The 142,216-nt window shown below is 50.5% G+C and overlaps 3 protein-coding genes and 1 long non-coding RNA gene across 4 annotated transcripts; 2 read left to right on the forward strand and 2 right to left on the reverse strand.

The window, feature by feature from the left end:
- Nucleotides 1-9,581: 9,581 nt before the first annotated feature.
- On the reverse strand, nucleotides 9,582-77,602 carry FYCO1 (FYVE and coiled-coil domain autophagy adaptor 1). Its single transcript, XM_090284630.1, has 18 exons — nucleotides 77,485-77,602; nucleotides 68,631-68,769; nucleotides 61,367-61,473; nucleotides 59,628-59,753; nucleotides 56,065-56,171; nucleotides 54,492-54,635; nucleotides 52,582-52,672; nucleotides 49,278-51,635; nucleotides 48,496-48,588; nucleotides 47,646-47,764; nucleotides 45,101-45,268; nucleotides 43,085-43,234; nucleotides 42,208-42,419; nucleotides 39,362-39,506; nucleotides 22,832-22,927; nucleotides 16,147-16,357; nucleotides 12,759-12,868; nucleotides 9,582-10,910 (listed from the first exon to the last, which is right to left on the reverse strand). The coding sequence occupies exons 2-18, from the start codon at nucleotides 68,683-68,685 to the stop codon at nucleotides 10,835-10,837; spliced, it is 4,368 nt and encodes a 1,455-aa protein (XP_090140756.1). The 5' UTR covers nucleotides 68,686-68,769; nucleotides 77,485-77,602; the 3' UTR covers nucleotides 9,582-10,834.
- CXCR6 (C-X-C motif chemokine receptor 6) lies at nucleotides 28,311-33,301 on the forward strand. Its single transcript, XM_090283060.1, has 2 exons — nucleotides 28,311-28,472; nucleotides 31,461-33,301. Exon 2 carries the CDS (start codon nucleotides 31,482-31,484, stop codon nucleotides 32,508-32,510), a length of 1,029 nt encoding a protein of 342 aa, XP_090139186.1. The 5' UTR covers nucleotides 28,311-28,472; nucleotides 31,461-31,481; the 3' UTR covers nucleotides 32,511-33,301.
- An 8,443-nt stretch (nucleotides 77,603-86,045) lies between the features above and the next one.
- XCR1 (X-C motif chemokine receptor 1) lies at nucleotides 86,046-89,435 on the reverse strand. The gene is made up of 2 exons (XM_090283061.1): nucleotides 89,362-89,435; nucleotides 86,046-87,153 (listed from the first exon to the last, which is right to left on the reverse strand). Exon 2 carries the CDS (start codon nucleotides 87,134-87,136, stop codon nucleotides 86,117-86,119), a length of 1,020 nt encoding a protein of 339 aa, XP_090139187.1. The 5' UTR covers nucleotides 87,137-87,153; nucleotides 89,362-89,435; the 3' UTR covers nucleotides 86,046-86,116.
- A 37,681-nt stretch (nucleotides 89,436-127,116) lies between these two features.
- LOC150005366 (uncharacterized) lies at nucleotides 127,117-140,763 on the forward strand. The gene is made up of 3 exons (XR_016512326.1): nucleotides 127,117-127,339; nucleotides 138,381-138,735; nucleotides 139,910-140,763. It is a non-coding gene; the product is annotated as an uncharacterized LOC150005366 (long non-coding RNA).
- The last annotated feature ends 1,453 nt before the right edge of the window (nucleotides 140,764-142,216 follow it).

A 142,216-nucleotide genomic window follows, 5' to 3' on the forward strand; every position in this document is an offset into this window, starting at 1 on the left:
TTGAGGCCGATACCTATGCCAGGTCTTACGGGTTGGTAATCTAGAATCTTCCCAAACAACCTCAGATCTAATTCCCCTCTGGTCTCCTTGATGTGTTCTGGGCCAGGGAGGGTCCTTGTTCCCGTATCAAAACTACCTGCAGGACTTAGGTCAGCGAGTCCCCGGGCTAGTGACCAAATCAGCAAGGCATCTGGAATCTGCGGGCTTCCACCCATCTCTGCGCCCTGCTGGAGACTCGGTGACGCCACGCCCGCCTGCAGGCTTGATCTGGGCGAGCATTCCACCGTGTCCTGGAAGTGGCCTCCTCAGCTGCGCGGGGCCACCGAGAACACGAGTCTGCGGGAACAGCCTGTCTCCGCGGTGGGCTCGCTCTGCCGAGTGGCCTTTGTGACAATCCACTTTGCTCCACTGGCCCTCTTATAGCTGAGGCCGCTGGCAGGATATTCGCCTCCGTGCTTCTCCTCTTACTGGGTAGTGCTGACGCGCTCAGAAGCTTTCGACTTAGAGATTAGGCTGACATTTTCCTTCTTTTTATTGGCTTTGTATTTTTCTTCTAGCTACTTGGCAAATTTGCCACATTTCATATATTAGAAAAGTGCTTAAAATTTTTTTAAATTTATTTTTTAACTACAGTTGACATACAATATCACATTAATTTTAGGTATACTAGAAAAGTGATTCTTTAATGTACATTAAAAATATCCATTGCCAGTCACTTTCTTCACCCTGTCCCTGCATTTTAAATGTGTGCAGTTACAGATCCAATAGCCACGTGCAGAGTGTGAAGAGTGAGAGACTGGGAAAAGGGAATAAATTCTGCAAAATACATGGAAACCATCTTGGCTGACCTGTTTTTCTCTCTCCTCTGGTCAAACCTACTTCCCAAGCCTTTCCCAGGGAGTCCGATGCAATTTCCAATGCAAGCCACCAGCTTTGCCACGTGTCCAGAGGAAGCGCCTGATTTTCCCGGCAGGCCGGGAGGGGCTGTGGTTTTAGTCTCAGGGCCGAGCCTTCCAAAGGGGACGCAGAAGCCTTGGACTCTGCCACCTTCTCCGTCTCCTGCCTGCTCCAAACCATGTGTTAGTGAGACAGTGAGCAGAAAATGGGCTGCAACAGGGAGAACAAGGGGGTGATACAAAGTCCTCGCTGCTCGGTCCCGCGCCGGGGGGCGGGGGGCAGCTGGTGGCAAATAAGCGCCTGGGACCAGCCCATGCGCATGGGCCCCAATATGATAAGCACTGCTTATCGTCAAGGGGAGAATGATGTCTCCAAGGCCAGTCTATGCACAGAGCCATCTGTAAGGCCCAGGTATTGTTCTAAAAACGTGAGAGTATGAGGAATAAGCAAGGGCCCAATCTAAAGAACACGGTGCAGTTAGGTAGAAAGAACCCAACTGAGTTTGGCTTTTCCACTCTATGCCCTCCTGATACTGTGGTTCTGGTACCATGTGTCACCGGAGTCCACTGCTGAGGATGGGGGGAGGGCTGCAGAGAGGAGTCTGGAGTCACTGAAGGGGCACTATGACAGAGGCTTAGTGGGAGTCCAGAGGTAAATAAGACTTTGGCCAACGTACCGTAGTTGGAAAAACAGAGCCAGGAGGGGCACCTTCCCCCGTCTGATGTGTTAGAAAGATGTGGGAACATCACAAGGACTACGAATCCTGCATTTCATCCTAGTGCACATGATCACCCCGAGTTCCAAGGGACCTGGCTGTCACTGTTGGACTGCCCCGGTCCTGACACGCTTCATTGTAGGATTAAAGACATGCTGTGACTGTATTGTGGTTTGAAGATTTTCAGTGTTCTCTGTTGGCAAACTGTTTTAGTTTTTAAGTGACTGCATCAATGGAGCCGTTTTATAATCAAATTCACCTAGCTTTCAGTAAGAGATCTACCTTAAGATAAAGATGTTGGAAGAGCACACATGGGGAAATCCGCGAGGAAGTTGTGAATCACTCAACATTTCTAGAAAGTATACTGTGTTGAGTACTTTTTGAAATGAAGATAAAAAAGGATTGTAGTATATCATTACATTTTACGAGAACTCTAAAATCAGAAAAATGAAGGAGCTGCATAAAGTAGGTTTTCATTACCAAAAAAATATATATTTTAAGAATGAATTTTAAGTCAACACTCCACAAGATGTATATTCAAGTGGGGATCATTGTTTTGAAGTAGTTAGCTTGAAATTTGATCTTTTGGAATTGCCTTTCAGGCCTACAGAATCCTCATTCATTCATTCAGCGAACATTTACACATGTACTATGAACCTTTCTGCTCGTTGAGGTTATAGTGGGAATATAACAGTCTTTTCCCTCAATCCTGACATCCTAGCAATGTGGAAAAGCCGTATCACGTGGGCGCAGATACCGGAGAATGGTCTGGGAAGCTCTGTCTGGTGACCGACACCCCTTGCCTGAGCATCCCGAGGCTGGTGCCCTCCTACAGCTCATCACTGGGTTTGTAGACAAGTGGCTTTGGGAGGGCTCCTGATCTGGTGTACGCGCCAAACATACTCGTCCCACACACAATGCTTTGCAGGTAGTAGACACAAAAGGGTGAACTAACAAGTGTGTTAAAATGTAAACGTAAGTCATTTTGTTAAATTTGTACTTCAGGTATCAGAAAACAGCTGCCATAAAACTTTGAAAAGATCAAGACAACCTTGAGCAATGGTACATTACGTCCTCGGGTAGCAATGCCGTCCTGTTACCTACAGGCAGCTGAGAGGAGCTGGTTGTCCAGGGAGGGCGGGCTAGCATGGGCTGGCCACATGCCTTCCTGTGGCCTGGTGAGTGGCTCAGACGGCTGCCTGCCACCTCCTGTGGGCAGGTGTGTGGTTATAATTCCTTCCATTGGCCCACAGGGGTTGTTACAAATAGCAAGCAGCCCCAGTGAGGACCTGCCATTGTGACCCTTTACTGGAGGCAATTACCACCGCAGTGTGGTGGTTACCCTGGGGTTTCCGTGATGGACGGGCTTAAATACATAGCACTGGCTGCCGTGAAGGATGAGGCTGTCACACGTGTCCTGCACATGCAATCTTTGAGCAGGTGCGCTTGGTGTTCCAAATCTGAGTTGGCCTCGTAGCCTCGTAGGCTGGAGCTTGACACAGAGTCAAGGTCAGAGCCTACGCAAAGTTATGTTCCGCCCCACCCCGGCACGGCAATGCCTGGTTTACAGAAGACTTAAGAAAGTCATCAGATAATGTGTGTTCCTGTGCTGGGAGAATGGTTCCAGACAATCACACCCACAGCCACCTCAGCATGAATGGCAGGAATGGTTAAGACTCACCACTCCGTGTGTCTTGGTTTCCTCATTTGCAGTAACTGGCTGGCTTATGGCAAGAGCCTATTAAATCGTATGTGCTACTATTGCCATCATCAGAGAAGGAAAACTCTGACTCCAAAAAACCTCCGCTGCCTTGCGGCATACCTCTTCAGGGGAAAGGCTAAGGGAGTAAACCCCGACAGAAAATCTGGAGCCGGAGTCCCTAAGGCGGTTTGACGTTGTAGTCAACACCAGCAACTCCTGCGGCGCACCTGAAGCCAAGCTGTATTGACTCCGTCTTTCCCTTGGATCCTTCAGCTGCGAAGAGAGAGGGGGTCTGCTGCATGGGCAACAGCAGACCCTCCATATCACCCTGCCCAGGCTCTGTAGCTTCAGCTTCACTGGAGAGGACACTCCAGCGTCATCGCAAGATGTCGATTCAACACGGGAGGAGACAGATACCGTGTCACTCCTGAGTCAGACTGCACAGCCATTCTCGGCGGTGCAGATAGACTCTTAAGAAGCTACACCATCGTCTCTCGAGACGGACGGCTGCCGACGACGACGACGATGACTATTGCCATTAGTAAACAGTGCTGCGATGAGGTCTTTCTCTAGGCTTCCATAAAAGCCTGAGATCCTCTGTGTGTGTGTGTGTGTGTGTGTGTGTGTGTGTGAGGTACCTTTTGGCAATCTGACAAAGCATATAGCTCCCTTCTCAGAATGCTTTAAGATGAATACAATATATAGGATTACAAAGGAAACCAATTATATTGAAATATAATTCTCCAAATACTAAAACAAATGTATGAACTCGTAATACATGGGGCTCTTCATTGAGGCATTAAATGAAACCTACCACCAGGTGTAATGACAACCTTCATTTCTGAGAGGAGGTGAGCATACATGATATTTGAGAATCTGCTATAGCTGCCATATAATATGAAAATATCTGTCATTCCCACTGGTGACAAAATCACAACTCTTGGCTAATATTGTTTACATTTCTGAGGGGAGATCTAAATTTTAGTTAGAAGTTAGGGGAAAGATGCCCACCCCCACAGCCAAGTTCAGAGCTTCTGAATTCTGTGTAGGAGCCAGCTCAGGAGCCCATGTTTTACCTGACCTCCCCCAACCCATATCCAGTGGCATCAAACTCATATTTCTTCCTCTGATTCTTAAATTTGAGGCATGAGTGCAACTATTTTGGATTTGGGGAAAGGGATTTTTTCCATTCACAAGAGATCTGCCAGGTAGCAACGTGCCCCTTGAATATAAATACCAGCCATTAAAAAAAAAAAAAATGGGGTTGTAGAAAGATTTTACCTGTAGAATAGTTTCATACCAGGGGAGTCGTTTAGAAATGTCTTCCTCTCTGAGAATGGTTTCCATCACTGCATCCCAGTGGCTGAGCCTACACGTTCCTGGATTGAAGGGTCGCTGGTAGAGCTAAATTAGGAAAGAGATCCATGAGCTTATTTTACCCTCTGTCCTCAAGTTCTAACCAAGGTGGTGACACAGCGGCCACCCTCAAGGACCCTCATGACATGTCCATGGGTAGCCTCCGCCAGAATCACCCGGCAGACGAGTGAAAGGAACTGACCTGGTGAAGCAGAGTTGACCCGGGCATTGCCCACGAATCTGCGTTTCAGTAGGCCACCCGGTAACCAACTGAGAGAACTCTCTAAAACACTCTTTGCTACGCGCTTTACATTTCCTGACGCTAAGTGAACGGCTTGCCTCTGGAGTAAAACTGGGGCCTGGGCCCGCCTTGGACTTTTCCTGGCAGCCTGATGCCCACACCCTCAGCAAGTGGAACCTGTTTCTCTATCCCTCGTCCACATCTCAGGGCGTGAAAGTACCATCATCTTTCTGAAAACGCCCGACCGGTCAGTGGGGGCCCTTGCCCTGGAGAGGGCTGTCTTTGCAAAGGCTTTTGATTGCACATATGGACTCCATCTCTTGCCCCAAGGCATCTTGGGAGGAGTGACGGTGCTGCCACCTCCCAGTGCCTTTTGGGGAGAGCGCGCACAGCCTCGCAGCCAGCGTCAGAGCAACAAGCCGGATTATCTTTTCCAAGCCTGTGGTCCCTGCCTTTGGTGTCTGTTCAGTAAACGGCCAGGCCTTGATTCCACTAATGTGCTGCCTCCACTGGCTGGGTGGCTGGCCTCGGCCACGCCAGCGCGGCCCCTTCCTTCCCCACTGCTCCTTTCTTCCAGTGAGAGGCCGCTTCCTCCGGGAAGGCCCTTCCTGCTTATCCCTCTTCCCTCACCCCTTCTTGGCTCGCTTATCCTGATAGCACCCGCCCCCCACTGCCCCCCAACCCCCGCCAGGGAGAGGACAGGGCCTGCCCAACTGACCTGGAGGCAGAGGTTCGGGCTGGCAGGCACGGTTCCTTCTCTTTCCTGGCTCAGCCAGGCTCCTTGGGAGCAGAAAGCTGGGGAGACCCTCCTGAAATCACGTTTCCTCCCACGAGCCCACGGAGCCACAGGCCCACAGCCCGACCGGATCCAGAAAGGAGGCCTTCTTTTCGGGAAGGACGCTCATGCATCGCGGGTCTGGGGAGGCCTGTCCCACCTGTTCCCTTTTTAGCTAAGAGGACATCCCTTCCAGGCTCCAGAGGGGGCCGGCCGCCCTGAGACAACCTCCGTGCGCCCAGGTCAGAAGGTGGGGGGAAACCACAGCAGAGCTCGGAGGAGCAGGGGCGGGGGGACACACATCAAAGGCCGGCCGGTGGCCACTGCCCTTCTGCTCAGCCTCACCATCTTTCTTCAGAAGCCAGGGGCGTGGGAAAGTCAAAGGCTGACCTTTTTTTCAACCCCAACCCACTGTGAACAGCTTTCATAACAGCTGTGCCCTCCTCCTGGCTTTTCATCGCTTCGGCTTCAACTGCTCCCTCCAAACAAACCCTTCTCAAACCTCAGGCGGCAGGTTTCACCCTCTATTTGCTTTTCAGATGTGTGGGCTGCGAGCTCCCCTCACCGGATTTTTCCCATGCATCTTCAAACCGAAAGGGCTGCCCCTGCTCAGAGCGTCCTTCTGAGTCACCCGGGGGACCGCAACATCCTCCAACACAGAGGGGCCCAAGTGGCCTGAGGAGTGTGGGCCACAGAGCCTGCGCGGCCCTGCCTTGGGCCAGGAGCCTGGGGTCAGGCATGGGGCTTGCAGAACCTGGAGCAGACTTCGGCCGCCTTGGGCTACTCAGTGGTGTAGCAGGTGGGGGAGGTGCGATGGGGATTTTGACACGGGGCCCCCCAGAGCCCAGCCCCAGATGTGGCATGCACATCTGTGTCTCAGTTCTTGTTCCAGCCTACAGCCCGCAAAGCCACCAAGCCCCTGGGAGCACTGTTCTATTAACAAAGAAATCCTTCTCTGTGCTATTTTGGGCGTTTGGATGAACCAATCTTTGGTTGCTTCAAGCTGGTCACTGGACAGGGTGAGACTTGGTTCTAGGGCATCATTCACGAGAGGGGGTACGGGGGGACGAGCCAGAGACTGCTCAGCTCACCCCCATCCTCCTCAGACCTCCTGTGGGCTCGCCCTTGACCCTTCTCTGCCAAGGGAGTTCCAGGAGCTCCTGTCCCCGACTAGCTTGGCCATCGGGATTGCTGAGGGCCTGTAGCTGACTACAGCCTTGGGACCGACCCCGTGTCCTTAAGGATCTGGCCACTGTGGATCACTCTCGTGTCTGGCACAGCACTCGATGCTGTGAGTGAGGGAAAGGAGGGGGGAGACGGAGAGAAACAAAGTCAGGGAGCGCACAGCCTGACCTGTCTGACTGGTCCAGGAGTGACTGGGACGTACCCCGCCAGGCTGACCCAGCAAGAGCCCCCTGTGAGTGTAGTGGGAGCCTGGACGCCTCCCTCTCTAGCTGCCTGGCCTGGCCGTCTTGAGCAGCTTTGTACCTCATCGTAGTTTTAAGCCTCCATGACCTTCTTCCCCCACCCGACTATTCCAGTATATCAGAAGTTTGCTCTTTGCTCATAGTGCTCTTTGAGTACCACGGAAAAGCTGGGGAAATGTGGGCTGAGGGCAGCTCACGCGGTGGCCTCCTGGTGAGGGGTGGTGGGCTCGCACAGCATATTGGCTCGGGCAGGTCTGAACACCCACCTGGAAACAGAGCACTAAGTACCCAGATGCCAGGCCAGGTGCCGACGGCTCAGAACATGTGCTGGCCCCCCCCTGAGCGCTCCCCCAGTCCGGGTACCGCGATCTCGTGCCGCCCCATGCATTCCAATGGAGTGAAAGATGACGCCACTCTAAAGGTCATAGTGTTTATTGAAGTCCTGAGGTTAAAAATACATTTCCAAATGGTACAGCAGATGCTACAGAGAAATGTTTTGGGATACAAAGATGTGCTCTGGGCAACTCTTTGGCAGACAAGGACGGACCGGGTTCCCAGGCCCACCATCCCATAAGGCCCCGAGAATTGAGGATTAGGCAGTTCAAGCACAATTCCGACAGGACGCCATGCAACTGAGGCCTGGGTGTGGCAGCCACCAGAGGCAGGAGCGTCGCTGGCTAACTCTTCATGAGGGTCTATGGGAGCCTTTTTATCAGAAACGCCCCCTGAAATTTAAAGATCTACTTCATTATTTTAAAAGTGATTAAGAGGGGAAAATGCGTTAGTCAGTCTTTCCCATTTCCTTGAAAGAATCAGTGAAATGAGAAAAACGTGCCCGAGGGTGTTTTGTTAAAGTGGACGGGCCACGCTTGGCTCCAAGCACCACAAAGGGCTCCTCTCTACTTTAACTCTCAGCACCCTCGAGCCAAGGATGGGCTTCTCACAAAACAAAACTCCTATAAAATTGTTATCAGTGGACACCCAACCAGTACCATAAGATGTCCAAGCCTCCGTCTCCAAATGGGGACCTCCTTTCCCATGAGTCTAGAATGGCTTCCCTGCCTTAGGTGAGTGACATTGTCCAGAAACATCCTCTTTATTTTTGAGTTATATTACGTGGCTTTTTGTTTCTACTTTCCAAACCCCACAGGGTTTTCCAGTTGCAGAATCCTGCTGGAGAATATGTCTGCTCTTGGTCCAGTTGGCTCCAGCCAGAGCACTGGGCAGAGGCCACACTTCCTTGTGGACAAGTGTCCCCTTCTGAGGCCATGGCAAACAAGACAGCCAGCATCAACACTAAAAAAGGGACTGTTACTCAGAGCTGTGGGCCATCAAGGGGCTGCTGTGTTTAGTGATCTGGGATCCCAAGGACGTTTCCTCCTTGTTGATTTCTGGTTTAATTCTGCCTACTGGCTGGGCTACCACCTTCAATAGTCCTTCATTGTCACTTGCATTTTTAAAAGGTATCCCCACCCCAAAACCTCAGTCAGGTTGGGCACCTGTTTAAAATAATAAAGCTATTTGTACAAACCACTTCAATAGGGCAAGATGCTCTCTAGCTATGGAGTGCACAGCAAACTCAGACTCGCTCAGCAAAATGACAGAAAGGACAGGAGTCCAGCTGTACAAAGAACAAGCCACAGAGGCAGGATGGGACCGCAGACCAGGCAGTCCTCCCAGCCACCCTGCCCTCCAGGGCGCATGGCTCTGGGCCAAAGAGTCAAGGGGCTTTCAAAGCTGCAGGGGGACCCCAGTCAGATGGAACATCCCCGGCCTCTTGCAGGAAACCTATCAGCTAGTCTCTAGATGTGGCTTCTAGCTGCAGCTGGTGGTGACACCAGCGGAAAGCCATCAGCCAAGGACTGTCTCCAGGATCCCAGGAAGGCTAGGCACTCACAGCCGCCAGACCATTTGGGGTTCTCTTTTAACCGTAATCTCCCTTCCGGTGGCGAACCAGCTACTCCCCACTTTTTGTTCCTAGAGGGTGGGCGGGTGGGTTGGGAGGAAGGACAACTTGCTCCAAGACAACCGATCCCCAGGCCATGGCATGCCCGTGAGGACCAGCTTGTGGCCAGAAGTCTGAGGGCCTGGCCGTTGTTTTCATGCTGAGCAGCAGCAGGCCCTCGGCCAGTAGGCGAGCTGGATGGGCGGCTTTCTACAGAAGCTGCTCCAAGGAGGGAAAACGAGGCCCAGCTTTTCTCTGGAAGGTTCTGTTCATCACTCCCCGTTTAAATAAGCTGCAAGTGCCCAAGTCTCCTGTTTAAATGAGGGGCCTGAGTCCATTGCAAGTCACTTCCCTCTACCCCTGCCCCATGACCTGGGGGGTCTGTGCTGGACTTAACCTGGGGCCCCAAACCTATTCTAAATTCTGAAAACCGGCCAGACTAGATTTGTAGATGACAAAAGGAAGCCCTGAGGGGCTGGGACCTGACCTGATCTGGAGGCTGCCTGGCGCCCGGCATGGAGATCTTCCCACATCCTGCCCAGTGCTCTCTCCCCCCAACCCCTGGCCAAAGGCAGCTGGCCTCTGAACAGGCACAGAGAGGCCATCAGAATGACTCTCTGTGGTGGGGAAAGGGCCAGAGAACAGAAAGATCACCTCCTTTCTGTCCATGAAAAGGAGACAGGATTCATCTGCCCGCAAGGAAGGGGGCTCCTGGTTGCCAGGTAGAGGCTGAGCAGCAGGAAGTAGAAAGATAGGGTGCTGGGGAATCGGCCTGCGGGGAGCGGAGACCAGAGGGTGAACGAATGATAGATTCATGACTATGCCTGTTTACACTGAGTTACCAAAGACTTGTTCATCTGAAAGTGGTTCTCGTCCTGATGATGATCACTACTAAGCGTATCTGCAGGTGAAGCCCAAGCCCTTATTTATACAGACAAAGGTCATCAGTTCAAAAGTGGGACCTAAAGGCCATGCCATGATCCTGCCTTTGGGTCATGGCCCTGGCGTCAGCCGGCATTTGGCTTCGGCCAACTGTATACAGACAGCTACTGCAGTCCCTGAGTATGACGGGTTGTTCCCCAATTTACCTTCCGTTCTGATTCTTAGGGTGATACTTTGAACAGCTGAGATGCCTGGGTGGGTGAAGGGCTTTGCTTAGGGACAGAACTGCCCAGACAGAAGGGCCAGGAGGAAGGTGTAGAGGGGGCCCCTCTGGAACTGCTGAGTTCGGGAGCAACCCCGAGCTCACCGGGGCAGAAAGGGACGGGAACATGACGGGGAGAGGTTGGCTGAGATCTTGGAAGGGCCCCTGGACATTCTGACTCTCGCGTCCTGGGAGGAGCCGATGACCTCACGGGATCTGGCAAGGGCATCCCAGCTCATGGTTACTTAGGACGCCTGGGCCCAGGCTGGGCAGAGCAAGGCAACTCGCGCCGTGGGCAGAAGCGGTATCACCGGCGGCCTGTGAAAACCCACAGGAGGCTTGGAACCAACTGTGCCCTCGGAGCGTGTGACCCTTTGGCAGAGCATCCCTTTGACTGTGAGGGCTGTCGGGGCGCCGGCCAATGGAGACGCTGCCTGACCCGGTGCCCCCTGCTCCGGACAACGCCGCTTTGGGGGCAGTGAGGGCCTGTCGCCCGAGGCTGCACAGCTGATCAGCTTTGGAGTGGCTGCTGTTCTGCTGCTGTTGTTTGATTTTAGTGTTCAATGTGACAGGTGAGAAAAATAGTGTTTCTTGTGGGCAAAGTGAAACTATTAAAACCCAGGTGCTTGAGGCTACAGGAAATCACTTCCGTCGTAGATCACGGGCCGGTCAACTGTCAAGTGATAGAACACTTTTTTGGAGACAAACCTAAGGAAACAGAAATGAAAAAGGAGGGTGTGACCCTGACAGCGAGAGGCCGGGGCTGCAGGGGCCTGACTGGCGTGGTGCCGGCTGGCACGGAGAACCTTTCGGGGAGCCCTCTGCTCAGAGGCCTGGGCCCCTCACCCATTCCTGTCTATCCAGCCAAGTTCTCTTCCTGCAAAGCAGCAGGGTGTCTGGGACACTGCCGTGGGCTTTCCTGGGGCTTGCTGCGCCCCACGCTGGCCTCTCCCCTTGCTGCTCTGCAAAGGCCCCGTGGGGCCTGGGTGGTCTGTACTCCGTCGGGGGAGCGGAGTGGACGGAGCAGGTGTTGAGCGGTGAGGTGAGTCCGGCTTTCGTGCTGACTGGGCATCTAAGTCTGCCTCGCCATCCATCTTTGCCAGTAGACTCAACAGGCGAAGGCCAGAGGTGGCCACAGCAGCACCGTCACCTCTCATTTTGACCGGGAGCCGGCCTGGGGCTTAGAGCTGCGCTCTGCTCTCAACATGCTGCGCCTCGGCCTGTCGGCTCAAAGTGAGGCTCAGTGACGTAGTGACAATGCTCACTGCCACTGCAAGGGGATCTGGGGCTCAAGGAAGGCCCACAGAGGACAGAGCAGAGCCTGGGCCTGGCTGACCGCCGCCCTCCCTGAAGGCAGCGCTCTGGACGTGCCGGCGCTGTGCCCCCAGTCCTGCTAACTCAAGCTGTGTTCACGTTCATGGGGGCGTGCAGGAGCCGGGCAGGGCGGGACTCTCGTCCCCCCAACCTCTCTGCCGGCGGATGCCCGTGGCCACCAGCCCCGGGAGTTCCAGGCCTGGCAGTGGTGAGGCATGGCACAGCTTTCCCCTAGAGTGTCCTAGCAAGTCATTCTGCTAAAAACCCAAGTGCACTGGGAAGGGTGCCCACGTGGGGGGATGCGGCCACTAGCTTCGGCCACCACTCAGAGGAGATGTGGCTGGGTGCTGAGAAGGCAGGGCTCAGACAAGAGGCAGCCCCAATTAAGGGCTTAGGCTGGAGCCAGAAGACATCAAAGGGACAGGTGCCAGTAACCTCGAGCTCCCTGTCTCAGGTCCCCACGCGCTCTGGCCTATGGCAGACGCCCATCCAACGTTGCCTCTCTCCCACTTCCTCCCTTGGCCTCGCCGCCCACTCCCCGCCTCCCAGTCCTCCCGCCCCCAAGCCCTGCCCTGCCATCCCAGACCTGGACCTGGTGCCTTGACACGGCACTGCCCAGACGGCACACAACGCTCCTGCTCCCTGGCAAGAAGGGCAGGCTTCACTTCACGGTGCTAGTCCTGTTCGTCCCTAGCTTCAGCCCTCGTTCTTTCACTCCTCTCTCTCGCGTTCATCAACCTGTCCACCCCCCTCCTCACTGCCCTCCACGTCGACCCTTCCACTGTGTTTACGAGCCTTCTTTTGGGCCGGACAGTGGGAACCGGGACGTCACGGAGAGGCAGGAGAGTGTGCCGTTGGGTCCAGAGTCCGGAGCCAGGCCACCTGTGTTCAAATCTGGTGTGTGACTTGGGAAAGTCACTCTTTCACCCGTCTGGCTCTCAGCTCCTCAGCAGTGACATGAGGAGAAAGGGGGTCCCCTTTACACGGGGGCGCTGTGGGGCGTAAGTGAGTTAACAAGTGTGGAGGGCGGAGAACACACCCAACACACACTACACCCGCAAGTGTGAGAGCTTGTGTATTATCACCTTGATAACAGACAACGAAGCCCCATAGCAGAGGGCTCTAAAATCAAAGAACTACTAATAGTAAATTAATGATAATTAAATAATCTGCTCTGAATGGCCACCTCTGTTCTTGAGACCCGGTGGCGGATGCGGATGCTGATGACCGAGGAGGCCCTACCTGGAAAAGGTGTTGTCGAAGATAAGCATGTAGACGCCTGGCGTGCGGACCTTGAGCTGGCCCTGGATGTTCTCCTTGTGGGAATTGCATCGGGTCATGGGAATGAGGACCTGGGGGGCAAAGCAGAGAGAAAAAGCATCACAGAGGCTGCAAGGGCCCCAAGGACCCCCCGGGAAGATCCTTTACTTGGGTGAGGAAACTGAGGCCCAGCCCTGTCTGAGGCCAGAGCTGAGCTGGGCTGCGGTCAGCGCCCAGGAGTGGTGGGGTGCCTTCCACATGCCGTGGGCTTGTCGGTAACTGGCAGCAGGGCGCAGGTACGAATTTCATCCAGAATCAAGAACGGGTCACCACCCCGAAGGAGTGGTCCCCCAGCCTCCCCTGACCATGGCCAGGGCCAGAGCGCCCCATCCTCTGGAGAGCAGTCCCTTTCTGGCTTTAGGAAGCTGGGGCTTATTCTAGTTAAGTCCATCTGTCCGGCTGTGTCCTGGTGGCCCCAGTTTTACACAAAACAACAGCTTTCAAACACTGGGCATTAGGCGATGAAGGACAGCGATCTCTGAGAGGACAAGGTGAGGCTGACAACTGCCTTAGCTCACTGCTTTGAGGGGAAAAGGAAACACCCACGAGCCAGGACACACGAAAACAAACAGGAAAAGGCTGTACTCAGACCTCGCCTCGCCCATCATCACATTAAACGTAAATGGTCTGAACATCCCAATCAAGAGGCAGGGAGCATCAGGTTGGATAAAAGCGAGACCCACACCCATCATGCCTATAAAATATGCAAATTAAATGTAAAGATGCGAAGAGGTGAAAAGTACAAGGAGACAAAAAGATGTATCATGCTAGCACCAGCCAAAAGAAAGCTGGATTGACTATATTAATATCAAAGTAAATGTTATATTAAAGAATATGACCAGGGATAATTTGATAATTAATAAAAGATGTAAATTCATCAAGAAGACATAACAATCCTACACATTTATGCTCCTGATGACAGAACCTCAAAACACACGAAGGAAAAATGGCAGAATTACAAGGAGAAATAGAATAAATTCACAACTATAGTTGGATATGTCAGTATTTTTCAATAATTGAGGGAATAAGTAGCCAGGAACTCCATACGGAAACAGAAGACTTGAATAACACTATCAACTAACTCGATCTAACTGATGGTTACAGAACAGTCCCCCCCAAAACAGCAGAACACACATTCTTTTCAAATGCACTTGGAACGTTCACCAGGTGGGTCATACTCTACCAGGCTGTTACAAAGAACTTACATTTAAAAGAATTCAAGTTACAGGAAGTGCCTCCTGACAATGGAATTAAATTAAAAATCAAGAGCAGATCTCCACAAAATCCCCAAATATTTGGAATCTAAATCACACCCTTCTAAATAACACATGTGTCAAGGAGGAATCAAAAGAGAGGTCCCAAAGGCCCGGGAGGGAGCCAGGACAGGGTGCGTCCCTGATACCATAGTACACCCGCTCCGGCTGGAAGCTGGTGGTGGTGAGGGAGGAGGACGGGCCCAAGATTAACCCAGAGGGGACACAGAGATGCATGAGGACCTACTACGTGTGTGCTCTGTGGCAGCCACTTTTGCACACTGTCTCATTAAGTTCCCTGATGTCCGATAATATTCTAATTCCACCAGGAGCTGAGAATCCTAGGAAGCTGAGTGGTGTGCCAGAAATAGGTTCCCCAGGCTGGCATCTGTTGGGGACCTCAGGCAGAAATAACAACCTCCGCCCACAGCTGGCTGGTGCCAGTGGTCCTGGGAAGGCCGAGGAGCCTCTGAGCACCCAGCCCCCTCACTCTGTCGATGGGCTCCCTCTGCCCCCTGGCACCCGCTGTGGTGGGGAAGACAATGTGGTCATTGTCGGAGAGGCACCTGGAAGCCAGAGATGAGGGCAGCTCCTCCAGGCCCCTGGGCTGATTCCTGGCAGGAACGCTCACAGGTGTCCCAGGGCCATGAGGATTTGGCTGGCGAGGGACGGAGCAAGGGGAAAGCCCCATGGCGCAGCCATGTGTGTGCAGGTGGAATGGTAAAGACCTGGACACCTGCTTCAGTCCCCCTCCTCCATCCCTTCTGGCCACAGACACCCACCAGTATCTGGCCTGGGCGGGTGCAGTGCTGGGTGACTGGTGGGCCTCGGGAACAGCAGGGTGAACAGCGAAGGCGCTGGTGGGTGCTCTTGGCGGCGCAGCCGCGTGAGGAGGAGCTGATATGTGCAACAGGTTCATTGCAGCTCAACCAACGGCCCAGGCAAGCCACTCTGCATCTCCCACAGAGTGACACCACTCTCCTCGTGCACGGTCAGCAGGTGACCCCGAGTCCACTCTCAGACCTCACGCCCTAGGACCTCCCAGCTAGGCCCTCAGGCAGGAAGGGCCCCAAGGCTAGGTAGGTGGCGCAGTGCTCAGCCCCCAAAAGGAAGAGAGGGCAGAGCAATGCTCAGATCAGAAGGAACATGAGACTCCAATAAGCAAGGCCAACTCAGGGGGGCTAGAGTGACGTTTTAGGGGTGAACGGAAGAGCACAGAAATGACAAGCGATCTCTACAGTGAACTGGGCAGGGGTGGCAGGAGGGCAAACCCACACGTTGCTTCACGTGGAAGCAGCACAGGAGCAGTGAGTGGCCTGCTGCGTGGGAACCGAGACCGGCCTGGTGCTCCTGCGGCTCAGGGGCCTTCCCACGCTGCCCGTGAGCACCCCACAGCCCCCAGCGGGCCACACGCACGAGGGATAAATGGATACCGTCTTGTTTCATGGTTTCAAATTGCTCTTCTGTGTCCTGACTCTTGTCATTTTGCAAAATGGAGATTTGAGCAAACATATTAAGGGCCTGGGCTCCTTCCCAAGCTCCTGTCCAGTGTCTGACCGCGTTCACCGTTCCCTCCACTCGGTGAGTCAGACGGAATTCGGGTTCCCACCCAAACCAGCTCTCATGCATCGTGCCCTGCACCCTCTCCCTCTTTCTCCCTGCGGAGGGGCAGGCACGGGTTCTGACCGCCCTACACTCAATCAGCCGGCACGGGTCCCGCTCACCGGCCTCTGTTCCGGCTTCCACCCCAATTCTGCACACGGACCTCCTCGCCTCAGTCCAGCCCGGTGGTTCTCCGTGGCTGCTCACTGGAATCACCCAGGGAGCGCCCCCTGCCACCCTGATTTGGTGGTCTGCGGCATGGCCTCAGCTGTCAGCTTAAAAACACTCCCAGGTGCTCTCCTGCCCTCATTTCCCTCGGAGTCTCTTTCACAGCTGGGGCCCAGAACATTTCAAGAAAGGCCTGCCCAGCAGAAAGCAGAACAGCCACGGCACTGAGGTGGGAAGGGCCTGCCCAGGCGTCCTGGCGTGTGAGCCTGGCAGGGAGCGGGCCTTACCTTGCACTGATCCAGCGGCGTGTCCTCTGCCTCCTGGAAGACCACGCTGAAGGAGACACTCTTGGGGTCGGAGGAGAAGACCCAGCTGATGGTGAGGCCCGCCTCGGCCACGGTGATGGGGATGAGGCTGTAGGTATTGGACCGCACAAACAGCTCCCTGTTGCCCTCCCCGAAGTTGGCGATCTCTTCCACGGTGAAGGGTACTTTTATCCTAGAAAAGCAAATGCAGAGAGGGACCTGATCAAACTGGGTAAAAGTCGCCTTTGCTGGTCGGATTGGCTGTGGATTGGCTGTGGTTCAGAGGTGGCCAGAAAGACGAAGCTCTTGGGGGGATAAGCCCTGGGTAACCTTTTCAGTTTGATGTGAGCCCATTTGTTTTTCTTTTGTTTCCCTCGCCTGAGGAAACATACCAGAGAAAATGTTAGTAAGAGAAATGTCCGAGATTTTATTGCCTATGTTTTCTTCTAGGATATTTTGTGGCATCGAGTCTTATATTTAAGGCTTTAACCCATTCTAAGTTTATTCTTATGTATGTTGTAAGAAGGTGGTCTAGTTTCATTTTTTTGCATATATCTGTCCAATTCTCCGAACACCATTTATTGAATAAACTCTCTTTACCCCACTGAATATTCTTGCCTCTTTATCAAATATTAATTGACCACACAGGTGTGGGTTTATTTCTGGGCTATTCTGTTTCATTGATTTATGCTTGTTTTTATGGCAGTACATGCCGTTTTGATGACAACAGCCTTATAGTTTGATATCAGGTAGCGTGATTCCTCCAATTTTGTTGTTCTTTCTCAAGATTGCTGTGGCTATTTAAGGTCTTTTGGAGGTCCACATAAATACTCGGATTATTTGTTCTAGTTTTGTGAAATACACTGCTGGTATCTTGATAGGAATTGAGCTGAATCTGTAGATTGCTTTGGGTAGGACGGCTATTTTAACAGTGTTGATTCTTCCTATCCAAGGACACAGTATGTGCTTCCATTTATTGTATTTGCTTCAATTTCTTTCTTCAGTGTCTTCTAATTCTGAGTACAGATCTTTTTCCCTCCTTGGTTACATTTATTCCTAGGTATTTGATTTTTTGATGCAACTGTAAGGGAGGCTGTTTTCTTAGTTTCCCTTTCTTATAGTTCATTACTGGAGTCTAAAAATGCAACCAACTGCTGGAGATTTACTTTGTATCCTGTTACTTTACTGAATTTATTTATCAGCTCCAATATTCTTTGTTGGAATCTGTAGGGTTCTCTATGTACAGTATCATGTAATCTACAAATAATAACAGTTTTACTTCTTCCTTTATAATTTGGATACCTTTTATTTCTTCTTCTTACCTGACTACTGTGGCTAGGACTTCTGGCATTATGCTGAATAAGAGGTGAAAGTGGAACCCTCTGTCATGTTCCTGATCTGAAGGGAAATGCTTTTACTGGGTTGGCCAAAAAGTTCACTTAGTTCTTCTGTACAATGGTTCTGGTAAGTACTTAGTTGTCTTTAACTTCATGTGAAACAATTTTGTTCAATTGCATAGTGACAGCTGTCATATCAGCGTGCATTAAAAAAAAACTTATCCAAACTGGTGAATTTTTGTGCAGCCATTTTAATATTGAAGATGGAAGAATATACACAGCATATTAGGCTTCATTATTTCAAGAAAGGTAAAAACGCAACTGGAACACAAAAAAAGACTTGTGCTGTGTATGGAGAAGGTGCTGTGACTGATCAAATGTGTCAGAAGTGGTTTGTGGAGTTTTTTGGTACTACTGACATCTTAGTCAAGTAATTCTTTGCTGTGGGGCTGTCTGATGCATTGGAAGATGTTTAGCAGCCCCCTGGCCTCTGCCCACTAGAAGCCAATAGCGGGAGACAGCCCACATACTCAAAATATCCCAATCAATAGTTATTGGTAAAAATGAAAAACGCGTCTTTTATTTTACAGAAAACACTACATGAACTTTTTGGCCGACCTAACAGTTTTTCCCCATTGAGCATGATGTCAGTCAGCATGGTCACATATGACCTTTAACATGTTGAGATACGTTCCCACTGTCCTGCTTTGACAAGTTTTATCATAAATGGGTGCTGGGTTTTGTAAAAAGCTTTTTCTGGCCCTCCCCAGCATAGCTCAGTTGGTTGAGTGTCATTCTGCAAAGCAAAAGTTTGCCAGTTCAATTCCTGGTCAAGGCACACGCCTGGGTAGCAGGCTCGGTCCCCGGGTAGGGGTGTGTGATAGGCAGCTGATGGATATTTCTCTGACACGTCACTGTTTCTCTCCCTCTTTCTTCCTCCCTTCCCCACTCTCTAAAAATAAATAAAATCCTAGAAAAAAAAATAGCCTTTTCTGCATCTATTGATAAAATCATATAATTTCCCCCCCTAATTTTATATGGTGTATTACGTTAACTGATCTGTGAATACTGTTAACAACCTTGTAATCCAGGAATAAATCCTACCTGATCACGGTGTATGATCTTTTTAATGTGTTGCTGGATTCGGTTTGCTAATATTTTGTTGAGGATTTTTGCATCTATGTTCATCAGGGATACTAGCCTATAATTTTTTTCTTTTGTAGTGTCTTTATCTGGTTTCGGTATTAGGATAATGCTGGCCTTGTAAAATGAGATCAGTAGTCTTCCCCCCTCTTTAATTTTTTAAAATTAAAAAATTTTAATTTTAATTTTAATCCACTGGTTTAGCTCAGTGGATTGAGCGTCGGCCTGCGAGCTAAGTGTCGCTGGTTCGATCTTCCAGTCAGGGCACATCAGAGAAGGAAAACTCTGACTCCAAAAAAACCTCCGCTGCCTTGCAGCATACCTCTTCAGGGGAAAGGCTAAGGGAGTAAACCCCGACAGAAAATCCGGAGCCGGAGTCCCTAAGGCGGTTTGACATTGTAGTCAACACCGGCAACTCCTGCGGCGCACCTGAACCCAAGCTGTATCGACTCCATCTTTCCCTTGGACCCTTCAGCTGCGAAGAGAGGGGGGGTCTGCTGCATGGGCAACAGCAGACCCTCCATATTACCCTGCCCAGGCTCTGTAGCTTCAGCGTCATCACAAGATGTCGATTCAACACGGGAGGAGACAGATACCATGTCACTCCTGAGTCGGACTGCACAGCCATTCTCGGCGGTGCAGATAGACCCTTAAGAAGCTACACCATCGTCTCTCGAGACGGACGGCTGCCGACGACGGAATTTTTTAAAATAGCTTGAGAAGGAGAGGCGTTAGTTTTCCTTGGAATGTTCGGCAAAATTCACGTGTGAGGCCAGCAGTTTCGCAGGCCCAAAGAGACCAAGGCTTGGCTGTGTGAACGGAGGGCTCCGCACCAGAGGGGCCGGTGAGGAAACATGGACCACGTCCTAGAGTCACACATCTCACTCTGTCCCAGCTTCTGTCTCTCCCATGGGGAGGAGGCACTGGCCAGGCCTGGGGGCAGGTAGGGGCAGTGGCCCCCGACCCAGAGCCCAGGCCGATGACTCCTCTGCAGGATGTGACCTCTGCAGTGTGGGGCAACAGGGAGTCCGGAGGTGGGGCTACTGCGTCCCCCCAGGCTGTTCTTAGGAGCTGAGTGCTCCTCTCAAGAAAAGACAGCACTGCGGCGTGATAAGGACCCGGCACAGGGACCCTGGCGGCCGACCCTCCAGCTCTCTCCTGATCCACGAAGTTCAGGGTCTCCTCACAGGACTTGAGTTCCTCCTTCATCCCTCTGCCGGACCCCAGGGTAAGTGTCTGCAAGAGATTTTGTGTGTGGACCTTTGAGAGGGCAACTGAGTCTCTAGAAGAATCTTGTCTCTCTCCCTGGTGGACAGAAGCCCCATTGATTTTCAAAGCCAGATGTTACATGGGCACCTCTCCTGGGCTCTGGTGCCCTGGGCTGGGGCGCCCAGTGGAGGGTTGAGACCCCTCACTCCGCAGGGGGACCCCTGCAGCTGGACACCCCTCTGGCATCTCAGCCCTGCCCGTGGGAGTGGGTCAGCCCTTTTCGAGTCTCTGCCCCTTCTACCGGTCTTTGATGTGGCTACTTCTGTAAATCCCTGGATATATGACTTCTGTTAAGCTACCCATCAGTTGATTATTCGGGTTGAGTGTTCCATATTTTAGCTATAATTCCAGTTTGCTCTTGGGAGGATGTGAGTGTAATTCCCACCCACTCCACCGCCATCTTGGATCCGCTCCCTAGACTCCCTTTAACGCAGGGCTGGCATGATGGCCTCGGGGAGAAAGACTTCTTAGGGCTGTGTTCCTGGGTCTAACTCTCCAGCGGCGGGTAAGAGCCTCTTCCAGAAGGTTGCCGGGTTTAGTGGCAGTGGGTTCCTCTGCAGGACCCAGAGGGGAGGGGACGAATGAGGTGTGGAACCCCACGGACCTGGCTCTGGCACCTGCCTCACTTCTTACTGCCACAGGGCTGACCCTCCCTCAAGCCCCAGTCTCCTCGTTTGCCAACAGCCCGTCATGCCTGCCTCCAGACTGGTGGGGAACGACACGCGAGGACACACTTAATGGGCCGTCTCCCTGAAACTGCCCGGATTCCTTGAGTGGCGCCCACCCTGTGCTGAGCAACTCCAGAGGCAGCCAGCATGCTAGCTTAGGGCTAACAGTTTAGGAGGGGTGTGGGCTGGCGCCAGTCTTAATTGCTGCACTGTGCCTTTTCTGGAGATAAGGTGTTCCCGTCCTCCTTGCCGTGGGGGAAACTGAAGCTCAGAGGCCAGGTGACTTGCCCAAGGCTGTTGAGCAAGGGCCGGTGCTGAGTTCTGCCCGCCCTCAGAGCTGTGGGGAGGGAGGGACACACTCCCCACAGCTGTGCTCAGGAGAAGACTCGGCAGGGACTTAAAAACCCACACGCCCTACAGAACAGCTCGGATCTAAGTCATTCACCTCTGTGAACATTTAATTCCATAAAACATGTTTCCATGTGTTAAGCTTTATTTCTAATTATGTATAAAGGCCGTTGCCAACATTTGTATATTTCAGAGAATCTGAGAGTAGGTAGAGGGATTCATTGTGGAAAAGAGGTTTTTCCTGTACCATGAAATGTTAGTGTATCACGTGTGCCCATGAAATGTTAGTGTATCACCACGTGTGCAGTCGCTAGTTGACAGAACGCCCCAAGGCGGGCTCATCTTATAATTTTATGTTCCATAATTTTCCCCTTGCATCATCCTTTGGATGGTACCTTTAGTCTTTTTAACCTTTCTACACACCATATTTTCAGTAAAGAACAACTCCCAGTCTCTCCAAAGAAGATGGTAATAAAAAAACAAATCAAGGCTTAGCTATCACTACTCGAATATAATCTTAAAGAAAAGCCTGCGTCCAGAGTTCTCACATCACAAATGTAAATCCTATTGGTCTCCCTTCTGTGCCTTTGACCCTCCACAGCTGAGCTCCACAGGGCAGCCAGAGTGGCCCTTTTTCAGGTATAAATTAGATGAGGTCACTCTTCTGTTCCCCACCTAACTCAGGGGCTCCTATTTCCCTCAGATTCAAAAACCAAAGTCCCTACAATGGCCAGTGAGGTCCGCCGTGATGCGCTTCCCCTGTTCCCTCTCTGACTAGGTCTCCTTCACTGTCTGCGTCAGCCTCACAGGCCCTCTCCCTAGTCCTTGAACATGCCAGCGCCCGCCTGCCCCAGGGCCTTTGCACTGCTTTCTCTGCCTGAATGCTGCTCCCTCATATATCCGCATGGCAACTCCGCCAAGTCTTACCTTCTTAGCATCACTCTGTCTAAAATGGCTATCTCCCCGGCCTCGTCTCCTGCTCTTTGTTTCTCTGCCATAGCCAGCACTACCCAGTAACACACTATTTAATTTAGTTACTCACGCTTGTCTGGCAAGCCCTCCCAGACCAGACACCGCACGAGGGCAGGGGTCCTTCCCTGTGCTGCTCACTGACGTACCCTAAGGACTTAGAAGAGTGCCTGGCATGCGGGAGGTGCCAAATTGCTACTGGTGAACAAGTGACTGGATCTATCCAGTGACTGTCACGCAGTCACACAGTCACTGAACACAGCACTGGAGAAAATGATTGCAATGGGAAAACACTCAGGTGATATTAAGTTTTAAAAGATTGCAAAATACAATGTAGGTTATTGGCGCGTGTTAAAAATTATGTATATATATACAGAAAGACTAGATTTACTTATCTCTATTTTCCTAATTTTCTACAATGAAAACATTGCTTTAATGGTAAGAAAACAAAACAAAGTTATTTTCAAAACAGTAGACTACAGGGCATCCCTGTGGGAGAGGGATGGATATAAAGGGGCGCAGTGAACTTTTAGGGGTGATGGACCTGGTCTGTATCTTCATCGTCAGTGGTCCTATGGGGCCAAATCACCTTTCTTTCCTAGACTTAGGTTTTCTCTTTGGCAGAAATGGGGAGCAGAGCTGGCTGGGTTTTGAGGTCCCTGAGATCATATGAGCAGCTGGCTGAGCTGGGTGTGGAGCTGAGCAGATGACTGGTGATTATTACACTGTATTCCTTGTCAAAGTCTAAGCATTGCACGCTATAAAGAGTTTCATTATATATAAATTATACCTTAAGAGAGCATCAGCTGAAAGCCACCGCCAGTGCCAAGTCAGAGCCCGCGGGGTGCTGTCCGCCCTGACACTGGGAAGGCCAGGCTCCTCCGCCCCAAAAACAACCCCGTGGGAAGCCCTGCTCAGGGACCCAGAACTTACATCAGCTCTCCGGACTTCAGCAAGCAGATTTCAGCATCCTGCCCCAAAGGCATGTCTTCAGTGTCCTCAGGGGTGAGTGAGGTTGACGTGGTGTCCCTGAAATGTCACAGATGAGAACAGAGAGTCACACATCCTTAAGTACAGTCTTGGAGTCACGTAGCCAACCTCAGACCTCATGGAAACTCCTTCAATCCCAGAGGCCGTGAGAGGGGCCCAGCTACCCTGTGGGCAGGGGGACACTGAGCGAGGGAAGGACCCCAGGGCGGCAGTGATTTTCTGGACATCTTCCCCATGGGTGTGGGGAGGGGAGCATAACAAAAACAGACCACCCCTCATCCCACCCCAGCCACAGACAGGCTGCAGTCACGGGGCAGGGTAGCAGCTGAGGCTAAACTGCCTCCTGCGCCCCAGCTCGGTTGGAAATTTCTGTCCTGCAGAGGTTTGAGGACCACAGCAGAACAAATTTATCCAGGACACTGCATTTTGTCTGGGGGGAATGGGAGGTGGCTGTCCCCTCTAGTGGAGAAAGCGCAAGACCTCCATTCCTTGTGCCTTTCATTGAGAAGGGTACGCATGGGAGATATAAGGTCAAAAAGTTCGTAAATTCATAAATCATCAGTTAGCTTTCAGGCGCCTGGGTTACAGTTGACAGTTACTGTTTACAGATACCAATACAGAGAACACGGTGACCCGTCTGTGTCAGGGTCTGTTAAACATCTTGACGCCACACTGCCATTAGGTACAAGGTTCCATACATTCCTTGCTAGAGATTGTGTATAGTTAACTGAGAGATAAGAAAAGCAGAGCAAGCTCCAAAGCATAGTACACATTCTTTAAGTCCAATTCCCATGGGAACCCTCTGAGTGGCCTTCAGTCTTGTCTGCCGCAAAGCCTTTTGATTTTCCGCTGAGACTTTAAGGCTTCCCGGGGCGGGGTGGGGGGCTGCCTGGCTCACGGCTTGGGCTATGATTCCCGAAACCACAAGGAACGGTCCCCCACAAGTAGCGCCATGCATGGATCTTGTCTTCTCAGCCCGCTCTGGCCCATCTCGGGGAACAAGGACAGGCACCCAGAGCTAATGGGGCAGGAAACTGCGTGGGCCAAGAGGGAGGCTGTGGGACAGTGTCATGGATGAAGGGGTCAGACTGAAGCCACATCTTGCCCTTACAACCCACTCTCGGCTGTGCGGAGAGCCAGCAGGGAGGGCCACCTGGCCACACAGACATCCTGTGGTCCCCACTGTGTGCTCGGTGGGAGCCGGTGCCAGGGGAGGGGAGCACCACGTATTCTCTTAGAAAGTCACAGCGCGCTTTATATGTTGTTTTTTAGAGGTTTTCTTTCTTTTTAGAGAGGAGGAGGGAGAAAGAAAGGGAGAGAAACATTAATCAGCTGCTTCTTGAACTCCCCCTGACTGGGGTCCAAACCTGCGACCCAGGAATGTGTCCTGACCAGGAACCAAACAAGCGACCTTTTGCTTTACGGGACAACGCCCAACAGAGCCACCCGGGCAGGGCCGTCCCAGCACACCTTAAGTAGTCATTGTCAATTCAAGGCTCTGAGGAGCCCCGCCGCAAAGTCATCTATTACATTTTAACTCTACCGTTTCTATATTTCTTTGATGATGGAACACTTTTAACATCTGACAAGTCAAGAAAGGAATCGGGAACAAATCTGTGGAGAAGACCCTGAGCCACACATGAAGTGGCAGGTGTGGGTTAGCAGACCCACTCCTGAGGACAGACTGTGCTATTTCCTACCAACTTATAAATCCTCTCTGTGCCGGAGGGGGACAGGCATTGCACAGTGGAGGGTGGGGTGGGGTAGGGAAGCGGGTCTCTGTCCTCTCGGGGAATCTGAGCTCAAGACCTGGCTTCATCCAGAAAGCCCGGAGGTCACGCCTGCTCACCACCGGGCCCCGCAGCACCCCTGAGCCACAGAGCTGCCATTTCCCGGCCTGGCTCCTGTCTCTCTACTGCTGGAGTGTTGAGGCCGCTGCTCTCGGGTGCTAGTGTGAGCGGGTGGTGGTAGGGACTGGCACTGGGAGCCTCCAGGGCTGCCTAGGTCATCAGACACCCTCTAGTGCCCAGGTGTCCGGCTGGGGCTGTCTGTGCACAGTTCCCATCAGCCCGTGACACGTGGAATAGTTCAGTTCGTCTTCACAAACACCCTGCGTCTCGAGGGGGCTGCCTCCAGCTGGAGCTCACTGAGGGCAGAGAGGTGGTATAGCTCTTGGGCGCGGGGTGGTGGAGGATCACTTCAAGGTGGCTGCAGTCTTGGTTTTATGACTGATGTGTGACTCTGGTGAGCCCGCTTCTCCTCCAAGACTTCAGTTTTCTCTCCTCCCAGTGGGAGGAGATGGAACCAGACTCCAGGTTCTGCTGACTTGAAAAGACTGTACATTTCAAAGAGCTTGAAGAAGGCCTTTTACTCCACCTGTTGGCCTGAAAAGAGGTGGGCTTGCTCTGGCTGGCAGCTCCCTGCCCTTGGTCTTCTCTGTTCATCCTAAGGAAGGTGCAGCAAGAACATGTTCCAAAGTGCCTGCTGTCACCAAGGGCAAGCCTTGCCACTCGCCGTTCCTTTTCCTCCCGTCGGGTCCCACCTCTGACCTCCCTGCCCACTTTCTTGTCGCTCTTCTAACCACAGCTTCCAGATCCCCCACCTCTCGCCCTGGGACAAACAGAATTATGGAATGTCAGTGCAAGAAGCAGTTAAGAGACAGGGGTCTCAGGGAGAGGAGACAGGTCCCAAGCCACTCAGGCCCACCGCGTTTCATTCGCTTTTATCTTTGTGCGACGCGGAAACACCGTAAACGAGAAAGACAAAGAACACAGTGGAACAAACCCCAGAAACTACAGTCAGGCCTCTCAATCTTCCTACATTTAGGGTAGAGACGTCCTAGCCTATCACTCCCTTTCTCCCTACATCTCCCACCTCTGACCATCACGATGACAGACAGGCCGTGATGGTCTGCTAGCCCAGCGATTCCCTGACCCTGGCCACCACTGGCTGAGGCCCCGCGGGAGGGACCGCAGCGAGGGAGGACGGGCAGCGCTGGCCGTGCACCTGGGTGGGAGGTAATGACTAGGGGCAGTTTTCTTTTCAATAGATTTTCAAATGGCCGGTCACAACCCGTTTTGTGGGCTGTAAATCAATTTAAATAAGTTTGGTCAACATTAAAAACACAGAATAGGAATTATTAATGCGTGTTGTGAGGATAAGTATTGTTTTATGAGGCTCTTGTTTTGATTTTGAGTCCACACATGCCCACACGGAGGTAGTCATGTAAAATGCATCTGAACTATGGGATACAGCAGAAAATGTCCAAGCAGCTAGTTGTGTTAGAAGATGCTGAAGGATTAAAAAATGTGAGAAGACAGGGAACAAAGGGCCACTAGGGGGCAGCCTACCTCCACCAGATTTGTTTCCTTTTGTTCTCACTGAGATGCTTTTCTCAGAAAAGTGAGGCAAACTCACTGCCCACTGGTGACCTGCCATTGCTCCGGCCGGCGGGCCGTGGGGGCTTACTGCTAGCTCTAGCGGCCTCGTACGGATGGCGGCATGTCACGCGTTCCTGCTGAGTGTCTGTGCCCGAGCCTACGGCCGGTCCAGCTGACCTTGTCTTGAGGGACAAACATCTGTGTCATCCTGCTCCACTCTGTGGCCACCTGCCCTGCCCACGGCCAGTGCTCAGTAAGTGTCTAGATCATGTGCCTCGGGCTAAGGTGGTTTTCTGTGTCAAAGGCCTCCAATGGAGGACGTGACCAAGGCTCCAGGTTAGAACCAAGCAGGGGAAACGTGGGAGCGCAGATGGGATGGACACCCAGGCAGTTTCCGGGAAGACGGTCGGGGCTCGAGCCTGCCTGGGAGACGGACGGGTCAGGGTGGGCTCCTCTAGCTTGGTTTCTACAGCTGGACTCTGTAGTATTTCCCTCTCACAAATCAAAATGCCTCGGCCTCTCTTTTGAATGTCATTGCTTTTCAACTTCAGTTTGGCAGATTCCCTTGTGTCGACTGGTTGGGGAAGGAAGGGATGTCCAGAGGGCCCCTGTGGCCGGAGCCTCCTACTGACAAGCTTTCCGAGAGGGCTCCACCCACCCCTCTGCGCGGGTAAGCGCAGCGCAGTTAGGAGTGGTGCCGTGGCCGATGACGCAAGTCCCACAGGCCCCCAGCGCCGCCGTGAACAGGCCCCTGTGCACTGCAGAGGTCTGTGGCCACCCGCCTCACGTGGCTCCTTAAACTCAAATCCACCAAGATTACAAAAAGCTTTTGGTTTCCTTGGTTGCTCCAGCCACACTCCAAGTGCTCAGCAGACACAGGGCATGCCGTCACTGCACGAGGCCCTGCTGAACAGCGCGGCTTGGAAAGCTGGGCCGAGTCACTTTGTGGACCATTCACCGTGGATCGGGGGTGTCCTTTTATTTCACTATTAAAGAAAATTCCCAGTAGTTTTTCTTCTAGTCTTTGATTTCTTTTTGCCTGAGAGAGGAGCAAAGAAGAGCACTTCTGGTACTTTGATTTCTGATTCCCTAAGTGGTAACTACAGTCTCACAGGACATGCAAACCAGCAGGCCCATCCTTGCAACTAACACCTGGGGGTGACGCTGAGCATCCCCGGCTCCAGGCCACCTTCTGGTGAGGCTACTTTCCTGAGGATTTTTAAAAACGTATCCTCCACAGCCCCCTCACCCACCAATGCTTTGCAGTTAGCCTCTTCTGCCAGCAGCAGTAACTGCCTCATCCCGGGTCCTGACCGCTCTGGCTCGAGAACGTCAGGTGTTCAGGGTAAGTGAGCCAGTGTTGTTTCCCAGAAGCGTCAGCATTTCTGGACCGTGGCGACCAGCCAGCACCGACACAGTCAGGGTGTTCAGTATCTCGGGGTTCCCAGAAGCAGAGAGGGCAGCCTCCAGAAACCAGATCATTCAGGCTAAGCGGGGTGGGTGAGCACTGCCTGCGAGGGGTCCAAAGGGTGTGGGATTAGGAGGCGGGGCTGCAGCAGACCACCATCGCCTGGAAAACATCAGTTCATTGGTCTGGCCAGGACAGAGAGCGGGTTTTGTATCCTGGAAGTGCCAGTCATTAGTTGGGTGCAGACGGGGCTTTCGCTGTGAGTACGGTCCTCATGTTCTCCCCTATCACAAGAGGACACTTGCTCTGCAGGGCTGCTGAGACTCAGCGGCTGTCACACTGGAGCTGCATGCATACACAGGACCCAGCCCAGAGCACGGACTTCGCACTGGTCCACACGCAAACTGTCCCAAAGAGACACATGACTAGTGAGTGCAATACCTTTAAGGTACAAATGCCACCTTCAGTGGACTGCCAGAGCCAGACGTACCTACCGCTCCCTTTCAGTTCACAAGTAACAGCTCTCTCGGGCCCTCGCAGAAACGTCAGTCACCAGCCAGGGGGCAGCGAGTTCGTAGTAACAGTGCCACAGCTTCCTATCTTGAACCTGAAGTTACATGGGTGCAGACTGGTCATGTGGATTCTGATCTAGATGATGGGTTGGGTCTCTTCCAATCACCAACCGAGAGTTCTTCAAAACTACTCAGCGGAAACATGGACCACATCACAGAGGGGTAGAGGCAGACCCTGCTGCTGAGCAGAGCTCATCTCTGGAACTGACAAGGCATCTTGGCTGGTGAGTCATTTGTCTTCTTCATAGGCAAGAGCGAGATCTCCGATTCTGGTGTAAATGCCCAGGCGTAGCGGAGAGCGCCGCAGCCCTGGGCTTACCTTCTATCTCTGCAGTGGGCTGCCGAGGGTTAGAGGACTGTGAAAATGACTTAACGTGGTCCTAGACACGCAGTAAGTGCTTGTAAGCCGATGGTCCTGGCGAGGGAAGGCATGATCTGACCCTCCCAAGGAGAGGAGAGTCACTGCGTTTGTTCACTGAACAACCTTCCTGTTTTTGTTGTTCTTGCATTCAATGACAGGCTGCTAGGTCAGAATACGGTTTACTTTCTCGTCACCATATACCACTGTAGAAATTTTGGAAAATATAAGGGAAATAAGTCGCCCCTAATTTCACCAGCCGGAAGCGTACTGGTCACTTCTCTGTTTAAAAAGTCATTGAGTATATGATGGAGAGTCAAAGGGTTCACGGCCCCGCAGAATTGCAGGTACGTGTGTAGATATTTCTGAAGAAAAGGTCTGCAGCTTACATGAGGTTCTCAAAGGGGTGTTTATGATCCAAGGTTAAGAACCATGATCGATTTTACATTCCTTTTTCTCCTATTCACTGTAATAGTAACAGCCGGTACTAAGTTTGTGCCTTCACTCTTCTGAGCAGTTTAATGTATTACATTTTTCAAAATATTCAAAGTACTTCCTAAACTTTAATTATATTATGTTTGAATTCTAACTTATTTTTTTGTTTTATTTTTAGACATTTCCAAAGTTGCATATGTTGCTATTTTTAAAAAATCTTCAGAAATCAACATAGAAGTTTGGTTATAGAAGGGAAATGGTTTTCAGATTTCTAGAAGGGAAAGGAATTTTTAATACTCTTCTCTGCAATAATGGAGATTTGACATTACTCTTAAGGAAAGCAAAGCTGCCTATTTCATATTCTAAATGATGAAAGGAAGTTTTGTCCCCACGTGAAGGAGTAACATACACACACCAGTCATCTGCCCAGCCCAGCCTAGCAGCACGGGAGCTGGTGGCCGATGCCTGCCGGCTGGCCTGTCACCCCAGAGAACTAACACTTGGGGTCCAGGAGCAGGGACTTTTTACTGCGTAGTCTCACCCTTCGAAGGCAAGGTCCTTCCTTGCAGAGAAAGACACTTTGTTCCCAGGAAAGACCAAGGGGCAGCATCAGGGCAGATGCCATTTCCAGTCAGGAAAAGTCTCCAAGTTAATCAGAGAGGAAAGACAGTATTTCCTTTTATGTGCCCTTGTCTGGCCAGCGGTTTTTGACTTTGCTGAAACAAATGCTTGCCTCCTTCCAACTTGAAATATGCAATAAAGATCTGTTTGAGTTTAAAAAGAAAATCTTGAGCCACCAGGAGGGCACAGCACCGGGTCCCTGGAAATAAGCCACTGTGTCCGGTGACTCTGTAGGCCAGTGGCCTGGCACTCCAATGCTGACGCTGCGAAGGGACCCGTGCACATGCCACGGGTCACATCACCTTGTTGTCCTGCCTGCGGTCCTCAGCAGGGTCACAGGTCAACAAGGGTGAAAGGGATGTGCCAGCCTTGAAGGGCTGGGAGCCCCAGACAAGAATGGCAGCTATCTGGGCTTTGCCACAAGCCTCACACTCACAGCAAGGCTCGCCACCGGCCTCTGGCTACCCACCCAGGTGGCATCCCATTTCAACCAGGTCTTCCATTTGTTAAAGGAGACCCCTCAGCCTAAACTGCTAGTCATAAAAGCTAAAGCCATATTTCCTCCGGGTGAAACCTACCTTTTAAGAGATGCCCAAAGCTCTGGCTGGTGTGGCTCAGTGGGTTGGGCATCGTCCTGCAAACTGAAAGGTCACTGGTTCGATTCCAGGTCAGGGCATCTGTGTGGGTTGTGGGCCAGGCCTCTAGTTGGGGGTGTGCAAGAGGCAACCAACTGATGTTTCTCTTTCTCCCTCTCTCTAAAAATAAGTAAACAAAATCTTAAAAAAGAAAAAGAGGTGCCCGGGTGGTGGGCAGGGGAGAGCACTGGGGGGAAATTGGGACACCTGTAATAGAAAAACAATTTTAAAAAGAAATTTAAAAAATAATAACTTTAAAAAAAAAGAAAATAAATATTTCCTTATAAGATGATTTATTAAATAAAGCTTTAAAATGTGTTTAAAGAAAAAAACAAAACGATCCTGAAGGTCAAGGAATCTTCAGGAAACAAGGCTCTGATGGTGGCATGTCGTAACCGGGTCGGGTCAGGTGAGACAGGACAAAGCTGGCGCTGGGCTGAGAGGACAACGCCCCAGTCCCTGGGCAGGAGGTCAGCTCAGCCCAACTGCTGGGCCCATGGGATTTTCTATGCCCTCATTTTCTATCAGTTGTCTTTTAAAATCTATGCAATGACAGCAAGAAGGGCAGGAGGGACAGGCCACTCAGGCAGAAGAGTCCTGGCCACCCCCCACCTACCTTCTGGGTCCAGTCTCCTTGATGGTGGACCCCCTGGAAGTGGGATACGTGCCTTACCTTCCATAATGAGTAGTTCAGGGGTCTAACTGAACAACAAACTGGGCACAGGATGGGTGGGCAAGCACTGGGAGGCGCAGGCAGGGGAAGGCAGGTCTCGCCATGCTGCGCTTCCAAAGGGCACTGTCCCCATCTCACCACAGGTCCCTTTGATCTCAAAGTTAGCACGGGATTTTATGGAATGTGCGTGGTCTCCCAGATGCGTGAGATCCTGAGACTATGAGAACTGATGATGAATTCCTTGTGCCATCTGAGCAATTTCCCTATTGAACTTGGTGTCTCCAGTGTACTAGACAGTAAGGAGCTGAACAGGGATGGGTTTAGGAGATGACTACTTGCCCCCTAAATGGTCTGTGGGAAGGCAGGAGGCGTGAACGCTCAGCCCACATACAATTCCTGTGTTTTGACTCTGTGGGCAACAGCTGTTCTGTGGGAAGGCAGGAGGCGTGAACGCTCAGCCCACATACAATTCCTGTGTTTTGACTCTCAGGTGTTCATCAGAATAGACACCATGGCCGACGAGGACTCTTATGAAGACTATGGGATCTTCAACACTTCTAACAACAGACAGGAGGAGCACCAGCACTTCCTGCAGTTCAGCAAGATCTTTCTGCCCTGCATGTACATGACGGTATTCATCTGTGGCCTGGTGGGGAACTCTCTCGTGCTGGTCATATATATCTTCTACCAGAAGCTGAAGAGCCTGACAGACATGTTCCTGATGAACTTGCCCCTGGCCGACCTGGTGTTTGTCTGCACTCTGCCCTTCTGGACCTACACAAGCATCCATGAATGGGTCTTCGGCAAGATCATGTGCAAAACCGTGCTGGGCATCTATACGCTGAACTTCTACACGTCCATGCTCATCCTCACCTGCATCACTGTGGACCGCTTCATCGCAGTGGTTCAGCCCAACAAGGCCTACAACCAGAAGGCCAAGTGGATGAGCTGGGGCAAGGCCACCTGCCTGTCCATCTGGGGGGTCTCCCTGCTGCTTTCCTTGCCGCAGATCATCTACGGCAAAGTCTATTGCTTGGACAAGTGCATCTGTTATAACCATGATGAGGACACTCGCACTGTGGTTCTTGCCACCCAGATGACCCTGGGGTTCTTCCTGCCACTGCTCACCATGATGGTCTGCTACTCCGTCATAATCAAGACCCTGCTTCAAGCCCGAGGCTTCCGGAAACACAGGTCTCTCAAGATCATCTTCCTGGTGGTGGCTCTGTTCCTGCTGACCCAGACGCCCTTCAGCCTGGTGAAGCTCATCCGCAGCACCCGCTGGGAGTACGAAAGCATGACCAGCTTTCAGTACGCCATCATAGTGACCGAGGCCATCGCCTACCTACGGGTCTGCCTTAACCCTGTGCTCTATGCCTTTGTGGGTCTGAAGTTTCGAAAGAACTTCTGGAAACTTGTGAAGGATACTGGCTGCCTCCCTTACCTGGGAGTCCCCAGCCAGTGGAAGTTTTCAGAAGACACGTCCAAGACACGTTCTACTCCTCCCCACGCGGAGGGCACCAGCATGTTCCAGCTGTAGGCCTTGCGGGGCTTGGAGAAGCTGCCCAGGAACTGGCAGGAGCAGGGCCATGTCCTCTGGACGCGATGAGGAAGGCTTTGTGTATAGCGTGTGCATTTTTACGGAGATATGACCAAATGCTGCAGCTGGCGTGGGACGCTTCCTCTCAGGCATGAACACAACTGTTCTCTCTTTCAACACCCAGGCCTAACGCTTAAAGGGGCGTCTAAAAACTGTCAGGGATTTCCTTCCTCCGTCCCCAAGAATTCTGACACCATCCCTAAAACCCCCGAGTTCTCCATCACTGAGACGAAGAACTGAAGGCTGAGCTGGGGAGCGTGGCCAACAGAGCTGCTGAGGGGTGACACGCCGAGCTCCCAAGTTCAGAAAACAAGTGCTGGCCCCATGGGTCTCAGGCCTCAGTCACCTCACAAATGAGACCAGGTTCTGCCTCACCGCGGAGTTTGACTTTTACATAGGGAGGTGCATTTGTTCTCTGTGATTAATCCTAGAAGGGCCAGCACTAGGGAATAGAATGAATTAGTTGGCTGAGATTTCCAGTGGTCCCCTGGAATTTTCTAGAATGCCAGAAAACTGCACAGCAGAGTTTAAGGCTCTCACGACTCTACGGAGCATTTCGGAGATGGGTTCTTCGGTGGGTCTGCTCATTTTAAAACTGAATTATCCTGCGCTTCTCACACACGTGCACACACAAGTCTTTTATGTATGTATGCAGGCATATATAATTCTTACACACATGTATCAAACAGCATATGATTTTCATGACTAAGAAATAAAACTTTTTAAAAGTCTCCAAGCTACTTTTATCCCTTGGGCACCTTCTACTTTAATGTGGAATGCCTGGAATACATCAAAAGAGATTATTTGCGGGCTCAGCTCAGAGCACATGAAATAAGTTAAAATTGCAAGCCTTCAAGGCACCGCTCGACCAAGAAGTAGAATACACTAGTGAAAACAATCTGCTCCTTCGCTGTGGTTTCCACCCTCCTGCCCAGACTGTGAGGTGCACCTGCTTAGCCTCCGTCATGTCACAGGAGGAGGTAGAGTTTTAAATGTCTTACACTGCTGCGTGTTCATCACATCCTAAAATTATCTACTAAATAGGCTTCAAGTTATCCTTCCGGTTCGTGTGTGACTAACCACCCACCAAAACAGAAGAGCCAGCTGACAGCCCAGGACGTGGGTCAGAATTGGCTGAGTAGCATGGTTTTGAGGTTTAAGACAGACCAGAGTTACATCCCAGCTCTGTCCCTCACTAACGTAAGACCAGCCAGCAATCTTGGTCACCTCTTTCGTTTTGGTGAAACCTGGACCATAACGTCACCCACCTCTCCGGGCAGGCATGCGGACTCGAGGCAGGGCGTAAAACACACTTAGCACAGGTGGCATTCATCGGGGGGGAGGGCTCCAAACTGGCAGGAGTTAATTGTTCTTCCTCACAAGAACTGGCAATACTACTCAGCCGTAAGAAAAGACGCAAGACTGCCATGTGAATGGATCTTGAGAGTATCATGCTAAGCAAAGTCAGTCAGATGGGAAAGGACAAGAATCATGATTTCACTCATATGGGATATGAAATAGAAAGCAATACATGAACAAACAAGCACTGGCCAGGTGGCTCACTTGGTTGGAGCATCATCCCACACACCAAAAGGTTGCAGGTTCGACCCTCAGTCAGGGCACACACCTAGGATGTGCAAGACAAATAGAAGCCGCCGAGCTGGAGAGGCGTGGGAGGGCGGGCCTTGTAGGGCCCACGTGACCCTACCTACTATTTCATGAAGGTGCCTAAATGCATCCACGAGGAGAGTTACTTCCCTGTACTCAAGCCACGTGGACAACACAGTCCACTGTCAAACAACAAAATCTCCTCTTTTCCTGGTGACAATTTGCTTCAATGGGGGCGATTTCTGTCATCTCCCTTTGTGCATTCACCATCATGCTGAGCACTTGTGACGGAGGGGCCATGAACCCCCGAGTCCCCGAGGCCCTAACTGGGGAAGCACAAGTGAGGAGTTGGGGAGCCAGGCCCCTGCAGCCCCTGCGCAGGTTCCCACAGAGGAAGCTGGGCGGTGTGATGGGAGAGGCTGGCTCAGTGGCAGCTCCACCTCTGTGCCTTCTTGGGGAAGCCACTCAGTGTCCCGGGGCCTGGGTTGCCACCCACACCACTGGGTATGGACCGTCCGCCCTCCAGGAGAGCTAGCGAGGCGTGACGGTGCGCTCCGAAGGCCATGCCGGGGCTGCCCGGCCACAGCAACACTGGGGCAGCTGCAGCGTCGCCTGGTTTCTCCCTGACCACGTGCTTGCCTGCCAAGTCAAACGAGCCCAGGCACCCGCCAGTCCGTCCCCCGTCCCCGGCCTAGTTCATACACCCTGTCTCTCAGCTCCACAGCTTAGGGAACCTGCCAGCCTGTCCCCAGGGACAGCATAGCAGGGAACCTCCTTCCCCTTCTTGCCTCATCGGCCCCGCACTGGCCCTCCACTCTGCGGGCCCCTCCCTGCACCACCTGGGAGCGGATACGACCTTCCCAGCCCACCCCCCCACCCCCCCGGCACGTGCCATTCATTACTGCAACAGCCGCTAGCACAGCCCACACAGGTCATGGGCTTTGGCGTCTTGACTTCACTCCATCCACACAACAGCCCAAGAAGTCTAAGTTCCTGCTCTCCTCCCCTCGGCTCACGCACACCAGCACCTCACAGAACAGGCTCGGGGGGCAGAGGGAGGACAGGGGGCAGGCTGGGGGGGGACCCTGCTTGAGTCCAGTCTGTCTTGGGTGTGGCCTCAGGGTCTGAAGGTAAAGAAAGTGCTCCTCCCCGACCATGTCTCCAACACTTGGTAGAGACTGGAGGTGGATGCATTGCCCCATGCGAACACAGGGTGACCCCGATTCCGAGGCTACCTGGGAGAAGCCCAGGCGATCGCTGTGAGTGTCCGGACTGAGGAAATGGTGCCGTGGGAGAGAAAATCCCGAAGCTGCCCTTGCTGGAACGGGGAAGGCAGAGCAAAGAACATGAGGCCCCGGAGCAGTCAGGGCACCCCCTCTGGCCTTCCCCAGCAAGGGGCCCAAGACAGCGCCCCTTTCCACGTGCCCGGCCCACGGGAACAGCCAGCACCATCCCGCAGATGAGGAAACTAGCTCAGAGAGACAAATACGTCTCAAACGGCAGAGCTAGGCCAGGACCCCAGTGAGGAGCCTCTTCCTCTGTCCCCAAACGTTGGTTAGAGGTTTCATAGCTGTCAGGCGCACGGTCTCTGCCAGCTGCACTCGCTCATCCAGGGGCAGAGACAGTGGGTTAACCCACGCGCACAGTGGCTTTCTAACTTTAACCATCATCACCATATCCTGTTTTCATCTTGTTTCTGAGATACCAGGCATCGAGTCTCCTGGTCGGTGACAAACTCACCACAGCGCCCGAAAGCATTCGCCCACGAAGCATCAGCTCTAAAGCAATCTCGAGCAAAGGTGCTCTGTGGGCAGAGACAGTCTGTGGGGGAGTTTTAAGCTCAGTATCACCTGGGCATCTGGAGCGATTTTCCTTTGAAAAAACGAGCGGGCCACGAGGGGCCAGGACTGGGCACACCGCAGCAGACACGCATGGCTCAGCTCCACACAGCACAGTGCAGCCAGAACACCACGGAAACGACACGCTTCTAGGGAAGGCTCCCTGGGAGCAGGCGGGCTCAGCGTTCCTTTCTAACCCTACGGACCCCAGGGGTGGGCGCTGGCCCGTCCCTTCTGTACAGGGGAGGGAACTGAGTTCAGGGGCACAGTGTCCAAAGCCATGGAACCTGCAGGTGGCAGATCCGGATCTGACCAGGGTGCCTGACTCTGGAGCTCAAGCTCCTCACCACCATGTGGTCTGTTCGTCTGGTAATCAGAAGGGGTAGCCAGGCTTCCAGGAAGCCACGCCTGGGTGGAAGCGGAGCAGAGGCCGAGCGGTCCAGGGCGCTCTCTTTCCTTCTCTGCCCGCCACCTCAGAGCAGCCCGTGAGGGTGGCAGAGGCTGGGCCTGAGGGGCTGGGGGGAAGTGATGTGGGGAGCACACAGAGCCACGTCTGGAGCTTTCTGAAAGGTATCATTTCACCCGAGGAGAGGGGCTATGTTCCTGCTTCACGTCACCGCTCCAGCTCTGAGCCACATGCAGAATATGAAGGACCTGTGGGAGGCTGCCCTGAGTCTGTAGCATCCTGCCAGGTCTCCCTGAGAGTCCGGATTGGGGGGGCCCTCTCCCTGCCCCATCACTACCAGAAGGGTCAAGACAACTTCATCGGCCCTGAGAATGTGCAGCCACGGGCAGGGGGAGGCGGGCAGGTCTCTGGCGTGCACGTGGAGAAATGGGGACCCGGCCAAGGGAGCTGTACTCATCCCTGCAGACCTCTAAGCCGTGTGCTGGGGGGAAGGCGCCCTCGGCTCACAGCCTAGTTCCGACACTCATAGCACAGGACCTGGAGCAAGTTTCTGGCCTCCCGAGGCTTCAGTGCCTTCACCTAAGTGAAATGGGGATCATGGGCGGGTCCAAGTGAGGCCATGTGTCAGTGCTACTGGACTAGGGACAGTGCTCGACAGGAGTGGCCTTCGTCCCCATGGCTCTCAAGCGGCCTTCTTTCCCAGCGCACCTGGACTCACACAATGTTCAATCCCTGCCCCACCGGACCATTTCTAACTTTGGCCTTGCTGATGTCTTTCTCGAAGTCTCCTATCGGGGACGCTTACACACATCCTGGACTCTACACCTCCCGTGTTTTCCTGGGACTCCTGGTGTGTTCAACTGGTTTGAGACTTGGGGAGAGAGAGAACAAAAGGAAAAGATGCCGCAGATGCCGGGGTCCACCCCCAGCTGACACACCGAGAGGGCGTGGGAAGGGGCAGGCCTGACCTGGCACAGACAGCTGGACCCTCACCCAAAACCGGGGCGGCACACCGGCAGTTTCCTTCCCCGGGACGCTTCCTGATCTCCCATGACTGAAACACACACATTTTTCAGCTTCAGAACACCTTCTGGTTCTGCTCCTGCTGGGAAACGGGAAGGTGAGGGAAAGAGGGCTGGGGGGTGGGGGTGCTGGTCACCCTCTCTAGTAGGCTGCAGCCAGAGGCTGCCCTCCCAGGCCAGGGGCTCAGTCCTGCTCACCTGACCGCCACCTGGCGGCAGAGGCACTGTCAGTAAAGAGTTGTCAGGCGGTGACAGCACAGTGACTCAGTGCTAATGGAATGGAACATGCCCTGGGGACCACTGGGCCTCAGGGTCCCGGAGATCACTGCAGGCTGATAAGAGTCTGGGAAGAATGCTGAGGCAGGGTTTCCAGAAGGAACAAAAAAGGCCCAAAGCCGCAGATGTGACAGGGAGCAGGGTTTCTTGGGTTGAGTGACCGGGTTGGCTTTATGCCTGGGGCCACAACATGGTAAATGCAGTCACTCTCCAGTAAGGGCACAGGATATGGGGGGACATCTAAGCCTAACATCTCCTGTGGCAAGAGCCACAGGGAGATTAACTGTGTCACCGCCTGTTCGGCAGAAATCCTGGGTGACGAATCTGACAGGTCAAGCCTAGCCTGCCTCTCCATTCTGGGCAAGAAGAGAGGAATGGAGATTTCAGCAGAAGTCAACAAGAACGTCACAAAACTCCCTAACCGGACGGACGGTGTGTAAAGGAACGCCCGGACCTGGGAGCCAGGTTGATTCTTCGTGGAGCTTTGCTGGGGAAACTGCACCGAGGCTGCCACGGAGGGGACCCTGACCTTTTCCTATGGGTCCCACGGCATAAACTCTTGACATTCAATATGGTGGCACTGGGTACAGTTACTGCATGTATTTAAAAAATGGCACAACTCTCCTCACAAACCTGGTTGGAACATAACAGGCCCAGAAAACTGAGGAGGGAGGGGTCACGGAGAATAAGCACTAAGGGACGCCCTGTGGGGTTGCCCCATGTCATCTGCAGCATCAGATCGGTCCAGGGGCCTGGGTCCCTGATCACAGGCAGCACACGACAGTGGTGACGGGCATGGCCCAGGCTTCGGGGAGTGGGAGGTTTCCCGGGTTCTGCAGACTGAAGGGCACCAGAGCCGCCTGTCTGTTCACTGCTTTTCGACCGCTGGGGCCCCAAGAAGGCTTCTTAGGAGCTAAACGGACCCCACGATGCGGGAAACAAAATCCCAGCTTCCTTCTCATGGCCTCGGCAGCGAGGGGGACCGTAAAGAGCAGCACCCTGCTGAGCACGGCAGAGAGGAGCACAGCAGGGGCTGCCCCGATGGGCTGAAAGTGTCCCCCTCGCATGCATGGCAAAGTCTTAACCCCCAGTATTTCAGAACGTGATTGCATTTGGAGGCGAGGCCTTTAAAGAGTTTAGTTAAAATAAGACCAATAGGGTGGGTCCCAATCCAATCCAAGCGGTGTCCTTGTAAGCGGAGTTGGCTGGACAGACACCAGGGCACACATGCGCAGAGAACCACAGGAAGGGGCACCGTCATGGTCCACAGACCAAGGACAGAGGCCCCTGGAGAAACCAATTGTGCACCCCTTGTTCTGGACTTCAGTCTACAGAGCTGTGAGAAAATAAATCTCCGGTGACCAAGCAGGTTAACATAGTTGCCGCAGCTGAGAAAGGCCTTCATTAATGCTGACATCGGGGACCGCTGCCATTCCCGGAAGTCCCTGATAAGGTTCACGCTGACCAGTTCCCGAGGCCTGGTGCCCCGCGAGGGCCATCCCATCCCGAGCACTGTTCTGTGGCACCTTCCCTCAAGCAGACAGCCAATCCTGCTTCCAGACCTTCCTGGCCGTTTGCTAAGAAAGCACGAGGGCCAGGCATTTAATGAGCACTCAAGAAATGGAGGTGACGTCTACTCACTGTTGGGCCACGTGTGGGTCAAGAGAATCGGTCTCAGTGGGTGTTTCAGGCAAGGAGGAGCCGGACTCCTGTATCTGGCACAACTCCTCGTCTGTGATGATGTCGAACATGGTGTCGTCTGGGGACCTGAAGTCTGCGTTTGCGCCTGGACCGCAGAGGCAGATCGGGAGAGAAGAGAAACACATTCAGGTACACGCAGGATTGGGAGGGAGCTTTGGGGAGCAAGGGAGGCAGCCACGCGGGACAAGCCACCAGGCGCTCACCGGGCTGACAGCTCTTCTGCCCAGGTGTGCAAGCAATGGCCGCTGGGACATACCAGAGGAGCAGAGCAAGGACTACAGATGAACTGAATGCCAACTTAAGAGATTTCTCTCAAGCCCGTTAGTCAGGGGCTGAGCGAGGTTTCAAGCTCTTATACAGTCTCTGAGGCCCCCAGTTTGGAAGGAGAGAAAGTATCAAAACCTCACAGGAAAGGCCCTAACAGAAAAGTACACACTCCTGTGCTGCTGAACCTGTGCTCCCTAAGACACCCCTAATCACACCTCTTTGGAAACAGGATTCAGTCTGACCTGCATTTTCATCCCAGTCCACTGGGGTGGGGCTGGGGTGGGGAGAAGACCCTCCCTCTGCTCAAGGAGCTGTAGCAACCACTGCGTCTCTGACCAGGGGACTCGTGTGCGGCTTTGTGGGCCACTCGGCAGGAAGGATGCCGCACGCATGCTCCTGTGCCCGCCACCCACCCACGAGCACTCTCTTGCATATGTCACGGAAAATGTGATGGCAGGTCTGAGGTGAAAAGAGAAAAGAATGACGGGGAGAGAGGAAGGCAGGCAGACAAAAGAGGAGACAGGAAATGGCAGAAATCAAAACAAGGGACCTCCACGCTCCGGCACAGTGCTATACGGTTGTCACTAGAACACATGCCGATGGGTCAGGCAGGGCAAAAAGAAGAGTCCACATCATGAGCTACAGGTTCCCGGCTGGCCTGCCACATGGCTACTGGGACGGGCTGTGCTTCAGAAGAAACCTTCCTCTTGTCTGAAGTCTACTTAATGAAGGGGTTGAGGCACAGGCTGAAGAAAGGGACCAGGGATTGGTTTCTTTGTACAGACCCAGCCACAGATGAGCACCAGGAACCCAAACTGAAGCACACTGAGAAAAGTCAGAAAACCATCATAAATGGAGAGCTATACTATGTTCATGGATTGGAAGACTCAACTGATTTCTCACGAAGATGCAAAAGCGATTCTTTAGGAAAAGAATACACTTTCCAACCAATGGTAGGAAGCAATTAGACAACAATATGCAAAAAAGAAAAAAGATTCTTATTAACAGTTCACACCATACAATAAAGTGAACTCAAAATGGATCAGAGCCCTGACCAGTGTGGCTCAGTGGGTTGGGCAGCATACTGCAAAGCGAAGGGTCACCAGTTCAATTCCCAGTCAGGGGATGTGCCTGGGTTGCGGGCTCCATCCCTAGACAGGACACGTATGAGAGGCAACTAATCAATGTTTCTCTCTCATATTGATGTTTCTCTCCCTCTCTTTCTCTCTTCTTCCCCCTCTAAAAATAAATAAATAATAAAATTTTAAAAGAAAAAAAACAAAAGGATCATGGATCCAAATGTGCAACCTAAAACTATAAAACTTCCGGGAAAAAAATGAGAAATCTTTGAGTCCTTGAGTTAGGCAAAGATACATACGTTACACAAAGGAAAAAACTGATCCATGAAAAAAATGGGTTGGATTTCATCAAAATTATAAACTTCTGCTTTTTGAAAGAAAACTGAATGACAGGCTATAGATTGGGATAAAATATTTGTAAAACACATTACCTGTAAATAACTTGTATCCTGAATAAAGGACTCTCAAGATTCAGTAATTAAAAAAATACGTGGCTCAGTGGACTGAGCGCCAGCCTGTGAACCAAAGGGTCGCTGGTTCATTCCCAGTCAGGGGCACATGCCTGGGTTATGGGCCAGGTTCCCAGTTGGGGACACATGGGAGAGGCAACCACACATTAATGTCTCCCTCCCTCCCTTCCCCTCTCTCTAAAAATAAATAAATAAAATCTTAAGTATATGTATATATAGATACATCAATGAGCAAAAGATGTGAAGAGATACTACAGCGGAGCAATGCGCACAGCGGTTTGGGACCCAGAGCGGATACAGGAGCCTGCCAACCCCCTTGATGACCCAGTTAAACAGAGAGGAACTAACTATTGCCGACAGCTGGCTGCCCCGCCATCAGGCAGAGGCCAAGGAGGCGCCCACAGGGGCCAGCACAGGAGACGGTGCTGCTCGAGCAGAAACGAGACTCGCTGCTGCCTGGCCAGGTCAGCCCTGCCTCCCGGGCGCGCACCCGCGGGCCAGTCCCCGAGAGGGCGGCCTCGGCCGGTCAGCGGGGCCGTGCTTGGCGCTTCCTTCTACTGCGCTGCGCGAAAGGACACAAAGGAGAACATCCTCCTTGGTCACTGAGAGAGGAGGATGCCATCGTTTCCTGACACAGCTCCCGGCCTTTGGTTACTCTGGGAGAGGGGTGGAATGTCAGGGCCGCGCTGTAGGAGACAGTGTCTCCCAAGTGTAGGGTCCGGTCCGCTGGCAGCATGTGAGCTAACAGGGACACAGACTCAAGTTCAACACACTGAATCGTACCGAGAAAGTTATTCCCTTTTCAATTCTCGTTCCATCCTAATGACATCAAAAAAAAGGCCTCAAATTGGTGGCACTCTATTATTGGCACCTCTGATGCCACAGCTAACTCGCCCAGATAGGGCAGTGGACACGTGTGTGTTGGGGGGTGGCACCCAGGGAACACCGTGGGCAGCAGCAGGAGCCTGACCTTGGCCTCCGGTGGCCTGGAGCCCAGCCTGGGCCGGTGACAGGGTGGGGCTGGGCTGCCCCTGGCTGGTGCCTGAGCTGCTGCTGTCAGGGGAGCCCGGGCCGTCACTGAGCTTCTGGAAGCAGGCGCGGCAGCAGCGCTCCTTCTTGCCCCCGGGCTTCGTCACGACGTGGTTGTTGCAGCAGTAGTAACAGAAACTGCGGCCACATATCCTGGGGACCAAACAAGCACGGGCTGTGAGGACAACGCGCTGTGGGCTGCGTGGGGACCGCTCGGTCCCGGGGCGGGGCTCTGGGCTGGGTGCTGGGCGCCGCCTGGCCCTCGGCACACCTGGCTCTGCCCCCACTTCCGAGTGTGGCCTCAGGCCCACCTGGGAAGGTTCCCGTAAAGCCACCTTAGGAAGCTCAGTGGGAGTTTTCTCTCCCAAGGCCCTGGGAGGCCGGGAATGAAGTGTGTGGCCCAGACCCCCGTTCCTGACACAAGGATTCGGGTATGGCCGAGGCCCTGAGAGCCAACAGACCCCCCCTCTGCTCTGGCCACAGTTTGAGATCCATTTCTGCCTTCCCTTCTTTGGGCCCTGGGAGTCTCTGTTCTGTGGTCCTGCAGTGAAGCGACAGCCCCCACTCTCCTTGCGTTCCAGTGACACCATTTCCCTTCTGGCCCCTGCAGGCTGAGGGAGGGCCCGGGGCTGCTGGTCTCTGGGTGGTCCACGTCCCCGTGGGTCCCCTAAATGCCACCCGCACGTCTGTGCTAAACTCTCTTCCCCTTCAGGGATCCCCGAGTGCCCTGCAATTACCCTGCCTAACAGCCCCTCCTCGCCCAGCTCCCTTACGCCCAAAACCGCCATGCTCTGCCCAGGCCGGCGGGCCACCCTGACCTGCAGTGGTGTCGCCGTGCCATCCAGCTGAACTCCCGCTTGCAGTCAAGGCAGTGGTTCGCCTCCGAGTCCTCGAGCAACTTCTCCTCAGCGCTGAGCTTCTGCTGGAATTCCAGGGCATCCGACTTCTGCCAGAGCGCGTCCTTGTCCCTGGGACAAAGCCGCGTCAGAGAAAAGAAAGAAGCCACGACAACGACGCAATCATCCCTGATTCAGTTCAAGAGGCCGACTCCAAGTTTCCAAGCACAGAAGGAAAAGTCACTTTTAACCGTGTTCACGGGCCCCGCTCTCGGTCACCTCTGCCACCCCACATCAATCCCAGACGCAGCAGACCCCTCCCCCCACGCAGGCCCTGCACTGCCACCACACACGAAGGCGGAGAGGCGGCCTAAGACGTAAATAAAAGGCTCTGGCAACTGCAAAGAGTGGCCAGCAGGGACAAGGGTGACACACGGCTCAGGCATCCAAGTGACAGTGCCTAAGGCCACTGTGAGTTTAAGCTGCAACGTGCTATCATGATGACGTGTCCGTCTGTGCGCTGTGGACTCAGGGACGACGAATGCACTGCCCTCTCAAATCTTGAATGTGCTCATGCCTTTATGTGTTTATGGTTCAGGTAATAACCAATCATTGCAGGAGATCAACGATTCCCAGCCTGAAAATCTGACGGGATGTTCATCCCCACCAGCTCCTCTGAGATGGAAGTCACTCCAGGGAACACGTCTGAAGGACGTGGAGGTTCCAAAGAAAGGTCTGGCCGTGTCCAGACATGCCTGACACGCCAGAGAAGATGTGTACAGAGACCTCCTTAGTGCTGCTAACGGTCGTTTTCAGGGCTTATGGCTTCCGACATGGGAAGGTTCCATTCTTTCCTGGAGGGAACCCCAGCCACCATCCTGAGGGTTAACGTGGCCCAGGAGCACCTCAGCCCTTGATGAGCATCACCAGAGCCACTCAGGTCCTGAGGGAAACCAGTTTCATTACCAGACAGGGACTCTCTGCCCCAACCCCGGACTGTTCCCCCGAAATCCAAAAGCCGGAACAGGGACTTGATTGGCTTTTTAAGCAAGCACACGTGAAATTGTCAGGAAGCAGGAAGACTCATTCTTTGGACCAGCATTTCTCCCGGCTAGTGCACAGCTTGTCCCTTCTGTCCCGGGAGGCCAGGCACCTACACCCTGGGAATGGGGGAGCGCCGTGGACCTGGGCTTTTCCACCACACACCTCGGGAAGGTGTCTGCGTTCCAGAGGTCAAGGGCCGGCCCGGGGGGCGGCAAACAACAGAATGCAAACAGATGGATGGGGGAGGAGGGCATTTCTCCCTGGAGAGCCCTTCTAAAAATACAGCAGTCCCTCTATATCGCGGCCTCACTGCATTGCGTGATCTTTAAAAACACTATATTTAATTATTTATCACGGATTTTTCACTATATCGCAGGATTTTGCGGTACCGTATACGTATGTTGTTAAAGTGACGTAGGTTTAAGAGTCGTCGTCGTCAGCAGCCGTCCGTCTCGAGAGACGATGGTGTAGCTTCTTAAGAGTCTATCTGCACCACCGAGAATGGCTGTGCAGTCCGACTCGGGAGTGACACGGTATCTGTCTCCTCCCGTGTTGAATCGACATCTTGCGATGACGCTGGAGTGTCCTCTCCAGTGAAGCTGAAGCTACAGAGCCTGGGCAGGGTGATATGGAGGGTCTGCTGTTGCCCATGCAGCAGACCCGGTTTAAGAGTGTAGAATATGTTTAAGAACATAAGTAGTGTTTATAAAAGTGTGGAAAGGTTAATAAGGGAGTGGGAACGGTTTATAAGTGTGTGGGAAGGGTTTATAAAGCCCTAAAATATATATAAATACTAAAATAAATGTAAGGTTCCTACTTCGCGGATTTTCACCTGTCGCAGGGGGTCTAGGACGTAATACCTGCGATAAGTGGGGGATCACTGCAGTTGCATTTCTTGAAAGGAAAACCAAGCTTGTGGGAAACCCCAGCCACCAGTTTTGCCCCTGCGCTCACCTGAGCAGCTCTATCAGCCGTTCTTCCAGGTACCTCTTGGTTTTAGTTAGGTCATCCAGGTCAGCCAGCAGCTTCTGGTCATTCTTCTCCCGGTTTGTCACCTCCTGGCAGAGTTTGTTGCAATACTCCTGGATTTTTGTTGTGGCCTTTTCAAGTTCCTTCTGGGTCCTGGAGGAGGAGAAGCGAGTTTTCCTGTTTCCCTGCTCCTTCTCGCTTCCCCTGTGCCTCTGGGGTCACCGGGCCCCTAATGAGGGGTCCCACTGCTCTCCCCGCCTTTCCCCCTTCACAGAGAAGGCAGCCCGCGGCATTACCTGCTCACAGTTGATGCACTTCCCTAGCCCTGAAGACCCCCCTGACACACCCAAACTCTTCACCCTCCGCCCCACACCAGCTACAAGGGGCATTCTGGGAAAACAGGTACCCTCAGGTCACTCGGAGCACCCCAGGTTGAGGTGAATTTTGCGCAGGCACCGAGGTTATGAGAGGAGCCCGTAGGGCAAGGCTCAGGTGCTAGTGAGGAGGGTATCTCCAAGAGGAACAGGAGTCAGGACAGGAAGGGCAAAGGGGCACTGCTCCCTGGAGGTGACCACTGGGAGGAGCCTCCCGTGTGTCTGTGACGACAGGCTGGGCACACAGTGGGCACTCCATCTGCACGGCCAGCGATGCTACGTGAGCGCCCAGCAGAGGATGCTGTCCCTCCAGCCCCTGCCCACCCCACCTTCAGCTCGGCTGTCCCCTAAGGCAGTGGCTTTCCAAGGACTCAAGAAGGCCCAGGGCCCAGCAAGATGCTTGTAAAAGCTCCAGGAAACACAGGCATATTTGCATCTCACCCAGTGGAATGTTGTCAGGAGGCTCTTTATTAGACACTGTCCCCCAATCTGATGTCCCGGGGACACACACACACACACTGCCACGGTTCAGTCACACAATGGATAACACAAAACCCAGTCGTGGACATAAGGATTATGCAACTCTGAGCAGCTAAAAACAATGGCTCTGAGATCTCACAAATAACCACTGTTACAGCATTTAAAAAAAAAAAAAAATACATCGCCAACTTAGGAAGTTCTATGTAAACTGTCATGTGAGTGTGACCTGGCTAGTAGCAGCCAGGAAGTCAGATGAGAAAAAGTGCACATCCAGGCCACGTAACACCGCAACATGCTCTGGATCTCTCGCTGGGCTGGGCCCAGGCCTCAAGGGGGGGTGGGTAGGAAAGTGAAACCCTTGTCACGATTCGGGGTGCCTGCCTTGGTGGGATGCACACAAGCAACTCGGTCCCAGCACCTCCCGCTAAACCTGTTTTAATCAGGCCCCGGCAGGACTAGCCTGGCCCCATCACCCGATGGTGGGCTTGTGCTCATGATTCCCAGTGGCCCCGAAGCCTGAAGCCTGAAGACAAGGGGGCTCAGGGAGGCCTGGGGGCTGGCCACACGCAGGCCCACAGTGTAGGGTTAAAAAAGTCACGATGAAAGGGTGACAGTGTGATGTGCTCTCCACAGACCCAGCGCCAGAGGCTGCAGGCACAGAAGCTGGTCTGGGACCCATGGCACACATACTGACTCACCCTCAGGACGAGCTGGGGAGATTCCACACCTACCACAGTGGAAATGAGGAAGAGCTCACGTTGTATGCATAGCAGGAACACACACACACACACACACCCAGTACCTCCCGTCGTATGCATAGCAGGCACACACACACACACACACACACCCCCAGTACCTCGCGTCGTATGCATAGCAAGAACACACACACACCCCAGTACCTCGCGTCGTACGCATAGCAGGCACACACACACACACACACACACACACTACCTCGCGTCGTACGCATAGCAGGCGCACACACACACACACACAGTACCTCGCGTCGTATGCATAGCAGGAACACACACACACATACACACACACACACACACACACACACACACACACACACAGACCCAGTACGCTACAGTCAGACAGAACACAAAACCACCTGTCTGTATCTCTTTCCGGTACTTGTTGAGAAAACACTCTGGAACCTAATGGTCTGGTCCAGTCCCACGACCATCACCAACACACTGCCTGACCCTGGGAGGGCACCTCAGCTCTTCTGAGCCTCGTTCCTCCTCAACAAGACACAGACGCGGATAGACGATACCATCCCCACCAGACCGTTGAGAGGATTAAAGGGGCAACCAGTTGTAAAGAATTTTAAAACGGTGCCTGCTCCATTTTAGGCATTTTTTTGTGTTTGCTGTTATTGTTACCCTTATCACATCCCAACTTTTACTTCCTGTTAGTTTTTCCAAAACACGCTATTACTGAACTGAAGTCCGCCCGGCAAGAGACGAGGAAGTGGAACCAGGAGCGGGGCTGCGGCGGGCGGCCTGCAGGTTCTCTGTGCAGCGCTTCCGGCACCAGCACTTTCTGAGTCTGCGGTTTCTCTTGAACTAGGACTTCTTGGACTTGGTATGAGTTGGCTGACTTTCTAAATGACTGTGCCCAACACCCCGTTCCCTGAAGACTACCCCCGGCTGCGTGGAAGGACTGGAACTAACCTGTCCAAGCTGTCGCGCAGGGCGGCCCCCTCCTCGTCCTTCTTCAGCACGGCGGCCTGGCACTCCGCGAGGTGCTTGCTGCTGCGGCTCAGTTGCTCCCCCATGTCTGCCTGGGCAGCCTGGCACGGGACACCACGGAGAGGACGCTCAGCTTGCAAAAGCGAGTGCCAGGCGCCATAAAGTGACTGCTGTGCTCTCCACCCATCTGGCCGGGTCACTTCCAGCTGGAGGGGCTTTTGTTTGTTTGTGTTTAAGCTCAAGAGGCCGAGAACCTTTGTTCTCTATTTGTGGAGTGTGACCCGCTCCAACTGGGAGTTCTGTCCCTCAAGTAGCAACTGCAACCGATTGTGGTGGCCGGAGGGGCGGCAGGTGTCGGGTTCTCCAGGGTGGGAGTGGAGGTGGGAGGCAGGGAGCAGGGTGCAGCTGGAGAAGCCGCTGAAGGCTGTGGTTTTAGCGCCGCCCCTGCTCCCGCTCAGTTCAGAATCTCTGGCCTAGAGACTGTCTGCAGAGATGACTAAGGAGGACTCCAAGGCCGCGTGAGAGTCACATCTGACAGGTCCAGCCAGTGGGGAGGGAGTGCAAAGGGACCAAGACACAAAACTCAGGGTGTCTGCAAAAGTGAACTGGTGCACGCTTCAGCTCAGGAATTGGGAGGAGGTCCTATAGGGAGCCCTTCAGTGGTCCCGTGAAAACCACACCAGATGGCCCCCCCGCACCCCGCTCCCCGCGCCAGGTGCACACACTGGGAGTGGAAAGGACCAGGCAGTGGCCACTGCACCGGCCTCCCCGACCCAGGCGGCCAGCTGCGGATCAGGGCTCCCAGAAGCGCGCGCCCCTGGGCCAGGCCTACCTCCAGCTTCCCCACCGCCTCCTTGGCGGCCTGCAGCTGCCAGCCTTGCTCCTCGAACTGGCCCCTGAGGCTCCTGCACTCTTCACTGGCGGCCTGGAGAGGACAAGAAAGGGGTCACAGAAGTGGGGTCCTTGCTCTGAGATGCCCTCAGCCGTAACCCCCAAATGGGTAAAAACAAGCTACCTCTCTCTTTTCCCCCCTGAAGTCACCTGCTACCAGAATGGCACCTGAGGGGACAGGCAGGCCAGAGGGAGGGCCCGGGACAGCCGGGAACTGCTGGCATTCTGCAGCAGGTTCTAGAGGCCACAGCAGGGGTCTCCAACTCACATGCCCAAAACAGCGGGGCAAGTACACAAAGGACCGCAAGGAAAATACCAGAGGATGCCTGTCCCCTTCAGTGTGGGCAGCCCCCACCCAGTCCCGCTGACCGCTGTCACATGGGGATGAGGGCACAGGCTTTAAGATCTCTCAAGATTTCAACAGCACCCAAACTGACTTCGTAAACATTCTGCTCTTTCAATGTTGACGATTAATTGTAAAAAATATTCTGTGTGGGCCAAACTTGCAATGAATGGCCCTGATTTTAGACTCTGGGCTGAGGCACCACTCCCCAGCGTCACGCCCCCGGCATGCTGCAGCAGACAGAATGCTGACGGCGGAACAGGAGCATGTTTGCCTGGGCCCTCCGGGGCCACAGGGCTGAAGGTGCATCTATACCCTCATACACCGACCAGGTCCTGCAGCAGGAGACGGGGGTCGCGGAGGGTCGAGGTCAGGATTACCTTCAGTTTACTCTGGTAGTCCATGATCTCGGTGCTCATCTGGAACTTGAGGGTGTCGAGCTCCTGGCGTGCAGCCTCCCGGAGGCTCTGGGCCTGCTGCGTGGCTTGGGCGAGCTGGTCCTGCAGGCCAGGCAGCAAGCCGGCTGTGTCCTCGGCGACCTTCAGCTTCTCCTGCAAGCTCTCCTTCTCTCGCTGCAGCCCTGCCACCTGGCGTTGCAGGCCCTCTCGCTCCCTGGAGGCCGCCTCTTTGGCATCCTGGAGCTCCTGGGCGGCGTGAGCCAGGACACCCTCCATGCGCTCTTTCTCCGCGGTCAGCGCGCAGACCTGGACGCCGAGCTCGGCGGTGTCCGTGTTGGCCTGGTGCAGCTGCTCCTGCAGCTCGGCGTGTTCCAGCTGGGCTTCCTGGGAGGTGCATTCGGCCTGGGACAGCTCCTCCCGCAGGGCGTGGACCTCTTCCATCCTCAGGTGGGCCTCGTGGGCCCTCTCCTCCTGCAGCGCCCCCACTTCCTGCGCTGAGCACCGCAGCAGCTCCTGGACATGGGCCCTGTTGAGGGCTTCGTTCTGCTCCTTCAGTTGCTGCACCAGGACCCTGTGCTCCTGCAGAGCCGCCTCGGCCACGCTCAGCTGGCTCTGCAGCATCTCCCGCTCTCCCAGGGCTGCCTGGAGCTTGTCCTGGAGGTCCACCACCTCGGCCTGCACTCGCTGAGCCTCCCGTCGATGGCCCTCCAGCTGCGCCTGAGACAGGGCCAGCTGGGCAGCTACCTCCTGGGATGTGTGTTCTTGAGATGGGCTGAGCCCCCCTTGGCCTTTTTCTGCTGTGAGGGTTTCAATCAGCTGGGTCTGCTGCTGGCACCGGCTCTCCAAAGCCCTGAGCTCCTGGTCCCGGGTCTCTGCCAGCTGCCGGCCCTGCTCCACCTGCTCCCGCAGCTGCTGGCACTCGGCCTCCTTGCCCCGCAGGGCGGCCTCCTTCTCTGCCACGAGGGCCCTCATGGTTTCCTTGGCCTTCTTCACAGCCAGGAGGCTGGCCTCCATCTGGTTGCCCATGTACCGGATGCTGGCTTGCTTGGACTTCAGGGAAGCCAAGGAGCCCTGGATGGCTGCCTCCCGCTGCTGCAGTGCCTGGTAGTCGGCCTGCAGGGCCTGCAGCTTGCGCTCCAGGAGCTGGTTGCGTGCTGCCACGCTCTGCAGTTCCTTCTCCAGCTCCCTGTTGGCCTGCAGCAGCTCCGCCTCCTGGGGGCTGCCCTGCACCTCGGGTCCCTCCTGCGGGGTCCGAGCCCCACTGCTCTCACCTGCCACAGGCGGGCCTGGCTGCCCCGCGAGCCGCTCCAGCGCCCCCACCTTCTCGCTGAGGTGGTCTTTGTCTTGGATGAGCTGCTTCTTCTGCTCCTCCAGGTCACTCACGTGCTGGCTCACCTGCGCCAGCTGCGTCTCCAGGAGCTGCAGCTGCCACACCAGGGACCTGGCCTCGCGCTGCAGCAGCTCCTTCTCCTGCCGGTGCCGCTTCTCCTCCTGCCTCACCTCCGCGAGCTCTTCCTCCATGCAGCTCATGTGGGCCAGTGCCTCCTGCAGCTGCCGCCGGAGCTGGGTGGCCTCCTTCTTCTTCCCGCCCAGCTCCTCCTGGAGCGAGGCCACCTCCTGCGCGGCGCCCTCCAGGCTGGCCTGGGCCTCCTCCTTCTGCTGCAGCTCGCTGGCCATCAGCTCCAGCTGGGCGCTCTGCTGCCTGTTGAGCTCCTGGGCCTTGGCGCTCTCCCGTTCGAGAGCCCGAAGCTTCTCCCCCAGTTCCTGGATCTCCCGGGCCGAGGCACTAGGGTTGAGCTCTTGCTGCCTGTTCCTGTCCGGTGCCACGTCGGCCTTCTGCCCAGCCGCGCCCGGTGGGTCTGGAACGTTAGCCAAAAGCTGGTTCCTCCGGTCCAGCGAGTCCCGGGTAGCCTCGAGCTCCTGCGCCAGGAGCTGCAGCGTGGGCCCCAGCTGCGGCAGGGCCGAGCGGTAGCCCTCGTCCCCCTTCTCTGCGGCGCCCAGCTCCAGGGCCTGCAGGCACTTCCGCAGCTCCTGCACGGTGTTCTGTGTGGCCTGGGCGATCTCCCGCTGCTTCTGGAGCTCGGCCTTCATGCAGGTGAGGCGATCGCTGTCCTGGTCCGCAGCGCGGCCCCTCTCCCTCTCCACCTGCAGCTCCTCTCTCTGCGACCTGACCGCTGCCCTCAGCTCCTGGTTCTCTCTGTCCAGGTGCTGTATGCGCTCCTGCAGCTGCTTCTCCCGCACCTCCAGCTGGTCCAGCTCCACCCGCATCTCATCAAAGCCCTCCAGCGCCTCGTTGTTCATGGGGCTGTTCAGGTCAAAGCTGGAGGCCATTTCCTGAGTCTGGGGAGGAAAAACAAAGAGCAAGTGGCTTTGGGATCAAACTACATGGTTATTTGGAAAAGCTCTGGCATTTAATGAGAGCAGAGGGGAAAACAGAGCAATTACATGACCTAAAGTTAGTCCACCTGGCTATTCAAAGAGAACCCCTTTGCTCACAGCGCCTGCCAGCAGCAGGTCCTCAAGACCCGATGCCACGCATGAGCTCCCCTGAGACTCACAGCTCGCAGGTGCCGCTGAGCCTCCCGTAGCTTCAGGAACACAATGGATGTTGGCTCTTCAATAACTCAAGTTATACTTAAACTACTATTTGCCACCACACCATACCCACAACTCCTGTTGTGATTTAAACCACAAAATAGGGTAAAAGGGCAGTCATTGTTCTACTCTTAATGCTGCTTGATTGTTTTTATTGTTTTGCTGATTAACTTCAGTGTTTTTTCCCACAAAACTATATACAGCTATGATACACTCACATGTCTAACAAAATGGAGAAACTTAACCCGACCCACTAATTAATCAGCACTGATGCGCCAGGCCCTGACACACGGCTCGTGGGCTCCCTTGTTCAATCCCCACAACCCCCTGATCAGCTCCAGCAATTTCGTGCTCCCTCTGAGTGGGGGAGAGAGCTGAAGCTTCCGGAGGGTCCGTCACCCTCCCAGGGGCACCCAGTTGGTAGGTGACAGTTGGGATCTGACTCTTGTCGCTTTTAGCCACCGTGTTCAACTGTTTCTTTTCAAATACTTTTAAAGCTTTGAAAAGAATTTACTTTGGAAGAGGCCCAGGTTCTATTTGGTTACAAAAACCTGCACCCTAGAAAACAATGGGGATAACTGAGGGTTTATATTTGCTCTGGCTGGAAGCACAGGTGTCGGAGAACATCGCCCTGGCCTGTGAAGGGAAGGACATGCCCTGCCTGACCCTGTAGTGAGGAAACTGCCATTACCTGCAGGTAGCTGCTCACCAAGCTGCTTATGCTGGAGCTTCGGCTGGGGGGCTTCCACATGTAGGCGGAAGAGCCGGGGGCCAGTGTCCTCCTGCAGGGCCACAGAACAGACACATCTGGATCAGAGCAGGAAACACACACACACGAAAACCAGAGGCGGGCGGGTGGGGTTTACCTGCCAGACAAAGTGTCTGACAAAAGGCAGAAGGCAACAGTTTCCACCAAAGGGCACCCTTACATTGGTCTGTAGCAAATGGACTCCATTGCTAAAGTTTAAACAGGATGGCTTTCCTCCCAGTGTTAATAAAGAATCAAGTGAACATGATATTTCCCAATTTTGGGTTTAAATTTTCCCTAACTTTCAGTGCCTTGGCACCGTCGGTCTGCTAGGGAGGAAAAAGGCACAGCCGACCTAGTAAATAAAGGTCGCGTCGTGCTGAGGGGCTTACGGTCACCGCGTCCCAGACCTGCTTCAAGCGCAGGAGGCTGCACTTGCCGTGCCGGTGTGGGGCCCTTCCCGCAGTGCAGAGCGTCCTCCCTGACAGCCTAGATCTGTAGGACGACTCCCGTCCGGAGGAACAGTGCAGACTGGATGCCTTTTTACTTAAAGCAGAATCTTCTCCCTGACCTACAAGCGCTGCCTTTTAAAACTATTGGTCTCCACAACCCAGCGATTCCACTTCCCAGGATCTACCCTCAGACAGCCACACACACACGTGCACAGGAGACACACGGGGAGTTCCTGGCAGCTCTGCCTGCAATGGTGAGAGGGTGCAACCAGCTTATCTCTGTACCACTAGGGCAGCAGACAAACGGGTTCATTCACACAACAGAACACTCCACGCCACCGGTCTTCGGCAATCTGTTGCTGGAAAGGGCCCGAGGCAAACATTTGGGGCTTGCCAGCCTTATGGTCTCTGTCACAACTCAACTCTGCCAACTGTAGCGTGAAAGCAGCCTCAGACTCTACGGTTGTCACACACCGCCCGGTGGGCCCCAGTTGCTGCCCCTGCTCTACATTTTATGGAACTGCAGCCCTGACTGCCGTGGCTCAGTAGATTGGGCGTCATCCTGTGAACGGAAAGGTCGCTGGTTCGATTCCTGGTCAGGGTGCACGCCTGGGTTGTGGGCCGGGTCCCCAGTTGCGGGCATGTGAGAGGCAACCACACATTGATGTTTCTCTCCCTCTTCTTTCTCCCTCCCTTCCCCTCTCTCTAAAAATAAGTAAATAAAATCTTAAAAAAGAAAAAAGAAAACCTTGTTTTTTTTTAAAAAAAGTACGTCCTAATATAAAATACGAAAACTGAAAATTTAAAAGCCTTACTAACAGGAAGTCAAACAAAGACTGCCGGACTGGAGGCTGGCGCCCCGACCCTGCTGGCCGCCGGCTGTGTGACTCCGGGGAGCCTCCCCTCCCTGAGCTTGTGTCCTCCCCCCTCCCCACCAGGGTGGTGTCAGGTGCTGCGGGATGACGTGCTGAGTGCCATCCAGGCGTAAAGAGGAAACTTCCCAGCACCCTTCACACGAAGGGGCTGTCACTTTCACCCCCTCTCTTACTGCCTGGAAGAAGGCCCCCATGATAATGCCCTAAGAACACAAGCGGGGCAAAGCCCACCCTCTCCTCCTCAGACTTTCACTCCAAGTCCCGTAACACCTTTAGAAACTTTGGGTTTTGCAAATGCACTTCCACAGACTCATGCCACCCAGGCCGTGGGGTCAGCTGGAGGCCGGAGCCCCGGAGGTGACTGTGAGTCACAATTCAACAAAGCCGGTAAAATTAATGGGCCGAAGAGTTGCAAAGATTTACGCATTTACTGAGCAAACAGAAGTGTGTTGAGCGGGCCGGTGGCAATCTTCAAAACTTCAAACATCCCTCCCGTCTCTTTAAACCAAGCAATTCTTCAAAATACCTGGTAAACGTGGGCCAGGCAGCGTCCAGGTCGTAGCCCCGGGACGCCAGGTCAAACTGGACATCAGTGAGCTCGTAGAGCTGGCCCACGATGTCGGAGCTCAGCCTGGGCTTCAGGAAGGGGCTCCTTTCATAGTACCAGTCACTGCAGGGGGACAACGAGGCAGGGTTAGAAGGCGCGCGTGGGTCGGGGAAGCGTGGAGCTCACCAGCCCTCTGCCCCGTATCCCTCGTCTCGTTCTAACTCAGGCTGCAAAACCAAGGACGCAGACACCCCCGCCTCCGTCTGGCTCTCACCACAGGAGCCCAGAGCTCGCAGACCAGCGGCACTGGGATGAACTAGATTCTCACGCATTTAGTATTTCTATTGTAGCTATTTCCCCAAAAGGAGCTGAGAAACCTTACATCTCAATTACCTGCCACGGAAGGGCAGCTGCCGGGGAAAGAAAGCTTCCTTTGTGAGAGATAAATAACCCCATCCCCTGTTCTTTCTGGAGGAGTCAATACAGGACATCGAACTCACTGCTAATTTCTGTCTCGCCACGAATTTGGAAGACAAAGAACAAGATCTGAGGGTTGTTTCACTGCCCGTGAGCAGGAAGAACTGAACAGGACACACTGAGGGGCTTAAGGAGCTCCCTGGCTGATGCCTGTGAACTGCGGTACAGGGGAAGCCAGGCTGTTCATGATGGCTTTCACCAACTTCTTCTAGAATAAAATAACCTACAAATCAAATGGGTTCTCTCAGCTCACATGAATTCACAAAGCCCATCACATGTCACGTGAGTGAGAAATACGCCTTTATGCAAATCAATCTTAGAAGCGACAAAATGAAACAAAATATTTTCCCCCAAGAGTTCTTTGTAAAAAAATGCATACGTGCCTTATTTGATTAACTGGAGGAATGCTCCCTAGGGAGAGGGGAGACCAGAGCTGGAAAGGGTGCTGGGCCACCCCAAGAGGTGCCTGACCTGCAGCTCCTGGCCTGACCCCTTCTCCCCACTTGCTTTACACGCTCAGTCCCCTGCTCCTGCCTTCATCACTAGTGGCACCAAGACTCCCAAACTGGTCGCCCATCACCTCCCAGGACCCAGACACGCTGGCAGGTACTCCGTGTGTCTGAGTGACCTCAGGGAGGACCAGGCTCAGTGGTTAAAAACCCCACAGGTGATTCTGCTGACAGGCCAAGGCCACAACCCCTGGTGACCAGAGGCTGTGTCCACGCACCAGTGCCAGCACCAAGGACAGGCCGGGCCCCGGGGACGATGACTTGGCAATGCGGGTTAGGCGAGCTGGGCCCAAGCTCCTGCCTTACGACTCAGACTCAGCATCGGGGGTCCCAGAGGAAGGCGCTGAGCGCCGTGCCAAGCCTCATTTCTCACCTGTGAACACTCAGGGCCACCTGGCCCCCGTGTGTCAAGAACTGTGGCTGGGAGGGGGAGAGAGGATGACAAGTCTGGATGGCTCTGCTTGTGCCAGGGTGTGTCACAGAGCGGCACCGCAGCTGCAGGTGTCATTATGACTTTAGTTCACCTGCAAGTGCCCGGGGGCCACCCAGCACTGTCCTGTGTGTACCTGGTCACTTTGGTGTTCATGAAGCACTGCTGTAAGGTGTCTGCCAGCCGCTGGTGCACCAAGGAGTAGCGGATAAATGCTCTTCCTTTTCCCAGCGACGTTCGGAGCTGGAAGAGGAAGATCCCAGAGAAATGAAGAACTGTTAGCCTACGTCTGTGTGGGCACCCGGCCTCATGGATGGCCTGCACAGGACAGGGAAGAAAACTTCACCCAGTTCTACCTCCACACTGGCTTCCCCCAAAGGACACGAAACATCTGAGAAGGTCACCCCTGAGAGCCAGGCCCGAAGTGGGTCAGCTTCTTTCAGGCTCCCATCCAAGGGTAAGCTACAGACTCCAGCAAACATGCCAAGAGAGGGATGTTCACCGGAGGCTCTCCAACACCTGTGATTCCACTGGAATGTTCCTGACCCTCCTCTACCCCGTCAGCTTCTCTGGGTTTGGAGGCAGAGAGGGGAAGAAACTACATGACTCGATTTGGAATACTTAGAATAAAACTCGGAGGTGAACAAAGGGCTTCTCACGCCAGGACTGAGCTTTAGCAGGAGCTGGGCTCAGTGTGGCTGATGTGGGCTCTTTGGAGGGTGCTGGGAGGAGACGCAGGGGTGAGGCCCAAGGGGCTTGGTTGGGGTCTGTGTGGAGGGGGAGATAAGGGGACAAAGGGCAGAGGTGTGTAAGGGGGACTTTAAGGAAGTTTTCAAGGATGAAGAACTGCCTCTTCTGTGTCCTCATGAAACCATTGGTAAAATCCATGTATCTGTCAACTTTCCTGGTGGGATTTGTCTTCAGCTATACCAGGCCACTGCATTTAGTCAGAAGGTGCCCGGGGGTGAGAGTGGGGTGGGGGGCTCTCTAGGCAGCCCAGTCACAGCAGGGTGGCGACAAAACGAGCACAGTTCTATTTCAGGAAGTCTGAGGCGGATGGAGGCTCCAGCGCAGGCCTGTCCTTGAAACCTCTCCCTACCATGCCAAACACAGGCACTTGCTGTGATGAAGATGGGGTACGCTGGTCAGAAACTCTGCCAGCCACAGACACAGCCACTGAGATGGATGGGACCAAGGGGACAGCCACAGAAGGCACGGGAGACCAGTTTGTAAATCAGGATTCACATGGCCCATATTTCAGCCCAAGAAGATGAAGAAGCATTTAATCAGAGCTATACGACTTTACTGCCAGCTCAAGGAAATGATACCACAGCACGCAGTAGTTTAAAAAATAAAAAGGTGTGAAACCCCAAACGCTGAAAAGGCTGTAAGACGTATTTCCATGTGAGCTCTGTGGGTTTGGGGTAAAGTCAAGGTGCCTGGAAATGAGGTGGGTGGCAGCCTGGCCTCCGGCTCTGTGAAGTCCAGCTGGCACGTCTGCAGGTAGTCGGTCCCCACAGACGCCCAGGGGAATCTCGATGACACCCCATGTCCAAACAGTTTTGTCACTGATGAGCGAGGTGCGAACCAAGTGTCCAGGGGGGACTACCAGGGCACTCGGGGAGCCGAGGACAGCAGAGCCGGGCAGTGAAGCGAAGCCTGGTGCTGCACGAACTTTGCACACCCATGCACGGCCCCGTGGAACCAAGGAAGAACTTCACCGAACAGTCTAGGTCTGTGAACTCCCAAGAGCGGCTCAGCAAAATGGCCACTGTAACAGCATTTAGAATATTTAACTTTTTAGTGGAAAACCCGAGTCTCTATTTTTAATCAGGCCTACTAACTGAATTTATTTTACACAGGGCAAAGGAGCTGTTTATTTTAGGAGGTCTTTTTCAATATCTCTCGGCAAAGAGAACAGCACAGTTCCTTTGCACCACAAATGAAAATACAGAACAGTCTTTTTTACTTTCTATTTTTTGAGATCGTGGGTCCGCTTTCATTACCTAATTCCTGAAACCTCTTGGCAGCCCATCAGAGCTCACATGCACGATACTGGGAAGCGATACAGCGGCAGCACAGGACAGGCAGTCTGCAAGGCACCCGACGCCAGGCTGGCCGCCCCGGTTCTGCTCCTGCTCCACGGGGTGAAACACACGTAGTAGCCCAGGGTGAGCCCGCTGCGAACCTTTAGGAGCGGCCGATGGCACCCCTGTGCTGCTCCAGCCCACATGGTGCCTCCACCCCAAAGGGGCTTAAGGGGCCCAGCAACGCTTCTCATCCATTAACTTTCCTCTCCTGGCTTGTGGGCCTGGATGGCACTTGGTTACTGAGTCAAGCTGACCCGAGGCTCCAGCAGCCCATCCTGCCCAGTGCCATCCCAAGCCGTTCCGCCCAACGGTGCCCCAGAGAGCAGAGTCTTCAACAGAGGGGACAACTGGGCCCCGCGGGAAGCAGAGCCTATGCCAGCCACCCAAACCCCAGCAACGTCTGTGCAAGCAGGGGATGCTCTTGCCTCCAGAAGAGTTTCTCTGGCCCTGACAGGTCTGACTGCAGTGAGAAAAGAATAAAGAGGATGAGCTTCAGCTGGTGGAAGTCATGAGCTCAAACGCTTTCACTGCTGCGAGCGGTGGAAGAGACGTGAGTGGCAGTGAGAGCCCCCAGGAGCTCGGAGAGGAGGGCAACCATGAGCACCCCTCCAGTGTAACGGCGCCTGAAAACCCGCTCTGCACCGTGGGCCTGGGCGTCCCACCAGGCAAGATCTCACGAGACCTGTCTGCGCTCCATGGACAGTCAAGAAATTGGCAGAGCAAACCCCTCCGAGTCAGGATCCTGCCTCATTATCTCAGCTGTCAGAGGGTGCAGCTGGTGGAAAATGCCCAGCCCTTGATGTCAGCCCATCTAACGGTCACTCTCTAAAAGAAGAAACCCATGTGGCTCCAGGGTCGGGAAGAAACTCTTCCCAGAGCGCCTGACTCTGTGGTCTTTGCAGGAGGCCAGCCAAGGAGCGTGTCTGCGGACTTGAAAGTGTCTTTAAACGTACAGACAAGGTACTGAAGAAATGAAATGTCCAAACCTTTTAGGCCTCCTGTCCACCTAGGGGGTCACTTGCTCCCTAATGTGTAAAGTTCTTTACTCCCAGGTGGACTAGGGAGTGGGAGGTCGGGGAGAGGCAGAAAGAGATTGTTCTAGAGTTTTGTAAAAGAGCCAAGCCGGGGCATTCTGCTCTAGGGGCTCCGCATGTAATGCGGGAAGCTGCTTAGCACACCAGCGTTCTAACATCTCTTAAAATCTCACATTACTCTCTTCATTTCAAATCCAAGTTTTCTGGAAAAACTGTAGGAAAAGCAGCCTAGCAAACATTAAGAATTCTGCCTAAGAAATTGATTTTCTTTTTTAAAGGCTGTAGAGCTCTGAGGGACGCCATGGGCAGACTGCAGCGTGAACAGCCCACCCCGTTAGCTAACGTGTGGGTCGCGGCCTAATGGCAGAGCCGGGACTGAGCCATTCCTGGCTGGCTGAGCACTCAGACATCGCTTCCCTGAGCTAACGTGGGCACGGAATGCACCTGGGCTGGGTGTCTTCACTTCTTTGCCACCGTGAACACCACTTCCTTACTTGCAGCAAAGGGCTCTGCCAGGGACGCTTCAGGCAGGTGAGGGGAAGACGGGGGGGGGGGGCCCTGGCTATTCTGCTCACCTCCGAAATGGACTTGACGAATCGGATCCCATCGTTGGCTCCTTTCACCTTGGCCAGGCAGGCGCAGAAGTAATCCCAGTAGTCCTTCCTGCTGCCCAGGAGGGTGGCCTTCTCTTTCTGATCGAACTGGGTGAGGAAAGGGAGAGAGATCAGTGGTCCAAACCCACTGCCGTGTATCCCACTGAGGGATACATACTAATAACAACAGCTCCTTAGGTGCCTGGCATTGGGTAAGGCTCTTCACTGGCATGATTTTTATTCACTGTCAAAGGAAGGTGTTTTAACCCCCCATTGACAGATAAGGAAACTGAGCTAGGAGAGGTTAAGTAACTAGCTCGAGGTCACACAACTAGTAAGATTTGGGAATAACAGTGCCCCTTCAACCCCCCCCCCCACCAAAAAAAAGATTTATCTCTTGAAGGGACCTCTGTGCAAAGAGTTGGGTGGAAGACCACCAAAGTTCCTATTAACAACTTTGATAAAAATATGTAACAACTTATGATAAAGAAAATACAAGTGGAAAGTCTTAAGGGCGACATGAAGAGTGTTACCTACGTCTCAACTTAGGGAAATGAGTTACAGTAGTGGCATTTTATCCCAGTTACTCAAGTGTCAATGTTTTAATATATATACAAATAAAGTCAAGTCAGTGTCGGCTATGAGTCATTTCAAATACAAAACGAAAACAGGCTACATTTCGCATAAGGGGGGAAAAAAGCCCATAAATAACTTCACAGTATAAGACAGAGCAGCTGAAAAGGCATGTGACAGTGGGCCCTTCAACACGCCTGGGGGTTTCCTCCAGCGGGCTCTCGTCCTGTGTACCTGGTGGGGGGGGGGGGAGACACTGCAAACTAATGGTGTTCCAAGTTTATCGGGATATCTTTCTATGACATAACACTTTACAGCATCCTTTTCTGACTACAGAACACATGCATATACTATTAGGGATTTTAGATAGAACCCCTTTTCATCCCCCCCCACCAAAAAAAACGGAAAAGGAAAAGCTATAATGCCTAATACCATCACCCTAAGACTAACTTCTGTCAACACTGTGGTCCATGCTTCCTTCCTGTTGTAGTTGCCTGTATTTTTCCACATGTGCTGAGCTTCCTAGATCTGTGCCCTTGAAAGCAGCACACACAACATTATGCTGTGAGTGTGTTAGACGAAAAATTCCTGGGCTGACCTCAGGTCCTGACCCGGAGGGGCCGGGTCAGAGTGGGAACCAGGCACACATCTCTAACATGTTCCCAGGTGGTGCTGATACTGCCGGTCTAGGGCCACACCTTGAGCAGCGAGGCTCCAAAGCAGGCCTCTGTATCACCTTCAGAGGGCCCACGGGCTCCTGGAAAACGTGTTGAGCTGACTGTGTACACGTATGCACATCTGCTGGGGGAGAAATTCCGGAGCTTTCAGCAGACTTTCGGAAGGGGATGTGACTGCCCCGAAGTTAAGATCTGCTATGCAGGGACCTTGTTACCTGCCTTAAGTTGACCTCAATCTCTAAAGAATGTTCTGGAGTCCCAAAGTCGTCCGAAAGGGCAACATTCTGATTCCTCAGAGAATGGCATGTGGAAGCCCGCGCTCTCAGTGGGGACCACTCCGACCTTCGGTCTAACCAGGGCAGCCGGATGGCTCCATTGAGCTTTCTGGACCACATCCTGGATGCTCATGAGTCACCGTGAGTGAAACAAAGACAAGAGAGCAGAAACCAACACGTTACAGGAGTCACTTACCTGAAGGAGATACTCAAGTTTGTAAGAAAACTTATGCAGGCTGGTGCTGTCGTCTGTGATGGGCTCCCCTGCGTCCTTGAATTCTTTGCTTAGTTCCGTCACAGCATCTTTAAGACAACAAATGGGAACATGTAACCAGATGAAGACCGACCTCAGAGAGGAGAGCAGAGAACCCCGGGAAGCATGAGGAGGGCGTGGTCCACGAGGGCATAGCGCACCGGAAACGTGCAGTGCTGTGTCCACCTCCACGGCATGTAGGGCCACGTCGGTGCCCTAAGGTGTCCGGAAGGCCCAGTACTTTGCTACAGCTCACCGGTGGGCACATTTCTGGGCCATCCCTGCAGGCCCACCACGTAGGCCTCTAATATACACCCAGGTTTGGTCCACAGAGGTTTGCTGTGCAGGTGAATCATTCAGCAGCGCCCTACTACCGGCTTTCAGAAAGCCTCGTCCTTCAATCTGGCCATGTTTCCCGTGGATCTTCACTATCACCCTCCTGCTCAGTACAGGGGCGTGCAGGCTTCAGGAGGACCCCGAAGGTGTAAATAATACCAAGGGTAACAATTCCAAGGATGACAACAACAGGACCTGCTTCTGCTGAGTACCTGTTAGGGGCCAGGCCTTTGCAAGTCTTTCTCATTTAATACAGCACCGTGAGGGAAGAATTGCCTTATTTCAACAAATCTAGGATGCAGTTGATTTTAAGATGACCCCACATTCAGAGCTGTGAAAATGTGACAAAGAGTAAGTGCAATGTAGAACTCTATACGGGCTCTCTGGCTTCCTCAGGGGCTTTCCTACCCCAGGGTGCACCTCTTAACTTCTAAGATCATTGACCTCCCTGGGCAGACAAAGGGGAAAACCACCTTGGACCCTCACTTACAGCCTCTGCTATGAGGCATAGAGGCTATGAGAAGCTGGGTCTGGTTTGGACCTTAGAAAAATGTCCCCAGCTGAGACAACTGGAACATGCTGGGCAAAACTACAGTATTCCCTCACTTATCATGGGTATTATGTTCTAGAACCCCTCCCCCGCCCCCCGCTGCGATAGGTGAAAATGCAAAGTAGGAACCTTACATTTATTTTTGTATTCATATATATATTAAGGCTTTATAAACCCTCCCCACACTACTTATAAACCATTCTCAGTCCCTTATTAACGTTTCCCACACTTTTATAAACACTACGTATGTTCTTAAACATATTCTACACTCTTAAACCTATGTAACTTTAACAACATATGTATACAGTACCACAAAATCCTGCGATATAGCGAAAAATCCGCAACAAACAATTAAATATAATATTTTTAAAAATCCCGCGATACAGTGAACCGCGATATAGAGAGGGACTGCTGTACCTCCTTCTCTAACAAGTCTCCAAAGAAAAGGCGCCCAGGCCCTGCTCTCAAGCACCACGGCTAAAGAGCAGGTCTGCCCGGTGCTGAGCCTGAGCGGCGGCAAAGTTCAGCTAACAGCAAAAACAGTTCTTGGAGCAGATGCTTATAAGTGACTGGTGCCCAGTTGTGCCCTAGCGGAAGTGTAGGCTGTGGCTGGCATTGAGAGCCGGGTTGGGGGGAGGGTGAAGACGCACAGCCTTCCTTCTCCACCCTCAGGCTGGGTTAACGCTCACAACCTGATCGGGGAACTCCTGAAATTCTGAAAGTCTTTCTCTTTCAAAGAAATATCAAGATTTTAGCACCAATCTCTGATAACCCTGAAGCATTACTTGTGGATATCTTGGTGTTCCACGAATTACACGTGTGTTCCGCTGTGGGGGACTGCTCCTTGTGGTTTCAGAAATTGTAGCACAAGCCATGAGCCAGGCCCCCCCGGGAAGCCTTAAAGTCTCAGCAGAAAATCAAAAGGCTTTGCAGCAGACAGGACTGAAGGCCACTCAGAGGGTTCCCATGGGAATTGGACTTAAAGAATCCGTATTATGCTTTGGAGCTTGCTCTGCTTTTCTTATCTCTCAGTTAACTATACACAATCTCTAGCAAGGAATGTATGGAACCTTGTACTTAATGCCAGTGTGGCATCAAGATGTTTAATAGACCCTGACATAGACGGGTCACTGTATTCTCTACATTGATATCTGTAATCAGTAACTGTCAACTGTAACCCAAACATCTGAAAGTTTATTGATGATTCATAAGTTTTGACCCTGTATCTCCCAAATCCCCTCCTCAATAAAAGGCACGGGAAATGGAAGTTCTGGGCTCTTCTCCTCTAGAGAGATTAGCCACTTCCCATCCCATCCATAGTGTCCTGGATAAATTTGTTCTGCTGTGGTCATAAAACCTCTGCTGGACAGGAAGTTGCCCACCGAGCGAGGGCGCTGGAGGCAGGACAGCCTCCTCTGGCGCCCGAACAGGGACACTCAGATAAATTAACACCTGAAACGGCTGCAGGGCCAAGAGCCTAACCACAACTACAACTACACTGAACGGACGGGAATTTCGGCGCCTCTGCCCATAGTAAGGGATAGCAGCCCCCAAGCTCTTTCTGGAAAAAGCTGCCTGTGTGGTTAATACAGGGGAGGGAGGATCTTTCTTCTTTCATCCACACTCTTTGGTGGGGGTTTTGGTTTTGCTTCCATCTCCTCTCGTCCACTGTCAAAAGGCAGAGGAGAGGGATGAAACCAAAATCAACAAAAAGGACCCACGACCTATGAAGGAATAGGATCAGGGTTATCCAAAGGAGCAGGAAATTTACTTTCACTTGCTCCAACTTCTTAAAGCTGCATACTGCCATGGCTTAGAGCGCTGCAGCCTCAGAAAAACAAATGGGAAAGTAAGGAAAAAACTCAGGCTCAAAAGACGCTGCAGCCGCAATGGAAACAGGAGAGGGGAAGGCAGAGGGAATATGCGGAGTGTTACAATCCCTGCCCACCGATCAGCTCCACCGGCCCCTCCCCTCTGGGATCCTGGAAAGCCACCATAATAACTCTTGCCTCCTCCACTGGCTGACACAGGCCCAACAAAATCTTCTTTAAAAACAACCCTGGCTGGTGTGGCTCAGTGGATTGAGCGTCGGCCTGCGAACCAGGTGTCGCTGGTTCGATTCCCAGTCAGGGCACATGACTTGGTTGCACGTCAGGTCCCCAGTTGGGGGTGTGAGAGGCAACCACACATTGATGTTTCTCTCCCTCTCTTTCTCCTTTCCCTTCTCTCTAAAAACAAATAAATAAAAAATAAAATAATAAAAACAGCTCATGTTTATGGAGCATGACTTAAAAAATCTTCTTAAAAAACAAAAAAGGGGGAGTGTGGAGTCCTTCCCAAAGAATCTAACTAATTTAGCAATCTACACTTACAATTTTTCAAAATTGTGATGATGCCCTTATTATTTCCTATGAAAAACTGTCTTAAGGAAGCCTTAATCATTTCTGCCTCTAAATCTGGCTAAAAGAAAATCAGCTTAAATGTTGTAAGCTTACAGCGTTTCTCTCCACCCCCAGGTGACTTTTCAAATATTATTTCATAATATACTCCCTAAGTCAAATGTTTAGAAACCTAATTGAGCTTAAGTTTTAAGGAATTTATTATGTTTCTCATAGAATGTTGGGTCAAAAGAATTATGTATGTTGCAGAAAGTTCGAGGAAGTCATACATAGCCTGTGCAAGTTGAAGAAGGATTGTGTAAGGGGAGGGAAGGGAAAAAAATAAAGCGAGGGAAAAGGAAAGAAAAAGAAGGAATTAAGGGGGTGAAGGATTGTGAAGGAGGTCAAGAAGGAAAAAAGGAACCAGGTCTTGTGTGCCGTGGGAAGAAAGGACATTCGAGGGGGTCATTCAAAAATGAAAATGGAAGTGAAAAAGTAATAAGAAGAAAATGCAAGCATATAAGTCTTTGAAACACTGTAAATTTTAGACCTAGAAGCAGCAGTCCCGGGAATAAGCTGGGCCAAGGGCCAAGCTTGCTATCTCCCCTGCCTTCTCTAGCTTCTGTGAAAGTTGTCAAGGTCGCTGAATAATGAAAACAGCCCACTTTTAAGCAATTTAAAGGAATGCAGTAATCACCAAAAATAAAAGTTTCTCTTTCTTTAGCCCCAAAGCAGGGGTGGGGTGGGGGGCACTATCCACTCCCAGCTCCCTCGCAGGGAATAGCTGCCACTGTTAACCCCTTATTTATAGAAATAGGCTTGTCTCTGCTTTACAGGCACAAAGTCCTAGGTTTGTATCATCAAAAATGCTATTAACCCAACAAAGGCTCTGTGATTGGGTGTCTCCACAGTCTTACAGACTCAAAGTCTAGTTTGTAAGTTATTATGTAAATTAACCAATTTGCACAAGTTTGGTAATTGCAGGTTTATCTCTCAGCCTGACAAGCCCCTACACCCACTCCAACCAGGGGACCAAGTCTTCCTGAAGACCTGGAAGACTCAAGGCCCTGAACAGCTGCTGGCTAAATAACAGACTGGTGCCTATGATGTCCTATTGCAGACCCGTATTGATCAGGAAATCCTGGCCCGACTCTCAGCCACAGAATTGGCCATACTGCAGCTAGGAAAAAGACAAAATGTCCTGGTCACCCGACAATAGCTCACCTGCAATCCTGGATTCTCAAGACTACGTGTCACCCCATTAAAATGGAACTCTAGTCAGCATTCTTGGCTGACATACACCATCATCTACGGGATGCCTTTTCTACCAGCCTGAAAGGCCAGATTGATTGGCTACAATTTGAACTCCATCAACAGCTTATGGACACTAAGCAGCTTACTGAACAAAAGGTGTTTCAAACCCTAAATAATAACCTTTAATGGCTTAACCCTAAAAATCGGTTTCAAAAACTAAATTTACGTATATGAATAACAGGAGCAGCTGGATATTTATTGGTCATTGTTATACTCTGTGTACGCTGATGTGTCTGCAAGCTGTTTTCCCATGACTGTATTCGAGAAAAGCAAGCAGCAAGCTTTATAGGCCTTTCTACTATAAGCATCATAAAAAACAAAAAAGGGAGATGTGGGGGACCGCTCCTTGTGGTTTCAGGAATTGTACCCCAAGCCGTGAGCCAGGGCAAGGCCCCTCAGGTAGGCCTTTAAGTCTCAGCAGAAAACTAAAATGCTGTGAGGCAGACAGGACCGAAGGCCACTCAGAGGGTTCCCATGGGAATTGGGCTTAAAGAATGCGTTTTATGCCTTAGAGCTTGCTCTGCTTTTCTTATCTCTCAGTTAACTATACACGATCTCTAGCAAGGAATGTATGGAACCTTGTACCTAATGCCAGCATGGCGTCAGGATGTTTAACAGACCCTGACACAAGACGGGTCACCGTGTTCTCTATATTGATGTCTGCAATCAGTAACTGTCAACTGTAATCCAAGTGTCTGAGAGTTTGTTGATGATTCATAAGTCTTGACCCTGTATCTCCCGAATCCCCTCCTCAATAAAAGGCACGGGAGAGGGAAGTTCTAGACTCTTCTCCTCCAGAGAGATTAGCCACCTCCCATCCCTCCAGACAAAATACTGTGTCCTGAATGAATTCGTTCTGCTGTGGTCATGAAACTTCTGGACAGGGAGTTGCCCACCGAGCCGGAGCATTGGAGGCAGGACAGGCTCACTCTGCAAGCACTGGGGGGGGGGGGGGGGGGGCGCGCGGGGGGGGGGGGGCCTGTTTGACATGTTTCAGGGTTCAAAGGCAGAGCCACAAGCCGACCCCCAGCCTGAGGAACCACCGTCCCCAGGACCAGTGGGCTGCCCTGCACGGTGTGAGGGCTGGGCACTGCACCAGGACACCTCAGTCAAGGACGCCTGCTCTCCCGACAGATGCCGGCGATTTGTTGGACACTTAAGATAGCTGCCAACAGACGAAAAGAAAGGGTATTGAGAATGTGGTGCCTTTTAAGAATTTCCACTGAAGTGCTCCGTGGGCTGGATGTAGGACATTGAGATGGCCTTGGGACGTCGGGGACCACCAGGAGCAGCCAGAACATGGGGTGGAAAAGGGCAGCCGAACAAATGCTGATGCCCGTCCTCCTCCCGGGACTAGCTGTACCAGGGCCCCTCTCTTCCTCCCTCTGAGGAGTTCCAAGTCCTGAACCAGAGACGGAACAGAGAAGCCGTTGTGGAGAAAGCTCTCAAGGTCAGTTGCAGAGACTGGCATTCCACTTTCTCTGCGTGTGCGCGCACGTGTGTAGATTTTTTAAAAAGCACCCAATATTTTAGCTCGAAGGAGACTGGTGTGGTTAAGAGCAGACTCTGGAACCAGGTGTGTGTGCAAACTAGGCTCTGCCCGATGGGATGTGTGACTTTGGGCAAGTCACTGAAGCTCTCTGAGTCTGTTTCCATACCTGCAAAGTGGGACTAAAGGTGATTCCTACCTCATCGAATTAAACATGAGGACTCACTCAGTGATTATCCATAAGACACGTGTAAGACAGTGCCTGGCGTGTATGAAATGCCATGTAATTATTAGCTATTAGAGGCCCAGAGAGCTACAGAAATAGGAGATAAAACTGAGAAAGGGATTTTTATCTCATCAGCTGTGACCTTCAGAATGAGGGCCGTGTCACGGCCTGTAGGCCCTGGGCAGAAGAGACTGCACTGGTCACTGCTGCGTCCCAGCAGTCAGGAACCTGGGCCATCAGTCTGTCTGGAGGGTCTCTGTGACGAGGAGGAAGCGGGGAGCTGCACTGTCGTAGCAAATGTGCTGGAGCTCCAAAGAGACTTATCAGATCGTCACTGCAAAAGCAGAACGCGGGTCCTAGACTGCAGCCGGCAGAGAAAGCGGCCCCCCTGCCCCTCACACGCACCCTGCCCGCCGCGCCTCTATCCAGGGAGGGGTCCACGCGGGGCCTCCGTCACCGGGCAGGGCTGCACTGGGGGATGTCCGGGAGGCAGCGGGCCCACAGTGGAGTTCGTCCAGAACAGGCGGTCCGCCCACAAGTAGGTGAGCAGTGAAACAAGAAAGACTGGTATCTGGTCTTCCTGCTCGGAGGGAAGGAGAGTCATCCTCCCCAACTCCGCCAGAGCCCAGGGGCTCGCGATTCAGCCAAGAAAACACACACACACACATCAGACCCAGACCCAGAAAGGAGGGTTTGATCTTGTTTACAAAGTGTCTTTCTAGTGCCCAGCACGCTCTCCCAGCCTTACAGAGTGGATACCTAAGCCCCGAATATTTCAGTACGATGTGTCCCAAGGGCTCCAGTTACCCCCGGTGTGCACACGGGTGAAAGGGCTGAGCTTCAACTGGCAACAGCAAAAGCAGTCACAGCTCCCTCCACACCGAACCCAGCCTGCCAGGCGGCCTTAACTGTACCTTGCAAATCGCGGATGATCCTCTGGAGCTGGCCCTCTGCGCTGCTGGAAGCCATGGCGACTGGCTGAAGGCTGCCTGTCTTGGTGGCGCACCTCCTGCCCGGGGCCTGGTCAACAGAAGTCAGATTCCATGGTGGCACCTGCACGAGGGAGGAAGAAGCATGGAAGCAGCAGTCACAGACCCAGTGTAAGACGGGAGAGCAGTGCTGCTCTGGGCACAAAGCTGCCCCATCTGGGCATCTTCCTGCAACGGGAAGGGCCTGACCTTTCTGTGTGGGCCTTGCGCTGTGTGGGCCTTCCCTGGTTGGCTTCTGACACACGTATATTCAAACTAAATGACCTCATTTGAGCCTTAACGAGAAACAAGATCAACCAAATAGTGCGGTCCATTCTTTTGTGAGTTCTCCTCCTAATCTGCCCTGAGATAGCACCGCCTCGCTTTCCACCTTTAAAAATGCCTCCCAGTGCCTCCCCCGTACCTGAGGCCAGAACTAATCCAACCCCTCCCAGTCCGCTGGCCTGCTAATACCAGACCCCTACCCCCCCCACCCCCACCCCACCACGTCCTCCCTAGGCTGGCTTCCTCTGAGGACAGCTCGGGGACAGTGGGAGAGACTGAGGACACATACCCTCACGGCTCCTGGACCAAGGAAAGCCTGGCAGGCTCTGGGGGCGGCGGCTCCCCTGGGGGAGGCCTGCAGCTCCAGGTGCCCAGAGCCCGGCTCTGCCTGGGTGAGCAGGCACCCCCAGGCCTTTCATCCAGAGCCGTTCAGCCCTTGGAACCAGTTAAGGGACACTTCTATTTTAAGCTTGGTTACTGTCCTCTGGCGGCTGCGGAGTCCTGAGTTACCAGCCCTGTTTGGGCAGCTGCTGGAGTGATTTAAGGACACTGTGGTGGATGAACCCAGCAAAGAGAGGAGACAAGAGCAGCACTGAACGAGGCCTGGACGTGCATCTGGACACTCCCATGTCCTTTTTCCAGAACCTCTAAGTCTTTCCTCACAGGTCCCATGAAAGGTTGGAATGTTTGCTGGCAAGGCAGTTGGCAAGACTGGAGGTGTCCAAAGTAGCAGCCACCACTGAACGAGGGCCAACTGTGGACTGGGCCCACGTGACCACTTAAAGTCCCACAGTCACCCCAGCAGGGTGTTGGGCACAAAGAGAAACCGGCATTCGGAGGAGTCGTGTAACCTAAGACACAGGCCAGCAAGGAGTGGAGCTGTGGTCTGAACAACACTGGTCAGTCTGATTTCACACTCTGGGGTGTTACAGCTGAGCCACCGTCCCTACAGCAAGTGACCAACTGCTTCTACTGGCTTCTGGGAAGCCCCCTGAACTTCAGCCACCTCCCAAACAACGTGCCGCTACCCGGAGGGACGGGCTGGCCCTCACTCTCCCAGCGCCATCTTCCCCTTGCGCTCCAGGAGCCAATAAAAGATCCTGGAATAGACATGGTCACCAACCTCGGGCTCCTCCAAATATTTACATAAGCATTCCAGCGTCAGCCTGGATAAGGAGGGCCTGTCACAGGGCGGACAGGCCCAGCCTATTTTTAACTAACAAACCAGGGCAGCTGTGACTCAGTGAAAACAAGGCCCAAAGAGGGCTTCTCCAGACCAGGAGGAACAGGACAGGGACGATCCTACACACACTCCCAGGATTCATGACACGGAGCCCCAGCGAGTCAGGGGATCCAGAACCCACCAAAGCTCTGCTCCGAGTGCTGGCACCCGCCCACCACAGACACCAAACTGAGGGTGGGAGTGGCTTATAAGAGGCCAGTCCACCCAGTCCCCACCAACACAGCCTGACCGGGGCCCTGGAGCGAGCTGGCACCCAGGCTGGGCAGCACCTCTGCAGCCCAGGCAGACACTCGGCCCTGCTGGCGAGGGACTTGTCACTGCCAGGGCACAATTGCCCTGGCCCCACACTCTGTCACGTGCCTACTGTGTGTGGGCTGGGGATAGAGAGGCAAGCAAGGCCCAGCCCAGCCTTTGGAGCTGGCTGTGCACCAAGGAGACGGAAAACTATCCTGGTATCAGAACAGGACACCGAGGTCCACGCAGTCGGACGGATAAAAAGTTATGGGTGCTCAGTAATGAAAAGGAACAAACCGCAGGTACACACAATGCTTTATGCTGAGTGAATGAAGCCAGACTGAAAAGGCGACATATTTAAGATTCCGTCTGCATATTCTTGCAAAGGCAAAACATCAGGAAGAAATCAGATCGCTGGTCACCAGAAGCTGGGGGTGAAGGGAGGCCGTGGCTACAAGAGTATGCAGAAATTGGGGGGAGGGGACACAAAGTCTGTTCTACCTTGATTGCACATAACTGCAAATACCTGACAGACATGTTTTGGAGTTGTCAAAACTCACATACTGCAAGTTAAATCTCAACAAAAACGGCAGAATTGTGAATTTAGAAAGCTACGGTGGGCCCGGGCCACGAGGAAGGGGAAGTCCATTCCGCTTGGGGGGGTTGGGGGTGGGTGGGACACTGTGAGGCCTGCTGAGCTGGGCCAGGCTGGAAGAGGAGGTCTTCAGAGGCACAAGGTGGACCGGGCATGGGGGTGAGGGGTGTGGGGAGCCTGTTTCTCTATGGGTGTTCCTTCCTTTTTGAATGCAGGGAGCCTTGTAGCTTCTGGGAGAACTTATCTCGGAGGAAGATGACGAATGCCCATGAGTCGTCCAAGGAAGCCTACTGGGTCTGTGTGTTTACTTAGAGAAGAGGTAAGCCTTGCATGCACATGCACGAAGGTGGTGGAGCCTGGAACGACGGACCCTGGGGTAACCTGGCAGGCTCTGGCCAGGACAACACATGGACTATACAACCAGCTGGACTTCCTAGAAACCAGGCGTCTTTGGAGTCTGGCATGAGGGAAACAACGTCTGCAAACTGAACTGGCATCCTGGCACGAGAAGCCTGAGCCCAGACATAAATATGCGCCCTCAAGGCTTCCTGGCGCTTTGGTGAAGCTGCCCTTGCGTGGGCCGGGGCCCAGGAGGCCTTCTCTGCCTGATCCCCGCGTGTGCTCAGCTGGAGCCAAGTTCCCGGGTCACGGGGTGAGCTGTGCCAGCAGCTGACTCCACAAGCCACATCCCCAAATAGCCCGCGTCACCACCACGGTAACGAGTCACACAGACCTGGCCACTGCGCCTGGGGGCCACCGTGGGCTTCCACCTCACAAGGTTTCAGGGAGTCAGAGCTTCCTTGAAAGGCAGTCACCCCACGGACTTGGAAAGGATGGGACTTAGCACTGTGCCCTCCCTCTTCCTTGGTCTCAGGTCGCTGTTAATCAACGGAAGACACAGAAAGGGGCACTGTCTCTCTCCACACTATGGTCCACTTCCTGTGTCCCCAGATAGCCCTGCCCTTTGGTTGAGGGATGAAGGGTTTTTGTTCTTTAACCTCATACACTTCTGACACCAAATGTGTGGCTTTTTCTCACACCAGGAACCAGTTTTGACACCTACCGTGTGGTTCCACAATTCAATCCAATTCAATTCTGCTACTAACCACTTGGGAGAACACTGGGTTCTCTTGCCAGCAACTCAAAATTTTGTTTTAAGCTCAGCCAGAATGTCTGAAAAACATCCAACCTTCTGAAAGATGAAAGGGACTAAAAAATTCTTATTACCTGGGACTATTGCCTGACTACCTAGCCAAGGCCTAGCTACTATTTGAGAGGTAAAGGATCTTCCCCCACCTTGTAATTCCTCCTACACGTGCCCAGAAGCCCTAAATGCCTTGAATAGTAAACACAGCAGTTTAGTGCCAAGTTAAGATACAAGAACAGACTCGCGTAAGCTTATTTACACTACGGTGCAAATGACTAGCATTCATGTTGCCCAGAAATGGGTTCCGGCAGGAACAATACAGTGTCTGAGTAACCACATCAGATATGAAGGATCAAGAAGGGGAGGAGGAGGTTCGGGGCATGAAAGACAACCTTAATAACTAAGAAGTGACCCAGAGAGGGTGCCATACCACGGGCTCCTCCCACTCTGAAACAAGGTGGCACACGGCAGCTGTAAATCCCACCCAGACCAAGGACATCGGGATGTTAACAAGTTCGGGTCAAAGCAGAAAGCCTTTCTGGAAGAGTCTCCTGCCTTGGCCTGGTCCAGCGCACCCAACAGCATCTACCCAGTTCCCACCTATGGGGAGGGGGGGCACGGGGCTGTACCTGCGGCTTGGAAGGCCCCCGGTCCTGCTGGCTCGGCGCTGAATCGGGCCGTGGGCAGGGCGCTGTCCTCACCTAGAGCTTCAAGAAGGCGCCTGGGCAAGGGCCCAGCAGTTTGTCAGAGGCCAGCGCAGAGGCAGACACTGCAGCGCCCGTGAGCACATGAGGCCACCCCGCCCACCCCTCAGACCTGTCATTAAAATGTTGACCAGCCGTGCGCCTGAGCCATCCTTCCCCAGCACGCCTTCCTGCTTGCGGCCGTCTCCCTTCCTGAAAGGGGAGGAAGACGCGATCATTTCTTCAAAGTCCTCTTGCCAACCCCCGCTTCCCACCAATAATTTCAGGTTTCTCGGTCACTTGCCCTGGAACACACACAGAACCAGCCCCAGGTCTAGCCCCCTGAAAAGGAACCTGTGGATGGGAGGTGTTGCTTCTGGGTCTGGGGAAAGACATTTTTTATTTTTTTATATATATATTTTTTTTAGGAAGTGGGGACAGCTGCTCCCAGGAGGGGCTGCACATCGGTTCTCAGGGCTGCAGTGCCATCAGAGAGCTCGGGAAAGCGTCCAGGAGGCCACGATGCCACGCGTGCGGGAAAATCTGGGCAGTTTCTGGAAGAGCTGCACAAACAAGTAAGGACGAGCTCGGGTACCTAACTGCTGCCCCCAAACAGCACAAACCGCACACACGTGGGAAAACAGCAATGGTCCCAAGTCATACACCGGGTGGGTGGGTGGGGCCTCGGACAGCAGGTAACCCAAACGAGCAAACAAACCTGCTGGCCACACAGGGCTTGCCTGACCCAGGAGCTGGGGCTACTGCCGTGAACCAGGCCAGTTGAGCCCCGACCTTCAATGAACTCATGCTCCGGCAGAGAGAAGCAGACAGCAGACATCCCGATAAGCTTCCAGACAAATGACAGAGACGGCTTGAGGCCTGAGAGGCACTTTGATGAAAACAGGTCAACACAAGAGGCAACAAACTCTTCCCTGCTCGTGATTTTAAGCTGCCCCTGCAGGGGACTCTCCCTTCTACTCCGGTGGCTGTTCGCCAGTGCTGTGATTTCTGGTTTCATCTGTCTTTCCCACTTGTCTGCAAGCTCCAGCTACTCATTATTTCCCCGGCACCCAGCACAGTTCTGACACATGGAGGGCCCTCAATAAAGTACTTATTGAATGAATGAATGAATTAGACAAAACCAAACCATTGACTCTTGCTCCACAAACAAAATTAAACTATTTTCAGGCCATTTTAGCAAATCTATCTGTCCTGAGGATGTTATTTGACCTCCTCCTACCTTGTGTGTGTGTGTGAAGGGGGGTGGGGTGGCTTTTTTGTGTGTTTGTTCATTTGTTTTTTAGGTACAATGAGGGGAGGATACCGTTTACCCTCCTTCACAGAGGAGACGGGGAAAGAGAAGAGCAGACATTCTCAGCAGCTAATTTTGGCCGAGGATCCTACTAAGGGCCCCCTACCTGACTAACCGAGGCTGCGGGTGCCCTGGAAAAAGCAACTGGGGCTCCGGGTTCAGCGGGAAGAAATTCCTTCCAGCTCCACGTTAAAGGGTCGCCACCTCTGGGGAGTGGCCCAGCCCATCCTGGACCTCTTCTGGGGATTCTCTCGGCCCAGCCCTTCGCATGCTAATGACTTGCTTGGAATGCTTCTTCTGCTTCAGGTTTTTCTTCTCAATTGCGAGGGGTTTCCCTAACAGCTTTCTGCCCCAGGCTGAGGGTGCACTACCCGCCCCGCCCCAGATGGTTGGTCAAACCTGCACCTGAGCCCCTGAACCAGCCGCAGGGCCACTGTACTGGCACTGGACTGAAGGTTCTCATCACTACACTGGTGCCCACACCCTCGTCCCTGAAAACAGGCCCCGGCTCAGCAACAAAGAGGCTTTCAAATGCCAACCAGCGCCGCAGGGACAGGAAGGACCCCCGCGGTCGGTCCCTACAGCCCTCAAGGCTGACCGGCTTCAGTGTGAGGAAGAGGGGAAACGGGCCTCCTGCACAAGCCAGCACATCTCCGCCATCCTCACCTTCTAAAAGCCTCGGGCCCATGTGCTCTGACGGCGAAGCTCTTATTACTGGGACAGTCCAGTGACACATCTAAAAACAGCAAGAAGGTAAACACAGTCTCATGGAAACAATCCAATACCCGCCCTACTGGCTGACTTAGTTGTTCAAACAGAGGCCTTTGTACCAGCAACAAACACAAACTGGCTTTGAGGTTACAAACAGGAAACAGAGTTTATCTTTCGAGCACGACAATGGCATTCAGCCACTGGGTGGACAGATGTTGACACGGCCAAACTCCACTCCTGTCTGCTCACGGGTGGCCTCGGGCCCCCGCCGGCCGGGTGATGAGCCGTCCCTGCTGCACACCGAGCTCCTGGCTGTGATTTTCACCCCGCGACCACAGGCCTAGTAAGACAACACGCCTCCTCTGCCTTCGAGTCCTGAGTCTCCCACGGTGTCCCCGGAATCGCCAGCAGACCTTACCCTTCAGCCAAGCCTCTGCCCTGGAGGGAAGGAGGGTCCGCCCAGCGTGCAACTGTGTGTCCCAGAGGCAGCGGTCCCTGGCCTGGGTGACCGGCGCGGGTCAGAGTTGCCAGCAGCTCCCGTCTTGCTCTTGAAGGGGAGCAGAGTGCACCACTCCAAAATATGCCTCTTGGGGATACTGATTCTTTTCAGCCAGTTAATTTTAAGCAACAGCAATGTGGCAGCAGCTCTGAAAGCCTGGACGTTATCAGGCGCAAAAGGACATTTCCTGTGTAAGGGAAACCTCCCAGGGTCAGGGAGTTTCTCCCCCACTGCATCAGGCCTGCTTTTACCTTCAATGGAGAAGGCAGGGCTCAATCTGCATAACAACCGCACGCTGGTTTCATCCGGCTTCTCCCGGTAACCTCCCCGAACTGCCCCCCACCCCCCACCATCTGCCTTTGTCTTCAGCCAAAGGTGGTGTTTAAGGTGATGGCTTCCGCCATCTTGGTGAGTTAGTTTTCCCGGGTCTCCCCATGTATACAGGAGGTACACATGTTATTAAACTGTTTTCCTCCTACTAATTTGCCTCGTGTTGCTTTGATTACGAGTCCAACCAGCAGAACCTTAAAGGGTAGAGGATAATTTTTCCTCCCAGGCATCTGTTTTAAGTGGTTCCTCTCATCACACACATTTGTGGGAACCATCCTGCCCCCAAAGGATCGGGTCAAACGTGTGGTTTCTGAACCCATGCTGGTGCCCCAAAACCAGCCGCAAGGAACAGCTAGAGGGGCAACTACAAAAATCATCGACGTGAAACTTTACTTGTAGACTCTAACAGGTGGGCATATGTTCACGATCTGATTCGTGCAAAGATGCTACGTTTACCTATTTTCCTAATAAAATACTGAGAACCATCTAAAAACGAAATGAAGCAGAAAACCCGTTTCCTCAAGCAAGAACCCGTTCAGATCCTTTTAACCTAAGAAGGCGACAGCCCACCTCTGAGTCAAGTAACTCAGCTTTCCGGGGTGATCACAATCGTGGCCCGCAACTGGCGCAGGGCGTTCAGTCATTTAGGGGCAGTTCTGGTCACTGAGCCTGGGACCCCTTCAGAGGGTGGGAGCCCCCGAAAGCAGCGCCCGCATTAGGCAGCGGGCAGGGAAGCTAAGCCTGCCGCAGAGACCCACAGGCTGGCGGCCACAGCAGGGAAGCGAGCAGATTACATCCTGATCCTGTCCGCAGGGCCCCTGACCCATTTCTCCCTCGGAAAAGGAAACTGCTGCAGTCACAGGAGCCGAGTCTGTGGCCAACACAAGCAGTGCCACTTAGTGCTGTTAGGTGGTTTTTTTTTTTTTCTGGAGGGGGCGGCCAATGGGAACAGTGAAGAGTCACAAAAGGCATCGCAGGATGCGTTCACAGGGAGCCACGTGGTTCCTGTGTCAACCACGCACGATTTCTCATGAAAACATAAAATTCAGCCCCCTGTCTACAGCCCCCAGCCTAGGTTCTGAAGAGCAGGGACCCCATCAAGTGCGGAGCAGCCACACCAGACACAACCCACGAAGCCACAGGTGGTGTTTCAGGCAAGATGGCCCGGGCGGTCCCGAGCCCCCGCCGCTGGGCGCCCCGGGCGGTGGGCAGAGCACAGTGGGCCGCAACCGGAGGACGTCCCGGGACGAACAAACTCTCCTCCTCGGGGAGGAGCGGGAGCGACCAGGGAACCAGCGGAGTCTCGCAGAGGGAAGGTCCGGGCTGTCCTGGCCCAGCTGAGCCTGGAGCCAGCGGCTTAAGGTCAGCAGCCTCTGGGACAATGCCAGCAGAAACGTGGGGACCTGCCCTCCTGGGCCTGAAACCGTCCCAGGATTGTCCTAAGACAGCCGCCGCCCCTCCCCCGCCCCCCAGGTGGGTTCCTCCGCGGCCCCTCGGCCATTGGGGGTTTTGGAGCTGGTGCTGGGGTCTGTCTTTCCAACTGGTCACCAGAGGCAGCCTGGGTTCCAGGGCCAGTTTCACCCGCCTGAGGCACCTCCCAGGCCCGCGGGCCAAGGGTCGGGAAGGGTCTGGGAGACCCGGGATTTGCAGGGACGGAAAGGGCAACAGGTGACAAGCCGCAACTGGAAGAAAGTTCTCCGCTCGGGGATCGAGAGCAGCCTAGGCACCCCCAGAGTCTCGCCGTCCCCCGGCAGCACTTACGCGCTTGTGGGTCCACCGCTGGGCAGAACCGAAACTTTCTAGGGCAAAGCGGAAGACTCAGAGCGCAGCATACCCGGCCATGATACGCAGACCCAGCCACAGGCGGGTGCGCACTACAACTCCCGGCATGCTCCACAAGTCCTTGGCGTACAACGCCCACGGGCCGAAGGGCACAGACTACAACTCCCGGCATGCTCCGCAGAGCTGAGGATTACAACTCCCGCTGGTCTTTCAGGACTGCGGGCCGTAGGTTAAGCCTTGTAATGTTGCAGGTCTGCGTGTCTGCAAGCCACGTGTCTGGGATCTCTCTTGAAAGCAGAGCTGGCTATGCATGATTTCTGAGAATTTGAAATGTGGCTAGTTTGAGTTGAATTGTGCAAGTATTTTAAATGCAGAATACACCTGTTTTCCAAAGACGTTACGAAAAAGAATGGAAGATGAATATTTTTATATTGATTACATGTTGAAAGCCCTGGCTGGTTTGGCTCAGTGGATTGAGCGTCGGCCTGCGAGCTAAGTGTCACTGGTTCGATCTTCCAGTCAGGGCACATCAGAGAAGGAAAACTCTGACTCCAAAAAACCTCCGCTGCCTTGCGGCATACCTCTTCAGGGGAAAGGCTAAGGGAGTAAACCCCGACAGAAAATCCGGAGCCGGAGTCCCTTAGGCGGTTTGACGTTGTAGTCAACACCGGCAACTCCTGCGGCGCACCTGAAACCAAGCTGTATTGACTCCGTCTTTCCCTTGGACCCTTCAGCTGCGAAGAGAGGGGGGGTCTGCTGCATGGGCAACAGCAGACCCTCCATATCACCCTGCCCAGGCTCTGTAGCTTCAGCGTCATCACAAGATGTCGATTCAACACGGGAGGAGACAGATACCGTGTCACTCCCGAGTCGGACTGCACAACCATTCTCGGCGGTGCAGATAGACTCTTTAAGAAGCTACACCATCGTCTCTCGAGACGGACGGCTGCTGACGATGACGATGACATGTTGAAATAATATTTTTGATATGCTGGACTAAATAAAAACCATTATATATTGCTGGGTCTAATGTCCCGTCTTTTGATCTCCCTCACTTCTTGACACTGGAATCTACTTGGAAGGAGTGCTCAAAAACCGCGTTCATGAATGAACTTCCATTCCTAACTTCTGCCCCACGCTCAGTCCAGTGCCTATTCACAAGTTATATTTTCTATCTATAAGTTGCAAAGCACTCTGAGGCTGGACTCAATAGAACAAAATGTATTCATTAATAATGCTTATCTGCAATAATATCTTCTCTTAGAGTGTGCATGTGGGAAAAGTAATAACAAAATCATTTTCTTGTTGATTCCCAAGGAACACTATAGATCATACTCTGTCATACTTGGGTGTGGTTAGCTGGCCAGTCTTGCCATCAAATAGGTGGCATTGGGGTTCCAACTTGGCTACCTCCTAGTAGTGTAACCCCGGCCAGGCCACTTTTCCTCCTTGTGTCTGCTTCCTCATCGGTCAGGTGAGGAAGTGTTGTGAGAAGGAATGCTGTAATAGGTATGAAGTGCTTCCCAAATTCCTAGCACACAGGATGCACTTAAAATAGCAACAATAATGATTATTATGGTATGAATTCTATTAACACACACCAGGATGTAATCAGCAAGGCAGCCAATGATTTTAGAACTTGCTCTATTTTTTCTTTCACAAAAGGTGAGGAGTTCAAAGGGCCGTGTACCACAAGCAGGTGTCTATGCCACGTGCCTAATTAAAGGGATTGTCAGGTGAATTTAAAAAAATTAAAAATCCCAAAGGATAGTCTTCCAAAAGCAAACTTAGCTTCTGTGGGTCACACCTGAGGAAGTTTCCGGTCTCCTATATGTGTCTTTAGTTAGGTGCAGACTTCTGTCTGGGGGAGACAGACAATGAAACCTTATTGGGGGCATCTGAGATGCACTGGAATTCCCCACACACCCACTGAAATTTGTGCTCTGTGCTGGTTTGTTCGGGCTAAGAGATCAAGGGGTTGACAGAGTTGGATCCTTTGGAGGCCGTGAGGGAGAATGTGTTCCACGACTCCCTCCAGCTTCTGGTGGTTGCTGGCCATCTTTGCTGCCCCTTGGCTTCTGGTAGAACAACCCCAGTCTTCACACAACATTCTCCCTTTGTCCGGGTCTGTGTCCAAACTTTCCCTTTTTTATAATGACATCAGTCATATTGGTTAGGGGCCTGCCCCAACCCAGTACAAACTCATCTTAACTCATTGTATATGCAACTACTCTATTTCCAGCTAAGGTCACATTCAGAGGTACAGGGGGTTAGGACTTGAACATCTGAATTTAGGAGGGAGGCACGATTCAACTCATAACATGCCCAAAGCTAATGGATATGCAACCCATGACATTATAGGCCAATAGACTTTATTTTTTAATCATGGGAAGGGATCGTTGAGATCACTGAGTTCAAACCCCTCTGATGAAGTTGAAAAAAAAAAAAAAAAACAACCTCTGAGGGAGGGAAAGTGCCTTGAGAAGGTCCCAGCCAGAAAAGTGGGAGTGACTTCCTGTTGGGGCCAACAGTTGTGGGTCCTCTAATTTTGAAATAAGCAGAAGATACTTTGAAGAATTAGCAATGTTTGGTATGACTGGTCTTTTTTAACTTATATTTTCTTTACTGTTGGATGAGACCAGAGGCAGATTGTCATAATTAAAGTGTGGGCAGCAGCTACAGGTGGGTACTTCCTTCTCCAAACTCCCATAGTTCATTGCAAAGTTCCTTGGAATAGTTTCAATGACATGTTTAAGGTGTGCATTTGCAGTTATGTGGACAATCAGGTAAGGTCATTTTCTCTTAGTCCAGAAGGTTTGTTCAGGTTATCTGGAAAAAGGGCCAGGAATTCCCTGGGGCTAGAGAAATCCTACAGAAACCTTTCCCCAAATGGGAATATCTAGAAGCTGACCAGCTTGAGAATGGGGTTCATTCATCTTTGCCGGCTCACTCCTCCCAACGCAGGCTTTGCACTGGCTTGGCACAGAGCGGGCCCTCTATAGATGAGGCCAGGAACCACCTGGAGGTCCACATCTCCTCCTCTCAGCCCCCTCCCTTGCCTCTAATCCCTGCAATCATCCAATCTCTCACACCCATCTGTCTCCCATTTCTTCTAACTGTGAGTGACGCTCAAGACTGATTTTCTGAAATAGTTGAAGTCAAGGAATTGGGCCGCCTTTGTCCTCCTTTGGGCCCTCTGGCCACACTTGCTTTTGTGGGGGCTGGGGAGGTTGTGTGGGAGGGGACTGCGACAATCTCACACCTGAAATCTGGACTGACCCCATCCACGGTGGAGAGGGGAGCTCGGTACAGGTATCCCCCATATAACACGGTACTTCTGTAACACGATTTCACTCTAACACGGTTAGAGAATTGGGGAAAACCGTACAACATGAAATTAGGAAAATCCCCGTATAATACTGAACGTGATAAAAATTTGGACTGTATTAATCTAATAAACTCATCCATCAAAGAAATAAAACTGACAACATTAAATGCTTGTTGGAAAAATACATGGCCGGAGTCCATTCAAAGTGAAAATGTAATCGAGCCAGCAGAAAACAGGATGGATGCAATAGGAGAACTTGCTAAGTCTTTAGGGGGGAAGGTTTTGACGATATGAGTGTAGAAGATACCCAGGAAGTGCGGTAGAAGAAGAAACTGATGAAGCAGTTTTGGTGGAAATGACATCAGGAATGTGCCAAGATAACTAAGGGGATGACAGCACTGATGAGAATGAAGAAGTGAAACAGTTTACTCCAAAAAGTGTGAAGAAAGGCCTAGACTTAGCCCAACAGTTAGAATTGTATTTCTTAAATGAAAATCCTTGCACTAAAAGGAGCACAAAGTTTAAGAGAGAACTTCAAAAGCACTTAGCACCGTATAATGAATTTATAAAGACCTCTCAGTTAAAAGCAAGCATCTAAAATAACAGATTTTTTGCAAAAAGTAGAGCATAGAAATCAAGAGAATGCCGAAGAAAGTTCAGAGGATGAGGATATCTTGTCAAAAAGAAAACGCATTCGGTTAATGGACCTTAGTAGTGATGATGAAGAGAACATTACTTAATTCATATTAATATGTAATAGTTTTGGTGAAGACTGCTTTAATAAAGATATTTCTCTTAATTATAAAAATATAATAGTATGTTTTTTAAGTTTTTGGAACCTAACCCCCCTTTTTGTACTAGTTTTTGTTTCATATAACACGGATTTGCATAACACGGCATTTGTTAGGAACCTAACCACCGTGTTATACAGGGGTTACCTGTTCTCAGAATAACCTAGCAAGGAGTTAGGATACTCCTACTTCCCTTTCGCAAACTCCTCCCCAAACCTGCAAAGTGTCACCCACCAACGTTTCAGGACGCCTGAAATTCCCAGCAGGAAGCAGTATCATTCCTTCTGGTTGGAGAGACAATCTTTGGAAGGTTCCTGTTCAGAAACAAATGGATCATGAGATAGAAAAAAAGCCCTGAACTTGGAGACAGAACACTTGGGTGTTAGGCCCAAGGAGAGATGGGAACAGAAAACTGCACCACAGGGCGCTCAGGACGGACTTGGCCTCAGGTCATTTTTTCCAGGCCTAAATGGAGCCCATTTCCCACTATCCTGACCCACACAGGCTTGCTCCACACTAATGCTTCTTCTGTATCTCCCCCTTCACCCCAAATCCTAACCCAGTTTCCCCCATAAGCAGAGAACGTTTAGGAGTCTTACGTAATAATCTTGGGTAGAAATTTATTTGTGGATATGATACAATGATGCTTTCTGTTTTTATACGATGATTACAATAATAGTAATTCATAGTAGTCTGCGGCTGAATGATTTACAAAGCAAGGACTTTTATACACGTGACCCTATGTGTACCTCCATTGTGAGGGTAGAGTCTTTGTGTTGTTGATACTTATACAATCTGACAGATGAGGACACTGAGGTCTGAGAGGCCCAAGGTCACAGAGGGTGGATTTGGGGTCTGGATCCAGGGTTCAAATTCCAAGAGCCTTCTCAGCCAGTTTACTTTGGGAATCTTTTCTTCTGGACTTTCTATACTTGTGGGTCTCTTTGTCAGCTTTTCCAAATGAGAGCCATCAGGAGCTCAACATACCAGGGGATGTCTGTGCTGGGGGGCTCTAGAGGAGAACTCATGGGAAGCCCACGGTGGTACCAGGAGTTGACTAGGAGATGTAATATAAAAAAGTATCAGGCAAGGAAATGGAAGTAGAAAAAAATAAACAAAAAATGGTCTCCTATCCACTTACTCAACCAACCACAGATATTTCAGGGCACCAAGGCAGGTTCTAGACATGCAACCCAGATGGTTCTCTCAAGGAAGTTCCACTCCGGCTGGGGTCAACTGAGGTCGGGGGCTTCCCTGGGCTCAGACGCAGTTCCTAGTTGGAGATCAGCAGGGTGTCTCTCCTCTTGCTTTTGTTTGAGAGAACGTGGAGATGGAAATGCTGTGAAGAAGATCTTTCTTAGGTACCACTGGGGACTTTTAGGTCCCAGGAGTGCAGGTCTGCAGCCCAGGGTCCAGGACATTATTGTTCAACTGTTGGAGGAGCCGTGGTCCCACAAGAGTCCGGCTGAGGTTGAACAGTGGTTTCAGTGGGTGGAGGGAGGGGAAAGCAGGAGGTTGCGGCCAATGAAGGGGGTGGTCAGAGGATGCAGAGTGTGGTCTCTGGTCTCACCCACGCTCCCTTTCTGACACGATGTCCTTCTCTCTTTCTGTTTATAGCTCTCTGTCGCCATGCCTTTCCCCTTGGATTCCCAAGGAGCTGGATTAGGAGAGGACTCTTGGTTAAAGATCACTCTGAGGGCTGGTCTATTATTAGGAATGCCAAACCATCACTAGAAATGTAAAGAGATGAACATGATTGTATTTAATGAAGTGCTCCTAGGGATACGGCTATATGTGCTGGAAGAAATATTTGGAGACACATCTTGGGATTTGAAGGAATGGTCAGGAGACGATGGATCAAATCTCTCAAAGGCCATGCTCTGTGGTGATACAAGACCTGACCAAATCTGCCTTCTTAGAAGAGTGGGCTCAAAACTCATGGGGCTTTGGTTTAACCAAGTGGATGTGTGAACTGGAAACCCCTGTCCTTCTGCTCCCTGCGCTCAGCCTGCCATCTAAATAAAAGCTGAACCAAAGTTTAACACTTTCAGTTCAAGAGCGCGCTGAATGATTAGCCCGACAGAAGCCCACAGGCTTAACTCGGACCCTGGAACCAACTCCTTTCTTTTGCTGTTTCTCCCATCCGGGGTGAGTGATGGCCCCACCTGTTGGCTGGCTAGTCGCTTCTCTGGTGCCCTGCCCAGCCCTCCCCAGCAGGTGGTATGACCTAATTCTTAAAATTAGACCCTCACTCTTCCCCGGCAAGGTCAAACTCCTCCACGGCTGGCCACCCAGTGGCAACCAGATCGCTGAAATTGAAGCTGGAACCGAAGGGGGGAAATGCTGTGTAAGCTCCCGAGGCTCTAGCCCAGGGCTGTAGGAGTAGCTACTTTATTTAACAAACACAGACCGAGTGCCACGGTGACTATGCAAAGTCCTGCTCAAGGAAATGCGGAAGATTCTGAAATTCTCATTTTCAGGGAGGGGCAGCCAACTGGTTCTGACTAGGGTGCATGTCTGAACCACCTGGGGAGCTTTTCCAAAGGCTGAACCAGGTTCACAGACTGGGACCCGTCTGCGTATCTGGGACATTTCAGAGGGTGGCTTTTCTCTATGTGCTTCAATGCAAAGTTACAGAAGCGTGTAAGAGGCGGCATGCGTCCGGTGAACTGAAAAGCAAGGTCAAGGAGAGCCATTGCCATGGAGAAGATTAAGCAATGGACTCTGAGTGTAGACGATCGAAGAAAGGTTAGTACCTATAAAGAAGCAGCCTGGGGCAAGGAAGGGAGAAAGTGCCCTGGGGCACAGCTCCTTAAAAAGCATAAATTGGAAGGAGAATGACAGCTGTCACTCTGCTCCCACTTAGAACACAGTGATAGAGCCCCAGGGCCCATGCTTGGTGTTTGCAGTCAGTTAAGATAAGGAGATAAGACACACACACATGTAACTATGACATGTGGTAGAAGGTGACACATGACATTTTCAAGGGGACAAGCAGAGTGCCCGGACAACCTAGAGAGTGCTCCCTTGATTTGAAGATTGGGGAGGGCTTCCTGAAGGAGCTGGCCTTTCAGCTGGGGCTTACAGATTAGGGAGCAGAAGGACAAGTGTGCCCAGGCCCAGGTGACAGCGTGCCAGAGGCCCAGAGGAAACTGGGAGAAGGATGTTTGCAAAAGAGCCAGTGGTCTTTTGTGGTTGCATCCAAAGTTAGTGGGGGTGGGGCTTTAGGGTGGAATTAGAAAGGAAAAGTCAGTTGGCACTGGATTGTAGGGGCCTCAAGGACTTTCTAAGGTGTTCGGGCTTTATTTGTAGGTCATAAGGAGCCCACTAAGGGTTTTGAGAACCTGGTTTCAATGCAGAGGACACTGGTGGGGAGAGAGATGAGCAGCAGGAAGACACTGAGGAAGTGAGGCCATCTGGGGATGAGCCCATGGGCATGCAATGGCGAGAACAACCCTGAGAGACCTGGGGAAGGCAGAGTCAGTGGGACTTGGCCATGGGAGAGAAGGGAAAGGAAAGGCGGGGCTTGAAGATGGCCCAAGTTTGCAGGCTGAGCGACTGGAGGGGAAGCCGGGGCCATCAAGCAGGAGGAGGATATTTCAGGTGGAAAGTGATGAATCTGAAGTGTCTGTTCAATATCCACCTGGTGAGAATGGGATGCTGGGGGCACCTTCACCTTGGGTGCCTTCACCACGGTGGGTGCTTACATATCTGGGCCTTCAGAGCTGGACTGCTGGCACCTGGAGGGTAGCAACGGGCCTTGTTCATCTTTCTATCCTCCAAACACATGCTTCGTGCAGAAGGCAGCACTTACGGCATTCATTTTCTTTTTCATTAAAAGCCTTCTAGACCAAATATGCAAGGGACAATTCATGTGCTAGAAACTGGAATTATGGATACAGAACAGATCTCCAGTCCAGTTGAGGGCTTTTACACTCCAGATTTCATTCTGACTACGCTTATTTGAGACTGTGGTTACTTTGGTCCTGCAGACAGTCTCATTCTGAGGAATACAGAACCAACACTCTCCGAAATCAGCTGGGACAGCCCTACAGTCAGGAATGGGAGGGACCGTCTTGCCAGCGGCTGTCGCTTGCGCCATCATCACACACAGTGAGTTTCAGCCCCTCACTAAGCCTTGAAGAATGTTCCTTTCAGGGAATCCCTTCATGGTTTAGAACCTTCTGAACTAAGTAATGATAAGAAATCCACGTCTAAATGAATGAGTAAATGAAGAAATGAATAATAAACTCAGAATCCAAGAAATGTTTTTCTCAACAGCAATATACAAGTTCCGGGCGGGGAGCCTCTCTCTTTCCTGCAGAACAGGGAGCACCTAGGACCACCTGGTGTAATGTATTTCTTTCGCCCCACCCCCGCTGCTTTAGCACCCCCAATGTTGTGCCCCCTGCAATGCCCCTTCCTGTACCACCTCTCCTTGCTCCCCCTCCAGCTCCTCTGTCCATCTCACCCTGCAGCACCGAACTCCCTTTTAATAGAAGGAGGCGCCGTCATAGTGGAAGGCACCTGGGGAGTGCAGTGGCGGGGAAGGGCTGGGTGCCTGCGATCGGCAGAGCCAGAGGTTCTGGAGCAGCCTTTTGAGGTGCCTGCGGAACTTGACACCCACGAAGACGTAGAGCACGGGGTTGAAGCAGCAGTGGGAGAAGGCCAGGCTGCGGCAGATGAGGAAGGCGTAGTGCAGCTGCCTGAGGACCACGCAGCTCTGCATGACCTTGAACGTCTGCAGCGTCCGCAGAAACAGGACCAGGTTGTAGGGGGCCCAGCTGACGAAGTGCGCCAGCACGATGGTGAGGATGAGCCTGACTGTCCGGTGGTGCCGCTTGGACCGCGCGCGGAACAGGGTCCTGAGAATCTCCGTGTAGCAGAACAGGATGATCCCCATGGAGAGCAGGAAGAAGGCGACGTGCTGGTAGGTCGAGGCTAGGAACCACCTGTTTTCCGAATAATCGCATTTGGAATTTGAATTTCCCGAATTATAATACACCTTGTGGAACATGGTGTCAGGGATGGAGGACAAGAGGCTGGCTGCCCACACCGCTGTGGTCACCAGCACACGGCATCGCAGGGTGTGGACTCGCAGGGACGAGAGAGGACTCACCACGGACTGGTAGCGGTGGATGGTCATGATTGTCAGGAAGAAGATGCTGCTGAAGAGGCTGGTGGAGAAGAGCATGTTGGAGAGCTTGCAGAAGAAGTCTCCCAGCAGCCAGCCCCAGTGGTGGCCCAGCGTCCACAAGGGCAGCAGGCACGTGAACACCAGGTCCGAGAGGCACAGGTTGAGGATGAAAACGTTGGTGAGGGACTCCAGGCTCTCGTACTTCACCAGCACCCACAACACCAGGCTGTTGCCCACCAGGCTGAAGAGGAACACCAGGGAGTACAGGATGGTGGTGTTGAAGGTGGCGAAGGTGAAGTTCTTCAGCTCACACATAATGCTCTCAAGATCGTAATCCCAAGGGGTGGTAGACTCTGGGATGCCTGAGGGCTCCATCTAGACACTAAGGGCATCTGAAATGATCCAGACATGGGGTTTAAAGCCATGTGGTTAGGCTGGGGTGCAAGAGAATTCGTATCACAGAAATGCATGGTCCGTGGACCTGCTACCAGTTGGCGAATTATTTGTAATAAGATTAGGAACTTCTACCAGAACATAGAGTCATGAAGCATACTCTAGTTTGCTTAGCATTGTTTGCTTAGCAAGATATTCTTGATGAAGAAAGAAGGGAATTAATTTATATTCTGTCGTAAGTTCCTTTTCTCCTTGAAGACTGGTATTTGAGCAGCACTAAGCTAGACCAGTCACCTAGGTGTAGGAAAAAGAAATGAAACTGGATTCAAAAAATGTGAGATCAAATTCTGGCTCTACACCATGTTCCCGGGCAAGAAGTTGAATCGTTTTGAAACTTAGGTCCTCATTTATAACATAGAGCTAATGATCCCAGAGTTGCTCCATAATTTTTTCAACAAACATCTAGTGAGCATTTACTATGTCTGCCTTCCCCCTTCCTCCTTCTCTCTCTCCCTTTTCTTTTCCTGCCTCCCATAAAATGCTGAAGTCCTGATGGCAGGATTGTTTGAGAAACCTCGTCTCCTAGAACAGGATCCAAAAGAGACGACGCCAGTGGAGCAAATTGCTCTCTCAGGAAAGGGCTGGAGGGCAAGGGCCCCACATTCCGTGTGTATCTCTGCCACGGAAATTTTTGGCTGACCCTTGGACCAGGAACGCCCCAATGGAAGCTAAAAGAACTGAACTGAGATTTGAGCTGCTGCCCACTTCGGGGGAGACAGAGTTTAGAGTTCGAGCCAGCCACGTTAACTGTCTGCTAAACCGACAAGCAACAGATAAACAATCAATACTTTTCAGAAGCATAAAAACAGAATTCAGTCTCCACAGCACAGCTCTGACTATCTTCAGGATACAATACAAAATTACTCAGCACGTGAAGAAACAGGAAGATACGGCCCATACGCAGAACAAAAGACAAGCAAGAAACTGACTCAGAGATGGCCCAGGTCTTAGAATTTGCGGGAAGGATGAAAATGCCACTATTTTAACAATGCTCAAAAGGAATAAAGGAGAAATATTCGTCATGAAGGAAAAGGTAAGGAATTTCAGCAGAAAAAGAAAATGATGTCAAAGGCCCAAAAGGAATTAGAAATCACTGACAATAAGATATCTAGAAAAGCCTCGATATTTTGGAAGTACAACTTCTAAAAAAATCTGTGAGTCAAAGAAGAAATCACAAGGCAAATGGTAAAATATTTCAAACTGAATGATAATGAAAATAGCACATGTCAGAATTAATGGGACATAACTGAAGCAGTGCGTAGAGAACACTTTATAGCCTTAAATGCTTTAATTAGAAAGAAGAAAGGTCCAAAATCAATTATCTAAAATTGGCGATTCAGAAACTAGGAAGAGAAGAACAGGTTTAACTCAAAGGAAGTAGAAGCGAGGAAATAGAGAGAAAAGAAGAAAAAACAGACATAGATAATTTTTAAAAAGAGAGAAAATGTACAAAACAAAAATTGGTTGCTTGAAAAATATTTGTAATGGTACTAAAACTCCAGCTAGATTGAGTAAAAACAGAAAGAGAACAGAAACTGTGAACAGTAGGTATGAAAGAATTACTACAGGTCTTACATCCTTTAAAAGAATAAAAATGAACTGTTATATTAATTTTATCCTAACAAATTCAACCACTTAAATGAAATGGAAAAAGCTTTTAAAAAAATCAGCTTACTAAAATTGATATGAAACAATACGGCAAACTGAAGTGTCCTGCATTTATTATGGAAATTTAGTTAACTATAAAAAAAAACAAAACAACTTTCCCCCAAAGAAAACTCCAGAATTAGATGATTTCTCTAGTGAATTCCGTCAGACATTTATGGAAGAAATGACACTAATCTTACATAAACTATAAGACATACATAATCTTACATAAACTATAAGAATCCTTCCCAAATCGTTTCATGTGTACAGCATCATCTTGATACCAAAGCTGGACAAAAATATTGCAGTAAAAAAAAAAAAAGAAAAATCTATAGACTACAGTCCCTCATGAAAATAGAAACAAAACCCATGACCAATGAACCCAGCAATATATTTAAGAGGGATAATACACCATGATCAAGTGGTGATTATCCAAGAAATACGAAATCGGTTTAATATTTGAAACATTAGAGAAAAACATAACTTTAAAAGGAACTCACCTATATCTACACCTCTTTCCACGTCTTGAGGCAGAAATCTTGCTTCCTGGATTTTGCCTGAAGAAACTGCAACAGCCGCTCTGTCCAGGAGGCGGGGGGAAGGTGTACAGACTGGCAGATGGAGTCTTTACTCGTCCCTCCTCTTCCCACCGCCAGCCTTCCTGGTTTGATCCACCACCAACCCCCCTCCTGCCACCCTAGACCCCTTGTTAGAACCTGGCTATAGCCCTGGTCACACAGAGAAGAGCTGGTACCCAATCTATCTCCATAGGCAGGTGGGGTGGACAATGTAGGGGTCGTCTACAAGGAGAGATTTGGGTAATTTTTCAGTTAAAAGGGATGTTAAAGGATCATGTATTTTTTAATTTGTATTTTTTATCAAACATTGTATTTGATTCATGTAGCAGTTATATATAATTATGATTATTTTAAATTGAGATAAAATTCATGGAACATAAAATTTACTATTTTAAATTGTAGAATTCATCAGGTTTTTAGCATAGTCACACTGTATGGTCATTATTATTATCCAATTCCAGAACATTTCCATCACTACCCCCCCCCCCCCGCCCCGAGAAATCCCAGGCTTGTTAGTAATCAATCCCACTCCCACCTCCCTCCATCCCATGGCAACCACTAATTAACTCTTTACTTTCTCCCTCTATGGTTTTGTCTATTCTGGACATTTCACGCAAATGGAATCAAACAATATGTGACCTCCCGTGACTGGCTTCTTTCACTTAGCACAGTGTTTGAAGGTTCATCATGCTACGGCACGTGTCCATACTCCATTCCTTTTTATGATGAAATCATGTGGCTGAATAATTCCATTGTACGGTTCAACCACATTTCACTTATCCAGTCGTCAGCTGAAGGACATGCAGGTTATTTTCACTTTTTGGCTACTATAGGTGGATATGTATTTTTAATTCTCTTGGGTAGACACCCAGGAGTAAAATTTCCAGGTCATATGGTAACTCTATGTTTAACTCTTTGGGGAATTGCCAAACTGTTTTCCACAAAGTTACACCATTTTACTCTCCTATCAGTTGAACAGGAGTTTCAATTTCTTCACATAGTTACCAATACTGTACTTGTTAGTTTCCTTTCTTTAAAAAAACATTATAGGGTATGAAATGGTAACTCATTATGATTTATATTTACATTTCCTTAATGAATAACAATGTTGAGCATCTTTCCATGTGCTTATTGGTCATTTGTTGTTGTTTCTTGTTGTTGTTGTTTGTTTGAGAAGTATCTATTCAGAACCTTTGCCTTTTTAAATTTTGGGTTATTTGGCTTTTTATTATTAAATTGTGAGCGTTGTTTTATATATTCTGGACACTAATCTCTGATAGGATATGTGATTTGTAAATAACTTTTCCCGTTCTGGTTCCTTTTCAATTTGTTGGTAGTATCCTTTCACGCATAAAAGTTTTTACTTTTGATATAGGTAAATTTATAAATTTGTTTTTTGTGGTTTTAGTGCCATATTTAGACACTATTGTCCAATTCAATGTCACAAAGATGTGTACCTATGTTTCATGCCTAGGGCTTTTCAGTTTTGGCTCTGAGCTCTAAGTTATATTCACACTATATTCCGTTATTCTCTAGGTCTATCCTTACGCCAACATTACACTGTTTTGATTCCTGTAAGTTTGTAGCACGTTTTGAAGTCAGGAAGTATGCACTCTCCAATTTTGTTCTTTTTTTTAAGATTATAAGGGTAGATAGATAAATGGAATATGATTGCAAGTGGTTTCAACAAGGATGCCAAGACCACCCACGGGGAAAGATGAGCCTTTTTAGCAAAGGGTGCAGGGACAGACTCTTACATGCTACAACACACTGAATCTCAAAACGACCTGAGGAAAGGAAATGGGAAAGAGGATACACTGTGTGATTCCATTTATATAAAGTTGTAAAAAACGCAAGCTTATTTACAGAGCCGGACATCAGATCCATGGTTGCCTGAACTGAGGATGTGATGTGGCAACAGAGATATGTAAACTATTGCCGATACGTGTTCTTAATCAGATACTTACAAAGGCAAGGTTCCGGGTGTATTTGGTGCCTCAGAACACTTAAGTCAAACTAAGGTCTATAATGAACGATTTTGACTGGTGGTTCTCCACTGTTCTAGAGAAAGTAAGCAAAAAAAGAAAAAAAAAAGGATTAGCTCAGGGCTTCAGACTGTCCGCTCAAGTTCTGCATCAATGACTTGAAAACTTCCATGTCTGTCTTTAAAGACATCCTATCTCCTGTAGCCACCAGGCTGAGATTTCCAGAGGCCAAAGCACCTTGCAACCTGCCGTGGCTGAACTATAATGCAAATCAACTCCACAACCTTGCCGGGTGTCTTCTGGTAAAGTGAGGGCATCGACTAGGAAAAAAAGAGATCCTGAACATGGGAATGGGAGCATACGAGAAGATCCCCAAGAAACTGGGGGCACAGAACCCCGAAGTTGCCCGTAGAAGCAGCCCTTTCACCTCCGTGTGACCCACCAAGTCATCATCACCTGGAGGTGTTATGTCTGAAACTGGGACCAAGCAGACCCTGAAAGCACAAGTAAGTTACACGAGGAAGTGGCCCCAATGCCCGTGGCCCCTACTCTGTCTGCACCACCTGCTCGCTCCCAGCCCAAACGTGTGTGGCCTCCTGAGGAATCCCCTACGTCAGTTTACTGAGGAGAGAAGAACTCATGTGTGGTTTGTGGATGGCACTGCATGATCTGCAGATGCCACCCAAAGGTGGTCCTCTGGGGAGAACGGCAGCTTCCTTCTGGGGCATCCCTGAAGGCCAGTAGTGGAGGGAGATCCTGCCGATAGGCGGAGTGTTGAGCACTGCACCCGGTTGTTCACTAGCTTGGGAAGAGCAATGGGTCCCCACACTCTCAGTCTTGTTAATTCTGGACAGCCTCTGGGGCCAGGTCCACTCATCTCAGCCTGCACACGACCAGCTTGCTGGTGGGCTCTGGAAGGGAAATCTCAGTTCCTGATTCCCAGCTTCAGGAACCGAGAGGTAAAGGACTCTCACTTTTACTTCTGTGTAGCGTGTGGTTTACGTTTCCCACTTCTAGCAAAAAAGAGGAAAAGTGTCTGCTCATTTTCACTTTCACTTGACCAAGATCCAACTACCCACGACCACTGCGGCTGCCAAGATTATTTTTTGGTTCAGTTTTACTGAGGTATGAGTGAGTCAGGGTTCTACCAGAGAAAGAGAATCAGTAGTATTAAAATATATATGATAATTAGAAATATTTCTAAATTATGTATTGACACATTTAAAATCATGTATTTTCTATAATAGAAACTATATATACATTTATATATTATATATAATTTATATGATATAAATTATAGATATATATTTAAAATATACACATATATTTATAGATACATTTATAATGATGTATATACACACATTTACAATAACAAAGTCATACGTCTACCTAACATGATACAGCTATCTTGCTATCCTTTTCCCAGAGAGGTTTCAAAGTTCTTAAATGATATTCATTATTTTCCTGGATATCCCAAAACTTGAATACATAATGTCAAGTTATTTGTTATTAATATATTTTATGTTAGAGGACAAGAGGGAAGAAAATTTTATTTACTTAATACATATGTATATAGACATATTCCTAACAAAATAAGGAAGAGATACTCCTTCCAGTTATGGTTCTCATTTCTGCATCTGGCCGTGTGGTCATAGGCAGGATTACAGCTGCCTTCCTCCACTACCTGTCCCATAGTCTCATTGCCCTCAGCAAGTACCTTAGCTGGTTATGGTTCTTTGACCGAGGGGTGATCCAAACTTTCATTCCTAAAACCTGGACCGTCACCATTTCAGCGGGTCATACTGAGAGACAGCCCTGCCCGCCACGCTGCCCGAAAGCTGTCCTGGTCACCCTCCCCCTAGTTCATGACTCCTCCACCTGGGCTTTGGCTTCACCCTCCTGAATATGTCAGGCTCTTTGCTGATTGTATTCTTTTGTACCCTGTCATTCTTCAAAGCGTCACTCTGCTTATGGCACTTTTATCCAATTATGATTTGTTTCACAATCGTAATGCCAGCGGCCAACATGTACGGAACACTTCTAACCTGCTGGATACCGTGTCACTGTTTGTGAGATTGTTGTCTAGACTACAGTCTCTGTGAGGACAGGGACCACGTTCTGTCTTGTTCCAGAGCCTGGCACGTACTAGGCGCTCAGCAAACATGCATGGAGTAAAAAAATCCCCACAACGAGCTTAGTAAGTGTTTCCTAGCTCTCTTCCTGTGTAGAAGAATAAACACAAGTGTGAATATTTCAGCACCCTTTCCATGGAGTGATGGGGTCTAATTCCACTCTTTTTGAATGTGAGCTGGTCTTAGGGACTAGCCTGACCAACAGAATTAGTGCAAGTGACATTTTGGGACTGCTAGGTCATAAGAAGCCCTGCAGCCTTCAGTGGGATTCCTTGGGACATCCCCGTTGGGACCCCTGAGCTACCACTTACGAAGTCCACCTTCACAAGGCTGCCCTGCTGGGGAGACCACGTGGGAGTGTCTGGGCCCAGCTCTGCAGCCTCCTCTGTGAAAAACCGGCCACCCATGAAGGAAGCTGCCTTGGGGCGGCCCATCCCCCAGCTCAGGAGCCCCAAGGGACCTCTGCTGATACTACACACCAAACAGTCACCAGGCTGAGCCCTGCTCAAGTGCTGAAGCTGCAGCATTATGAGAAATAACAACATGGTTCTCATTTTAAGCCTCTCTATTCGGGTGCTTCATTGCCCAGCAATGATCAGACCACGCACATAACAGCGGTTAGGGGGAAATCCCTATCCTACCTCCAGCCACGCCACACTCTTGGGTAACCTGTGAAAACTATCATCACCAAGAATTTAGCTGATGCTCCAGCAACTTCACTTTGATGTGGCTTTAAGAGAGGAGGCTTCTCGATTCAGCTTCCACTCGCAGCACAGCCGGGAATCCCCCCAGGTGCTGGCCTGCCGGCTTCATAGCAAAGCTGAGACAGCCTAGCCGTTCTGGGCCACCTACCACACCTTCACATGACAACCCCTTCAACCTCGGGTGACAGCAAACTCACTGACTCCAGGAAGAGGCCCTTTCCTGAGAGGCACACTCTGCCCACCTGACCACGCGTGGGTCTGCTTCGCGGGTTTTCGCACCGAGACCAGGGGCAGCGTGGGCGGCTGGCTGGGGCTGCCCCTGGCCCCACCGCCGCCTTGCTTCCCAGGTTGCAGAGCAAAGCACTTCTGGGGTCACCAGCACTGCGTGGGAGGAGGGTCAGAGGGCAGCCAGAGAACTCAACCCTGGGGTGTGTGTGCTCGCAACGCGTGGTGAGTTCTGGATGCAGTCTCTGCGCCCTTCTGGTAGCGCTCATGGCTAAACGGACCCCTGAGAAGCTTGGGGCCTCTTGGCCTGCTCCAGGGCCTCTGGAAGGGGCCTTGTGGGGATGTCGCTGCAGCATGGGGCATGTGCCAGCTCATCCTGAGCAGGAGGGCCCCCTCTCCTCACCCCCTCCATTGCTTGTGGTTGGGATGCAGGGTGGTGACAGCGATCCTGGCAGAGAACAAGAGTTTGGAGAAGAGTAAATCTGGGATGTGTTCGTGATTCAGAGAGGCAGGCACCTAAGGCTGGACCTTGTAGAGCTCTGGATGCTCCTTATGCTCGTGGAGCACAGCCATCATTTCTTAGCTGGGAGCTGGTATGGACACCGCACTTCGTGAGGCTTGTGATGAATGCAGTTTCCCAGGCCTTGCCCAGACCTAGGGAGATAAGGTCTTCTAGTGGGGCTCAGGCCCCTGCATGTGTAACAAGTGTCTGGGTGGTTCCGCAGGAGGAGGCCTGGCGCTGTGGAGTTTGACATCGGTTCAAAGTTGGACTTCAGGATTCAGGGCCCATGGAATTATGGTGCCTCGGTTTCCTTATATAAATTGCAGAAAATTACGGCACCCACCTCCCTGACTCTGTTACATCGGGTCTGGCATTAACTTAGCTGTGGAGGGCTCAAAGGGGATACATACGTTCCCTGCCCCTGTGAGGCTCGAGGCGCACAGATGTGGGAATGAGCAATGAAGATGCAGAGTGGAGGCTGCAATGTAAGGGACTGACTCTGGGGACAGCAGCCTTGGAGAGGCCAGGAAAGCTTCTCAGAGGAGGGGACATCAAAGAAAACCCTGCAGGACAAATAGGAGTTATCCAGGGGACTGAATGCCAGGTGTTGGGGAACACAGGCCCTAGTGCGCGTTCTGGGCCACCCCGTGACTCAGAGCGGGTGGGGTGCGTGGTGTAAGACACAGGACCCTCAGAGTTTGAGGCTGGAAGGATGAGCAGCCTCAGCCGAGTCTGCGTCGGGCTCAGTTGAGTCAAGTTGGGTTCCCCGATGCCTTCAGTTCCGGCCAGCTCATCTCACACGCTGCACGTCCGTACCACGAAGGTCACCTTGCGTGGCAAAGAACAACACTCCCCCTGGTTTAGTCAGTTAGCACTCTGCCTTGGTGTTCAGAGTCGAGAAGCCACAGAGGCCAGAATCCTCACGCAGGGAGACAAATGATCGCTCTCAGTTAGAGGAGTGTTAAATACTAATTTGGGTCTGGGTTTCAAAACCACCCCATAGAGACGCAGGGGAAACTTCCGGGGGGGGGGGGGACGACATGGGCTAAGGCCGGAAAAGTGAGCAGACATGTACAGGAGAGAAGAGGAGGAAGGACCGTGGCGGAGGGAAGACCAACAATGTGAAAATCAGGGCTGGTTCAAAGTGCTCCAAGGTGAGGACTGGTGAGAACGAGGAGAGGGAGGCAAGCGCCCTTGGGTGCTGAGCTAAGGGGTCTGAAATTCACCCTGACTGGAGAATAGTGAAGGGTTGGGAGTACAGGAATAAGGTGGTCCTCGGATGCACCAGGCCACTCCTGGCTGCAGGTGACAGAGCACGTGACCACAGTGGCTTAAATAGGGGCAGGCTGCTAATTTCCCCGAGGAAGGAAATGCTGGGGCTGGTGCAGCGATTTGACAATGTCACCAAGAACCAGGGCCCTTCCTATCCCACCTGCCAGCCCCAGCCCCTGTGGGGCATCACCCCTCGCGACTGCAGGATGGCTGCCATGACTCCAAGCATTGTGGCTTTTATGGCGGCCAGAGCAGGAAGCGAGAAGGCACATGTCTAAACAAGTGGCTTTCATTGGGGGCAATTTTTGGTTATTTCAACTGGGAGGAGAGGTGCTAATGACATCTAGCATGTAGAGGCCAAGGATGTAGCCAAACGGGACGAACTCCCATGACAGAAAAGGACTGAAATGGCAATAGTGCCGAAGCTGCAAAGCCCTCATCTAAACAGATTGGGTGTCCTTAGCTTCAATGGGGAAGGTGAGGTCCCCTCCCTCAGATCTGCATTTGGAGCTGAGAGCCCAAAGTTCCCATCCTATGGCTCAGCTCCTGAGTGACCCTAGACACTGCCAGGTATGTCGTCGGCAGCCGTCCGTCTCGAGAGATGATGGTGTAGCTTCTTAAGAGTCTATCTGCACCGCTGAGAATGGTTGTGCAGTCCGACTCGAGAGTGACACGGTATCTGTCTCCTCCCGTGTTGAATCGACATCTTGCGATGACGCTGGAGTGTCCTCTCCAGTGAAGCTGAAGCTACAGAGCCTGGGCAGGGTGATATGGAGGGTCTGCTGTTGCCCATGCAGCAGACCCCCCCTCTCTTCGCAGCTGAAGGGTCCAAGGGAAAGACGGAGTCAATACAGCTTGGCTTCAGGTGCGCCGCAGGAGTTGCGGGTGTTGACTACAACGTCAAACCGCCTTAGGGACTCCGGCTCCGGATTTTCTGTTGGGGTTTACTCCCTTAGCCTTTCCCCTGAAGAGGTATGCCGCAAGGCAGCGGAGGTTTTTTGGAGTCAGAGTTTTCCTTCTCTGATGTGCCCTGACTGGAAGATCGAACCAGCGACACTTAGCTCACAGGCCGACGCTCAATCCACTGAGCCAAACCAGCCAGGGTATGTACATGTATTATAATTGTAATTAATAATTAAATTATAATTAAATTACAATTAAATGTATATGGTTTAAGCGTAAGAAAGGAAACTATAACACCTGGAAGACAGACATGGTTATCAGATGGATAGGGAGACTTTATAAACAGACTTATATGTTTGTATCTATTGTAAATGAACATAAATACAATATTGTCTGTGCTCCTCAGCAGAGGCCATTTGGGAAGGGAGTTACCGATCAGACATTGAATTGCTTTGCAGGACATACCTTTCTTTCTTTTTGATGCCTCTTCAGTTCCTGGAATTTCCTGTCCATTGTTGTGTTAAATGGAGCAGCATCTTTCATTTTCTCAGGGTTTCTAAGCAGAACGAGTGAATTGATCTTGTGGTGATGGGGGCAGGGATGGAGGAGTCGGGAGGACACTGATTTAGGGGCAGGTGTTGCTATCCACCAGAAACACAGTTTGTCTGCTGTCAACGCAAACTCTGAAATATCTGATATTTCCACTGGAGGTTTCTGGTTTGGCCTCATTCTTTCAGAGATGCGATGTGCTGACCTAATTCTTTTTTCCTGTTTCTTGTCTACCATGGTGCCTGCCATCAGTCTTACTTTTTGAAAAGAAGAGTTCAAGCTCTGCTGGTGAAGTGTGGGTATGAGAATGCCATGTGCGTATGTGTGGGCATGCATGTGTGTGTGGTTTCACATATGTTTCCATGTCAACAAAATCAGCTCACCAAGTCCCAGGCTCCTTCAATAACAGAAGACGTGGCTCTCTCTGTAGCATGTCCTCACTATGAAATCGGCAGCTGAAAGAGCACATAATAAAATAGTAAACGAACTTTGCCTGAAAAATCTTACCAAGTGACTCCTTGGAAACTAGGAACTATATACATTTAAATAATCCAAGGACCAAAGGAGTCAATAGGGGAATAAAAATACATTGACTGAAATAAAAATGAAAATACAACACATCACACTTTGAGGGGAAACAGTTAAAGCAGTGAGGGAAATTTATAGCAATAAATGCTTTGCATTCGAAAAGAGATGTATTGTTACAGGAAGGGGGTGTCCAAAACCCACCAGAGCTTGCAGCTGGCGGATGGGGAGAAGGAAGCAGCTTTCAGGATGCCCTGGCATGCCTGGGGCTGGTGGCTGGTGTCTTTGTTACACAATTGGCTCGAATGCTTCCAAGGCCTCAAGGAGATGGGAGGGGTCTTGGACCATGGGTTGGTACTGAAAAAGCACACAGAGCCTGCGTGAGGTTCTGTGAATGGTCAGAACTGGGGACCATGCCGACTGCGATTTAAAAAATAAGCGGCAGACATTTTAACGACTCTCACCATGCTGCTTTGAAAAGAAGGGTTCTCCATGCGGATTACAAAGAAGGAAAAACTCCATGCCGTTTATAAGAAGGCCGAGAATCCACAAGGTTTTTTGATTAAAAGCTGGTGAGCACCCTCACACAGACAAGGCCTCCTCAATCAGAACTGAATGATTGGCAACTACTGGTAAAGCTGAACTGTGTTTAGAAAGTAGGGAAACAGTATCTCTAACTTTTCTAAAACTAGCCTGGTTTGGTAGGGGGAGGCAAGGATATGGGTTTGTGGGTGTTTTAAGGAACATAAGACTTAAGAGCAGAAATCCGCAAATCTAAATCTATATAACTGTTAAATAAACAATTCTTTTTCTTTTCACTAAACTCTGGTATTGAGAGTTATGATTCTGGCGGCGGGCAATCAGACCCCTAACAAAACAGCCCGTGGGTTCTGTTTCATTCGGAGCAGCCCAGGGGTTCTGTAACAGCATCACACGAACCGAAGTGAGTAGAAGAGAAGAAAAAGTAAATATAGGAGCAGAAATAAGATAATTGAAAACAAAAACAACTGAGACATGAGACAAAAAAAGTTTGTTCTTTTAAGAGATCAGTAACAGTGATTCACCTCTAGAAAGATGAACAAAAAAAGAGAAAGACACAAAAAACTAAGATCAGTAATGAAATAGAAGTTGCACTATAGACTCTGCAGCCATCAAAGAATAATAGTCAAATCTTACAAACAACTCTGTAAGTTAGACAAAGCAGACTGTTTCTTCAAAAAAACAGACTACCACAACTCACCCACTATGAAATAAATAACAGGATTAGTCTGATAACTATTAAGGAAACTGAAGTCATCATTTAAAATTCCCCTGAAAGAAATCTCCCGATGCAGATAATTTGACTGGAGAATTCTTTCAAATGTTTAAGGAAGAATTAACATGCATTCTACACAATACCTCCCGGAAGACAGAAGAGAACACTTCTCGACTTTTGTTGTGAGGCTATTGTTACCTTGATGCCAAAACTAGACAAAGACAGTACAAAAAATAACCATAACTGCAGACCAATATGCCTCACAAATACACATAAAAAATCCTTAACAAAATATTGACAAATAGCATACAGATGTGAGGCTGGTTCAACACTCCAAGTCAGTCAATGTAATCACCTATATTGAAAGGCTTAAGAAGAAAAATCACATGATCATATTAAATGATACAGATAAAGCACTTGACAAAATTCAACACCCATTCAAGATAAAGCTCTCAGGAAAACTAGAGATGGGGGAACTTCCTCAACTTGATAAAGAGCATCTATTTAAAAACCCACCGCTAACACCATATTAATGGTGAAAAATGGAATGTTTCCCCATGAGACGGGGAACAAGGCAAGGATGTCTGTTCTCACCTCTCTTATTCAATATGGTACTGGAAGTCCTAGACAGCCTGATAAGGAAGGAATACTGATTGGAAAGAGAGGAAAAAGCTGTCCCTGTTGGGCGATGACATGATGGTCTACACAGAAAATACCAAAGAATATTAAAAAACAACAAAAACAAAAGAACAGAAATAAGTCCTAGAATAATAATTGAATTTAGCAAAGCTGTAGACACAAAAGCAACATATAAAAATCAATTGTATCTTTATATATTAGCAATAAAAATGTCGAAAGCAAAATTAATGTAGAACATCATTTATAATCTTTCTCTCAAAAAAGAAACACTTGTGCATAAATCACCAATACATGCACAACACGGGTATGCTGAAAACTATAAAATAAATCAAGGGACATCTACATAAATGGAGAAACATGATTTTCACAGGTTGGAAGATTCATCATAGTAAGAACATCAGTTCTCCCCAAAATGACATATAGTTATAATAATGCAATTCCTATCAAAATTTCCCCAAGAATTTCTGTAAGCATGGATAGGCTTATTCTAAGGCTTACATTGAAACACAAAGGAACTAGAAAAGCTCACATCTTGAAAAAGAAGAAAGAATGGGGAGGACTCACTCTATTCTACTTCAGGACACAAAGATTCTTGGAAGAGAATGAAAACCCAGAAATAGCCATATGCAAATGAGATTGACTGATTTTTGACAAAGGTGTGAAAGCCATCCAACTGAGGAAGAATAGCTTTCAACAAATGGTGCTAAAGCTATTGGCTGTTCATTGGCAAAACAAACAAACAAACAAACAAAAATACCCACACACACATAAAAATCCAATCTAAATCTTGGACCTTATCAAAAGTTAACTCAAAATGTATCAAAGATATAAATGTACATGAAACTATAAAACTTTAGAAGAAAATTTTGGGACCGAAAACTTAGTGAAGAGTTCTTAGACTTAACATTGGAAGCATAATAAATAAATAAATAAAAGAGATAACTTAAGACTTCATCAAAATGACTTCTGGCCAAGATGGAGACCTAGACAGACACGCTGCATCTGCCTCCACAACTAAGAAGAAATACAACTACCTCAAAACTAGAGACAACCAGAAGTTCCAGAAAACTGAGCTGCATAGAAGTCCAACAAACAAAGATATAAAGAAGAAATACTTATCCAGACACGTAGGAGGGGCAGAGCCGGGGTGGAGAGGATGCGGTGTGGTGGTGGTGGCAGCAGCAGCGGCAGCAGCAGGCTGGCGGAAATCACGGTCACACATTTTAAAAAGTAGGGAGGGACACCTGGGGAGCATTCCCAGCCCCAGACCAGACCACACAGCTCATGGTCCCAGCGCCAGGGAAAATAAAGCCTCATTGCTTCTGACTGTGCAAACCAGTGGGGGTTGGGGCGGAGGCAGAAACTGCTGGTCTCTCAGCAGAGTCCGCTTGTTTAAAGGGCCCCCATGGGCCTAGAGTGTCCGCAGACCCACCCACTCTGGGAACGACGGCCAGGACAACAGCTAGAGAGGTGCCAGTCCCATATGGAAGTCTGAGAAGTGCCTGGAAAAGGGGCAAGTGCTGAACAGGTGGCATTGCTACCTCTCAGACCCCTCCCCCTATACACAGCACCACAACATGGTGAAACGGGTCACCTGTGCTGAGGAATACCTAAGGCTCTGCCCCTCACAACATAACAGTGTGCCAGCTCTACCTAAGACACAGAGGCAAACAAACGCAGGAACCTGTCAAGATGAGGAGACAGAGAAGTATGGCCCCAAAAGGGGACCATATCAAGGTTCCAGTGGGAGAACTAAGTGATGGGGAGATAGCCAACCTAACAGATGCAGAGTTGAAAACACTGGGGATAAAGATCCTCACAGGCTTGACAGATATTCTTGAGCACGGCAAATGCATACGAGAAGAAGTGAAGGCTATGCTAAATGAAACAAAGAAAAATCCACACAAAATCGATGGTGAAGGGAAGGAAACCAGGGTTCAGATCAATGGTTTGGAACATAAGGAAGGAAAAATCAGTCAGCCAGTACAGGATGAGGAAACAGAATTGAAAAAATGAGGAGAGGTTTAGGAATCTCTGGGACAACTTTAAACATAGCAACACTGAATCACAGGGGTGCCAGAAGGAGAAGAAGAAGAACAAGAAATTGAAAACTTATGTGAAGAAATAATGAAGAAAAACTTCCGAAATTTGGTGAAGGAAATAGACATACACATCCAGGAAGCACAGAGAATCCCAAACAAGCTAGACCCAAGGAGAACCACATCAAGACACATCATAATTAAAATGCCAAAGATTAAAGATAAAGAGAGAATCTTAAAAGCAGCAAGAGAAAAGCAGAGAGTTGCCCACAAAGGGGTCCCTATAAGACTATCAGCTGATTTCTCAGAAACTTTTCAGGCAAGAAGGGATTGGCAAGAAGTATTCAATGTGATGAAAAGCAAGGACCTACTACCTAGATTACTCTATCCAGCAAAGTTATAATTAGAATGGAAGGGCAGATGAAGTGCTTCCCAGACAGGGTAAAGCTAAAGGAGTTCATCACCACCAAGCCATTATTATATGAAACATTAAAGGGACTTATTTAAGAAAAAGAAGATCAAAATTATGAACATTAAAATGACAACAAACTCACAACTATCAACAACTGAATCTAAAAAATAAAAACAAAATCCAACTAAGCAAACCAGAATAGGAACAGAATCATAGGTATGGGGATCATTTGGAGGGTTATCAGTGGGGAGGGGGGAGGGGGAGAAATGGGGAAATGGTGCAGGGACTAAGAAGCATAATCGGTTGGTACAAAATAGACAGGGGGAAATTAAGAATAATATAGGAAAGGGTGAAGCCAAAGAACTTATATGCACGACCCATGGACATGAACTAAGGGGGGGTGGGATTGCTGGAGAGAAGGGGATACTGGGCAGAGGGGAACAAAGGGAAAAATAATTGAGACTACTGTAAGAACATAATAAAATATACTTAAAAAAAGACTTCATCAAAATGAAAAGCTTTTGCTCCTCAAAACTATAGCCTGGGAGAAAATATTTGCAAACCATATAGCTGACAAACAACCTGTGTCTAGAATATATACAGTCCTCAAAATTCAACAGTAAAAAAACAACAAAAAATCAGTGAAAAGAAGGCAAAGGACTTGAAGAGACGTTTCATCAAAGAGGACATACAGATGACAAACATACTCATGAAAAGATAGCCAGTATCACTAACTGAGAGGGGAATACAATGTAAGACTGTGACAGATACCGCCACATACCTATTGGAATAGTTGACATTAAAAGTAGGGGCAATACCTCATTCTGGGAAGGATGTGGAGAAACTCCGCCTCTCATCTGCTGCTGTTGGGAGGGCACGAGGGTGTAGCCATTCTGGGAAGGGCTGGGGCAACCCTCTAAGAAATGGGGCACACACCATACGACCCAGCAACTGCACTGTTAAGCATTTATGAAGAAGAAATAAAAACTCATGTTTTCATACACACACATACACACACAAAAAACTGTACGTGATACTTCTAGAAGATTTCTTCTTGATAGCTCCAACCTGGAAACAACCCGACTGTCCCTTAATGGGTGAATGGCTAAATTCCATACCATGGGCTACTATTCAGGGCTTTTATGATTAGTTAAGAAAAAAAAAAAAAATGCAGTCTCGCCCTGAAACCAGTGTAGCTCAGATGACAGGTGTCCTTCTGCAAAGTGAAAGGTAACCAGTTCAATTCCCGGTCAGGGCACATACCTGGGTTGCAGGTTCGGTCTCTGGCTGGGGCATGTGTGAGAGACAACCCATTGGTGTTTCTCTGTCACATAGATGTTTCTCTCCCTCTCCTTCTCCCTCTTTTCCCCTCTCTCTAAAAATAAGTAAATAAATAAAAATCTTTTTAAAAAAATGCAGTCTCAAAAAGTCACGTACTGTGTAATGTCATTTACATAGCATTCTCGAAATGACAAAATCATAGAGATGGAAAGTAGGTCAGGGTGAGGTATGGTGGGGGAGGTATGACTGCAAAGGTAGCAGGAAGCAGATCTTTGAGGTGATGGAATAGTTCTGTATCTTGGCGGAGGTGCTGGTTATAGGAATCTACACGTGAGAGAACGAAGCAGAACCATACACGCCAGTACCATGTCAAATCCCTGGTTCTGGTTTTGTGCTGTAGTTATACAAAATGTAACCATGGGAGGAAAATGGGTGAAGGGTAGCTGGGATTCTTCCGTGCTCTTCTTACAACTTCCTGTGAATCTACAATTATTTCAAAGTTAAAGAAACAAATACGCACAAAGCTATGATTCTGCTATTGTTCAGCTCAGAAGGTGTCAAGTCTCCATCGCCGGCCGCAGTGGTTTTACATCTTTGGTGTATTTAAGTATCACCCATGTTGTATTAAACATGCAGATCCCCAGGCCTGCTCCTGCCCTCCCCCGATTCTGATGCGGGGACCTGCGTGGCTCATGAACTCAGCACCCACTTAGGCTGCAAGAGGCGTCTTCATTTCCCACTTCGAGAAATTCAGACTCTGGCTCCTGAATGCTTAGCGTACAGTTGCAGCCCGTTCTACAACACAAGGTCTGCCCATCAATTCCAGGACTAGGGTAAGGCCAGTGGGGACGGGAGGGCATGATATTTAAGGAGGACTCACTTTGGGGTCCGTGAAGATGTAGAGCCAGCGTCTCCCTGAACCTGAGAGTTGAGTGCCTCCTTAAATTTTGCACTTTGACCCTTCCACTTGTTGCTGACCTTGATCTCTGCAGGAAGACCTGCCCTCGGAGGTTCATCGCAGCTTTGTTTAGCTTCCTGTCTTGATGGGTGGTGGTTAAGCTGGTGGATACTCAGGAAAATGCCCATTTCATTGTATGCGTATTATACTTCAATAAAGCTGATTAAAGACACAAAACAGAAATGTCAGAACCCTGTGCTTGCGGGGAGAGGTTGCCTCTTCCGGAAATACAATGCCATCAAATAGGACCAGCATTGACAGGAGGTCAGGACACCTGGATATCCATCCTCATCCTAGTAATGACTGGCTGGACACCCCAGGGGTCAGTCATCAAACCCTCTGAGTCTCCCTTCCCTCATCTGCTGTGAGTACTTCGCAGGGTTCTTGGGAGCAGCAAGCTGAAGTACGTGAGGTCATATGGGGACGAGCTATCCATCTGTCAGGGGATTTTATGGCTCTCGGATGGAAACTTCCCTTTGCCTTCAAGTCTGGACTGGCTCTGTGGTAGAAGTTTCGGTAGCAAGACTGAGGACCACTGCCTAGGGGTTCAGAGGTTTTATGTAAAATGATTGCTTCAGGTAACCCTGTAATTTAGGCAAATTTGGATGACATTTGAGTCTCAGTGGCCTCGGCTATAAACTGGGAAAGATACTCATTTTGCAGACTTGAGTGGATTAGATGGGATGTTGGTCAGTGACCACCACTTAGCCGTGGCTCAATAAAATGTGGCCATTTTTTAAAAACTAGAAGATTACTGAATTCATCAGCATCAAAGTTAAGAAATAGAACTGTGAATCCTGGTAAGTTCACATTTTCCCTGAGAAGAGGGAAATCTAAAATAACGGCTGAACCTCATGGTCCTGAATGTCCCCACCACGCTGGAAAGCTGGCCTTCTTGTCAATTTCAGTTTGAAGCTGCTAGAAATATGCTGTTGGCCACTGCCCTCTATTGAAATAATATTGTCATTTCTAAGTAGAGATTAGTCAGGCTTTGCCAAATAATTGCACTTGAACTTCAACTCACCGGGAAAAGGCTGACTCCTGTATGAGAACTCACGGAAAATGTTGCCCACTCTAGAGAAATCCCTATAATCATAATAACTAACCTATGGGGCTTTATTCTAAGCATTTGATATATGTTATTAGGAAAAAAGAATCTGTTGTTACCAAATACAACTCATCACGCTGCAAACCCAAGGGGCAGCTACTATTATTCTCTCCGTTATGTAGACGAAGAAAACAGCCCGGAAGCAGTGAAGCTGGCTCCAGTGTCCATTCCTAACCAGCTCTGCTAGTCTGCCTTTGGAATGCCTCTGAGTCCTTGGACTTGATCATGGCCATTGTTCTGCAGCCTATATTATTATCCAAATCATTTTTCCCTGTTCAACAGACCCTTGTCCGTGCCCGATCCTCCTGAGCCTGGAAAGAATAGTCCACATCGCTCTCTTCCTAGTAGTGACTCTGCCATCAGTTCTTGCTCCCAAATCCCTGGGGAGCTTGGCCTTGCCCTGGGTCTCTGATTTGCATGTGCTCTCCCCAAATGCCCTCACTATGTATATAATGCCAACATTCTTCATGATCATCGAACCAAGGAATTGAGACCGTGCCTAGATGTCACGAAAATGCCATGGTGCTGCAGGAGTCCAGATGAACTCATGACCTCTTCAGTCACGCTCCTTCCTCTACCTTCACGCTCTGGCTGGACTGAGCCACCTGCACCCCCAAACACCCCCCCGCCGGCTTCTCTGTGTTTTCCAGTGTTTTGCTCATTCTAAACCTTTGGCCTCCCCTGCACCTTCCTGTTTTGTCCACCAGGGGGAGGTCTTCTCTTAGAGCCTTGATGCCTCCTTCCTTTTTCCAGGTCAGGTACACAACTCTAGCTACGGGGTGCTCAAAGTGTGGCCGGTCCCAGCCGAGATGTGCTCAAGTACAAACTATACTCCAGATATTGAAGATTTAGAACGAAAAGTGGAATGTAAAACATCTTAATAAATGTAATAAATGGATTACATGTTGGAAGATACTATTAAAATTAATTTTAGTTGTTTTTTAAGATTAAAAAAACGCAACTATTAAAATAACTGAAACTTTCATATGTGACTCACTTTACATTTCTGTCGGGCAGCGCTGGTTTAGAGGCTCTCCCGCAACGGCAGACTCTAAGGTGGGTCTGCAGGACACAGCGGCTCCAGGGAGCCCGGCGTGAACGCCATTTGCTTGACTTTTCTCCTGAAGAAACTGAGGCCCAGATTGGGCATCAACTTCTCCAAGGTTATCCACGAGGTGGCATCTTGAGTTTAGGTTACAACCCAAGTGCCCTATACCCTGTTTTTCCTTCTTTTATTGTGGAGGTCCTTGAATGCCACATGAGGTCACAGGCACAAGACCCTCTGCTGGGTTGTTAAGGTCCTTTAATCGAGAAATGTCACTTCCTTGGGTCTCCCCCTCGTTTTCGTGCACAGGACTGCCCACCCCACGAGTATTTCTCTGCTTCCCGCTGCCAACCTCAGCCCCTGCACGAGGCCTTTATCTCGTGCTCCCTCCATGGCACCGAGAGCCGGACCCGAGACCCTGAAGACAAGCAATGACTGTTTGCCCTTTTGTCTTAAATCCCCGTCTTGACGTGTCCCCATCCCAGTCCTGCCCAGGGGGCCATAGTAGCTCTTGCTGGAAGGCGTCTTATCCAGCTGGAAGGATGAAGAGACAGCCAGGTAGACTGGCCCCGTGCTGACTGCATGACCACCACGCACTGTCACTGGGGAGAGCTCATGTCGGCCGCAGGCCCGGCCACAGGCCCAGCCTTCAGCTGGGTGACCAGTGACCACATGGGAACTGAAAGTGCCTCTCACTGGCTCATTGGGGTGACTTCTCTAAAAAGGGGTGCATGAATCAGCAGTGGGGAGGCCGGGAGGCCAGGCCAGAGCCTGCGTCACTGTCAGGGGTCTTAAACACCAGCCCCTCCACACACACGTCTGCCACAGCCCAGGAGAATTGCAGCGCTGTGGCTCGGCAGTAAGTCCCTTTGCGGTGGTGGTGGTGATGGGGGAGCTGGGGCCCAGCACAGGTGTGAGCCTGTGGGCATGGGGGGCCGCCCAGGTGAGAAGGTCCGGAGGCTGGCTTGTTTCTCCTTGTCGTGGAAGTCCCATGCCAGCAATAGCAAGGGTCTTAGCCCCCCTCCCCAGCTCTGGATTCCTGGGGAGGGGCCCTTGTGGTCTAGGTCCTGCTTATGAAATCATTGCCCCATGCCTGCAGCCTTATCTCTCCCTCTTCTGGGGTCAGACTGAAGACCTGCTGAGTCACGGGCTGTAAGTGGACCCATGCTGTATGAGTCAACAGTCACACGATGAGGGCTCTCTTCCCAGCTCTAGCTGCGTGACTTTGGGCTAGTCACTGTGCGTCTCTGGGCCTCAGTGTCTCTTTGTACAGTCGATATCAATTACTTGTCATTCTTTTAAAAATTCCTTCAAAATTTGGTAGCTTAAACAATAAACATTTATTATCTCACACCGTTTCCTGGGGTCAGGAATGGAGGAATAAATAGCTCAGCGGTGTGGTTTTGGCTCGTGGTCTTTTGTAAGACAAGGTCAAGGTATCTGCTGGGGCTGCCGTCATCAGAAGTCTTGGCTGGGCCCGGAGGATCTGCTTTCAAGATGGCTCACTCACATGGCAGATGGCAGGAGCCTCTCCACGGGGCAGTGTGAGGGTCCTCCTGACACGGTGGCTGTCTGAGAGAGCAAGCCACAGGCCACACTGTCGTTTATGGGCTGGCCACCAAAGTTAAGCTCTATCCTGTTACCCAGATCAACCTGATGAAGGACGTGAATACCAGGAGGTACAAAGTACTGGGCGTCCTCCTGAAGGCTGGTGACCACAGTGCGTTAACACCACCTGCCCTGCCTGCCTCACAGAGCCATCATGAGGTTTTGTTTGTTTGAGCTCTTTAAGGAAAACCATAACCAGAAAACGCATCTGCTAAGAGTCGAGGTGGCAGCTGCTAAACGCAGCTGTGGAAGGGGCTGCTGGGGCCAGACCCTGAGACCGTGAGAGGAGCACAGGAGGGCCAGCTGGGAGACCTGGTCGTTCAGAGGCTTCCAGCTCTCTTTGCTGTCCCCACATGAAGGCATGATGTGGAAACAATTAAGAAATTGGCTGGCATTGTGCCCATTGCATATGAGGCTCACTGAAGGGAGGTTTTGCTCATCCATTCCTGTTCTCTCTAGGAAAAATAGGGGTGTCACAAGCTCAGGAATTCGGGGTGGGGGTGGTGAACAGAGATGGAGATTGAATTGTGCCCTAGCTCTTAGTTCTGACATTCAAATGTTTTAGTTTTCCCTCCACGAACTCCAAAGGGCTACAAAGGTCCATTGTTATCCCCTCCTGACAAGACTCCCCCAGGTCATTTCTCAAAGAGTCTCTCCCTCTGATTCCTCAGTACCCACACAAAAGGCTTTAAGTATTTTCAATGTTTTGTGACTATCGGAAACAATCTCTCATAGCTGTGTCTAAATCTCTCCTGGTTCATTTATGCTCACTCCTCTCGAAGGATATTCTGGCTCCCACTGAGACATACAACAAATCACTCTGGGAACACGGGGGTAGAAGAGCAATCACTGCATCTCGCTCATGATGTTCTGGGTCAGGAATTCTGAACACATTAGGCTGGACTGTTCACCTGTGGCATTTCTCATGGAGTTACAATATGATGTCAGCTGAGGTTTTGATCATCTGGAGGTCAGCCTGGGCTGGGGTCCAAGGTGGCCCACACGCAGGGCTGGCAGCTGATGCTGGCTGTGGGCTGGAAGCTCAGTGAGTTCTCCACAGGGCTGCCTGCTCATGGCCCCTCCAGCATGGCAGTGTCCGAGTAGTTGGGGTTCTTATGTGCTGCTGGATTCTCTTGCAGCTAGTTTTCAGAGGGAGCCAGTTGGAATCTGCATGGTCTTTTGCAAGGGCCATCAGTTTAGTAGTTATAAGCTGTTATGGCCCCCTGGGTACAGGCGAGTCATCTGGCTGGTGCAGATCCAAGGGGATGAGAACTAGGCTCCACTTCCTGATGGCAGAGTGGCAAGGTCCCCCTGTAGATGGGCATGTGGGACAGAGGAGTTGCGGGGGCCACCTCTGGAAAGTATCATCTTCCACAAAGGACTAGAATCGTTTCCCATACTTGAGGGCCCGCCTTGAGTCATCCATGACCATCTCATTTCATAGAGTCCAAGACCACTGAAGGGTTCTCCAGTTTAATCACTTTGCTGTAAGATGAATAATTTGAGGCCTCAAGAGCGGAAGTGGCTCCCCCCAGCTCACAGCTCGTCTGAGGAGCAGCAGTGAGAACCCAAGTCTGCTGCCCACCTGTGCTCCCTCCTGCCCGTGGTATCACCCCCCTTCCTTTGTCCTCACAGAAGAATGGTCCTGTTCGCGTGTCTCTCCTGCCCACATGGGTCATAAGCCCCCAAAGGGAGCTGGCCCTGCCGTGTGGCTCTGTCCTTGCCCGGCAGCCATTCTCGACCAGCCTGCAGATGAAGCCAGTGTCCCACAACAGGTAGAGCCAAGAAGGTCGCCAGAAAACAGAGTCGGAGCCACTGGGTTAAGTCAGCCGTGGGCCTGCTCTGCTGGCCTTCCCGTCTGCGCGTCAACAACCTCCTTACTGTTTCAGCCGCTTCTAGTTCGGTTTCTGGTTACCTGCAGTCGAACGCCTCCTAATTAAAATACTCCTTCTGTTTCTGGGACTAGTGCCTGACCTTAGGAAGGGGCATCTAAGCCTCAGGGATGGCCAGTGGTTTCCGATAACTGGGCTTTTCTCTCACGCTCTGTTGCCCACCTCTCCCTGCCACGGGCTCAGAACCCGCTCTTGTTACCCCCGTTGGCCTCAGTCTCTGCTCCTGCTGGGGTCCTCTCCTCCTCCGGTCTCATTCGGGGGGCTACAGCCCTAGAACCCACCGTCGTCCCAGGCGCCCTTCTACCCATATCCAGCTTCCTGAATTTGGGAGGCCCACTGCCGTCGGGGTCTTCTTTGTGGGGCTCTGCCCCTCTCGGTGCATGGCTGGCCGGACTCCAGCGCCGGATGCTCACCCGGTGTCTGTCTGCTGTGCCGTGCAGAAGCCAGACACCCTGTCCCACCTGCTGGACAGGACTTCCTCCCTGCCCCTCCCACAACTCCTTTGTGTCTTCACAAGGACGTCTCCTTGTAAATCTTCCTGGTGGACATCCTGGGGGAAAATGCTTGGCTTAGGAGGCACAACATCCCGTATTTACCCCGTCAATGTGTGTACCTGTGCCGAGCAAAGAATCATTCATGTTTTGCAGTGTGCAAGGCTCTTTTGACATTTTATTACATTCCTCCCCTGCTGCTCGGGGTGCGAGGTGATGTGTGATTTTGAAAGCGAATCAAGTAATCCCTGCCTCCAATAAGATTTTGAATGAAGTATGATAATAGGTGTGTACGAATTAGTATACCAAAAGCCCATTTACATCAGTTCTCACTAAGGTAATGTTCGCCTTTGCTTAAGGTTTCTGGTTTCATCCTCACGGCCTCTCTGTGGCCCCAAACGATGCCCCTGCACTTGAAAGGATTGCCTGCTTGCTAACAAATGTTGGTATTTGGAGAAGAATTTATTCGGGGACTTGCTCTTCTGGTGACCCGGAGTGAGGTTAAAGTGACTTTCAACTTCTCTAACTAATGGCAGCCGCTGGTATTAACCAGGAGGAACTGCAGGGTTTCGCATGACTAGATCAGGGGTAGGAGGGACACAGGCGTTAATGAGCTGTGGGGAGTTTGCTAAAGATTTCAGGGGTTGTGGGGGACCAGGGCAGGTTAACTTCACACCTACGTGTCCAGCATGTTCCTCGAAACCTTCCTGTGGGCTGCGGAAGCGTCTCTCTGCTCTTCCCTGGCTTTTTGCCCTTGGCACCCAGCCCTCCTCCTCCTCTTCCTTCCTCACTTGCGTGCCAGAAAAAACTTCTTCTTTCTGCCGAAAACGTGGGACGACCTGAATCCAAGCTGGAAACTCCCTTTCTCCCCTTTGAAATGTGGACTTCTCAAAGACACTTTCTTCTCAAAGAAACGTTCATGCCCACAGCTGCAAAGATGTTTCCCCGTAGTCTTTGCAAATACCTTGAAAACGCTGGTCAGTGAAAAGAAAGGGTGAAGATTCAGGTCTGTTGATGGAGCGAAGCACCATGAGTTCCCAACTCTTCGCCCGTCCTGGGAGTGGTTCCGGGTGTCAGTGGGGTGGGTGGAGGGCTGCCAGCCTCGGCCTGGTTTCAGCCTCTGCAGCCAGCATCCCCCTCAGGCTCCCTTCTGCCCGGTCTCTAGGGGGGCTGCAGCCCAGGCCCTGAGGCTCACATGCATGGTGGCCCCTGGTGTGCTCTGGTTCCAAGGTCATACTCCTGTCTGGCTACTGGGCCTTGGCCTCATTTCTTGGGTCTCCTCTCTCTCTCCCTCATGGACACCTGTTCATTCCTTGGTCTCACTCTGAATGGTTCAACCTTGTACTCAACACCCTTCCCCCCATCTTTGGGGGCTGGATTTGTGGCCCAGGTGGAACCCCAAGACCTGATAGGTGACAGATCTTTCTGAGGAAAACTGATGAGCCCCTGGGTTTGCAAGGGCACCTCCACTCCCCATCTGGTCATATAGAACCACGAGGTTCCCTTTGGCTACCAGCAGCAACCGCCACTTATTACAGGAGCCGAGGGCCAGCTCCTCCCTGCAGCCCTGCTCCACGTTCCCATACAGCAAGTCTCAAGCCGAACTCTCCCCAAGACAGACCTTTATCAGCAAGTAGGCACAAATCAGCCACACCACCTCCAGAGAGCTCGATGAAGTCCGAACGCTCTGTTCCTTAGGGCCCTCTGGCAAGACTGTGCATGAGTCTCACTCGTGGTAAATGGGACAAGACTCCAGCAATAGTATTTCATTCAAAATCACTTAACCAGAGCTCCCCCCGCCCCATCTCTATATTAAGAGTAATAAACAGCACTTCTTTGGCTTACAAGATGTTATTCCTTGGTTTTCAGCCCCTTACACAGTAAGTTGCCTGAATTATTCCTAGGCACCTCAGGGAGTTCCACTTGATAGAGCTCAGCACAGTCCCCACTCGTCCCTGTCCACCTGCAGCTCCCTTCGCAATGGGCAGTGCGGTTGGGCAGACCTACAACAGCACTGCCCACGGTGGGGGGCAAGCTGCTTCTTCTCCGCTCCAGCCATCAGCAAGGCCACGGAGATGAGCATGTGACCGGCCTGGGCCCATCAGGGTAGCCTCATCCTTTTGGCCAAAGTGATTGTCCAGGAATGGGCCCCTGGCTTGCAAAGCCAATCAGGAGGTGTCGTGGAGATTTTTGTCAACCCAAAGGTGATGAGGACACTCTCTCTCTCTTCGCTAGTATTTAGGTCCAAAGCTGCCTGCAGTCATGGCTTTGGCCTTGCAGGGAAAAGCTAAGTTATGAGAATGAATCCAGTACGCAAAGAGAATCAGACATAGGCTATGACGGACAGAAGGCTTGTGTCCCTCATGCCCACCACCAAATTCATATTTTGAAGTCCTAACTAACACCTCACCCTGAAACTTATACAATTTTAGTAATCAACGTCACCCCAATAAAGCCAATAAAAAAAGAAGTCCTAAGCCCAATTGTGACTGCATTAAGAGGTGGGGCCTTTGGGAAGTAATTAGATTTGGATGAGGTCAAGAGGGTGGGGCCCCTAGGATGGGATTACCACACTTTATAGGAAGAGGAAGAGACGCTAGAGCTCATGCTCTCTTCCCACCAGCACTCAGACAAAGAAGAGGCCACATAAGGATGCATCGAGAAAGTGGCCTTCTGCAAGTCAGGCAGCTGGCCCTCACTAAGAACTGAACATACCAGTTCCTTGGTCTTAGACGGCCCAGCCTCCAGAGCTGTGAGAAATAAAAGCCTGCTGTTCAAACCACACAGCCTATGACATTTTGTACAGCGGCCCACACTGGGAAGGAAGTCCTGACGTGCCAATAGCGGAGTCTCCAAATCTGGTCGTCCCTGGGTCCGGCTGTACTGCCAGGCTCTGTGCGGTTTGGTTATGCAGCCCACAGATTCCTTTTTTTGCTCAAGCTGGTTAGAGTTCAGTTTCTGATTTATTTTCCCACCATCCACAGTTACTGTGCAGGAGCAGACATTCACTCCTTGCTGGAGCCTGGCATGGCTGTGGCACCCGGTGCTTGCTGCTCTGCACCCTCCTGATGCTGCCCAGCATGTCTGGATCCTAACCTGAGGACCACCTAGGCCACAGCGGAGACCTCAGTATTCTAGGGCCACCGGCTTGTGGCCAGAGCCTCTGGCAGACGCCCACTCTTGTTGGGGTTGCAGGTTGCCCACGCCTCCAGCCCTAGTCCGCAACCAGGTCATGCATATTGCAAATCAATGAAGGCCTGATATGTGATCTGGGTTGCTTATTTTTGGAAGATATTTTGCCGGGCTAGGTATCATGCTGCCATCCTCTTCAGGAACCAGAAAACATTTCTGCCTTCTGGAAAGGACTCCCTCCTCCAGGACCCAAGACTAATCCTATCCCGCTTGGTGCTAGCCGGTCCCAGGTCCTGCCCCCACCCCCTTTCCTTTCCTACCTGTCCTCAGGCCCCACTGTGTACGCTGTGGCTAACTGGACGGTGGCTTCCAAGGGACGTGACGCCTCACGCATATGGCACCTCCGTGACACCTGTGTGTTGGGGGCTCAGTGCCCATTTAAACACCCCAGCCTCACATCTCATCCATTGATGCATCCATACGGCGGACTTACCTTGAGTTGGTGGTCTCGGCAAACCGGACCCTCTCCATCTCTACCTGCACTTCCCACGCAGAGGAAGTCAGAGAGCACCGTGCACCGATGGTTTGTTTCCATCTCGGATCAAGAGGCTGAAAGCGGCAGCTTCTCGTGCATGTTTTCTTCTTGGCCTGAGGACGGACGCCGGAGCACTTAGGGTTCAGTCATCTCACCTGGAGAACAGAGCCACCATTCAAATATTGCTGAACCTCCCCTTCCACGGGGCTGCATGCCTGGGGTGTGCAGTAACACTTCTGGGTGCCTCCCGTTCCTTCACAGAAGGGGGTTTTCCAAGAGGACGCCCCCTCGGGGAGGAGTGGGAGCTGTTTGGTGTCACAGGTGGTTTGGGGCCAGTCCACACTCTGGTATTCTCTCCTGGGCCTCGTGGCTATGACTCTTTCTGCAGGTCAGCTTCCATCTCCTCTTTCTCTCTCTCTTTTTTAAAAATTGAGAGAGAGGGAGGGAAGAGAGAAATATCGATGTGAGGACAGACATTGATTTGTTGCCTCCCGTAGGTGCCCCGATCAGGGCCTGAACCCACAACCTAGGTATGTGCCCTGACTGGGAATCAAACTGGCCGCCTTTTTGGTGCATAGATCAGCACTCTAACCAACTGAGCCACATAGCCAAGGGCCATCTGCTCTTACTCTCAGGAAACAATCATCACCGGTTCCTCCCACTCCAGATTCCAGAGGGAGCCAGTCTGACCAGCAGAGACTGGAAATGCTCCTACTATTCATTCCCTTAAAATAATAGAACTTCAATTTTTCATAGGCACACAATACAGGCTGTGGCAAAAGTAGGTTTACAGTTGTTTGTATGAAAATGTAATAATTAATAAACGCTGTGTTTCATGTACTCCCAACCATAAACCGACTTTTGCCCCACCCTGTATAACCCCAGACTTTTAGCTGGGCACGTACTATAACCCTGGATTTTTAGCTAGGCACGTAGCTCCTAGAATGGGACTAGCATTTCCCAGCCTTCCTTGCAACTTCCAGATTACACTTTTAAAGGGAAGGGGCTTGCCCTCTGGGCTCCTTTCTCCTTTCCCACTTACTGGAATGTGGGTCCGCTGTGGGCCCTCTTGGACAGTCAGAGGAGACAGCACTAGAGAGCTGGCAGAGCGACAAGAGAGAAAGAGTCTGGGCCCCTCGCAGAACAGAGCTGCCACACAAGCTTAGACGCCCACAGGAGACAACGTAGACATAGGTTTGTGTCCACCATGTGACCGGGGTGTGGTCACGGCAGGGAGCCACTGTTACGTTTAGAGCACAAGTCAGCCTCTCAGCTGCAAAGCCGAGGGTTGGGCTCCCCTGGCCCAGCAGTGACTGCCTTTGCACGGAGAACAGTTGACCCCTGCCTCCCTGGGTAGGCGGCTGTGGGAAGGGCAGTTTCAGCCAGGAAGGGTCGTTCATTACGGCAGGGCAGGTAGTGAAACCAGAAACTTGCACGGCATGAGCTGCACACATCACGAGCTGTCACAAATCATTGTCACGAGATGCCTAGGGAAGGATGTCAGCTGCGCTTGTCTGAAAACCTGTGGAGTTCCTCAATAAAAGCAGGATGAAAACCACCAGGTTGGCTATTCCCAGCCCACTGGTTTTGAGAGCTGGGGACATCAGCAATGGGAGTTTGTGGCATCCTTAACTTGAGTCGGTGGCAGCCACACATCTGCCTCTTTCTGTTCTGTACCTTCACGGTAAATGCAATCACCTTGGTTTGTCAGTCCCCTTGGCATCAGACCATGTCATAGGCCACTAGAAGTTTATAGTAGGATATCTACTTCTGGTCCCCTCCATGGTCACCACTGCTCAAAAGCCACCCAAAATGGCTTTCCCCAGGTGGGTGGGTGGGTAGGTGGGTAGGTGGGTTGGGGGTTGTATGCCAGGCAGCCTCAGCCAAACGGGGTGCTGGGCACAGAAGAAAAATACCTAGAGCATAGAAGAATTGGCTGCAGCCACTTCTGGAGACCCCGGCAGGTTTCAGCACTGGAGGCTCTATTCGAAGCAACGGAAGGGACCCAGGAATGGCTCAGACCGGGTGCCAGGCTGTGAGCCCAAAGCGAGGCCCAGGGTGCGACTGCAGCATGGACAGGCAGCACCCCCTCTCTGAGGAGCGAGGGAGGGTGGGAAGGGTCCAGCTCGAACACGGCAGAGAGGACGTGTGTCCCAGGGGGACCCAGAGAGGCTGTCAGGCCCAGGGGGAAAGGCCCAGCCCCTGGGGCCCAAGGTAGAACTTAAGCCTCAGAAGCAAGACCAAGGCTGGTTTGCAAAAGCGGGCACAGGGTCTCTCCAGGGTCTTCTGCTTCTCCGCCTGGGTCTAGCAGAAGAGTTCCGACCACTCGGCTGGGGTCACCTTCCCTGTTGCCTGGAGGTCAGCCTTGGTTCGTTTGTTCTCCCTGGCCCCTCCCATGGCTCACAGCCACCCAGACAATGCACAGGGGGGCCCGGCTTCTCCCACCCCAGAGTAACTGCTGGAAAAGAGGGGCTGCCAATGTCATGTTCCCCTCCCTTAAGGTTTCCAAATGATGACAAGCGAGATGGAGAGATGGGCAAACATCTTAATTACCCATCAGCACCCCCATTCACCACCCTTCCTTCTTTGGGAAAAGAAACCCAGTTTTTAGCCCCTCTGAAGTTTAAGGGTGGCCAGGGGACAGAGCAGAAGATATGGGCCTACCAGAAAATTCTCTCGGAGGAGCTGAACTGGCTGGTAGAAACACTATTTTTCCCTCCTGCTGCTGGCTCAGAGCACGGATGGACAGGCTGGGTCTCCGGGATCCTTCTTGGATCGCAAGGTGACCTCAAGAACGGAAGCCACATGCTCAAGAGGGAGGAGCAGCCAGCTGGGCGCTGGAGCCTCTGAGGCCGCTGGGGTCGGCCGCCAGGTGTTCTGTACCTAAGTGAGGAGAGAGCTGTTGTCTGGTTCAAGCCCTCACCACTGGGTGCGCTTTGTGGCCCAGCAGCACGGGCACCCCACGAGCTGGTTAGAAATGCTGAACCCCAGGGCCCACCGCAGACCTTCTTAGTCTGAATCTGTACGTCCACAAGATTCCTGTGCACACGTGGTTTGAGAAGCATTGAATTAAGCCACCGCCACCGCCTGCTGCGGGCAGCTGAACCTGAGTCTTACAGAGAGAGAAGATCCATCCCGTGTGGGGTCACCAAGAAAGTGGGGTTGACGAGTGGATTGCTGAGATGCTCCCTGTTGGGACCTCCCAACTTCTTCCTTTCCTGAGTCCAGGAAAAGTAAGCGTGACTTTCTAGAAAACCCGCATGTCCCCAGATCGTGCCATGAGGGGATTAGGGAGCCTTGACCAGGCCTGTCCTGGAGCTTAGGCTCTTGGAAATCAAGGTTCCTATCAGGTGCAGTCACCTCCCCCCCGCCCCCTTCCTGTCTCTAGACACAAGGGTGTCAGAGGGAGGATGATGGTGTTTGACTCAGAGGAGGTAGGTGAAGGGGCCCCGTAGTCATTTTGAAACCTTAAGGCATCATAAAATAGATCATCCTTCCTGGAAGCCCTGGCCTTCTGCTTTTAAACACAGGCGTTTCTAGGTTTTGTTTCTGGGGCCTCTGTGACTCAACTTGATTGCCCAGAAGGGTCACACTCTGGTCACACTTTGCCCAGAAGGACCCCTCCCAGAACATCCATATCTACCCAGATGGTCGGGTGAGGGGTGAGAAAGAAGCTCCTGAGGGTGCCCCCTAAGGCTGACATTCTGGAAAATGGTTCTTGACCTGCTGCCAACTGGATTCCGTGGTTCAAATGAATCAATTGAAGGCATTCAACTCTAGTGGCGCAACCGAAAGCAATGATTAGGGACATGAGTCTGGGGTTCAAAGCGATCTTATTTCAAATCCTAATTCTGCCCTTCACTGCCTTTAACTTTGGGCAAGTTTCTAACGTCTCCAAACCTTCTCTCCCAGCTCCTGGGAGCCCAGTCCTGCTGAAGTTAACCTGAGTTTCCTCATCGGTCCCGAGGAGTAATAATAATAACAGTAACAGCATCGTTCTTGGAGAGTTTTTGGGGGCTGAGATACTTGACCTTGTGCACAGTTAAGTCTTCAGTTTCTGATGTGAGTAGGTGTGTGGGCTTCACAGGTGTTGCATATCAGCATCTCTCAAACTTCAGTGCCCAAATTTGTCACCTGGAGGTTTTGGCAAAAGACAGGGCCCGATGGCACAGGTCTGTTCGGAGCCCAAGCGTCTGTGTGTGTGAAAGCTTCCCCGGATGCCGCTGCAGCTCTGGGGGCCACGCTTCCTATGGCAAGACTGTAGACTTTCTACTAATGGCCTGTGGGTAGTTCTTCATCCCTGTCCCTCCGTGTTCAAAACTTGATCCGACGATTTCAGACACTGTTTTACAAGAAGGAAATGAGCTGCCATTTGTTACACAAGCTCTCTGCAAGCGTTCTCCCTTCTGCTTCTGTCCCGTTGCACTTGTTAATAACCCATCAGAGGCAGAACTCCATTTTGGATGAAACTCCCACGTCCTGGCCAAGATGTGGAGAGGTGCTGACCCCTGCAGGCAGCGGGATTTGGTTCTAGCTGGGTCCAGGTGGTGCATGATTTCCCTGCGTTTAAAGAATACCTCGCAGTTTGATGTGGCGGTTCTGTTGTGGTTATGTCTTTCAACACACTTCCTGCTTTTCTTGCAAACCAGAGACTGCTTTCTTGGAGGCTGTGAGTCCCAATGGTTACAGGTTTCTTCAAGGGCTTGAGCTGGGCCTGGGGTACATCCTTGGTCCTCACTGTAAGGCCTTTGGCCTTTTTCTAAGCACAGACCAGGGCTAATAATCTCTGTGGACTTTGTACTTCCTGTTGGAGCGAACAGTTGCAATTGTGTGAGAGAAAGGTGAGGTCTACAGCACCTCACATGGGCAACAGCAGACCCTCCATATCACCCTGCCCAGGCTCTGTAGCTTCAGCTTCACTGGAGAGGACACTCCAGCGTCATCGCAAGATGTCGATTCAACACGGGAGGAGACAGATACCGTGTCACTCCCGAGTCGGACTGCACAGCCATTCTCAGCGGTGCAGATAGACTCTTAAGAAGCTACACCATCGTCTCTCGAGACGGACGGCTGCCGCCGCCGCCGCCGCCGCCGCCGCCGCCGCCGCCGCCGACGACAGCACCTCACAGCTTCAGGTTTCAAGTGGAAATAAGCCCGTGACAATTTAGAAAAGAGAACGCAGCCGTTCTGTAGTCGAGACGGCCTGGTCCCTGGGATCTCAAGAGCAAAGCTCCCAGTCGCTGGGCATTCAGAGGATCTTGAGCTCTGGAAGTGGAACTGGGCCTGAGAACTTCTCCAGGCAGCCCCTCCGTGCTTCAGAGTTGGAAGCGGATGTCCAGAGGAGCTAAGCGACTTACCCAAGATCACACAGCTAGCCTGGCCTTTGTGACCATTGATGAATCATCCCACACGTGTTTTAGATGAATTTCTTCGCCTAGTCATCCCCATTTCCTATAACTTCTAACCACGATGTGACAAAAATAATGCATTAATTATTTCTCTCTTTTCTTCAAGAATTTTTCCATTATGGAAATAGCAAAAGCCACATTACATACAGTATAATTAGAAAACGGGGGGGGGGGGATCACCTACTTTACTTTTTGAGCTGATGCCTATCTATTACTTTAAAATCCTTTGGTATTTTTCTTTTGCTTTTTAATTATTAAAACATAATTGCCTGGAAATAAAAACTGAAACCCATACAGCTAGCCATAAAAAGGAAGTCTTCTTTCCTGCTCCTTTCCTAGTTTTTCTTCTAATAGGTATCTTCACTTGATTGTTTTCTGTTTATATTTCTCCTGTTATTTACCTTACTATTGCTAAATAGCATATTCTACCTACATCTTCATTATCAGCTCTAAGCACTATCGATAGACTCTTAGCTGCGAAAGGTGAGAAACTTAATCGCCTGTGGACCCCCTTCTCCCACCGCCGTATCACGGACAGCTGTGTATTTTAATTTCTTTCGATGGTCAACCTTATGATTTTTCATAACAATTCAATCTCTGTTTATTGACCCATTAGTTGTTGGTAGTAACTCTTGGCTCCCCTCTATGTAACACAGAAAATTAATACCCCTTTACTTCCCTCCATTGCTTCTCTGCCTTCTACTCCCCACCGTCTCTCAGCTGTATCACCTCTAGAATGTGGCCAAGGGTTATGGCACGTGCATCCTGTCTAGGAAATTTGTTCTGCACATTCTGTCAGTAAGTCTGAGCATTGAAAGCCAAGCTGTATTTAAAGTACAAAGATGGTGTAAATACTACTCTCTACAAAAGCAAGTATTATGTGCTGAGCTCTGTAGAGGGGAGTCTCCCAACATCAAGGTCAAGTGGGTCTTCTTTTCTTAGATTCCATCGATTAGACAAAATCATACATTTCGGTTGGTGTTATATTTGGCCCATGATGTGTGTATTTCATAACTTACTATTTTCTGGAATTTTTTGTTGATTGGCAAAGAAGCATGTACCTTCTTTATAATATTACAAATACCTTCTAGCTCTTATATCATTTATTGAGTGCTCCAAAATATACAGAATAGGCCAAATGTACATCCATATGGGAGTGTTTTATAATTGCATTTTGAGGCTGGTTAAATTGGTTTTAGTTCCCATATCTTTTTCTTGCTTGAGTAGTACATCATCAATTGATTTTATTTCCAGAAACTGTATGGGAGTTCAAAGTCCTGCATGATGCTACATTGATAGTTTGGCAAGGTATCAAATTGTTGGTACAAAATTATTTCTATGCTCTCATCTACAAATACTATACAGTTCCTGAAAGTGATGTTTGTGGACCATTTTTAATCATTTGGGATAACTTTTATGATGGAACGCTCAGTGGGAAAAAAGGATATGAAATTGTATGTATCAGATTTCAATGACGGAAAATATATACATTCATATTAATTAGTGTGATCAGTGAGGGAAGAGATAGTAAGCAATTCTTATTTCCTTCTTTGTGCTTGCTGTGAGTTTGTTTTTATCCTTGATATGTTGGTAGGAAGGGTTTCTAGCCTAGAAACTGCCCTTCCCCACCTACTTCCTTAAAATTGGGTATTTAAATCATACTTTTCGCAATCTGTCCAATCAACTTCCAGTCCACGTCCTCCTGCTCCCCTCCCCGTACCTATTATGCTGTTTCTGGGGGAAGCCACTTGGTGATCAGGAATTTTCTAGTTCTGCTTTTGACAGCACTATGCAAAGCAGTGTTGTTTTGTGACCTTTGCTCCTGTGTTGGTTTGAAAGCCGCTGTAATAGTTTTGCCTGTGTACAGTAAAAACAAAACAAAATGAAACACACACACAAACGAAAAACCCAACGACAAAACTTTGGCGCCTATTGGATTGATGGCAGAGAATATGACATCTGTTTCGACTTCCACCTCATATAATTAATATTGAAGAGCACAGACAATTTCCATATGTTTCCCACTTTCAATAACAAAACCCGTTCTTTGTTTTGGCTGTATTTTGTTTGGTTCTGTCTGTTTTTATATTTTGTTTGGTTCTGTCTGTTTTTAATAGCTGCTTACCCAAATGTGTCAGCCCGAGAGGGGTCTTGGTTTGACCTAGAGTGCAATACTACCTAGAGTAGTAATAGGTAGATGAGTAGGACTAATGAGCCTTCTTTCAACCATGCTGTGACCTGACAGGTCGGCCTCAGAATGCCCCACCCCTCTATGTTGCTGGTTACTGCCGCACACACTGGTGATTTTTAAACTGTTTCCATATCAGGAGAAAGCCATTTGACATACACATAAAAAACTTAAAATGTGCCAATACTATAACCCAGAAATTCCATTTATCCTAAAAAATTTCACAGATGGCCACTGCAGTGATACTTGGAGTAGTAACCTTGACCTTCAAAGGCTCAACTGCAGGGGACTATGAACCCATCAAGATTGCAGAGAATACTGATATCATGCTTACATGTGCCAGACACAGTCTGAAGAGCTTTCGATAGGTTTGTACTCGCAACACAGCAGTGGTAAGGAAACTAAGGCTCAGAGAAATTCACAGAGCTGCTGAGGGCCACCGGGCCAGGATTCTAACTCAGGCGGTCCAACGCCAGAGCCCACACCTTTAATCACTGCACTCTGCTGCCTGCCTGAAATAGATTGTGGCCCAAAAGCAGCAAAAAGATGTTCTAGAATGCAGGGAAATGCACATAGTAAGATTAAAGGGACAAACTGGCTTCAAAGCAATTCATTCAGTCTGATTTATTTATTTATTTTTTTAAGTATATACAAAATACACAGGACAAAGGATGGAAAAATGTCCATCAAGATGGGGAAACTAGGGTTTTAATTTTCTTCTTTGCATTTTCTTTCTTTTTTTCTCTTCTCTTCTTTTGGGTGTTCTGTAGTGACCACTTCTTGATTCTGTAGCCAGAAGAAATTTTAAAGTATTGTAGTCATTCAGTGACTCACTTGATATGACGGGGCCGCAGCAGGAGCAAGCCCAGGCTCCGGGCTGCGGGGAGATGGGAGGTGGGCAAGATCGGACGTGGCTGGGGATGGAGGAAACTCAGAAACACTTCGTGCAAGAGGTGTTTGAATCGGGCCTTGAAACGGTACAAAATTAACAAGGGAAAGAAGCAAGGACGTGATGATTGATGGTTTCTCTTGCTTCCGAGCACACGCTCTTATTTGAGAGTCGTACATAGTCCAGTCCTCTCGCGACCTTTGAGTCTCCGTGCTGCTGAGTCTGCATCGGTTCTCTGGGGAAGAGGCTTCTGGGATGCAACAAACTGGTTTTCATTGATTACTTCAGGGGCACCCCTGGTCTTCCAGAGAGAATGTTTCCTCCTGCTCAGGTCACAGCTGTCTCCGTGACACCCCTGATTGGAGGTGGGGGGACAGGGTGCTGTGGTGACGTCTGTGGTTTGCAGAAGCAACTGTGGAAGTATCTGCAGTTTTCTGTTGCTGGAACTGACTGCACTCTATGCAGCGGTGGGATGGCCTAGGTGTCAAAAAGGGCCCCACTACAGGGAGTCGGGGCCCACAGGGGGAGACCGCCAGGCGCCCACGCAGTGGCGTTTCTGAAGTCAGACTTAGGACAAGAGTCGGTTTCACAGGTGGACAAGCACTTCCGGCCCACTGAGTTCTCAGAAGCGTGTCTCAGCGGCTGTGGACGGCGTAGGGAGCTTTTGGCACTGTTCACAGAAATGACACCGACGTGCTTCCGCCACAATCTTTGATAAAACAGCACCTCTAAGCAAACCAGAGGCACCTGCCCTCCAGCAGGAAGGCAGTCCCCAGCTCCCAGGTCATGAAGACACTGCCTTCGTGGCAGCCACTGGTCATCGCAGCTCCCCAGTCATTTCCTTCTGGAAGTTTCTAGGGTAGCTGGCTGTGGACTCCGCTGCGGAATTGGGGAAGGGAGGCCCACGCCCACCCAGGTCTTGGTGCCTTGCCATCATCCATGTTAAGGGGAAATTAAGGCACTGAACTTGCCTCGTGGCTACAAGGGAAAGAGACCTTCCTGTGTCCCTTCGCAGGGCATTTCTGAGAGAAACGACATTGTTGGTGAATCCTTCCTCTGGCCTTTCGATGTGTAGGTAAATAGTTGTAAAGGAGAAACTGCGATATTTGTCGTCCCACAATGCTACTTGGTCCCTGTAAGCAGGGACCTGACATGTATAGGTGAGGCGCCATGCTCTGCCCCTGACCCCCCAGAGAGCTGGGCCAGCTCATAGCAAGGGACAGTGACAGTGTGACAGCTGTTTTGGGGAAGAGCTGGGTGAAGTGATCACATCAACTCTCAGCTGTCACCTTCATTGGCCCTACAAAGGCAAGATGACTCACTACCTGTATGTTCTTTACATGAAGGCCTCCGAGCCTATACCTGGCTCTTTCCAGGGTGCTGGCTGGTGTGATGCGTAAATACGAAGGACAGGCAGATGAATTAGAGGCATCCGGAAGATTCTGTGCCCCTCCACTCACTCACTCTCTGTTACTTCCTTCCTCTTTTTACTCCTGTGGGTATGAGCCCCGAAGGACCCAGAGCTGCTCCTCTAAGCTGGCAGTTCGCTTTCTAATTGTTCTGATGCAGGCGGCAGGGCAGGCTCCTGGCCGCTCAGAGGCGCATTTGTGTGCTGTCCTTGAGTAACCCCTACCCCCGCTGTGCACACTGTGACGGGCCAGGGGCCCCTAGGATAGCTCCTTAGGTGGCCTCATCCCCAACTCTTTGTGCTTGGCCACATCCAGAGGCATATCAAAGGTGAAGAATGGACTCTGGAGGACTGATTCAGAAAAAAAAATCGCAGGTCCCTCAGTCTGTGCTTAGACCCAGCTCCTTCTTACTCCGACTCTCTCCTGAAGACAGAAAAGCTCAAGTCCCTCAATTTTCCTGCTTCTGTAAAAAGAGAACTTCTTCCCAAGATTCTGGTGATTGATTCGATAATCTTCCTGGAATGAGAAGAATTACGATGAAGACACACTTACAATTTTAAATAAGCTCAGCTTATTATGTATAATAGATGTCAAATTGAGAGTTTTTGTAGAAGGAATTCCTTTTCAAATGCAGAAGGTGGGCCTTACTACTTAATTGAGTTTTGTAATACATCTGTTTGAGGAGAAAGCATCCAGCTCTAATAAAATTATTGATCCAATAATTTCCCCAATTTGAAAGTTCAGGTTTTTACATAGATATTTTTCTTTAGTGCTTTTTAAAAAATTTGGTTTGGTGCAGCATCCTGAAATCTGTATGTTAACTTTGCTCTATGATTATAAAAGTAATACATATTCAGGGTATCATTTTTCATATAGACGTTTTAAACATATCAGTTTGTTCCTTTACGGTTTGTGTGTTTCATTTCCGGTGGCCGATCGCACAAATGGCTGCAATCTTTTTGTCCCAGGCATTCCTGCATCCGCATAATGTGTCTTTGCAGCTTCTTCTGTCAGGAGGGGGCGGGGTCTGTCGCCACCCTACTGGAATCTCAGTACCTGCTCCGGCCAAGGGAATGAGCTGGAAGTGAGGCTGTGGCAGCTCTGAGCACAGAGGCCTTGAACTCTGCCAGCTAGCCTCCCGAATGATGCATATGTGGCCCAGACACCCCTGCGACCCCATCCAACAGCCAGTGCCCAGCTAACCTGGCAGCTGGCCAGAGTTACATAAATGAGTCCAGCAAAGATCATAAGAACTGTCTGGCTAAGCCCTGCAGAATTATCAACAGGGAAAGATGGTTGCTATCGTATTTTAAGCCATTGCGTTTTGGGCTGGCTTGTTAGGCAGGAATATTGAAACAACACGTGTCTTGTTAAAGAGAGTCTTCCCTACCTTGAGATCAGACAGGATCTTCTGTATTATCTTTTCAAAGTTTCTCCATTTTGCTTTTCATATTTTTGTACCACCGTCTAGAATTAATTTGGAATTAATTAATCTGGAATTAATTTTTTTATTGTATGAGGTGAAGACATAATGCATATCTGCTACTTTTTTCTATATTTTTGGGTTTTTTAAAGATTTTATTTTATTTATTCTTAGAGAGAAGGGAAGCGAGGGAGAAATGGAGAAAAACATCGATGTGAGAGAGAGGTATCAATCGGTTGCTTCTCTCATGTGCCCCAAGTGAGGATTCAACCCACAACCCACGCATGTGCCTTGCTTAACTAGGAATCAAACCAGGGAACTTTCGCTTTGCAGAACAACACCCAACCCACCGAGCTACACCAGTCAGGGCTCTAAATTATTTTGAATGTTTAAAATATTTCATAATAAATTAAAGCCATTAAAAAAGAAATACATAGTTACTAACAAAAATTTAGAGACATACGACAAGAATAAAAACAAAACTTTACCCAATAATAAGACACCTCAGCAATAACCACTTCTAACGTGAAATATTTCCTCCTGGGTTGTTGTGGGTGAAATTGAGATCAAACTGTTTTCCATTTTTCTCACTTAGCCTGGCATGGTGAGTATTTCCCTATATCATTTTAATTCTCTAAAACAATATTTAATAATCACATACAGCTGGTCATGTGGGGAAACCACAATTTATTTAACCAGGAACCTACTGTTGGGCAGTTAAGCTGTCTCTCACGTTTCCATATGAATGCGAGTAGAATATTGAATATTCTTGCACACATATCCCTGACTAGTTCTTCAGGATCATATCTATCATAGAAATGAAGTTCCTGGGTCCAAAGGTGTGGACAATTTTAAGATCTAAAATACAGTTAGAGAAAAATACCCCCTAGAGAGGGTGCAAGCGTCCATCCACCTCCGCCAGCTGTGAACTCGAGGTCTGGACCTGCACACTCCATCCTCACACTTCTGCTGAAAGAAATGAATAACTCAATCTGTCCTGATTCATTTAGTCGGGACGAGGTCTCATGCTGATGAGAACACAAAATGTGGAGGAAGTGCCTAGCAGTAGAAAAGTCTGTAATAATTGACTAGCATGGTAGTTTCAGTTCCTCGCCTTGAATGCATTTAAACAACAACAACAAAATTGCCTCAGTTGACAGGGGCCATTTCTGCCCTGGGTGGTCCCCTGCTGTGCTCAGCCTGGATATAGAAAGCTGATGCTCAGAACAAAAGAGGACCATGCCTGGCACTGCCTCTCTGCTCAGGAGAGACCACAGGGGACCGGGGGGTCACTCATTCAATCTTATCTGTGTCTGTTATTAGCGCCTCACTGCCCCAGCATCTAGGAACACAAAATGGCCCGCCTGGAGAGAAAATTCCAATTCGTAAAGGTAAGAAGACTCTCACAGGACCCTGCTGTGAGGCGCTGTGAAAGCACAGGGAGGAGTGTCCCGCACAGCATGGGGTGTCAGCTTCCCATCATGTCATCGGGGAGTGAGGAGAGTGACAGGAGCAGTGCAACTGTAGGAGGGGGGAGGGTGTCAGAAGGTGACAATACAGGTGGGTGGTGGCCCTGAGCAGTTTCGATTACATGTTACAGCTGGGAGGCTGCCAGTGAAGGGCAGAGCACGGGGTGGAAAAGTCAGTGGTCCTGGAGGAGAGGCAGGATGTGGCCCACTCTCTCAGCGATCCGAAGTGCGAGCAGAGAGGCAGAAGCTGGGCAGCAACTTAGGCGAAAAGGAAGGTGATGTCTCTTTAAATAAAAATTAGATCTATCTTATTCTTTTAAAAAAGTTTTCTCAAACTTCTAATTTCAAGATAATTATAGAGTCACAGGTAGTGAGTAGTAAGTACAGAGATGTCCCACGGACCCTTCACCCAGCTTCTCCAATGGTTACATCTTACATAATCATAGTGTGTAATATTAGCAACAGGAATTTGACGTTGGTACAAGGTGTGTGTGGTTCTAGGTCACTTTCATCATACATGTAGATTCATGTAATCACCCTGGCAATCAAGGTACAGAGCTGTTCCATCCCCACAAATATCTCCTGCTGGTTACTCCTTGCTCATGACACCAAGCTCCCTCCCTCTCACTGTCTCTAACTTCTGGCAGCTACTAATTTATTTTCCGTCACTATAATTTCTTTTCAGTTTGAGAATGTTATATGAATGGAGTCACAGAGTCTATAATGTTTTGAGCTTTTTTTTTTCTCTCAGCATAATGCCCTTGAGAGTCATCCAAGTTGTTGTGTGTATCCATAATTTCCTCCTGTTAGTTCCTCAGTAGTATTCCTTTTTCTTTTCATAGAAACTCCCCCGCATTAATGTCTGGCTTCCCTGGAACAAAAGGGCGGTTGCTGACCAATTTGGCTTTAGTGTCTGCCTCAGCTTGACTCAACTTTGGACAGATTTCTTCCTGACATCAGCCTCTGATCACTTTTTCTTAGGACATTTGCTTTATAAAGTTTGTACAGTGAAGCCCTGAACAATGCAGGAGTTAGGGGTGCTGACCCACTGTGCAGTTGAAAATCTGAGTATACGTAAGCTGGCCCCCTATGTACATGGATTCCCAACCGTGGACAGAAAATACAGTGGACTCTTGAACAGTGTGGGTTTGAACTGCTCAGGTCCACTTACTCCCAGATTTAAAAAAAAATTCTTTCTCTGCCCCTCTGAAATGTAAGTAAACCTTCTAGCCTGCAAGTCTTACAATCAATGAATGCTTTTTTCAATGACCTGGAAGTCGTCCCTTTCACATTTAGTCAGGAAAGATAAGGTCCCTATCTTTCAGTCTCTGTGGGAGAAACCTAAGTTTTATAAGCAAACATTAGCAAACACAGATGACCTGAATGTCATTGACCAGGCTCTCCATTTACTTCCTCCCGCCTCCCCTCAGAGGAAGCTTAGTTCTTGAACTTCCAGGCTCCGCAACTGTGAGAAAACAAATACGTTATTCAAGAAATCCTATCTGTGGGAGTTTGCTACAGCAGCCGTAGCAAACATTAAGTAAAGGTTAGAACAGTCCTTTCAATCATTTGTGCTTGGAACACCTAATATCCACATGCAAAAAAAAAAAAGAAATTGGACCCTTTCCTTACACCATATACAAAAACTAAGTCCAAATGGATCAAATGCCTAAACATTAAAATTATAAAACTCTTAGGAGAAAACGTAAGGAGAAAGCTACATGACATTGGATTTGGTAATGATTCCTTAAATATGGCAGATCGGATTTCATCAAAACTAAAAGCTTTTATTCATGAAAGGACATTACCAACAGAGTAAAAAGCCAACCCACATGATGGGAATAAGTGTTCATAAATCACAGATCTGATCAGGGAAAATATTCAGAATAGATCATTTCTAAAACTCAACAACAAACTGATTAAAAATGGGCAAAGAACCTGATTAGACATTTCTCAAAAAAAAAAAAAAGATCTACAAAATACCAATAAGCACATGAAAAGATGCTCAACTTCACTCATGATGAGAGAAATGTACATTAAACCTGTACTGAATGCCCCCTCACACCCATTACTAGGGCTATTATCCATAAACCAGAAAACAGCAAGTATTTTAGAGGGTGTGGAGAAATCGGAACCCTCGGGCATTGCTGATGGAAACGTAAGATGATGCAGCTGCTATGGAAAACAGTATGGAGCTTCCTCAGAAAAGTTAAAAATAGAATCCCACATCTGGGTGCATAACCGAAAGAAGTGAAGGCAGGAACTCAGACAGATATTTGTACAGCCACGTTCACAGTCCTATATTCCCAACAGCCAAAGGGTAGAAACAGCCTGACCGTCCACCGATGGTCGCCAGAATAAACAAGATGTGGTCTACAAATACCATGGGCTGTTATTTAACCACACAACCAGAGCCATTCTGACACGTGCTACACCACGGATGAATCTCGGGTGAATCTTGAAGACGTTATACAAAGTAAATAGGCCAGACACAGAAGGATAAAACAGCATGATACCACTTTTGTGGGGTACCTGGAATCGTCAGATTCATAGAGGTGGAGTAGAATAGTGGTTACCCGCGGCTGCTAATAGGAACTCTTAAATGCTTTATGCACAGAGTCTAATACCCATAGCATTTCAGTTGGGGAAGATGGGAATAGTCCCGGAGGCGGACGGGGGAGCTGGTGGCAGGACAGTGTGGATGTGCTTGATGCCACTGACCTGTACACTTAAATACGGTTAAACGGTAAAGTTCTTGTATATTTTATCACAACTTTAGAAACCTGGGAGTCTGGGACATTAGGTTATGAGACTAGAACCTTCTGTTTGCACTGGCTTTGGCAGGGTTCCTCCCTAGGGCCCTGATGACACTGGAGGGGGCTGGACTCCCTCCCCCATTACTGCTGGGCAGAGGGGCCATTCTGGCTCCCTGCCAGCCTCCCATGGATTGCCCAGGCCACCAAAAGGGGCAGGAGTGCCTCATTATTGTTCTCGGCTGGGCGGCCCCTGTTGACTACATGGGGGATCGGGTGGAGCCCCCCTCCCCCACAATGGTGAAAATCCTGTCAGGGGAAGGGCACCCAGTTCCTGTCAGATGGGGTGGAAGTCCAGACTCCCCACAGGGTCTCGGACACCTGAGGTGGGTGTCTCTTCACAGCCGGGTGGGGATGCAAGTCGCGCTCCCTGCTTGGCCCCCGCTGACACACAGTGGGGGAGTTAGGGAGGGCAGGCGTGGCTGGGGCTTTCCCCCTCCTTGCCCAGTAGTGTTCCCTGGTTGCTGGCTTCTTCGGCTCCAATTTTGGGATATATGAGGCAAAAAGAGAACCCGAGTAACTCACCACTGAGTCCTTCCTCCAGTCCCGGGATCCCTAGTCGGTCTGTCTTCTCGCGTTTGTCTTATACATAATGTGCCGAGTTTTTAGTTGGACTTACAGAAGGAAACAGGAAAGCACACATTGACTGCCTCTTCTCAGAAGTGGAAATCTCTTTAGGTGTTTGCTTTTTGTGGCTAGAAGGGAGAGGGCCCGGGAGAGGTTGAGGGTGCAAGGCAGCGAGGGAACTGCGGGTGGAAGCCCACACCAAGGGCACTGGGCAGGCTAGGCTCTGCAGGGAAGACGAAGGCTTGGCCTTGGGCAGGCGCAGGGCACCTCCTAAAGCTGGAGGTAAGAAGGGGCAGAGGTGTAGACAAATGGGAATGGGACAGGATGCCAAGACTTCCGTCTTCCCCGTGAAGGGGGAGCTGAGTGGGGAATGGTCATGGAAGAGGCAGACGAGGGGCTGGAGCAGGAAGGAGAAGGCTTGGGCCAGCTGTGAGTCATTTCACAGAAACCTCCACTTGCTCACGTGATGGTGGTGGGCGGGGGGGTTGTCCAGCAACAGCCGCTGTGATTGCTGCTGATGATCTTTAACTGAATTGTGCTGTGTGCCCGGCCCTGTGGTGTCTTTACACCTGGGTTACTTTCTCTAGAAGGTAAATAGCAAAACAGAATTGCTCGGTAGAGCCAGGGTTGGGGTTCCTGGAGGAAGAGACGTGAGGAGGGCAGTGGGTATCGTGTATTAGAGAGAGGTGGACCGAGGCAGTGCCCATGTGTCTGATTGGATAAAGAATCAAGTCAAGACCGCACGGGGCTGATAACGATAATTAAAAAACAAAAATAGCAGGTCCAATCTATTAGAGATCTTGATGGGGTGGAAAACAGGAGGGCGTGCGGTACTGAGGGTAAGAGAGAGTAGGAACGGTAGAAAGTTGTGGTTAGAGAGGGAGATGCTGAGTTAAAGATTTCTTGGTAAGGCAGATTCTGGAGGGGACGAGGGTTATCGTACGGGCGGCTGAGTGGGGAAGACGAAGGATTTCAGGTCAAGAAACTCAAGGACGGAGGGTAAAGTCACTTTTTACACAGTCACCGGGAGAGATGGGACTTGTTAAAGAAAAAAAAAAAAAAAGAACTCACTGACCGTTGTGAAGGCATTTTATTTAAACTATCCCAAGAGGCAGGTGGACTGCTGCAAGGACATTTTGCAGTGGGACAGAGAGATTGGGCTGGACTCTGCATACAGCATGGGCGGGCGGGAATGCATAAGCAGGCAGCAGGGCTTGGAGGTAGAGGATCGAAAATTACGAACAGGAAATGTCAGGGGCCAGGGGGATTCTGGTGAAGGCAACGTAACAGGATGGGGGTGGAGGCTGAGGAGCCCAAACAAGCGCTGAGGGTAATCAGATAACCAGGTGGCAGGTTCCTACTAAAATTATTCAGCAGGGTTCTTGCTAAAACTGGATTTTACACAAAAGCGCGCATATGGGCCTAGGAGAAGGTTTGGGAGCCTGATTAAAGTTCGATGCAACACAGAATCTTTATTTAAGTGAAACCAGACTTAGAATCCAAAAAGGAGCCGTCATCCCGTGGGTGAAGCGTGGTGGGGACAATGGGAGGGGCACAGGGAGATGTCACGATTCTCAAATGAGAGGGATATTATGAGCACAGCTTAGCGGAGAAACTGGGGTAAAAGGATTCCGATACTGAACCTCACATCTGCCTTAGTCACTCCCAGACTTCCGGGGGCACCTCCGTGTGCAGTGCCTGGTGCTGAGGAAATCACAGTCCAGTGAGGGAGGCAGGCCCATTTACAAAACCGAGTGATTAACAGCTATTTGGAACCAGTAGCCTGGTCTGGGGGAGGTGCTGGGCTGGTGAGATCAGGACGTGATGCTTAGGCCACCTGGAGGGACATTTAACAGGTGGGCACTGTGGATCCATGGGAGGGAAGGGACACAGCTGAGAAATAGCCTGGTGGTCTGGTGTGGGGGGAGCACAGGAGCCCCGTGTCAGAGGAGAGACAGGCAGGGGTCTCTCAGGTCACATGAGGTCATGTCTGCACCTTAGCCTGGGTGTCCTATGTGGCAGGGAGAGACAGGGAACAATTGCATTTTAGAAAATGTGGAAAAGCGGAGGACAAAAAAGAGCCCCATGGCTCCGAGGGTAGAAAATGTCTCGCTAGACTCGCGCGCGTCAAAATAGACCGGTTCGTGGAGGAGGGTTGCGTTCCCTTCCCTTGTCAGGAAGTTCCCTTTATCATGCCCAGCACACTGTTTTCATAACAAAATGGGGTTAAAATTAAAAGGGAACAAGCGTGAGGTTTCCAGAATCACATTTTCCTGGCTGGAAAGAAGTCACAAGAAAGCAGGACAGAACAAGTGCTTCCTATTCTCCGTCTCCTCCCTCAGCCTCAAGGTGAGGCTGCCCAGTGCGGCTTCCTGGTCTACCACGTTCCAGGAAGCATTTGGGGACAAAGAGCAAACAGACTCTAATAGACTGTAACTGGGGCAGGCAGCAGGTGCGGTGGGCAGGTGACAGGCACTGACCACCCCCAGCCCTCACACGGAAACCCACCTGCCTGAAGAGCAGCCGTGGACTAAAAAAGGCTGAGGGTTCTTCCAGGTGGAAATGGGCTGAAAAGAGAGACGTGGCAACGTGACACCAAGCAGGATCCCAGGATGGGTCTGGATCGTGGGGAGACAGCTCGCCGCCAAGGTCAGTTTCAGGGCAACTGGCAAAAGGTGACTGTGGATCTGAAAACAGCGTTGGACGGAGGCTAAGTGTCCAGACTTTCATCATTGTCCCGTGACTACGCAAGAGAATGTCCTTGTTCTTAGAAAATACACGCCGAAGCGTTCAGAAAGGACTCAGGAACGCAATGCCCGTAACTTGCTCGCCATGGTCCAGGAAAACAATGCCTGCATTCGATAAGGAGTGGGGGGAGATGATAACTCAGGAGGGGGCCGAAGGCTGACAATGGATGAATCTGGAGTCTTCGAACAGGAGTTCTTTAAAACAGTTCTTGAAACCTTGGTGTAAATTTAAAATGACATCAAATTGAAAACTTTGGGGTTGGCACTTAAACTCAGGGTGAGAAGGAACTAAACTTTGAACGGGAGCCACCGAACCAATACTGGGTGTTTTGTTTTTCTTTAAAGCCACGCTCTGTGGAAGATTAACTTGAATATATTCTGCAAATAGTATGATTCCTGACTACCATGTAGTTTTGCTTATGCTACCATTTGGACAGAGTTTACTGTATGTATTATTTTTTGACCAGGGGTTTCCAGAATGAAGGTCACCGGGGAGCAATTTTCTGAGTGTTCCCATTTAGCTCTGCAAACTCACGGCAGCAAGGAGAGTCACATTGTTTTTGGAGCGAGGACAACATATATGCGCCTCGTGTGGCCTCATGGAAGCCGCCTCCCCTGGGGCCTGCTGGTATGTGAAGCTTTAGGCAGGGGGAAACCATGTCATACAGGGAGCCAAAAGCTCTTGGGAGGGGATGAAGTGAAGATATAAAAAGTTGAGACTATCTGTTAGAGTGGCCCAGGGTGACAGCTAAGGATAAGGGCACCCAGAACAAAGGTCCTCAGGAAGACTGAGCTTAATGCACGATCCTAAGGCGTGTGTGTGTGTGTATAGGGTTGGTGATTTTGGCAAAGTATGCAGCTCAAACCTGGGCCAGCCGTGGCATGGTGTGTGTCCCCCACCCCAGGAACCATGAGTGGGCTGAGGAGCTACAGTCTGGGAGGCCAGCGTGCCCCCTCTACCGTGGTTGGGACAGAGCCAGAGCGGCAGCGTCATCTCCAGCTCAGGCTTTGACGGGGACCTGTGTGGTCGTCTCTAGAACAGAGCTGTGGCCCTTTCAATTCTCTCCCAGCCCGTGTGTGGAAGAAAGACTCAGCCTTCTCGAGCCCTCAGGGATCCTTCACGATTCAGGGGGGAGGCCTCAGAAGGAGGTACTGTGTCTGAGTCTTCTTGAACTATGAATCAGTGAAGTAAAAAAAAGACGTATTTACCATGAGGTGGCAGGTAATCTGCAAAGCGGTCATTGTCAGCTCTGTCTGTCCCTGTCCGCATCACAGGCTGCATGGGGCCCCCCACCCCTCCCATGGAGCCCCATGACTACTCTGACCAGACATGGGGCAAGTACCAAGCCCAAGTCTGAATGCCTTGGCAACTTCCACTTTCTTCCTCTCGGAACATTCACTCTGTGTTGGCTGCTGCCTCTTGAAGTCCCGTGGCCTGCCGAGACAACCCCACAGGGCCACATGGAGCAGTCACGTGGAGGAGACCTGAACTCCTGCTAGGCAGCCATCATCAACTTGCCGGCTGTGTGAAAGGGGCCCATGGGGCCTTCCAGCCATCACGGCACCTCAGCCAAAGCCACAGGAACCATGACAGGGTCCTGACAGATAATACACAGTTTTGTTACTTGAAGCCAGCAAGCTTTAGTTTTTCTTCTCTATAAATGTAGCAAATGACAACACATACCATAAGCTGGTCGGGTGAGGGAGACAAGAATATAAAGTCTAACCGATTGGGTCATGTGATCGCTGCTTCAGGCTTGAGTGATGGAGCCTGAACCAGGTCATTCACCCGCCAGGACTCAGGACAGCCCTGACCACTGTTCCTCAGAGATATCAGTGCTAGGGCCAATGGCTTCCTGTTGTAAATGGGGAAACTGAGGCCAGGAAGGGAAGATGGCCTGCTCTGGTCACTTCTCCTTTCTCCACGGTCGGTATGAGCGACATGAGCTTTTAGTGACTGATGGCCCGGTGTCACGCACTCTGTGCACAGTAAGCATCTCTGAATCCACCCGGAGGCTCTACACCCTCTGTTGTCAATATTGTGGTCAGTATGCACCTCCCAGATGAGAAGACCAAGGCTGAGAGAGGGTGGAGTGTTGCTCACAGCCACCTAGCTAAGAAAAGTGAAGTTGGAACACATTATAGCATAATAAATAAGTAAATATTCCTGTGTTGGAAATACTTGCTCAGTTCTGTTACTGAGCGCAGCCTGCCATCAAAAGCATAGAGACCGCCTGGCCAGTGTGGCTCAGTTGGTTGGGTGTCGTCCTGCAAACCAAAAGGTCGCTGGTTCAATTCTTGGTCAGAGTACATGCCTGGGTTGTGGGTTTGGTCCCCAGTCAGAGCACGTACAGAAGGCAGCCAATCGATGTTTCTCTCCCTCTGTTTCTCTCTCCCTTCCCATCTCTCTAAAATCAAAAATAAAAATAAATCTTAAAACATGTACAGAGACCTTTGTTTCCTATTCTGTGCTGCTGCGTCCCCGCCCGTGCAGGACAGGATGGCTCTGCGGAAGGGTCTGAGCTGGGTATCCAAGCATGCCCTTCCTCCCTCAGCTACTTTGCATTTTGCCCGCATCGACTTTCATGCCTCTGCTTTCCCTTCTCCATGAGTTGATCTCTGCAAAGGGCCTTTGAGTTGGCCTATCACAGAGGGTATTTCCATACGGAAATGGCCTTCCCAAGAGTCTTCCAACCTCCAAAAGAATTAAATGTGAAACTGAAAGTCATGAGTGAGTTTCGACCCTGGTCTTGCAACATTTACTTCAATAGTTGTCAAGGAATTCTTGAAAATACAATTTTGGATATTAAAAATAGTAGACGCCATGAGGACATCTTGGGAGCAGGTGTCTGGATGGGAAAAGAGTAAAGTGATAGGTGGTGATCAGATGATCAGCTCCAGGAAGGATGGAAATTGTGACCACAGTGTCTGTATTAGTTTTCGGTTGTTGCTGTAACAAATAACACACGTTTAGTGACTGAACACCATAAAATTTATTTTCTTGCCATTGTGGAGGTCAGAAGTCTGAAATAAACCTTATGAGGCTGAAATCAAGGTGTTGGCAGGTCTGGTTCCTCTAGGTGGTTCCAGAGGGAAAAAAATCTGTCTCTTTCAATATCTCTAGGCTGATACAATCCTTAATTTGTAAGCCCATCACTCCAATTTCTGCTTTTGTTGTCACATTGCCTTTCCTTTTTCCGTAGCCAAAGCTGCCTCTCCCTTCCAACTACATATTTGTGCCTACATTTAGATCATATGAGCTCTTTGTGAATTCTGGATACCAGTATTTTATCAGATATGTGTTTTGCAGATATTTTCTTCCAGTCTATTTCCTGTCTTTTCATTTTCTTTGTGGTGTCTTGGGAAGTGCAAAACTTTTGAATTTTCATGTGTTCATGTTTCCATCATATAAGAAACATGCTTTTGGTATTGCATTTGGCAAATCTTTGCTTAACTCAGAGTCTGAAGGTTTTCTGCTGTATCTACTCCTAAAAGTTTGTTTCAGCTTTTATGTCTAAGTTCAATTCATGTTGAGTTCATCTTGTGTGTCATGTGAGGGGAGGGTCTAAGTTGATCTTTTGCATATAATACTATTTTACCATGAGACATTCTTCTACAATGTTAATATTAATATGAGAATAATATTCCATTTCATGAATATGAGGTCTGTCTGGAAAAATTCCAGCCATGGTTAATATAATGAGAGTGGTTTATGTGACACTGATGTAACCTGGCAGCCAGAGAGAGCAGACTGGAATGAGCATGCGTGAACAATGACAACTTCACTGTCAGTAGGGGCAGCAGACGCCACTGAGTGAGCGTGAGTACTGTGAGGCTATTGCATCCAAAATGGCTGAGCCAGTACAGCAATGAATCTGCATCCAATTCTGTGTTAAGGCTAAACACTGCTCTGCAGAAACTATTCGGATGACTCAGAAGGCCGCGGCTGTGGGCCACTGGTGACTGGCAGCTTCACCACGACAACACGCCTGCTCATGCATCACGTCTCATGCAGAGTTTTTTGGCAAAACATTTAATCACCCAGGTGACTCAGCCCCTCTATGGCCCAGATTTGGTGCCCTGCGACTTCTGGCTTTTCCCAAAAGTAAAATCGCCTTTGAAAGAGAAGAGATTTCAGACCCTCGATGAGATTCAGGAAAATTCAACAGGGCAGCTGATGGTGATTGGGAGAACTGTGTGAGTTTCCAAGGTGCTTACTTTGAAGGGGACCGAGGTGTCATTGTCTTATGTACAATGTTTCTTGTTTCATATATCGTCTTCAATAAATGTCTGTATTTTTCATATTACATGTCTGGTTACTTGCTGGACAGAGCAGACCTCATACACTACCAACAGTGGGGTCCTGGTACGTGTTTAACAACTGTCTCTCAAAACAAGCAAAACCAAACAAAAACAACAAGCAAAAAACCCCATCCCTGATTTGTTGCACTGCCAATTTCCCTGGTGTAAATACTCTAACCAGGTTCAATGTCAAGACACCAATGTTACATGACTTATCACGAAGTTAGAAATGGAGAGGTTCCTGTGAACTGTGCCAAACTGGCTGCGCGGCCCATCGTTACCGAATCTGTTTAACAATCCCCTGGGGGCTTTTTTGCTATTTTGTTTGCTTCGCATTTGTTTCCCCTTTTACCTTCAATATACAAAAGGTTTCCGAGACAGCAGGAAGAAGCAGACTATTTTACTCACTGCTTTAAATGAACACCGGCCCTCCGGGAAGCGTCTGGTTCTCGCTCAGGATGAGCGCGGCTGCAGACGACACTCTTGCAGCCTTCCTGTGGTCGCGTTTAATTATGCCGTTCTATTTACTTTCAGGACAACGGCCAGCTTCCTGGTAAAAAAAAAAAAAAGAAAACTGAGTTTCAACAAAACAGAAGGATGAAGTTGCTTGAACTTCCGCAATTTTGCAGAGGCGCACATTCAAAATCGAAGTTGCGGGGACGACTTCTCCTTTTTCCTCTTCTCTTTCTCGGGAATCAAGTACTGCATTAAGCCAACACTGCAGGGCGACCTCGTCCCGACAGGCCCCCACAGTGATGCCACGTGTGAACGGCCACAACGTGTCAGCTTTCTGCAGGTGTCTTGGCTATCAGAGTAAAGCAAGCAAATCACTGGCGTGCGACACTGTTTCAAAGAAAATGCACCAAAACGTTCTTTTCAGGGAAACTTGGTAAGAAGTAAAAATAAAATAAGGGGGCCGCTCCGGGGCAGAGGCTCTTCATAGACAACTAGTTACTAAATCCCTGCGTGCAGCTCTAGGGCAGCCCACACAGTGTGATCCACGCTGTTACCGGGCGGAAAGGGGCCTGGGGTACCTGGGAAGCGTGAGCAGCAGGAGGTTCAGGGGAGAGGGGGCACCATCAGGGTGGGGACAGGAGGGTTCTGGGCAGTGCGCACTGCCCTGCAAAGCCCTTGTCTCGGGTCTTTATAACTACCTTTATTTTCATGACGCTTTTCTCTTAATGTGAAAAGTGAAGCTCAGACAGATGTCACCCAGGGTCCGCTGGCACATAAATACCTGTCTTAGAAAGGCTGTGCCCAAAGTGTACGCTGGGCGTCACCTCCTGAATCGAAAACTCTAACTCCGTATTTTTTGGTGGCCTCCTGCTTCTGCCATCTCCCAGCTGCCCCCCCCCACCCCCGCAGGCACGTGGCTCCCCATGCACACTGTGGAAATCCTACCAAACATTTGGTTCCCAGGGGGTGTCATGCTTCTGAGTCTTCACTGGCTCCTCACCCTCATTCTGGAATGCTCGCTCATCCCGCCTTGTTCTTCTCAGAAACCACTTCTTATCTTCATTTCTCTGTCACTCTCCTTCCTCAACGTCCCTTCTCTTCCCCTCCGCCCTCCCTCTCTTTCTTCATTTCTTTCTTTCTTTCCACAAGGAATGATTTTTCTTATGATGTGTTTGTTTACAAGTAATGGCTAGCCCTGCAAGAGTGCACAGGTGGAAAACTGCATCGCCCTTTCTCGTGGCTCTGCCCAGTGTCAGTCTAGTCACCCTGGACTGACATTTCCCAGAATCCCTTGCCTGTAGGGGTCCGGGTGAGTGGCCGCCAGGAAACATAATTGGTGTATCATTTGTAAGAGTGAGGCAACAATGTCGCGCCAGGCCTGGTGGGGGCTTTCACGCACTGCCGTCCCCCTGCTGGCTCCTCTGGTTGACGTTGGGCAGTACCTGGGCCCACAGCGGCTGCAGGTGCCGCAGCTCCCCCACTGCTCCTGAGTCCTGGGCCAGGTGCCAGCATGGGGAGGGTCAGCTTCCCTGCAGGTAGGTCACTGTTTACACACTTCGTCCTTCTGAGATCTAATTGTCCACGGGGGTCGTGTTTTGTCCTGACAGGTTCCACTTTGTCCTTGCTGTTGTCCAGGTCTAGCTTTTCATCCACACTGACCTGGGGAGACTTCCATGCCGACGCTAGAGACCAGGCAGTAGCCTGCACACACTCGCCCGCCAGCTCTGACGATGGTACACAATCCAGTTTCTAAACAAATCCTCATTCCAGAGCTGCCCAAACTTTCTCAGTTCACGACGCCCTTCATGTCTCAGGACTTCTTCCTCATGCCCCGGGGCCCAAAGACATACCAAACTGTTCCACTTATTCAGTGGTTAGATTCAAACAACTGAAGTGGTTTTGTGTATAGCTGCTTGAAAATACACATACATTGAAAAAAATTATTTGACTTTATTTTTAAATAAGCAGTGCCAGTGGGATATGCACACCTGCTGGGCATAGCCCATTCTCAAATTTTGGGATCCACCGGACACCGTCACCTCAGCCCCTGTTCCACACCGCGTTAGCTCAAACCACTGGAAACCCGGCCTTGCAAAGATATGGCAACTGGGAAAGGAATGTACTACAATCTAATATTGAAACTGTGAACTAACTCAAACTCAGAGTTCCCAGGATGTCCAAGAAATATCATGTGTCAGTGGCTAGCCCTGAACGTTGGAACTAGTCACTCCTGTGAATTGATTGTGGCACCTGGGTGGGTGACCCAGCCCCTGCGTGGGGGCCCTAGCCCTACCTCCTGTCATTTCTCTGATCAAACCCTGATGGATACGCACATAATCCCATAGAAATGTGGGTATATTCTCCTCCTGTCTTTGCGTTTGGCATCGATATTATAAGATATGAATGAGAACAGTTCTGTATTTTTCTTTTTTATTTAACATTAACGCTACAAGCATGTTCACATGTCAATAAAGTTCTTTTGAAAATCACTCATGTCTGTATGCTACCTCATATTTGCCAATACGTATTTAACCCTTCCTCAGTTCCTTCTCCCAGTGGTCTTCACGCCTCTGGTGTTTGGCTGAAGGGGCTTATACCCAACGAAGGGATGACTGAGCATGTGGCCGGGAAGTAGCATTTGAATGCATGAATAAACAAATAAATGGACAGAGAAAATATACTGCACCCTTCCTTTGCTCCTTTCAATGTCTCCTTCCAGGGACACTATTTCCTCCTGCTTTCCTGGGAGGATGGGTAGCAAAAGAGATTTATAGGGTTCCTGTAATTTAGTCATGCGCCCAAATTCTTGTGATGGTTCTTGGGTATATATGCAAAAAAAATTGAAAATTGAGTCTCAAAGAGATATTTGTACATTCATATTCATAGCAGCGTTATCTGCAATAGCTAAAACGTGAAAGCAAATCAAGTATCTATAGATATACAATGCAATATTATTCAGCCTTAAAAAGGATGGAGATTCTGATAGATGCTCCAACGTGGATGACCCTTGAGGACATTACAATGAGGGAAAGAGCCAGTTACAAAGAGACAAATAATGTATGATTTCATGGTTCCATGAGGGTTGGGGGTGGTGGGGAAGAAGTTTTTCTTTTTGCATTAGTCATGTCCTTTATTACATTGGGGCACATGTCAACTTTGCACTTTTTTCGACTTCGGTTCCATTTTCTCTAGGTGCCAATGAGAAGGTACTTTATGCCGGGCGTGAACTTTCAGTTTGACAAGTGAAAAAGGGTTCTGGAGGTGGGTGGTGCTGATGGTTGTGCAATATTATACGTATTTAATACCCCTGAGCTGTACGTGTAAAAATGATTAAGCTAGTACGTTTTTTGTGTGTCTCACCCCAATGAAAAATGGGAAAAAGAAAAGAAAATGACACCCATGAAAACCCTCAGAATGGGACTTCTGCTTTTGGTCATTCCATCTTTCCCCTTCATCTGTTGACAGACACGTGGCTGTTTCCATACCTTGGCTATTGAGAATGATGCTGAAATAAACATGGGGACCCGGATTTCCATTTGAGACAGTGGTTGTGTTGCCTTTGGGTGTATATTCGGGGTGGGACTGCTGGGTCAAGGAAAGCCTGAAGAACTTTTCTTGACTGAAGGCAACTGGAAAGACCTTACAGCTAAGGCAAACAAGTGATCCCGCACCCTGGCACTATAAAGGACATTATTCCAAAGTGGGCAAAACGGGGAAGAGGGCTGGAAACTGTATGGCGATACAGCATTGGTGTTAGGTTTCTGTTTTGATGATGCGGGAGTATCCTTTCTCCCAGTAAAACAAGCTTGAACTGCTCATGAGTAATGAGGCCTCATAGCTCAAACGGTTCCGGGGAAGAAGTAGTGTCTTCGTGTCTATCTGTCTGTGTGCGTTTTGAGAGAGGGAGCGCTGGA

Source organism: Furipterus horrens, unplaced genomic scaffold (genome assembly GCF_987537825.1).
Source record: "Furipterus horrens unplaced genomic scaffold, mFurHor1.1.pri manual_scaffold_7, whole genome shotgun sequence".
NCBI lineage: Eukaryota > Metazoa > Chordata > Mammalia > Chiroptera > Furipteridae > Furipterus > Furipterus horrens.

Excerpts from the sequence above, each read along its gene's own strand:
- XCR1 (XM_090283061.1), bottom strand. The coding sequence starts at position 87,136 with ATGGAGCCCTCAGGCATCCCAGAGTCTACCACCCCTTGGGATTACGAT.
- FYCO1 (XM_090284630.1), bottom strand. The coding sequence starts at position 68,685 with ATGGCTTCCAGCAGCGCAGAGGGCCAGCTCCAGAGGATCATCCGCGAT. Across the intron at positions 45,269-47,645 it reads CTGCGCGACAGCTTGGACAG|GACCCAGAAGGAACTTGAAA; the intron begins GTTAGTTCCAGT and ends CTCCTCCTCCAG. Across the intron at positions 39,507-42,207 it reads CCAGGCCACCGGAGGCCAAG|GCGCAAACGCAGACTTCAGG; the intron begins GTCAGGCTCCTG and ends TCTGCGGTCCAG.
- CXCR6 (XM_090283060.1), top strand. The coding sequence starts at position 31,482 with ATGGCCGACGAGGACTCTTATGAAGACTATGGGATCTTCAACACTTCT.